The sequence below is a fragment of the Pagrus pagrus genome (genome assembly GCF_965226575.1).
Source record: "Pagrus pagrus genome assembly, chromosome: 1".
Taxonomy (NCBI): domain Eukaryota; kingdom Metazoa; phylum Chordata; class Actinopteri; order Spariformes; family Sparidae; genus Pagrus; species Pagrus pagrus.
In genome coordinates this window covers 27,311,685-27,417,797 of record NC_140185.1, presented here as the reverse complement: position 1 = coordinate 27,417,797, position 106,113 = coordinate 27,311,685, and the positions used below count along the sequence as shown (strand labels likewise).

The window sequence follows — 106,113 nt, the reverse complement described above, 5'->3', positions numbered from 1 at the left end:
TAATCGTAGTCGACATCCTTTCCATCACACGAACTGTCTACTTTACTGAATGAGTAGATTTTATAAATGTGCTCGACGTTGTCTTCACTATTAAAAATCAGTTTCATTGAAAGGCTGTTATCCTCTGTAAGACTATAAATGATGAATAAAAACAGACAACAGAAGAAAGAATATCTGAATCAAAGTGCTGCTATAGGCTACTGTCCACTCCTGCCCTCCATCTCCTCTGCTCCCTGTACATCTGTCGGCTCATGTGGTTTCAGCGTGAACAGCTGAGAAAGGAGAAGTGAAAGTCAAGGGACAGACATGCTGAGCGTGAGACGGACTGAGATGAATGACAGTTACACACATCAACTCAAAGTTTCTCACAGCAGAGTCGGAAAGGGAAACTGACATGGTCAGCAAGGTCAGACACTGTGCAGTGCTACGACTGCAGTAGAGGCAGAACCAGTCCACTCTGTCTGATCTCAAACAAACTTGCAGTTATGATCACACAGTCACACACTCAGGTGAAACAGGTAATAGGCATGTGCACCTGGGGTGGTGGAGGGGCGTTTGGCGTGACAGACTCTTCTGCAGGAGATCATAGCTTGCATCTTGTCACAGACATTCATATCTACACATACAGTTGCTGCAACATACAGATATTCTAGAAAGCAAAAATGAAACACATGTTGACAGTGTATGAATGAATCATTGTTACTGAACCTAATCCAGGGTTTTGCTGAACTGTCCAGTATTGATTTTCTTGTAGGCTTGGCAGAGGAAAGATATGGCACGTCTTGCTCTCATGCACATCATCAAACCATTTAATGGTGAATTACGTGACTTCTGTGACAGCCTTCACATGACACTCTGTATCTATGTGTCGTATGGCAGTTTTTTCAGATCTGTTTGAATATTTGTCAAAGCAGCAACTCTCCAAGGTTGAGTTTCTCCCAGGGGGACAAATAGCAGGTGCAGTTTACGATGGGATCAACCTTTAATTTAGGTACGATGAAAAAAATAGTGGCCTGACCTACCAGAGAACGAGAGCTGCTGGGGAGAAATCAAGCAAGTTATTTTGAGCTGTGTGTTTGGGGAGCAGAGCAACATGACCACTACCACTTCTATACCACTCACAGCTTCGTCCCTCCTTGTTGGTGATGTAGGAAAATCATTTCCTCCTCCATGGAGGTGGTGGTAGGAGTAAAATATTAATAGCTTTCAAGCAACAGGAGGTCCTTGAAGCAGCAGGAGAAAGAGGAGTGAGGGAAAGACAGAAAAGAAAAAAAAACACCAATCTCAGAGGGCTCGCTTTTCTTTGCAACACTTTCAACACAAGCTCCTCTAATGTGTAAAGGAGCTGAGGAAGTTGGTTTAACCAGGGCCAAGTCATGCGGAGATGACACACATCATGTCTGTTAGAAGCAAATGTTTGGTCTTTTCTCAAGGAATATTATCAAAGCATATTCCTGCCTTAATGTAGGTGAAAGTTCTTACTTAAGTTGCAGTTAATATTGATTATTTGACATGCCGTTCATTTGTGTTTTCAGTACGAAGCAACAATGAGAGTATATTGTTCATATTTCATATTTTGGGGGATTTTTCTTGTTTCCCAACTTTTTCCTTTGTCTCTGATGAACTTCATTTAATTCTTTTGGGATTAAAAACAGATTTTAAACATTTTACACATGCATTTCCTGTGAATACATCAATTTCTTTTCTCTAATGTTTGTCTTTAAAGGTCCTTTTTGTAAGAAGTATGCTGTCACATACTTGGACATTTGAAGTTTCACATTTAAGCAGTGGCCCTTCGATTCAACTATTTTTTCCATCTACGTTATGCTCAGGCTTTTCACATAGCTGTTTACATACTTCTGCATGAAAAATGTAGACACTTGGAGTCACTCAGGGTAAAGCCTGCCCTACAAAATACACACTGTGTTAGCCATAGTTTATTTAACAGGCTGTCAACCCCCAAATATCCCTCGACAGGAAGACAAACTCAGTGCTGCAGTCACCTCAAAGATAAACAACACAACTCAACAAATAGCAATAAATCATTTTATTATCCAACGTCAGCCTAGCATAAAAAGATAAACTTCTTTCAACAAGTGTGGTTTTATGCAACTCAATGAATGATACTACATTTTAAAGATGAATGATGCAATTCCCATTGATACCACCCACATATTGAATGCATTCATTATACATGGTACAGGCATACATAGGGGGAGGTGAGCTGAATGTCCTCGTGACAATGACAATAATAACATAACCTTGGACATACATCATCTTATTCCTTTAAAGAGACAACAATGGCACTTTAGATGTGACTATGGTGATGATGGTTGCATTATCATTACAGTCACTGGAAGTTTCTTTATGTCACGTAACACCTTCAGAAAATATTTCCCATGCCGTACTCATTAGGAGGTAGCACCGACTGACTTCTTTGGTTATAAGTATTATACCTTTTGCAAACTTCACAAAAATTACAAAACAGAAAATGCAGATAACAAATACTTTCTGTCAGAGATGGTCTTGTACTGCCATTTCCCCTGATAACCTGGACTGACCAGCGAGGGTGCTAAATGTGTGATCAGTTGTTAATTAGCCGTCACAATCCTTTAAGCTCATCATCACATGTCATATGTTACGGTATGTTGAATCTCACCTCTTAACGGTTTTTTATTTGATATTAGAGATGTGTCAAAACGCCCGACACCGATTGTGTGCTAGTGCAGCCATACTGTAAGATAAGTAAGTGGCACTCAGGAGAGTGCATACCTCCACCAAGGCCCAACAGTCTCCTTTAAGTCAATCGAGCCTAACCCTATGTCAAACTCAGCCCTGTATCGCTCTCAAATTTAAACCATTCATTACAGCTTAACTATAGTTTAAGATCACCAGATCTAGGATCCGCATACACCTGAATACACCTGATTTTTTTCCCATCAAGATCCATGCATTATTCCCTGAGCAATTAAAGGAAATGTGAAAAACACCCTGTTTAGTCCCTTTATCCAGAACTGCAGAACTCTGTTCTGGGCTGAGACCCATCCTCTATCCAAGTTTCATGGAAACACGTTCAATAGATTTTGTGTAATCCTGCTGACAAACCAACCAACAATCGGACACGGATGAAAACATAACCGCCTTGGAATTGAATATATACACATTATACATTATATTTAACTTCAACCCACCAGCCAATTAGCTTCACAAGTTACAGTCAACTAAAGACCCAGCAGAAACATGAAACAGAAAAGGCACTTTGCCAACCCAACATGTTCTGCAGCCGTCTGAATATGAGCTGAAGTAATTTAACCTGCATTAATATATGTTTAACCCTGATATATGCCTACGCTAATGAGGATAATGACCCTAACAGGGAAAACAAGTCCAACAGGGAAACCTTGGGGAGTCCTAATTGGACTTGCATCTGGTTGAAAAGCCAGAGAACCAACTTGAAATGCATTCAAACATGTTTTAGTGGTGCAGTACAGCATATACAAACATACATATAGTGTGAAGTCATGTAAAGACACAAAAGGCAGAGAGTTCTGTATTTAAAACAAAAAATAGGCTCATTTGGTCTCAGTTTCCAACTTCACATCAAACCAAAGTTCAGTAGCACATTAAATTCACAATATTTACTTATTTCATGACAAGTTCAGGTCTGTAAATCTTAAAACCACACTGGATTATATGTTGTGGGATGTTCTAAGGCAATATTATCTACAGTATATCTTGTTTAGCCAAGTGTCTATGTGCAATACTGTCTCCTAGAAATTACGTTTTCTGGATTATGTTCAGTGGCAACATTTACTGAGTGCTGGACAAGTTGTACGGAGGTGGTCTGAGTGGATAGTGGATGCCCAAAGTCTTGAACACTGGAGACTGGAGTTTGAATCCTGAGGCCTGTGTGACTTTGGTTAAAATTAGGGAAACATCTGTGGTTAGTTCCAGTAAACTAAACATGTGATAACGTGTGCTCCAAGTCACAAGGTTTCAACCTGAGGTACGTTGCGTAATTTAGATTTACTACATTTTGTCACGTTGATTAAAAACGTCATTCAGGTGTCTCACAGATTGATATGTTGTATATGAATGTAATTTCTAGGAGACAGAGTTGCAAAACTTAACAATAACCCTGAGATATCCTCTTATTTTGGCAGTGGCACTGCATTAGCATCGATCTTTTAAATTAATGTAGAAAAAAGATCACCTTGAAGTCGACTGTCTGACCTGACACCACAGAAGATGAACAGAAACTGTGTTTCATTTAATAAAAAAACATTATAGGGAACACTTCTTGTGCTGAACACATCATGAAGGTTCATGGAGCACAAGTCATTAAGGGGTCGTTCTCTAAAGGCTATTTCAAAATATTAAAGTTCTAGTCTCAAACCTCCACCTTGAGTATTTCCAGCTATATATACAAACAAGGCAAACAGCTTTTATATGACAGAAATATTCTCTTAGCCTACAACAGTGGTGATTGAATGATAGGACCTGCTTCATCAGTGGTTGTGTAGAGGAGTCAAGTAATGCTTTAAGTGGTAGCAGAAGACAAACAATGAATACAGGTATAAAAGTAAGAAGCGCTGCAGATTGTGTAACGTGACTTATTTCTTGTAATAAAACCAGAAGCAAAAATGGTTGTATTGGTTTCTGTGTTTTTCCCTGAGACTGTCTGAGGCACGATGAAGCTAAATACACATATTGAAAAGATGCATTTGTACACTGTACAGTATGTTAACACTTTAATATCAAACTCTAAATAATCTGGTTGAAAACAAAAACTGAAAATAAAAATAAAACATGTATCTACATTGAAGTGAGGATATAGTGAACCTGTAGTTTCAAGGTTCCTGCAGTCAACTGTGAGTGTTGGCCGGAGTCCATTTGCTGCTTTTTGCTTTCATCAGTCGATCTCTGGCATGCACTTAAACCATTTGGCCATGCGGCCCTGCCTCTTGGCTTCTCTTTCATGTGCGTCTGGGCGCAGTAGTCCGTCCATGTAGTGACCGTACTCACTGATGGCGTCTTCAACTCGAGTGATGTACAGCCAGCTGACTATCACGCCAAAGAACTGGAGAGAGAAAGAGAGAGAAGCTGAGTATATAGGAAGGAAAGGAAATGTCTTGTTTCTGTTACTTGCTTATCCTTGTGTCTTAGTCCCTCATATGACGTGAGGATGTAAGGAGAAGATGTAAGGAAAGAAGCAGATTTTTTCTCTGAGCCATCATCATAAGAGAGGTCAGTTTCTGATGTTGACGACTCACCTGTCAGTCTGCAGGTGTCAACAGCTCTCTCTATGTTGGAGTGATGCATCAAAATGATAATAAGGATGCATCGCCTCTACTGACTGTGCAACGGTGTAGTGATATGTTTGCATGTTTCGGAGCGCAATTAAATCTGAACTTGGTGAAGAGTTGAAGAACCCGAGCTGAATCGGTTTTTCGTCCTGCAGTGATCAGCTGTAGCATCCAATCACTGAGCAGCTTCTAATAAATAACAGCGGTCAGACCAGTAGAAGAAGGACCAAGAGTACTCCCCAAAGTTGCTCCTCTGAACAGAAATAAAGGAATTAAGACATGATAATGGAATAGATCGATTTCCAGGGTACGCAAAGGGACATGAAATAAGTCCAGACAACTTACTAACAACTTCTGCTCTCCTTTCCTAAACTCACAGCTCACTGAAGTCAGACATGCTTATTCAAGTCCAGCACAATCTAAATGAATACATTCACAGCTGTCAGTGGGTCTAAATTTCAATGTATATATCAGAGTTAAAATGAGATGTAAGAGGGCAGAAATTACACAGTGATGAAAAATAGCTTCCATGTCTGACAGTCCCACACCCTCTAATGGATCTGGTGGATACAAAGGAAAGGTGGCAGATGTAAGGCATGAATGCATGCTGTGTGCTTTGTGCTTTTCTAAGTATCACAGCACCTTCTGGATAATGTTTTTTTGATGCAAATCAAAATAGTCAGATAATTTTAAAAACATGTACCAGAAAATTGATGCACCGAAAATTCAGCCCGTTTGATCTAAATGAACACCAGCATGCAAAGCATTTTGTGAAAATGGCACTGCTTATTTTGTTGTTGGAGATGTAGCTGATGTGAAGCAATTTACATTTCCTTCTCTCTCATTTTCTATTCCTCAGCGAGAACTGGAGGTGAGATTTTAAGTTGTGAGGCTGTTGTTAGCCTCAACATTGTTTGTTTACCAAATCACATGGAGTCTTTTCTCCTCAGGGAGATCAATAATCCTGCGTGTTTGTCCAGCTGATTGTAGTGTGCATTAATGTGACTATATACACAGATATCAGCCTAACATCAGGATCCACACTGTAGTCGGCCGTCAGACTGTGTTTGTAATTAAGGTTAAAACCAAACATCAACAAACTATTTTTCTTTATACATAAGGAACAAATTCACACATTTCTTGATATATACAGAATACAAACTGCTTTAAGTGAAGTGTGTGTGTGTGTGTGTGTGTGTGTGTGTACCTGAGGCAGTAGGATCCCTAACAGCAGTCCTGCCATAGTCTTATAGTTGTCCATGAGCCAGATGAAGAAAGCATCAGTGCAGCCTCTGATGTGGATAGTTTCAATCAAGTCCAGCCGCTACAAGATCGAAACGAAAATCGCTTGTGAGCTTCAGTTTTCACAGTAAGTGGTTACAGTTAAACAATTGGTTATGAAATTATTTTCCATGCCTAGCAGCAACACATCAGATACAGAGGACTGATACACTGGCGGTTAGGCATCAATGTATTTATTTTCTAACTAAACAGTCCAACATGTGAAAATGTACAACTTTTCTATTTGTTAAGTTTAGTATGTTTAAATTCACGACTGAAAAGTCTCCATTTTGTGTTTCTCCAAGGATTTGTGGCACTAGTAATTGTAAATACCACACAGTGCACGTGTCAGCTAATCACTGTATTGAATACACAAAACAACTGTCTAAAACTGACACTCCAACTGTTATGCTATGGCTGTCAAAGCAGGCAAAAAGTGACATTAAAGGTGAGGAGCTGCTCTTTAATGAGGTTAAAAACACGTCGGTCTTTTTCTAATTTTAGGTCAGCTTTGAGGTCTTACCTCTTTGTCCAGCACCTTGTACCCACACAGTGTGTTGGCCACTTCATTAGGCTGGAGGGGAGAGAAGAGAGACAGAGATCAGGTTAGGAGATACGAATATTAAGTGGGAGACGGAAAGACGTCTGTGAACAGCTTTTAGTATCAAGAGGAGCCAACAACAGACAGAAGAGGACACATTTTTAGTCAAACTTCATCTTATAAACACACACACATTATAACTGCCTTATCATGCGCACACGCAGATGACAGTCCTGAGAAGTGTTTATCGTCTTTGCGTGAAGACCGTGTAAGTGTGTGTGCATGAAACAACTGTGTATGTGAGCATGTTCCTTATGACTTTGAACTCGTGGTTTCCATATTCAAATATATTCATATATTCAAATAAGATACGATAAACTGACGGTCTCTTGTGGCCCTTTGACATAGGAAGAAAAGGAGCGGAGCAGTGATCACCCTTTTTAAGTCACTGTACAGAACTAGTTTCACTTTTGTTTAAGACTTCTATTGCAGTAATGCACTATGGTATTATCATTAGCAGTAACTGGAGTGTAATTCACCATATTGTAACTTTGTGACTCTCCAGAGTGATTGACAGTAAGACATCCTTTTATTTTATGTCATAATGTCACATTACTGAAGAAGGAAATACACTAAAATGGCAAAAAAACCAAGATTCAGTGTTCAGCCTGAGAAAACACACAATGCTCAATCAAGTGGAGTTAATTGCTGCTTCGTGTTAATATGAACATACAGACATGCAATTACAGAAGCAATTATAAAGATTAGAAAGTTGAACTTTTCAAGTCCCGACGCATGACTATGACCAGGCGCTGGAGCCGATACCGGTGGGCTGTAGAGACATGAATGTGAATCATTTATGGACATCATATACTATCCAAATATAGACCGAACTATCTGAGATCTTAAGTTCAATTTACATGAACCTTTTATCTTTTACTGATGGACAAGAAAGGCATTTCTTTAATCTGTTTTACATTTGCACCAAAGGACACCATTTTGTAGAATGGGGTGTAAATGCATGTACTGTTCATCTAGGAAATGACAAAATTACTTCCATTATTTCCAGTTCAGTAATGTAATTTGTTACGTATTATTATGATAACTATGTATTCCTTTGTATTTTCAATGATGATGATGCCTCTGACTTTAACTGGCACCTGGTACTGAGCACTTCCAAGGAAGGAGTTATATAAATAAATCATTAAATCTGTGTGTTTCTTGTACTTGTATCTGCCATGTGTCATCTCTGTCTTTCTCATCTGTATGACAAATTGCATTCATTCATTCATAAGAGAGATGAACCACAAATTCTCTAATATGAGAGTAATAGTCTCAATATAATTATTTAGAGAGATAATAAACCAAATTAGCAGTAGCTGAGCATTTCCTTTCAAATACTTTCCCGACAGTTCTCGACAAACATTATACTGAACGCAGAGAATAAACCAAACTGAGCATCAATTAATTATTAGTTCATTAATCTGCAATAACTTTACACTTAAAGTGCTACAGTAAACATATTAAAATGGTTGCCTTTAGGCTGCTTAACAATGTTTCCTCTACTATCACTGTGACATTAATAGAGAAAACATTATCCTATAACAGTGGAAGAGAAAAGAAATGAGCTGAACCACCAGTGAAAATAAGAACTGGAAATATCTTATCAATTAATAGGAAAAAAAAACACTTCACATTTTTGTCACTTAATTAACCTTGCTGTCACAAGTGACTCGCAGTAATGCAAAACTGTAGATTAATAAAATGTTAATGATTGCTAACAGCAACACTGGGATAGTTGAATTGAATATTGAGGACATAGGATGAAGAAGCAGCAGTTTCATGAGTGTCGGAGGCAGTTTGCCGGTTCATCAAACTCTACATCATCAAAGAGGTAGTTTGTTCTCGCTTTCCTTTTAAATCTGAGGAGTGTAGGTGTTTAAATTACAGAGCACATGTAGTGTTTTGCGTGGGAGAAAATGTGTCTGGCATGGCACAGGTATAATCACCAACATATGGATGACGAGATGCATTTTAAACATAACCCCGCAATATTACAGCTATTAGTATAATGATATACAAACTGAACCGAGTGGTCAGGCTTCACCGACCCATTTTAAATATATAGAGTCAGAAATTATGAAATGTTCACTTTCGGTAATGTTGCAGATGCTACAATCCAACACTGACTTTCAAAACCAGTGAACGCACACATATAACCATGAGGTGTCGGTCACAGTTTTGGGTGGTATTGGCAGCCACAGTTGGCAGAGACTGAAACAGCACCTGTTGAGTGAGCAGGTGGCTTCCTCACCAAAGTAAACTCTGATGATTACAGAATTTAATATATATGAAAACTGTGCATGTTATATGCTAAAAGAGTCCTGTAACAATTTGAAGTCTATAACATTGTTAAAATTATGTGCCGTTACCAAAGGATCAAAAATAATGCAGCCGAATGCAGAGTTTGTCTTTCATAGTCTTTCATTTGTCTTTCAATACCCACCACAACACAACGCAACCACTGATCACTGGCTAATGTAGCCTTGAGTCTCAGATGCAGAGATGAGGACCGTGCTATACAGTAAATGCTCAGGTAAATGTATTTCTTTGTATCTCTGCATGCCTAGATCACATTTTCGAACTTCAGACCAAACCAAAGCTGACTCAAGTGTGCGATAAGAGGCATTACTGTAAATAACGTGTTTCACATTTGCAGTAGTACGTCCCAGCAACTGTTAACAAAATTTCAAAAAAAGTTGGGACACCTCAAAACCTTTCAAAAAGTTGTAATATAACTAATCATATTTGCTGTGATGGAAAGCAGTAGAAGTGGTATAGTAGTGCCAAGAGGGGCAACAGAAATGGTGGTAATGTTACCTGATACAAACCAATTAGAGACCAAAACATGCTACTGCGTAACAGTAACAGGCAGTTTAGAGTAGGGATAACAGTGATGGTAGTAGTGTTACCTACCTTTGTAATGATGCAGCAGGTATACGGGACGCCACAGGCCAATGGACCAGGTGCAGAGCAGTTGTGATACATGTTGACCGACCAGTCTGAATACTCCTGCCCTCCACAGCACTTAAACTGTCGGAGACAAGAAATACATCAGAGAGGAGACAAGTGCAGAAATTAGAAGTTGGAGGAAAAAAAGAAGAAGAAGAGATTAAGAGAGAGAGAAGAGACAGGGATGAGGTAGAGGGGAGAGATAAAAAAGAAAGTAAACAACTTGATGAAAACACATTTTATGTTGTGCTGGCATAATGCCAGGGGCATTTTAGGATGAAATGAGCCATAATTAACTACAATTTGCATATAATTATGAGTCTGTTTTATCTCTCTTAGCCAAAATCACACAGGTGGCTGTAGGGCTGGGCAATATGGTTTAAATCAATATCATAATATCACAATTAGGGGTGGGGTGATTAAATATTGTATATCGTCGATTGTGAAAAAAACACTTAACAATAAGTTGATCATGGTGAATTTTTATTATTGGGATATTCGTGAATTGAAATTATCACAAATATCCTCAAATGAATGACTTTGAAAAGCTGTCAAGCTCGCTGACATACAGTCATATATTGGTTTCCTGATTTATTCTGAGCTGCCTAAGCCCGACAGCATGACTTGCGCATTGTATCCCCCACAAAACCAAGTTAAATCGAATGTGTGTAAATATTGCGGTTTCCAAACTAAAGAACCACAGGGAGATGAGGTTACAACCGCATGATTATCCTTTATTGATGCAGGAAACAGGATGCCTTATGAGTTATGATTACTTATTTAAGATTCTTGTACTCTTCAACCCGACTCCCTCAGTTGGTATTTCGATGATGGAGAGCGCTGTCTAACTCTTATCAAACCATTCAGTACCCCTTGTACCCTGGATGGGGGGCACTGTCATCCTAGAAAGGTCCACTCCAGCAAGAAATGCTTCATCAGAGGATAAAAGTGTCCACTCAGAACAACTTTGTATTGATTTGCAGTGACGGTTACCTCGAAGTGGAAGTGTGGACCCAAACGACACCAGCAAAATGACCACTCATTTGTTTCGTTTTTTCCTTCATCTGATGTTTCTGCAGTTGTTACCAAGATTACAAGCTTACAGGTCAACACCTTTGCAATTAACAGCAACAACTCTACTGGTCCTCTCACTCTCATTAGAAACAAAAAGATTAAAATTCATCGACATATTTCTTGTGAATAGTTTCTGCCACCTATTCAACACACTCAGCCAGCTCTTGAAAGCAGCAGACCGAAGTTTCTCCTCCTGAATCAATAACGAAGCCCCTTAGAACAAATTGATACCTGCTAACCTCTTATTATTGGTTCACAGGCACAAAAGAGTGCGACTCTAAACAATTATCCTTTATCGCCCTCTATTTCAGCCATTACTGACAAAACCCTGAAGAAGCAATTTCTTCGCAGGACAAGTAAATGACCTTTGCTACGGTATCTAAAGGAAGTTTATTAATATTGGTTTTGGCTTCTAGCTTTTGCTTCAAACAACTTCATCTTGTGTTTTAATTGAGTGAGCCTGTGTCAAACGGTTTGAAGGCTCTTTCAGATGACATCAAATGTCCATCAAAATATGAACTGAAAAATATGACTGAAGGCCAACAATGTTTATAAAAATGGAGCTTTTTCTTCAAATTATCTGAACACGTCTCTCATTGTGGGCATTTTGACTTCTCAAAAGCACATGTGTAATTCATAATATTTATTATCAATGTCATTATTTCCCCTGTGTTTGACAACTCAAAATACAGACTGTGAAAAGTCTAAGAATAAGTTGGACATGACAACCATCTGGACTAAATGCTTTCCAATATTTCAATAAACTAATGCCCCAATTGATGGCAGTCAAAACAAATTAAACTAATCGTGTAACCCCGAGTCAGTAATTTCTGCTGGATATAATTTATATTTACACTGAAGTAGATAGTGGCTGCGCTGCTGTCTCGGAGAATAAACACCAGAAAACCAGACAGCCACACTATTACCTCTACTTTGTGGTAATTGAGTGAGACAGATATTCTATATGCAGGGACAAAGTGAGTTGGAAAGACAATTAGAGACAGAAAGAGAACAAACAGGACGAGGGGTCGGACATCAACAGAGACAGTACGAGAGGAAGAGACAAAAGAAAAAGAGAGAAGATGAATAAATGAATAAATACGATGCTGGTCTTTGCGAGGCAGTGTGATCAGTATGCTGACATGATGCCAGTGTGCCAAAAAGTTACTTCCTCTTATCACCGGTGTGACTCCACAGAGAGCAATTATTCCAGCACTTTTAAGGACCCAAACAAGGGTCACATGAAGGCAAAGCAATTATTACGTGATTAATGTCTGCAACTGTTGTTTGTCAAAAAACAGTATAACTTCACACAAGTTTCCACTTCAGTGGGAGCAGCTGTGCAGTGTAATGCAATCCAACAGTCCTGCAGTAAACCGTATCTTTGGGGTGATTGATGTCGAGTTCAGTTCAGCGGATTTGGCAGCCTCATGAGACCGCCCTCGTAAAACACTTGTCAACAACAATTCTTCCAGTCCATCCTTCCACTCAGGCTACACAGAGACCATCCTCCTTAAATTCAGACTGGATTACACAACACTCATGAATCAACATGAATCAAAATTAAATGCGACTACATTTTCATGCCTTTTCCGTCATTCCTCCAGCTGCCTCACTGACTGATGACCAGCTGTTCACTGGCAGACTGGCTGAGTGAGTGACTAACTGGGTGGCTAAATTGACTAGCTGACTACTCAAAGTGTGGGCTGCAAGACATCAGTCAATCTGTCATGTGCTCTCTGCTTTCATTACTACATGGCATCCATGACGCAAAGTGGCGAGAGATCTTTCATGTGTGATAAGAAGTTCAGCAACGGAGTCATGCGCAACATTGCATATTTCCAACATCATAATAAAAAGTTTAAAACCCAGTAGCAGTAGGAAGGGATATTTGACTGTTTTCCTTCTGAGCCAAAAATGCCACTTTAAAATTAAGTACAAATAAAAACAAACAAGAATTAAAAGGTGTTTCTTGCTTGTAATAAGATAAGACCTAAAAACAAGTCTCATTATTCTCACTGAGATGTGACTTTCAAGGTGATTTTGGTTTATATGTGTAATGAGGTGGTAATTAAACAAATATACTTGGTAAGTTTGTGCTAAGTTTGTGAGTTTTTGCATCATTTCTGTGTATTTTTTTTTCCTCTTTCCAAAATAAATCTTTTAACCAGTAGCTGATGCTCTCTGCAGTTATGGTGAGAGCTGTCCTTTCCTTTAAAACCCACTCAGGCCAAAAAACAAAAGCAAAATGCTGACACTCAAATCATAGTGTCTAAACTGAAAAGGGTAGATTCTTGTAAATCTAACCTTAATTTGTCAGTATTAACAGTTACCAGCACATTTACTGCCAAACTCTGTGTAGTCCCCTCCTGATCCTCTATAGAGAGATGTAGATAAATATATAGAAGGATAGACGACTGCAGTCACTAACACAACTCCCACTGCTTCAACACAGTGGAACCAATCATCGATCAGCATGTTCTTCATGAACCCAATTACCTGTTTTTCTGACCCCCACTGCCATGATTTCATCGAAGATGACAGTAACAAAGACCAAGCTCTGGGTGTTTGGGAGTTATGGAGTTCAGTCCCACAATCAGGAATCAACCCCCTGATGAAGCAGACGCTGAAAACTTTCAACCCAGCGCTGTTGGATTTATCTACATCGATATGACCATCACGCTCAATAAGGTTTATGATATCTGAACCACTGTGAGCTATAATCTAATGCCTGTTTATCATGAGACTGAGTAATAACTTGTTTTTTTACTGTGATCATTTATGAAAATATAATATTTACTTAGAGGATTCAAAAACATAGTTTCCTGTCCTTAGTAGCGACCTCCCTTTGACACTCTAAACAACATGAGTACCTTTAATTACACTGTCATCAGGCTAACTGAGGTTGTATTTTCCAGGGAGTACTTAACCACTACCTGTCATCCTGCCAAATGTCATGTCCCCATTTCACAGCAATTAGAGAGACGACAGAGCTGGAAGCAAACAAACCAGCAGTAAACGAAAGGGTCTCAACCAGACACATGTTGTCACTGCAACCTCAGTTGATCCACTGCAGTTTATTGCAGGTTCTGGTTAGAAAATATCTTTAAGGAGAAGGTCTTGGCATTTTTTGTCTAGAGAGTCTTGTTAGATGATTAAAATCCAAATCAATTCATCAATTGAGCAGAGTGACTGATCTGTTCCTCTTAGAGGAAAGCATCCATTTTAAATTACTTCAATAAAACCACACTCAGATTCTGTTCATTGTGTTGGTTTGTGTTTTCCTCTGGTTACATAGTTATGCACCAATTTTTGTTGAATATTTGTGCGTCAGTCAGAAAGAAGCAGTTTTTGTATTTTCTCATAAATTTCTCCACTAACTAAGAGGGGACCTCTGTTTCTGTTCATTTTGGAAAAACAAAAATAGAATAGATTATATTGAGGTCTTTTACTATAATCATACTTCAAATGTGTCCTTTTATTTTTTATAAAACGTTGCTGCGTCCTTCAGCGACGTCTACCTACCAAAGAGGGGGCGTCCATATACTGCAGTGGAGCTGTCTGCACCCTTTCTTTCACCTGATGATAATTTGTTTACGAAATAGATTTTCTTTGTTTCTTTCTGAAGTTGATAATTAACTTTGATGTCATCACATAAACACACACACACACACACACACACACACACACACACACACACACACACACACACACACACACACACACACACACACACACACACACACACACACACACACACACACACACACTAAATGCCACCAATGCCTGTTGTGATGAATCCAAAATGAGCTTATAAATATACATGATCTCTTCTGTGTCAAACATCCGCAGAGCACTGAGGAAATGAAGTCAGTGTCCGTCCTACTGACTGAATGGCTTTGTTGTTTGCACTACTGTAAGTGAATGCTATGAGCTCTGATAAAACAGTCAGAAATATTTAAGCTGCGTGGTGTTCATGTGGTCTGGTGTTGCGCTGATTCCCTCTGATGAGGGAACTGACACTGCCGTAGTTAACATTATGATTTCTTTTTTTGATTAACTGTGCCATGTAAATATGAGGAAAAATATAAGGCTCAGTGTCTGCCCCAGGCTTGAAGACAGAGGCAGCCACTTCTGGTGGAATAAATGTCACATTTCCATTTGAATATTGTGGCGCAGCGGACAGAAAGGTCAGCTTGAAATCCACTTAATACCGGATATGATATGACCAACCACTAATCCAATGACTTGTGTTGTGGCTCCAGGATGAGATTTTTCTCATTCTCTCTTTCACACAATACAAACTAGGACTTCACAGTTTTACAACTAAAGCAAAAGGCTTACAGGTGTTTTACAACAAGAGCACTCCACAGAGAAGTTCAACAAACTTCTGCTCACCTGTGGGCAATCTGTGCTCTGACTAATGACACTGTCAAGAAGACGGGTCTTTTTGTTGAGACCATGGGAAATGATTGATGATAACCCTCATTCCTGGAGTATTTTAGTTGAGTTTACCCGTCTACGTGTCCACTGAACAGAAATCAATGCTGAGCTCAGTGCAGGGCTGGGGATAAGAGAAGAGGACCATGTTGCCCAAATGAGGCAAGTCAGGGTGACGCTGTGAGGAACTCATGAAAAGACGACAGAAAGCGAGTCGAGCCTGTTCAAACATTTGGATAAACAATTTGTTTGAGGGTGATGACAGGCTGGCAATAAATCTTATATTTTGAGTAAATGAGATACTGAGCAGCCTGATAATGAAACATGTGACATGAAAAGCGTTAAAAGATTTATTAAGGTGGCCGAACAATATGTATTATTTGTGTTTTATCTGATACTTACCTGAATTTGAATGAGACGCAGCCTCTGCCTCATTATGCTGTTTAGGTGCCTGCTTGTATTCGAGCCCCAGTGCTTGTCTAGCCCCGATGTGTCATTTATCAAAGTGTATGTTGTACACAATTAGTAGGAGAGTCGTTGTTTGTTTTGTTTCCAATCAACGATAGTGCCTTTAATTGCATTATAAAAAAAGCTAATTTCGATTGATTTTATGATTGAAACTTTTCACCCCACAGTTTAAAACTTCAATGCTTAGCTATTGTCTCTAAAACCGATGTCTGTGCGCCTGTGAGTCAATGTCTGGATCTGGTTTTGAGTGCAACAACAATATTTAAATATCTTTTAATATTTTGGGGTGCACGTTTATCTTTTTGCTAACCCTATTTTTATGTGTTTTATGTGTTTTATGTGTATGTGTTCACTTGGCAACTCTCAGATTGAGACTTCCACATGTATTTAAAATATGTTAAATCCTACATTGTTTACATTCATGTACCTCCTTTGTTACTCATACTTTACTGCAACCTGTCAATCAGCAGAGTATTGTGAAACCAACAGCAGCGTGTGATTGGTGCCTCCTGCACGCTTTTGTAAATGCTCAACACAAACAAACAACCGTTTGTTCCATTATGCTACTACTGGTCAAAAACACACACCTAAAATTCCCATACAGTCACCGACCAACACACAACTACAAGTTCTTTTTTTTAATTACAACCAAGAACAGCTGCGCCACCGCTGACTCATTTACTCAACACAAACACATGACCATGGCTCATTCAGGCCATTGTCCTCGCAAACACAGATAAATCCACAAAGCCCATTTATGTGATGATTCAGCCTCAGTTCCCCACAGAGGTTTTCTGATTTCCTTCAGGAAAACACTTCTCTTCTGTAGCAGAGCCAACCAGCAGCTTTAAAATACACTGGGGAAGAAGCTTCATGCTGCTGATGCCAAATGGCTTATTAGCATTACTGATGAACTGTTTGTTGTTAGCAGAGCAAGCAGATCAGAGCGCCAGCAATTTAAGATCTTCAGAAAATCTCATCACAGAATAAACATTAAAAATCTGCAGCAACAGCAAGCTGCTCTTCTTTTTGTAATGGCCGTGCTTTTTAAAAGGTGATAAACAACTACTACAAATTTGGCAGAGACGTTGTCGACTGGATGGCATGCCAACATGTATAAAGATTAAACTTTTACTGCACAAGCATCACATTTTGATATCGCTACAGCCACTGTGCCTGGCAGCAATAAAACTACTGACATGGATGACAAAGTCTCTTGATCAACGAAGACATTAATAAGGCCACTGGAGGCTGATCTGTGTCTGTATCAAGTTCTCCATATAAAGTGATAAGACAAGACTGATAAGTTCACAAAGATAGAATTATTATTTATCTGGAGTTGTACTTTTAGCTCTGTTTTGGTCTCCATCTACTCTTCAGGGAGATATCTGCCACTTTCGCTGCCAAATGCTCCACTATGTTCACTAGCTAGTTTCTAATGGTAGCTAACAACGCTATGAGAGAAGCATGAGAGTGAAGAAAAACAGTAAAGCAGCAGGCTGGACAGCTTAGAAATGAGCTGAAACTTCCTATAAAACTTCAGGGACATGTGCATTTTAAGTATGGCCGTCTTCAAATGTGTGGAAGTTTGTGCTTTTAGCTTCGAGTATTTAAAAGCTGAAAGCTGGGACGTGATCGGAGGCAGGTGCTTCAGCCTCCATTAACTAAACCACCAAATTACCTCCCACACAACCAGCCGAGTAACTACTTTTAGGCCTTCAAGCATCCAAAATATCATTCGATCAAGCCACAATGCTGCTCCACCGATACAGAGTGTGGCATTTAGCCTGCAGACTGACAGATCGTTTGTCTTTTCTCTTCTGTTAATCAGCAGAGTTTGTTGCAGGCTCTTTCTTAATTTCAATGTGTGATCAGTCTGCTGCCCCCAGACACTGCTTCCCCATGTGCTTGATAGAAGTTGGTAATGAGATCTTCAGCTTCAGGCTGTGTGTGTGGCAGTGTGATGTATTCTGGGAGCAGGTGCACAGCGACGGCTCCACACAGTTCTCTGATTATTTTGGACACGACTTGCTGTTAACATCCAAGTTCACTGATGGTGACATTTCCTCCTGCCTCAGCCTAGTAATGCTACACAGGTTTGCTGTGTGTAATGCGTTGCACTGTAACATATTTAAACGCTAAGACAGACCTTTCAATGCTGCCATTTTTTTAAAGGGGTATTCCGGCATTTTTAAACCAGGGCCATATATGTACATGTGTTGGTATGTAAATGATTCATACTATGTCATTCTGCAAAGATATGGAACCGGTCCAGTAGATCCCCTTCAATGTGATCCTTTGGGGCAACTCTGAGCGTTGAAGTTACGTCTGCTAAATGTGCTCGTTTTAGCCACTGACAGTCTGAAGTTGTTATTCTAAGCGTCTGACAACATTACTGAAATGATTCCTAAAGAAAAAGACCTTTTTGTTAAACAATAAGATCAGTTTTGTAACCAGACACACAAGAAGTCTCGCTCTGAAATCTTGCGAGAGAGTGAGTGGTTGCAGGAAGACGATGGTAGAAACCTGAGTCAGAGTTTGGAGTTTATATCAAAGAACTGCCAACAAAAACTTATTTGCAAAGTCATGACTGAATGTTTAACTGATTTTGACAATCTTAATTAAATACCTCTTGGGGGATTTCAGAGCAAGACTTCTCCTTGTGTGAGACTTGCACTTTTGGTAGACGTAACTTTGACAGTCATAGTTGCTAAAGGATAACACTGAAGCGATCGCAGCCGTGTTGTTGCTGCCACCTGAGGCAATCTATTGGACTGAATCCAAAACTTTTGGTAAGTATGAATCATTTAGATACCAAAACATGTTTACACAGGGCCCAAATATCAAAATACCAAACTTCCCCTTCAACAGAGATGTTCAGTGGCATAATCTTACCTTCTTCTGCACAAAGTCCATGATGTTTTTGAAGTCCAAGTCGTCGTAGTAGTTCACTATGCCTCTTCGGATGTTCTTGTTCAGCAACCCCACCGTCTGTAAGAGGGAGAAAATCAAACAAAAGTGTATTTGTGTGTGCTAATGAAAGGAGGAGGTCATGTATCGAGATTTTGTTTCCATGACACAGCTGATCTCCAATCAATGTGTCAGAAGGGCAGCTCAGGAGAGGAAATGCTCGGATTCGTCAAGGTGACTGATGCACTGAACTGGAATATTAAAATATGACAGTTTGACAGCGCCCATCTGTCGGTCACAATCTGGTGCAGCGGGGTCACATTAGGTTAATGTCTCAGGCCATCCAGAGACTGAAAATAAATATTTGCAGCCTGAAACTCCACCGAGTTCAATCATGGAGAGCTTTTCATCCAATGCTTTCATTGAGGGAACTAATCATTTATTCCATTTAAGATGGGGGCAAAGCACGAGGCTTTATACATAAAAACATGAGGCTTTTTACCCCATTTCAGGCCTGAGAAGCTCCCTCATTTTGCTCTTTTAACCAGGGATAACGAACTGAGACTGCTCCCCTCATGAAAGTCACATAGATTAAAAAGGGGCTGAGCCTTTTTTTAACTTCTTTTCTTCCATCTTTGAACACATCAGGATATCAGGTCTTCACAGTCGATCTATAGGAGCAGGGCAGCCATGTTTAAACCACATTACAACGAGCAGATTTAAAGACTTTAAAGACAAAGCGTTTCCCTTTGAGACACGACCATTATTAAAGAACTCACAATACACTCACGCAGCACTTTCCATACTAAACATGGTGTTCATGGAAATGAGACCCGGGAAGCGAAATCTATCTTTATAAAAATCTACTTACACATGCAAGAAACTTAAATCAAATTAGGATGGTTAAAATCCCTCATGCACTGCTATATCTTAATAATCTCAATGTAAATGAGACGACAGTAAAATAAAGATTTGACATGCGAGAGGCAGGGTCTGTATTGTATTTTAAATAAAACTGCCATTAACACACTGAAATGTTACTATACTAAACTATAATGTTGATAATTTAGCTTTTCCTTTGGCAAATAAATATTAAAATGCGCCACACAATATTGAAAAGGCTTTTCCAAGGCAGGCCATTATTATGTGTAATGTACAAGTCATGTAAATGAGATGATTGAAAGCATTAAAAGGGGTGAAAAGAGAGACTGATGCTAAGCTGGTTCCCACAGAGACACATTAAGATGTTCATTAATGAAAACTGATGGAATGAATATCTCAGCAGTCGACTGCTGATCGTAATCACACCAGTTTTTAGTTCAGTAAATCATAAATCATGGGCGCATGACCACATTAGCAGTAATCCTTCAAAAGTGTCAATTAACGAAAACTTCCTCACTTCTTAAGGTGTGATTCTGTTTTGTTTGAATGTTTACTTCACGTTCAAACCATCTTTTCGGCTCACAAAAATAATATGAGTCACTTTAATACCTCATGCATCATCACTGGTAACACGATCTTCATGCAAATAAGACGAACGAAAGAAGTAATACAAACTTTGCTCTAGTTTAATGCTACAAATCACACAAATACGAAGACAAAACAGGATAAAGGTAATGAAGAGTAGTTATTCAGCACACTCTCCTAATCACAGAAGCAGCAGGCGCGTATCTACTAAAAAGTTTAGCAGCAACCACAATGAAGGGTTCAGTAACTCTCCTGCTAGTTTGGATGCAGATTTAGGCAGTTTCATGCAGTTTTGTGTCTCAGAAGATTGTGGCAAGAAATAATTACACGATTTCACTCTTAGATTAAAAGAAGCCCAAACCCTACCTACTAAAGGTCATCATACTGTGGGCACAGTTACTGTATGTGTGTTATGTGCTTAATGTTTATAACATCTAATCATAAACATATAATACTGTGAAAGATTTTTTGAGAGTTTTGCACAGAAAAGAAAAACAACGTCATTAACCCTGATGACTAAGGCCGCATCTGTTGCTGTTTCACAATAAAAGGCTTCATGTCGTGTGCCATGAAAGGCTTTTAATATGAAGACGCAGGAAGACAGATAGTGAGCAACACAATAGGAGAGATGTAGAAGGGATGAAAGAGAAGGATTAGGAGAGAGATAGTGGAAGTGAGAAAGACAGAGAGAAGAAAGAAAGATACAGAAACACAAAGACGAGTCAGGGAAGCAGAACATTTCATTAGCATACTGATATCATACAGATAATAATCCTATCTGTTCTTTGAACCAATCAGTTGGGATTATACCATCCCTGTGCATTTCCTTTCTAAAAATAGGAGCAAACCGGTTTTCAAAATGAGCAGTGAAGTCTCCATTTAATGAAAGGTATTCTACTGTATCAGATTATTAACTTGCTCTGTAAAGGTTGATGGTCATCTTGCTCCCCCGCTGCAAGAGGTTAACTTCACTCTCAAACACTCTTTCTGACCACCTGCTGATGCGAGACAGTTTCAGCGCCAGGTGGCCGATCAACACCTTGGACGACTCACCTGGTTGCGGAACACCAGCGCCAATATTCCTCCCAGCAGCTCCAGGATCAGACACACTGCCAGGGTGTACATGAACTGTGACCAGACAGACAACAGAGAGGAAAAGACATTACACACGGTCGCCTACACACAAATAGACTTTACATTTTAATATCCATCTTTATCAATGAACCAACTCTCTCAGGTGGAATTAGATGGAGCCTTATACATTTGGGATTCGATGTTCAAGGTGACTTCAGTGTACTGCTTCATGCCTTTTCTTAATGTGTGTCATTATAAAAAACAAACAAACACAATAATAAATCAAACAGTTACATCCCAGCAAACACTTTGTTGTGTGAAAAAAAAACATATAACTTGGCTCTCAGCCGACCACTCACCACTTTCAGTAGGGTTAGATTGTCCCTCAATGAAGCCAAGACACCAATGAATGAAACAACAAACATGACGATTCCCAGGAGGATCAGGATTATAGCCGGGGCCAAAAACACTCCCTCCAGTGTCTTGTAGCGTTGTCTCTCCACCTCCGCATAGATGCCAATGGCCAGGATAAAGCCACCTATCAACTAGAAACACAGTGAGAAGCAGTTAGGAGGGGTTAGTTCACAAATTCATATTTCCCTGTCCTCATTTAGCACCACCATCAGTTGGTAAATGTTAACATGCTAAAGATGAAACACTGTAAAAATTACAACCTACAAGATGCAAAATGGTACTAGGATCTCATGTTCCATCAACTTACTGACTTCTCCACTAGAAACATTTGGTGGGCCCTGCTCTATGTCCTTGAGAGCATGAATCTCCTGCTACTGAAACTACGCAGACTAATTAGTATCTAACCATGATCTGCATTTTCATCAGACTGAAGTTGACGGCAGTAACAGATAATTAAGTGTTGCTATTGAAAATGACAGCGTTCTTCAATTAGGCTCTCTGAAGATTGTTGGTTTTGGATACAGTGAATCTACTGGGAACAATCAGTGTGCACGCAAGCGCACACACACACACACACACACACACACACACACACACACACACACACACACACACACACACACACACACACACACACACACACACACACACACACACACACAGCTTTGTCTTTGTGGTTTTCTCACTCAGTTACTCAAACATAATTTGATAATCAATTCAAGTCAGACCTCAGATATTTTTCTTAAGAACTCAACGCTGTGAAGCAGGTAATTGAGCATTCACACACAACCACACACACAATCATGGGTAAAAACCAGACAGATCACCAGTGTATCGTAAAATGAACATCTCATTGTTGGAGACTGAGGCTTCTTGCTGTGAGCCACAGTATCACAGAAACAAAAGAGATATTTGTATGTATGTGAAATGTATCGCTCAGAAACACTGACAACACCCTCACACTAACAGCAGGTAGAAACTGAGTATTTTCTTCTTTGTTCAAACTGCGTCACGAATCCTTTTCAACAAAACTATACAGAACAATTTAGATGTTCTGAGAAAACGTTGACATGCTCAAATTAAAAGGCCTAAGCATAATTACAACTTTCAGCTCATTCTACTTTTTTGAAAACCGATCTAAAAGGTCTGAACTAAAATATACAGTACAGTAAGCCAGCCGTATAATGACGGCGGCTCACTTTTCTGGCTTTCAAACAGCAACGCACACCAATCAACAGCCTTATGTGGTTTAGTGCTGTATAAGTAGTCTCGGCAGTTAGTGTATAGCTGCTAATGGACGCTAATTGCAGGTTTTCTTCTCAAGCATATATTAACGGGTCAACCACAAGGGTCTGAACATTTAGATCTTAGTTTGAGTGCCGGTGTGTTTTAATAAGCCTGCAAAAGCAGAATAAGGACCGTTACCGCTCACTGTGTTCGGATCTTACACCAGTGTTTTTTCAGTCAGGGTCCTCTGGGGCCCTGTCCTGCATGCTTTAGATGTTTCCCTGCTCCAACACACCTGATTCAAATGATCAGCACGTCATCGAGCTCTGCTGAAGCCTGATAACCACCAGTTCATTTGAATCCGATGTGTTCGGGCAGGGACATCTAAAACATTGAAATTTGAAAATTGGGCCAGCAACTAAAAACCTCAAGGCTTATTTATGTAGAAATTAAAATTGTTAACTTGATTCTTCCTCAAAAAGGTTAATTTAATCAGATTATACTAAACCTTGTTAACACTGACGCGGGCTTATAGGCATGAGCTCACTGCAGAGAAACAGACTGAGACAGAAGTTTGGTTCTTCAGTCAGAAATAATTAGCAGACTATCCCGTCCAGCGTTTTGTGCCTTACTTAACTCATCTGCATATCTTCAGTGTCACATTAACATACATCAAAGCTGCTTCAACAATCTGCATTAAATTAGCATCTGGGAGCAGCTAATTATCTGCAACTGTCAGTGCCTACCAGGGATATTATGAGAGTGAAGAAAAGCGTTAAGGGTCAAGAAACATGTCCACTCCACTGTTCATCTCACAGTTTTCATTATAATTCCTTCTACTAAAAAAAGGGGAAGGCTAGTTTGGATCTTTGTTGATTTCAGTAACAAAGCTGATTGCTGATAAAACAATCCATCCATCCGCAGCACAGCACTTATCACTGACAATTATCAACGGGCCTTGCACTTGTCTCATGATAGTTTGCGTCATCCCGCATGGTTGAAGATGAGCATGTTACTATTCTTGATCATGAAGGAGGCGTGAGGTCCAAAATGTTCACCAGAAAAAAAGGAAAAAATCTGGTAAAGCAGGAATGTGCAACAGTCCTCTCCTTGTTAATGTATACTAAAAATGTAAGTAGAAAATGAATACATAACATAATGGCAAAGTTAAATCACCAAGTCTGTGCCTACAATGAGCTCCAGGCAGGTCTGAAATTAAAAAGGCCACACAGATTCAGTTACAGCCAAATGGCACAGGAGCAAATGTAGGCCTGTAATGTGATCAGGCAGCTGAGGCAATAACTGGCCAGACACCAATGACCCATTTATGTAAAGCAACTTTCATTATTTTTTATTCTTATGCATCCAGGCAGGGTCAAGTGGATCTGCTTACTTGCAATCACACATTTATACATTCAGCTAAAAGCTGCACAAACACACGTTCTTTCAGTGAAAACAATAGATCATAACAACTTGGTTTTATTTTGGGTTATTTTGGGTTGAGGCCATTGTTTCTAATATTGACATTGAACACATGAAAGTAATTGCTGGGATCTGGGAACATAGAAAAAACGCTACAAATAAAGCAAAAAAGGGCAACAGACACGAGTGGTCCGACGGATTGTGATTATCTGAATCATTTTATTTGGAGCTAAAACTGTTTTGCAAACATGATGAGGTCCAACAAGACTAGTTCACACATACAAACTCCAAATGCACTCAAGGCTGCTATTCACTTTGAATGAGACCCACTGTTTCAGCCCAGCGCTGCCTGCTGAGCTGCAGAGATTTAAAAGGCGCTGAGCAACACTACAGAGGAAAGTTGAGTAAAGCTAAATGCTATGCAAATATCCTCTGATGCAATGGAAGCTATGCAGCTGAGAGTCCAACGCAGATACGGTGCAGCATTGTAATCCTTCTTTCCAGCTCAGGGGCTATTGTTGTTTCAGTTGTTGTTGAGCTTGAACAATGTGTGTACCCAGGCAACGTCTGAGAAGATATGACCAACTTCCTCTTGTGTAGTACATGTCAGAACCATAAATCTATTATGTAGACTTGGATACAGCGGTGCCACGCAGCCTTGCTTCTAATTTTGCCCAGTGGCCACTTGTGGTATTGCAGCAAAAAAATTCCCCTGTGGTCCAGAAAGCATTTTCCCCGTAGACCACTAGCTCCCAGTCTACAGCCGTGCTAGCAGTTCTGCGAGGACGTGCTTCGTCACAGATGTGCTTTAAGCTAAACGTACCGTTACAAAGCCAATGCTAACATGTTGGGGTTGGGCACGTGAAATTTTTACCATGTTCACCACTTTAGTTGCTCTGTTGGCAATGCTAACATTTGAAAATAAGCACTAAACACTGTGCTTCAAGATCTCAGCAAATGTTATGGTAAGTACAATGCTGTCCTGAACAATAAAACTGATGGATGATGCTACAAAAATGAAGCCCAGACTCAGTTTAAACACACTTCCTGTAGTGTTAAACAGTATAATACATTTTAATGTCTTAAATTTTCCCTGAAACAAAGATGACTTCCAAGAAAACACACACACACACACACACACACACACACAAACACACACAAGCACATACACACGCGCACACACTACAAAAGCTCTGTAGGACAGCTAGATCACAGCATGTTTCATCTACAAACACCTCATTCTTTGACACGTGTGTTGCAAATTGCAGTCTGCTTCCCCACGGTCTATCTTGAGCCTCACAAATTGAGACAGGCAACATGTCAGCGCAGGAGGAAGGAGCAAAGGAAGGACGGAGAGAAAAGGAGTGTTTTTACATTAGTAGTCATCTCGGAGCTCTGAAGGTCCAAGAAACTGTTTATAATCCACCTTGATGTCTTTTCCTTACAAGTCCCTGCGTGCTGTCTGTTATGTTATCTTGCTGCCGGCTGGTCGCCTGCCACCCCAAAACTCTCTTACATTCAGCCAAGAGGAGAGGAGGGCACTTACAGCAATAAATACAGAGCAACTCTAAATTTCTTTGTCAAGACGATGATGAGTGATTGTCTCTGCAAAGAGTTCACGGATCTGATTTGTTCATGTAAACAAGTCTTAACCAAAATAACTGAGATAATATAATAACACAGGCAGTGCTCTGTTTATCAGCATGCACTTAGCTGCAGATGACTGGGTGACAATATCAGGGCATTAGGCCAAGGTTAAGCTGTTTTATATAACCTGTAACACTCTGTTCAAACATCTCCACAATGCTCTTAGCGTTTCTGACTGACTGCTGTGGGGGGAACACACTGCAGTGCTGGGACTCAGAAGGAGCTCTGAAACCAGGCTACAAACTGCAGATATATGACAAAAATGCACTAATATAAAATGACTTACTGCAGGAACTGTCACTCTAGAGTTACTGATCTAATACTAGAAAATTATATGGTACTAAATTGAACATATATAGAAATAAGGCTAGGCAAAATATCAATATCATATAGTTGTCGTCATAGCAGACTGTATAGCATAGTGTTGTCTTTTCCTGATTTTAAAGGCTGCACTACAGTAAAGTTTTTATTTTCTGAACTTATCAGACTGTTCTACTTGCCTTTATCCACTAATCCATTATATCCATATTACTGATGATTATTTATGAGAAATCCTTTTTATATATTGTGTCAATAGTTTGTAGTCATCGCTACAAAATGGTCACAATACTGGCACCGAGGTGTTTGATCAAAAATATTGTGATATTTGACGCTGTTGCCTTGTCTTAGCATTTATGAATATCCAGATATATACTGTGTATCTGAAATAGCCTAAAAATATTGCGTTATCATATCAGGCCACATCGCCCAGCCCTATGACAAAATGAAGTACTTGAAGTAGAAATGCATCTCATGATTTCTTATTTAAGTGACTAATTGGCTTCATGAATGAATTCATAAATTGGTTTTGAGAATGGCTTTTAAATGCCTCGTTATTTAATGTATTCATATTTTTTTCTGTCATATTACATCGCTCAATTTAGCTGTTGATTGCTTTACAATCCCATGCTCACCAATTTAACAAGATGAGATGAGTCATCTTTAATTTAATTCAAACTAGGGTTGGGCTGTATATAATCATTTTTAGGCAAAAGCTCACAGTGTAGAGAATATGTGTCATGGGATGATGGTCAAAGATGTCAGCTACTGTAATGTTTAGAGACATATGTCCACTTGGGGGGGCCGTGTTGATGAGACCAGCTGCAGGTGAGAATAAAGTCATAAATATGACTTTGGACCAATTAAGCCTATGATTTTTTTCACATAAAGCAAACAGGGACATATCTATTCAATAGACATATAATGCCTGTCGAGGTTGCTCGATGTCGAGGACTGAGTTTGTAATCATTCCCACACACAACAAGAGTTGTCAGTCATTAAGGCAGACTGTCCTTAATTACAGGGCAATTGCAGTCACAGTTACTGTTCAGTGGTCAAAAGTCAATGTGTGCATGTGTATTTGTTTCAGAATGAGCCACAGTAAATGAGTTGTGCTCAGTCAACTGTCACTGGGTAAATAAAGGTTGAGAAAAGCAGATAATCTCACACAGCAGCCTGAAGTGAAATCAACCCACAGGAACAACAAGTTCAGAGCTGCGAACACAGTTAGGAAGGTTTTCTTCAAAATGCAGAAACTCCTCTCCAACTGACAGAAGAAAACAAGTTTCGACTAATTACAGATGTAATCATAACTACTGATAAAGTCATTTTACACACCTCCAATCATGTCATAATAATAGTTAATAATAAATGATTGATAAATCATAAACTCTGCTCTGCCGATCTAAAGCACTGTTTGCATTATATCACTACTTCTAAGTGCTGTATAGTAGGCAACTGGACATCAGTTTCAGTTGCTTGAAGACATTTCACCTCTCGTCCAAGAGGCTTCTTCAGTTCAGATAGTCCTCAGATGCCCTTAATGACTCTGTAAGGACACTCCCACACACGGGTTAAAAGCCTACAACTCCCCTCCAGTTAGTTAGAACTGAAGAAGCCTCTTGGATTAGAGGTGAAACGTCCAGTTGCCAACGATATAGCACTTAGAATAACCACGACCTGGATGAGAACCTTCATCGACATTATATCACTACATTCGTTAACATAATGTCAGAATGACTTTCAAAGACCACAAACAAAAACCTTTGGAATTATAATCTTTCAAAAACGTTTCATGCTTTGGTTTTGGTCATTGTCAACTGTAAGATCTCTGATCCTAAAGTCAGATTAAAAGGAACCTTTGTTCCTACATGACCTAAATATTTTTAAAAGTAAACAGGAAATACCTAATCTTCTCCTCTACATTGTTTCTCTAACATACGCTGCTACACTCGGTGGTTTGCTGCCTCAGCAGCTGATCTCCAGCACACGGACATCCTGTCCTGCGGTGCAATGAAACCGTGTGAAGAAGAGGTCGTTTTTTCAAAAGGAGGGATTAATACAAATCAATCAAGAGCCAGTAATACTCTAAAAGCTTCATTAGTTACAAACTTCCTAAAAAAATCATTACTACAGAACGCAATGCTGCCATTAAAGCTCTCTGTTGTATCACGATTTGCCATTTCAATCACTATTTACAAGAATTGTGGGGAAATATTACTGATTACAACATCCAGACAACTAAAAATGGATTTAAATGACTCCCACACATCCGCTTTATGAAACGTTGTGGCAACAAAATAAAAAACTGTTGGTAGTGCCACAAATGAAATAAGGATGTGAAAATATGACCTAAACTGCTCTTTCTCTTGTATGAAGCCGAGATAAATCGCATGCTTCAGAAGCAGCATTTCACAAGAATTTTCTCTTTAACGTGAATGAATCAACAAGCTGCAGGAGCAAAGCAAATATAACTTGTTAATCTGTTTCACCTCCCCTATCAGAGCAGCATTCACTCTCCATAATAAACCCATTACTGCCTCCCCTCTCCTGCTCTGTCTCCCCCACTATCCATGAATAAATGTTTCAGAAATATCTCACCGAAGCAACAAATAAGTGATTTTGTTGTGTCAATCAGCCATCTGTCTCTGCAAATACACAATCTGGCATGCCATCTATGAGAGGGAGCAGCTGCAGGGTTTGGCTATGTCACATAAAACCTTTATTCTTTATAAAACTGCCATAATGTAAGCCGTCATTGCCACCGAGGGTCTTGTCTCCGTTATATCAGAGTAATTTGTCGAATCAAGTGTCATCTCCAGGAGTCAAATTATACGACTTTATGTCGCTGCCTTTGAAAAATAAACTGAGGCAAGTAAATTATAACTATCGAGGTATTTCATCCTTGTTTTTGACAAATCACAGCATCTTAGAAGACATTTAAGTGAACCACTTAAACTGGACAAAGAGTTAGACAACGCTCGCAGCTGAAGATGAATGACTGTAAGGCTGCCAAGGGTCTCTATTACCAACCAAATGTATACGCTACATATAAAGTAGCTGCTCTCCGGGAGACACTTCACCTCGGCTGACTTCCCTATGGCAGACACGTAAACCTTGACTTCTTCGGTCACTTGGGAGCAGTAGAAACAGATTGTGAGCATTACACTGACATATCAACGCCCACAAGTTGATATGGAAGCAGTTTGTTAACACATCCAGCAGTTAGTGAACGATATTATCATTCATCTGAAGTCTTGTGTCCTTTATTTTAGCTCTGTGTTTGGTCTCCACCACCTCCTGAGAGAAATACTGTTATATAATACTCCTTCAGCTCTTAAGTTATACGCTATGTTCCACTTCCAGTTTCTGTCTGTCTGTTGTCGGTGGCTTTTCAATGCTTATTCACTGAAAACAGCTGCCTGCTCTGTCCTAAATAGACACTCTGAGAGTGGTGAGAGTGAACCGAAACAAAGTTACAGCTGAACAACACGCTGAAACATAAAGGGAGCAGCAGAATCAGGTGGTAACTCTTTATAGGTTGATCACTGACCTCTTTCACACTTCCTCTTGCGATACGATAATAGATATTTTTGTTTAAACAAGGAGGTGCTCCAAGCAGATTCCCCCCAACAATTTGACAGAGTAACTACTTAAAAACAAGATGTGGCGTAAACTTCTGGAAACCTCTGTGAGTCAGAGTTGTATCCTTCCTTTAAACAGTTTAACTCCAGAGCTGTTCAGTTTTCTGGCAGTTATGCCTTTTGCCAGTTGTAGTCAGTGTGTGCATGTTGAGGGAAATAAACTAAGACTCTATACACTTTGTATATTGTTTAATCACAGAATTATTGTCTTGTATCTATCGTTATCGTTGTGAATCATATCATATTGTGAGTTAGGCAGTGATTTCTAATTAGCAGTGTGTGAAATGTGTTTCTAATTCATTCAAAAAGATATACATTTGTTTAATTTACTAAAAACGAAAACTTCAGAGAAGATCACCACACAGAAAACACGCTCCTGAAATGCAAAATTTTGATACGGAGAAAAGAAAATTTTGCAAACTTAACTCAGATGTAAATAATACTTCTTATTACTTCTTAAAAATATCTCAAGCAAATACTCTACTTACTGATTAAACAGTAGCACTTCTATCGTGTATTAGGCGTTTGTTTTATTGACTTATCTGAGTCGTTTCTGTGACTCGGCGTGAGATGACAGTGTGGCTGTATTTCAAAGATATAAAGGAGAAATCACCAGAAACATATTTGAAAACTTTAGTGAGTTTAATCCACCATGCAGACAGAAGTCTTGTAGAAGTTTGTAGGCTCTCTGCACAATACAATTACAGGACCAACTCTGTCATTTAGAGCAGTGTAATGCTGTCATTACATGATCTTTAATCTGCTGAAAAACATGTTGCCTCTCTGTCATGTGGTGGCCCAGACATGACTGGTGTTTGCGGGACAGTCTGACCACAGCAGGACGTGACAAAACACGCACAAGCAGCCTGACGGGGAAAAAACCTGAATATGCTGCTCTTCTCTTCTATTTTCTCTTTATCTGATGTCACGTTGTGTTTACCCAGCGCACAGCCTATCAGGCAGGTAAGGGTAGGGTAAAGGTGCACAGGGGAGGGTGTGGCCACAGACTGTTACACACAAAGTCACACACATTACTCCACAGGTACGACACCTGTCGCTTCAAAGCTGGAGAACAAAAACTGAATATGACAAAGTGGGTCAAACCTCCACATTTTCCACGCCATGACGACTTGAATTGTTATTTTTTCTTGCTGTGAGGCTGAACAGCACACACACACACACACACACACACACACACCGTCTACACCCTCTGGAGCCGGGATATATCTGTGCCAAGCTCCCGCTCCCTCCAAAACAAGCGATATTCGTGGCGTTACTCACCCAGAAGATGATGGAGTAGGCGAACAGGAGGAATTTGAGCAGAATGTAGGAGAACCTGTGACAGTACCGGACCTCTTCGTTGTTGGACATCGTGTCTGACTGAGGGCTGTTGACGGACAGCGGCTCCCTGCGCTGCGCTCAACACTTCCGCGTTGTCATCGTCACCACACCTGGGAGCGCACGCCGCCGTCATGGATGGATGGATGGATGGAGGGAGGGAGGGATGGTTTATGATATTAAAATACCGACATTTCTTTATCTAATGATTTATGGGTAGGGTCAAAAATAATTGTTTGTGACCGCCGAACCACGAAATTGATCTTAATCTGTCAAACATCCCTCTGTTCAGGGGCGTACCCAGGAATTATGGGCTCATGTACCTCCTCCTCTTTTCCATTATTTAAAAACCCAATGAGATTTATTATAAGGCCCTTTTGCAAGAGGCTTGGCCAAGAAGACAAGCAGCTTTAACATATTATACTTCATTTTTATTCCCTGCAGCCAGTGGTCTAATCTCCACACTATAAATTTGAGGATTCATGAATACGTTATTTGATTTACCACCTGAATTGTGTTACCAAAACAACTGAAAGAAACAATAACAACAACAAAATAAGTGTGAAATAAAAAAAACAAAGATTTTGTTTTTGTTATATATGTGTATGTGTACAAATGGGTACAAAAATTGCCTAAGATTAAGTAGAAAAACTTCGATCTCCAGTTAAAAATAAAAATGCAGTAAATGTATAGACTCTGCAATCTTGGTCGGTCCCAGTGTGCTCCCCTGGTCTGGGTCACATGGTCGGCCTGAAGATGTAAAGACAGTGCAGGATCGTGCAAACATCTGGATAAATCATCATATCATATACCATATATGAAACCTGATACATTCATTGAAAAGTAACTATGGCATTTTTCTCTCTTTGCTTTTTTAGGCCTAATTTTTAAGGCTCTCTGTGGTCTGATAAATCTACTGATTACCACATAATGGATTACACAGTTTAACTCAACAGCTCACAACTCAAAAAGATTAACTGAAAACACGATACTCTGCCCCCTAGTGGTGAACTCCAGCAGAGACAATAAAGAATTGGACACCCAGACTGTCCTCTGTTGGGACCAGTGGTCACAAGAATCCTTCTCAGAACCGGCTGAAATGTGGACTAGAAAAGTGTGGACTCAATGTGCTTAGAAATACAAATAAAAACTAAATACCATACATGATAGGATACAATACAATTAAATACTACAGGAAAACATTTGTAAAATTATATAAATCTGTTGATTAAAAACTTCAAAATCACATCGAACATAAATTGAATCTAAAACTAAATGCAAACTAACTTTTTGTCTCCACATCACCCAAAAAATGGCTTTTTGTGAAAGTTTTAGCCCTTAATCTAGCTCCGTTTCATAATTAGAGCCTGATGCAAACAGTGTGAACCACTCATGAATAAAGCTACAGCTGTGGACCACTCTGATACATCCAAACAACAAGCAGCCATCCCTGGGCTGTCGTGTACGCAGTGTGTCCAGCTGCATGAGCTCTGCTTGACCCTTATCAGCAGCTGTTCAACAGCTTCGTCACTTGTTCGCCATTTTCACCTCAGTTAGTTTGGTTTTTCTTCGTTTATCACCTCCGTCCTCTCTTATCTTCTTCCACAAGAGCCTGGGCCAACAACAACAATGCAAAGTAAAGTAAAGCGAACCTGAAAAGTTTCAGGATTTATCAGACATCATACTCATTTTGTATTCTGGACACTTCATCACATTCACTTTGGGGTGATACTTGTTTTATGTTTCTCTTTGAGTGTTGTTTTTAGACTATGAATGCAGACTAATGACTTGTTAGTGCACACAAAATGTTAATGGGTAATTGTCAGCGGTCAGATGTAGTCTTTGAGATACGTTCAGGTGCAACATTTATATGAGGCAGTGGGAGCTATCTTTGTCTTTGCTCGATCCCTTCCTCATTATTTTCAGCCCCTCGGTAATCATGACTGGTTTTTGTCCCTCTCCAGTGCCTCAGGGTTGGATCCACCTGGGAGAACACACTTGTAAAGCGCAGTTACACCAGCTTGTTAGAAACTTTTCATTCCCCTGCCTGTGCCCTTCAACGCGCCCTTCACCAGGCCCGGCTGGCAAATAAGGATTTCCGAGCATGTGAAAGTACACATATGCACTGCATACTGTACACACACAACAGAGGAAAGACGAAATGGGTACAGCTGAAGTCAGCAGGCTCTACCTCTACCCGTTCTTTTCTGTGCAAACACATGGTGAAAACACGCAGAGTAGATTTCCCCTGAGAGGGGGGAGAGAACTGAAAGAGCACAAATGGGAGCAATGACAGACAACAAACCAGATTGGCGGGAATAAAAACAACATAAAGAACAAGAAAAAGATATAACAATAAGAAATGAAGGTTCAGAAGTCATTACACATGAGCTGTTGAATGTTTGTTGCAGAGGTCTTTGTTTCATCGATTCCAGAAAGAAAGAAATGACTGCGATAACCAGACATCAGAACTCTCTAGGAATGTAAACATTGTTAATTACAGCGAAGGTGCACGTCCTCAGTGGCACCTCAACGCCAAGACATTAACCACGTGCCCTTTAACATACACGAACATGTTTAACACTTTTATTTATGTTCACATTTCAAAACTGGCAGCACATAAACACTGACTCACGCGATTAAGTGTTTTGTTATGTTTCAGATGCCACAGCTCTCACAAAAAGTGGACAGCTGCAGTTTTTCACAATGTGTGACCGCCGACAGCAGCAAACACCGAGCTGTTCTTTTTCAAGTATTCAGTATTTGGTCGTCAACGCTGTCATCAGCGCTGCAACCTCCTCAAGGACAAGTTCAACCAGAAATGATAACTCAGTTTTGCTGTCCATAAAACATTTCTGGAGCTTCACAGCAAAACAGAGATTGTTAAATGAGTGTGGTTAGCAAAGGAATGATAATGAATATCGTATTTGCTTATTGTGAGGGAGAAGAACAACATAAAGCACCTTGACACCAAAACAGAACAGAAAGATTGAGGTCACGAATGAGCTGTAAAGCCATGCAGCAGCAAAGAACGGAGAAACTCATCACAGAACATTCACCTCTCAGCAGCAGCACCGAAAATCCATTCCCACTCTACAATAAAGTTTGACCTCATCAGCCGTGTCATATCCCACAAGGAACACCTCGGGTGGACAATCTCCCTGGATCTCAGGTGACTGCAGATAACGATTGTTGGGTTTCAGAACAAAGTGTTGGAGGCATGCAGGCTGAATACAGCTTCGACAAGAATTTTTTTGAACAGACCCTCAGAGTTTTGGTGTAAAAACCCAAGATACTGCCTGCAGTATTCATGGATGTTTATGTAAACTCAATGAAAAGGGATGTAACTGAGGAAGTGAAGACTGCAGGTGAATCTCCATCCACACAGACAAGCTCCAGAGGGCTCTCCCTCTGTCCAACCATGAAAATGTTGCATTATTCCCCTCTCTGTGTGTCTCCATTGATACATGTTGTGTAGAGCAGAAACAGACTGTAGGCTATAAATACTTTAACAGCAGGTAAAGCAGCGGAGACCGAGGATGTCCATTTACTTTTGTTTTCACAGTCCTCATCCAAGCAACCAGTCCTTTCTTTCCTCCAAACCTCTCATTGATTTGGTCTTTCTTTCACACACACTCTGCTCATCTCTCTTTTGTGTTATATGTAGTAGTGCACAGCAGGGAAAAGTGTTTCCAATTCATGCCACTTTTCTCACATTGTCTATTTTCTGTAAACACATTAAGAGACATTCACATCCAGAAAATCAGAGTGCGGACCAGAGCTGCTTTTCATTCATCTCTCTCTCTCTCTCTCTCTCTGTCTCTCTCTCTCTCTCTCTCTCTCTGCGTGTGTGTGTGTGTGTGTACTTGGAGTTGGCGCAGCTCCACGCGCACAGTCGCGTGTGTGCCTGCCCGTGCGCCTCTGTCACTCTCACTCTCAGCAGCTCGTACCTTAATCAGCCACAGTTACACATTCCGGGAGGGAGAGAAAGAGTGTGTGTGGGTGTACAGACTATATGTGTGGGTGTGTGTGAGAGTGAGAGAGAGAGGAGGGATGTCTTGACGGATTATTGGATGGACCTGCTTCTCCATTACGCATATGGAGTCTAATTTTTGGGACATAATCAGCAATGGATCGGAAAAACTAAAAAAAAACAAAAACCTGACAACTTCCTTAGGTAAGCCAGATGTTGGGAATAAACTGACAGAGATTGTGTTGTATTTTTGTAGAGAGCACCTTCCTCTGGTGTGCATCTTGTGCTGGAGGCTGTTGCGCTTACTGCAGCCAAAGACACCTTTTGTTGTGCGTTTGTGCGCCTGTGACGCGTGTTGGATGAGGAATATATGTTGTATTAGGAGCTGATATTAAAGCGTGTTTTTCAGTCAGATGTGGACTAAAATCAAGCGGAGTTGGGTTTATTTTACGCACAAGGAAATGTTTAATAAACCCAACAGGCGCTTCTCAGATTAGACTATCAGCAGACTGTGGGAGTTGCCATAACAGTGATATGAGGTGTATGATTATTAACTCAGGCGCCAAATGATCTCACAGTGAAATTTAACTTGGTATGATTGCTTCAGTCTGCAAGAAGAAAAAGCAAGTTATATTTGTATGGAAGATCATAAGAGGTCATATTCACCTACTGTAAATACATCAAACGTTTTTAAATGTATTCGTAATCGTAACTCTATATTAATGCATTATTAATCTTAATTAATGAGGTGTAATTGTGCCGCATGACGCATACAGTCATAAAGTTTCTGTCACCAGGTGAATAGGGAGAAGAAAAATATGGACGCAGAGAGTCTGGTTCAACACATTGAACGAGACATGGAGGCCACCTCGTTCCCTTTATCAGTGACCGGCGACTGGCTGGAGGACGACAACGAGACGACCGTGAATCAGTTCCAGCAGCCCGACTGGCAGGTGGGAGAGTACAGCTGGACCAGGACCAGAAATTAGACTGGTCTGAGTCAGAGCCAGTTCACTCTGATTGGAGGGGAAGCATGAGAAAGAAAGAAAGAAAGAAAGAAAGAAAGAAATGTGTTTAATGTTTTTCAGCTACATGATGTTTAAACCAAACTAAACTCAGTCTGTGAATGTCATAAAAGAGGATTTAGAGTTTCAGGCTTGTCATTTTTTGGTCCCAGATACTCTGCAGCAAAGCATAAGAATATCTAACAAGCTTATGTTTTAATATGGCAAGCTATGGTGAGCATATGGCTCACTAGTGGAAAAAAACATTGAAGGGGGCAGGATCTGTAGATGTTAAACTCATGTTCAGATGTTTGGTGGCAGCACGTCTTAAAATAGAGTTCACATACATTAAAATGGTCTCAAACTCCAGAAGAGTTTGCTTCTATTTGGGGTTTGGAGACGTCCTTTGTTATGTATGACTCCTCTCCTCTCCTCTTCCTCTCCTCTTCCTCTCTCAGGTGGCTCTGTGGGCTATAGCCTACTCCCTCATCATCCTGGTGTCCATCACTGGGAACGTCACGGTGATCTGGATTATTCTCGCTCACAGACGCATGAGGACTGTAACAAACTACTTCATCGTCAACCTGGCCTTCTCTGACGTGTCCATGGCGTCATTCAACACTCTTTTTAACTTTGTGTACGCGCTTCACAACGACTGGTACTTCGGCCTGGGCTACTGCAGATTCCAGAACTTCTTCCCCATCACCGCCATGTTTTCATCAATATACTCGATGGCTGCCATCGCTGTGGACAGGTGAGAAAGCTCTCTTGCAGACCATTATTCTTTAAGCGTAATTAAATGTTCCTTGAAAGTAGAATCACAATACAGTTACGCCGATGCTCTCGTCCAAAATGAACATGTCAGCACATGTGAAACTGTTTTGTAGCAGCAATTAGACACTAATGGGATGACTGATCCTCATCTCCTGCAACACCCATTTAGGAGCTGCATTATGCTCCCAAAACAGGATGGACGACTACTTACTGAATCTGTCAACTCAGCAGTAAGGAAACCACCTTGCGAACCTCTTACCTGCTACTAACTACACTATATGTGCTATATTAATGTCTATTTCTGTATGGATTTTAATGATGGTGTATTAATGTGGTCAAATTCTGGTTGATAAATATCTTGTCACTCCAGTGGCAGGTAACAGCTGGTCTAATACAATGTTTTTCATCACAATTCGTCGCTGATCCCACTCAGAGCTTCCTCGTCAGACAGGGGTTTGTTATTTGAGGCTGAACAGCAACTCTCAGTGAAATCGCCGCTCATTGAGATCCATCACTTGATGTCAGCTGCAGCCACTGTTCAGTCAATACAGAGGAAAACGCTGCATGAAGGAGATGTGAGTCAACAAGCAGCGGAGATACAGATGTCATCATTAATGCTCACTGGAGCATGAGTGGCCAGTCTGTTCTGAGTCTGAAACTGTACTTAACACACAGTATGAGATATATCCTGAGTTACAGTGTACTGCAGTAAAATACAACAGACTTATGTACAATTTTGAGGTACTTGTGGCTGAGTATTTTGATTTTACTTTACTTTCGACTTCTACTTCACCATATTTCAGTGGGAGATATTGTGCTTTTTACTCCACTACAGCTTTAGTTACCTTAAAAAGATAAAAGATTACCTATAAAGATAAAACTTTATTGACCCTTTGGTGAAATCACACCATCTACTGGGTGGTACATATAGCAAACACTCAAGCTCCATTACTATGACTGTGAAATTAGTACTTTTAGTGCTTTTTACTTATACTTACAATAGAATATTTTGATGCTAATACCAGAGGGGGGGAGTAACAAGGTACAAATACTTACTATACTACTGTAGAAAGTAGATTTTTCAGGTATCTAACACAAATATCTATACTTTCTACTCCTTACATTTTCAAAACAGGCTCGTTACTTTAGTTTTAATGCATTCGAGGGGATCATTCCCAACATCACGAGACTGATTTCAACCTATCAAGACGAAATGAAGTAGAAGACGTAGAAAGACATAAACAGACAGAGAGCGAGACTGGAATGGGGAGAAAAGGCACGTAGAGACAAAAGCTCAGGTTCAGTTAGCTTTGCACAGAAATGTCCTTCAGAGGAATACTTTTCACTTTTATGCTAGAGATTGTATTGACCTGCATTACATTCACAGACGTCTCAAAGGTTTTATCTGCCTCCATTTACATACATGAGGGAGGCAGAATGTTAATATAATTCATTTCACTTCAGCGTCACTAATTATGGCCTCAAAAAGACCATGTCAGCACAGACTGAACATTATAAACTTCATAAAGATAGGATGCACTGCTGGATTTGATGGCGTAGGCGCACCCAGTAAACTCAAACTGTATGTACACTGCAATGCAGTTGTTCCAGAGGGGAGAGTCACTGGAGCGTTTCATTACACTCGTGTGTGCATGACATATATCATACGTGGCTCTCTGTGTGGCTCAGGACAGATGTAGTGATGAATTAGCCATATGCTGAGATCATAAATCTGCTTATAACTCAATAATTCCTCTTCATTAGCCTCCAATTTGTAGAATCATCAGTTTGTATGGATGTCTTTGGTGTCATCACCTGCTGCAGCAAGCAGGAAAAACAATTAATTACAAAGATAAAGTGAAGAACATGATCTGCATTCATAAAATGGCACACAATGTATGATTGTTTTTATATTGCAGCAACAGGCCTAAATGTTCTACCCACCTGTTAGAGGTGGGTCAGGTGGTCCAACAGGTTAAAGAGGATGAAGATGAGAGCTGAGGGTTAAGCAAGAAAGAAAATAGTTTGCTTTATACGACAGAACCAGAATTACTGATACAACAATCTAATCTCTTTATTTATGTATTTACATTTACGTATGATGCATTTTTCATTTATTAAAAATGTCCCTTTTATCGCTCCACTAACCTTGATTTGAGGCCAGAACACAACACAGCAGAATACATTAAAAAAATGTACTCAGAAATTGCTTCTCTATTGCAAATCTCTTATCCATGAAACGAAGTACATGCTCGCTGTTGGCCCTGAATAATTCAAATGAATGATTCATACTCAGGGTTGAATCATTTGACTATATTGGTGACAACACTGAGAAATGTTGTAAAGCAAATGAGTATAAGTTGATTGCGTAAGAGTCTCGACAGATTGCCATGGTCACCATGATTACTGACATTTGTTAATGTCACAGCTGCCATCAGACTTACCAGGAGGAACTATTTCTTATATTGTTAATAGTATAATACACTTAACATCTCTCATGAATAAAGGTTATCCATGATCATTTATATGGTATATATCCACACATATATTCAGTGCAGTTAATGGATCTCTTTCATGATTCAGTCATTCACTCTTGAAAGTTAATTCACTGAAAGGTTTCCTCAGATTCCATAAAATCATTACAACACAGACATATATATATAAAATATTTTTGACGTATGTCTGCAATCATTATACTCTGAAAGCACTTTGAATTTTCTGTCTCTATCATGATAAAAGAGCTCAGACGCCCACACAGGGAACAGCCTTTGTTGAGTCGCGCAGGTTTCTTTATGTTCCTGTGAGATAAACATCAGACAGATATGAATGAACAAAACTTATCGTCCTCTTTCAGGTACATGGCCATCATCCACCCTCTGAAGCCCCGCCTCTCCTCCACCTCTACAAAGGTTGTGATTGCCCTGATTTGGATAGTGGCCATCTGCCTGGCTTTCCCACAGTGCTACTACAGTGTGACGAGGTTTTACTACCCCAGGACCGTGTGCATGGTCGACTGGCCTGACGATTACGGAGGAACACATCAACTAAGGTCAGTGTTGTAAAAAGTACTCCAAAAACATACTTGAAGTCGAAGTGTTGCTATGGTAAAAGTATCTGATATTAAATGTACTTAAGTATCAAAAGTAATTTCCTGCAAATAACTGAAATACAAATAAAAGCATTTCTATGTTGATAGATTGGATTCAAAAGGTTTTTTTTTTGAGAAATAGAAATACTCAAGTAAAATAAGTGAAGTACAAATACCTCAAAATTGCAGTACTTGAGTAAATATACTTAATCACATTCCATCACTGGCTGAGGCGAAATAACAAAATCAATTAAACAAACAGAGATAGAATGACCGACAGTGACAGTTACAACACAGCAGATCAATAATATCAAGCGACAGGTTATCCTTTCTTTTCAAGGACTGTTTCACACCTTGTGTACAGGAAACATCAGCACCTATAAATATTTTCTGATGACATACTGACACTTGTAATTGCAAGCTTGATGTCTTTAATAAATGTCTATGATCATGTCTTCATGTTCATGTTAGTAAACCCCCGCTAAGTATGCCATATATTCAAATATTGTTATTGGAGTGTCCAGTTTTTTACTTTCTCTTTCTCTCCCAGTTACCAGTTTGCAGTGATACTGCTGATCTACTTGCTCCCTCTACTGGTGATGCTGGTGACCTACAGTTTAGTTGGCCGAACGCTGTGGGGTGGACACATCCCCGGAGAGGCGACAGAACATTACCACAGCCAGATTACAGCCAAGAGAAAGGTAGTTGGGTGGTTTTTTAATGTGTTGCACTCTCACTATGATCGACATGCTCAGATAACATCTTAGCTGAACTCAGAGTTTAGACTTTTGTCTTACTTTTTCTCTCTCTCTGTGATTTATCATAGGTGGTGAAGATGATGGTTGTCGTGGTGGTGACCTTTGCCCTGTGCTGGTTGCCCTATCACATCTACTTCATACTGGGATCATTTAACAGAGACATTTATAAACAGCATTACATTCAACAGGTTAGCAGCCGCCTTTCTGCCTGTTATTAATTCTTTTTAGTCTGACTTCTTCGTTAATGGGCATCACGTTTCCTTTCCTTCTCAGGTGTATCTGACCATATTCTGGTTAGCGATGAGTTCGACCATGTACAACCCGATCATTTACTGCTGTCTAAACCAAAGGTAAGAGGCACATTCACAACCAGAACGTTTCACAATCCCAAAACTCAAAGCAAAAAAAAAACCCAAAACTTTTTTTTCCCCTACCTGCAGGTTTCGTGCTGGTTTCCGTCATGCGTTTGCCTGGTGTCCCTTCATCAAAGTGTCGGAGGAGGACAAGATGGAGCTGCAGCACACAAACACCTTCAGAGTCACCATGACACGCAGCCACCGCAAAGACAGCTCATTCGCGCACACCTCCATCAAAACAAACCACACGACGATCAACGCAAACACGGCTGAAAGCATGGAGCTGAGCACGAAGAGAGATGCTTGCATGCAGCTCAAAAAAGGGACGTCAAAAACACACAGCGTGCGCAACACACATGCGGCGAACAGACCGGACGATACAAAATCCTCAGCTGCCAAACTCATGCAGCACAGCCACTGACTGCTGAAACAAATCAAAATGAGGAAGGCAGCAGGGTTTGTGTGCAGCAGCAACAGAGTTGATGATAAAAAGACAATAAAGACACAGGAGAGCCAACTGCAGATGAGCAAAGTGTGGTGACGTTCACACACACGGAAAACCTTGAAGAGAAGAATTGTTCATTGGACTTTGGACCTTTTCTGTTGAAGAGGTACAGTTTATGATTGAATGTGACGATCAAACTGATGCCAAATATAAGAAAAACATGTGAAAACATATTTATAAATGGAACTTCACCTGTGGACTGGACAACAGGGGAGGCTTATTCATGCATTGTTAGTGTTTGTTGTGTGTGGGAATCAATCATTTCTTTTATCTTCCATCTTCTACATTCCTTCCTCCATCGCTGACATTTATTTTCGCTTCTTCCTCTTCTCCTTTGGAGCAGGGCTGTGAACTGTGGATACGTTTGTGTAACTGTAGAGTCGTAGCTGTGGTGACTGGAGTTTTCAGAGCATACAGATGATCAGTCCACTGGCATCAGCACCAAGCCTTAATATTGTTGTTCGTGTATGTGTGTTTTCTTCTTTTTACTGCCTGGACATTGGACTTCTTCATCTCCTGGGCTTTTTGTCAAAGGGAAATTTTGCTAATTCACGTCCTTTTCTTCTCACCAATCATAATGCACAAAGTGATTAAGTGTTTCAACTTCGGCAACATAATAAAATACTTTTCCCAAGGCAGTGAAGCAGATCAGTTAATGCACTTTTGTCTGAGAAGCTCTGTAGAATAAACTCAGCATTTAAGAGATTTTTTGTCACCGCTGTTAGAAGCGATCTACCTTCGACTGCTGTCCAACTTGCTGCACACATGAAGTTAGCAGAAAGACTTAGCTATTTATACTGTAACACAGGATGTTACACACTTATGACTGCGTATGTAGTAGCAGTAAGGCAAACATGGACCAACTGGAGTAAGGATATCGTCAACATTTTCATAAAACATTCTGAATTCATCAGCTTTCAACAAAGTTTGAGAAGTAGTGAGGAGACTGCCTCCTGTATCAACATCAACTCTGATGTTAACTGATTATTGTTGTTATTGTTATTATCTTTTAAAAGGGAAATCAGCCTTGAATATATCTGATTTCACAGTATTTTGCTGGATCTCCTTCATTATTAGCTATTAAGTTAGCATGCATCTGTTACTGTAAGGTACTATTCGTTAACATATGTGCATTTATACAGTATGTTGCTCATATATTGTGATTTTCGCTGCTTCATATGACTGTAACTTTTTTATGGTCAGTGTTCAGTAGTGTCCAGATGAAAAAAGTCAAGGTGCTGCTAGAAGAATCTGATGTGAAATGTAACGCTGCCATCTACTGAGAATATTAATGTTACTGGGAATGTAAACGTGGGACTTGTTGCACACTTACAGTCGGGTCATGATGTTGTAAATACTGTAGCTCGTTCACATTTCAGAATGTTTTTCATTCCCTGTGCCAACATTTGAAACACGGTGAAACATCTGTATTTGTTGTCTACGCAAAACAGCAGGTTCGTTGTTTGTGGCCTAAATAAAAGTTAATATGTTTAATAAATGTGACTTAAAAAATGTGTGTGTGTGTAGTGCTCATTCAGTTGTACTTGAGAGAACACTGGTGGACAAAGGATACTGAAAGACAACACCCACCCTAGCCAAAGTCTGCAGTATCTGCTTTCAGTATCATCCTCGAAACTATTTAATTTAAATCACTGTTTTGAAATAAATGCACACCTCCTTGCGTGCTGGTCCCCCTTTTTATTTAGTTTACCCCAGCACGTCAGACAGCACCATTGCTGCAGTACATGAGCTGGCACAGATTTAGTGTCACGCTAAAGGACACTTCAGACGGATGCAGACGGACATGATGGCTTCAACTTATTGGTCACTGACAACACAGATGAACAGAATCTATACGTCAAAAAACAACAATATGAGATCGTCAGGTTTGTCTTTATTTAGTGACTGATTGATTGACAGTGTTGGACAGATACAGTCTGGGTTTGGTGATCAGAAACAAATAGATTAAAGTGTCTGTGTGATGTGAAGCTGGCATTCAGAATCACTACTTTGTTGAACAATTTAAAAATCAGGTTGTCTTTGGACCTGGTGAAGAGGCTGACCCTTGTGCTTGTGGCAGTTTAGCTTCAGGTTGTGCTAATCTGTCCCCACAAGCCAGTACTTTAACTGTGGTTAACAAAGATGGCAGTAAAACGTATTTCATAATCTCAATGATCCATCCTCGGACAACAAATGCCAACTGACAATGACTTTAAATACTTTTGTCTTTTTATGGTCTAGGATTTAAAAAAACAAAGGCCAGCCTCTTTAATGATAAAATGCCAGTGAACACATCCATCAGTCTTTCGGTGAGTATCATTAATTGAAATCATGATGCATGATTTGTGTTACTTGAATGAGCCATACAGTAGTTCACTTAAACACCCTCCTGAGCCTTAAGGAGCATATTTAGCACAGTGAGTGAGTATCAAGAAAAACCTTAAAGCTTCAGCTACAGTCATTTTCTTCTTAAACACATTTTGGCCATTGTTGTTCCACTGGCATCCATGTTAGCACCACATTCATGTTTCATAAGTAACTGGAGAGTCTCATTATGATGATGAAGATAGCCAGCACTTCTTAAGACAAAAACAACCGTGATCAGTACCAACAACAGGCTTTCTACTTAGTAAAATACAAGTGCTCTTTGGACATATTTTACAGTAGAGTACATTAGAGTAGAATAGGATTGTTGTCATAAATTGGAGCACATTCAGTAAGCACGGGCATGGCTTTCCCTGCAGATCAAGCATGGTAGAAGTCCCTCATCTGTCAGGTTTCTGCCCCGACATGGTTCATTGAATCCTGCTTTATAAAACAGGACAGACACCGTCTGAGGGGACTTCTTCATCGATGGCTTCCTCTTTGTGCCTCGTTATTGCAGCAGTAACATTTTTCAACATCTCCCAATATAAAAATAAAATAAATAGCAACAATGTATGTATAACATATTGTATTATATCTGGGTAAGATATTAAAAACTTTAAAGAAGAAAATATTTCCCTTTCATGTCATCACACATTTATACATCACCTCGTATCCCTTTTACGTCTTGTTGTACAGACAGTCAGCAACCTACAGCAGACAGCAGACACACTTTGGTGACTTTGGTTTGAAACAGTGTTTTTATAGCCCTGCATCATCTGAACATCTTGCACCTGTTACACTGTAACACACAGCAGTAATCAGAGGGATCCTCCAGATGGCGATGATGTTCAGCTCATGGGACCGTTACACCGTTACTCATTTTCTGCCCTGCACATACTTACAGGAGGTGAATGTGCACGTTTCATCTCTACGATAAGTTTAACCTCAGAAACCACAAAACCCTTAAGAGTCTGGGCATTGTTACATTTGTTAATCAAACATATTCTAACTACAACATAGTGCCTGACTCTCTGCTACAGCAGAGAAAAGCTATCCCCCTCTCTCTGTCATGGAGACAGACTAAAGCAGCTACTGGAGCGTGATACGTCGACTGGATTGGTTTGATTCAGGAGGAATGGAGACAAAGGGGGAAGAACAGAGGGGAGGGGAACCTACAGAAGTGGAGGAGAGATCTTTTCTATTTACTGTTCAGCTCCTGCCTCAGCCGGCAGCCCACAGCTGTGATGAGTGCCGCTCCTTTACCACTGCCGTCCTCTGACAGCAGGAAGTTGACGTTACACTGAGGAGCCAGTTCAGTTACTGTCTGGTGCATGATCCCGGAGAAACTGGACAGAGACAAAACATTTGACATCATGTTAACGAGTGAAGTGGCAAAGATTGGGCCAAATAGAAAAACAGTGAGGAACGGCCTCTAAAACTACAGTGAGTGATACTGGTGGTTACAGGTTCAACAAGTCAAACCACAATTTGTGTATGTAGGTGTCACAGAGCCAGTAGGAGCTATATGAATAATGCACAGGCTCTTCTGATTATGTTAACTTAGCATGAGCAATATTGCCAGTCATGGTGAAAGGACAGAACCGGGCAATTTGGCTATGACAAGTGCTAAAACAAACATGATAAGTAGAGCGAGAGATTTCATTTATACTCAAGTACTTTTCTTGTATCACCACATCCTGTACATAATATGCTGCTATCAAACATGACTCAACATGTTCTGCATGCATGAATGCATGAGCCTTAACCCATTTATGATCAGTGATAATAAAAGTCAAGTCACTGTTATTTTTAGGATTATCTAACACGAAATGGTTTCTGAACATTTACTCATAGCCTAACTAATAATAAGAAATTAAATTAGTGTATTAGACTGGTGATCAGCAGCTCAGAGCAGAACTTGTTGCATTTAGCTTCAGCTTCATCTTGTAAATATAAGGAACAAAGAAGGACTGCAGAGTTTGGGTGTAAATTCATATCACACTGTTAGGACTTACATAACACAATATATCACTGATCATGGAAGAAAACCAGCTCCCCTCCTTTCACACACACTCAGATTTGTTTTTGATTCAGACGAGTATTGTCGTCATATTCTCCCAAATGTGTTCAGATCGAGGTTTTAAAAGTGGGAGGTCGGCCTACACAGGGAGACTCCAACTAGTCTCAAGAGACGCTCAGTGAACGGAAGTGAAAAGTATTTCGTCACTCCATTTTGCATAAGGAGATCGAATTGAATAGCCTAAATGTGTGTGATCGGTTAAAGAGATAGTTCAGAGATACAGAAATTTGGGGGAATTTTACTCTTTGTCACACTTTATCAAAGTCAAAATCTAATATATACTTCAGAGAGTCCTTTCTGTGTTACGAGGCACAGCATCAACACTCCGAGTTAATCAATCTTAGACGGTTGATAAATAAAAATGGCATGAAAAATGTTAAAAGTAGCAAATAAGGATGCTAGTTTGTTGAGCTCTAACAGGGTGAGGTTCTCCTCATCATTCTTGTCCACAGCTGGTTGAGCCTGCCGCTGTGTGTATTGGCTTGTCTTCTGTATTGTGCTTCCATCACAGTGTTGACATTAATTGAATAGAGTTGTCATGTAATTAAAGTGAATGCGTCATTAGCTGTACTACAACACAAAACAAGTCCTTTATGTGCCAAGACTAGGCAATGACCTGCATGACAGAATAGCTTTGTCATCTCATCTTTGTTTATTAGGTGTCCAGTGGACAGTAAACTGTTTATACAGTCAGCTACTGATAACTTCAACTCACTGTGGATGCAGTTTGTAGAGAGTCCCGTCCACCCCTACAGTGATGTTCAGATGGTCCAGTCCTCGGTTCTCTCTGATCTTATCGACCACGGCCGCCATTCCTGCCCCACACAGCTGAGCTGCACGATGTGACACTGCTCCACACACCTGCATAACAATGAAAACCATTATCATTGTTGCAACACTTAACAAACTGTTGGTGCCACAGTTGAGCCAGAAAATATCATATCACGTCAGAAGCATTGAGAACAAATCTGACTTATCATGTCTGCTTTGGGAAACTTTTGTTCAGTCACATATGTCTGCCTATTTCACAAGACGAGCGTGATAATGTATTGTGAGGCTCGGGTTCTTTCACGGTGTCCACTAACATTGCATCATACACAGACGTGTTACTGCTATTCAACCTGCACACGTTGATTTAAATGGACTGGACAAAATAATAGAAACACCTGTCCGTATAAGGCTTAACAGTCGAATCAACAGAACAATTTCAATAAAGCTGAACATTATGACCTTCATTAAAGATGGTTTTGACTGTTGTATTAGACTGCAACTGTTTAAAGAAGATGGATCAAATAAACTGGCAAGCGAGTGTATTTTCTACACGGACACCATCTGGCTGCAAAAAGGGACTTGGATGTGTTGGCAAGGGTTTTAGCGTGAGCCTGGATGTTCGTGTGCTCAGGTTTTGGCAGGGAACAAATTTGAAAAACACATCACATGTATCTCTCTGTAGCTTACCTCCTTGACTATGATACTGTCATCGCAGGTGCTGTCCAGGCCTAAGTGTTGCAGGATGGATCTCACCTGCAGCAAAGCCAATCTATCACTGGAGAAAGACAAAAGACAGAAAGAATAAACCCGTGGTGCTTACTTTGTCACCTCCTTGAGCTGAATAATCAGTGATTTTTTTTCTTTTCTTACCTCTCTATTTGTGAAAGGAACTTTGTTTCGAAGATGCCTCTGGTCTTCAGCGTTTCCGAAATCTGTCCCCTGAACAGGAACCCTTTCTTGGTCATGTCTATCAGGATGTTGCGCACAATTTCGCCAAGATACATGCCGCTGCACATTTTCTCATATCTGTAAAACACATGCAAGCACAAAATACACATGTAAATAGACATAAACACGCATACAAACATTCTGGAAATCATTAATAAGGATACGAGTCACGGAAATAAAGAGTGTGAGTGCGCAGGATTTTAACCTTTGTTTGCCCGGATTGAGGGAGAAGTCATCCACAGCGCGGTCATACTCTGTCCTAATGTCATCAAGGCACCCGTTGTCCCCGAAAGCCCCCCACTCCATGTTGACACACATCCGTCCCTCGTCTCCCTCGATCGTCTCAATGTTCCTCATCTCCTCCATGTAACATGCATTACTGCCAGTGCCTACAATCACACAAACACGTTAGAGGGAAAGCGAGCAGGAAACTGTAACAAGAGAGAGTCAATATACAAGAAACTAACCGGCGATGAGTCCGATCTCGCAGGTGGGTTCTTCATAGGCACAGGTCATCATGGTTCCCACTGTATCGTTCACCACGGCCACTACGTCCAGGTCAAACTCCTAAAGAGGAAACGCATAGCATGATGCAACATCACAGTCTGCAGCTTTGCACACAGCAGTGTCATGTTTAACTGAGTGACGTGCTCCTCATATCCTACCTCTCTCCTCTTAATGGCCTCCCTCAGCAGTCCCACCACATCCTCTCCTTCGCAGTCTGTCGCCTTGAAGCCCTTGGTCCATGTCACCAGGATGCCCTACACACATGCAGACACATTTGAAGAGGATGCGAGTATTTCATTGACTGGTCAGGGCTCATAAAATTCTACTTTTTGGCTCATGAAGCAGCTCCTCAAGAAGTTGTTGTAAATATTTGGGTCCCTTGCAAGTGGTTATAAGTGCGTGTCATCTCTCTGGACCCATTTTGCAAACTCTGCCGGTTCCAAGTGAGAGACAGTACAGCATATCAGAGAGGACGGACGAGTTGTGCACTCACAGCGTCCAGACTGGTCTGTCGGCAGGGGAACGAGAAGGTGAAGCCCAGAGGAAGGCGAGTGTTCTTCATCCCCATGTAGTCCAGGAAGTCACTGATACACTGCACAATGTGATCGAACAACTGGAAGAAGAAAGGTACGACAACATGTGAGACTACGGTCGAGTAGCACAGCACATTTTGAGCCTCAAGAGATCAGTAATGTGTCTGGCAATATTAGCAAACATAGTTTTACCATAGAGAGGCAAAAAGTAATCCCTGTGGGGGCACATGATGGACTCACACTGGATTTTATAGAACACATTAATTAAGTGTTACATCACTGTGGGTGCAGCCTTGTCATTTACATGTTTTAGAGCCTTAATTATACAGAACTGTTATATAATTTGACAGGTTGGTGACAGAGTGAGGTGGAAGTTGTTAAATCTGTTATTCGTGTGTGTCACTTACTAAACCAGGTAAATTAATTCATATTTCCAGCAATAGTCTGCAGGAGGAGTTGTTATAACAGACTGACAACAATCCTTTAATGTTAACCAATAAGAGGTTAAATCATCGCTGAATCACAGGTATGGGTAAGAAAAGTGCCGCTACACTGATCAGAAAGGATTAACCCTTTTAAAGCATACTGTACTTCAGATCACAGCCTCATCAGTTACGTCACAGCAGATATTTTGTGCTGGACATCTGAAAACTTATGTTAGAAGATAACTGATTGAGGTGTGGCCAGAGTAGAAACATGCTTTACTTTTTAACAACCCTTTTTATCGGGCTTTTGAAGACTTTAACGTAAAGTTTGAGTGCAAATAGAAAAAAAGTATTTCTAGTGCAAATATAAGAAACCTGAAAAATAACATAACATAAAAATAAATAATAATAATAAATAAATAAGAAACAAATCAATATTTTTAACAAGTTATCATATACATGGGGAAAAAAATAGTAGTGCAAATTAGAAAACAATACTATGTTACAAAAATGCAATAAAAATGTATTTAGACCAGATTCCTGTTTAGATCCTATGCTAACATGTTAACAAAAAAAGAGATAAAGGTGCAAGATGTGCCGTTGGAGAGTGGACAGAGTCTCGAAAAGAGGTCTAATAAAGCCAAGTAAGTGAAATCAAAATAAAATGGTGCCATTTCTATTGAACATTGACAGGATGAAAAGGCCAAGGGGTGACAGACAGGATTAGCTAGGTCAAGATTAGAGTTAAATTTAAATCTTTGTTTTAAGACTGTCAAATCAATGCTAATCTCAGCCAATCCACCTCTTCGTCTAAGGCTAACCTATCGACCTCCTTTCTCTGCTTTTATCCCATCGTCTTACCTCTAAGCAAACACGGTCACATCCCGACCTCCCTAACTGTCATAATCTTCACAGAACCACTGAGGTAACAGGAGGTTAGGTTCAAAAGTTTCTCCTCCATCCCTCTGAGTCTGCATCACAAGATGAATGGCTCAAACAGCTGATGGGTCTCACCTCCTCTCCTGTGCCCTGCATCACTTCTAGAGGAATAGCGTAGATCTTGTTGTGCATCTCCACTGTTCTCCGCTTGCCAGAACGGATCTTGACCAACAGAACTCTGAAGTTGGTTCCTCCTAAATCCAAAGCCAGGAAGTCACCGTTCTCTGGAGACAAAACAAGCAGAAGAACAGATAAGGAGATGGATAAATAGAAACGGTAACCATGTCACACATACTTCATAAATATGAAGGTTTTTTAAAGAAATGTATGCACAGGTTTTAAATAGGACCAAAAGATCCTGCTTGAATATGTCTGTTGTTGCATGTGTGTGTGTGTGTGTGTGTGTGTGTTACCTGAGCCATCAGGAGTGCTTTGTACGAAGGTTGGCAGCATTTTGACAGTAGCAGAGTCCTGAGTGCTCTCTGAAAGGCCATTTTGGATCTCTATCCTCATTCGCTTCTTTACCTGGAGAAGTTAAGAGTGTGTTAAGTAGTGACATAACACACAGAGAAGGACACACACACACACACACACACACACACACACACACACACACACACACACACACACACACACACACACACACACACACACACACACACACACACACACACACACACAACACTGTCTTCATTTCCTCACCTCCAGCAGCTGTTCAGTCGTCAGGCGGAATTCGGACATCGTTTGGGCGATTTGTCGTGAATGTTCGGCGAGTCTGTAGGCCACGGCTGTCACCATGGCTGCTCCCTTTCCACTGCCGCTCTCTGACAGGAGGAACCGAACATCAGTGTCCGGGACCAGACGACGGACTGCCTTGTGAAGACGACGGGCATACCTGAAATAGATATAAGAGAGTTTAAATTTTTATTTAATTTATTTTTATGTTATCTTTAAAGATTCCCTCCATGCGAGAAAGAAACATGAAAATGGCACCAAAATTACAGATTTCAGTTAAAACTTGAAACTTTCAGCAAAGAATCTGAACACAGCCTTCTAGTGTCAAACTCTGCACATACATAATTTTACACAGTGAAGCTCAAACATCCAACTGTATGAGCAAGAAGAGAAACACATTTTTGACTGGAGGGGGGACTTTAATCCGGTCGTCACTCACTGTGGGTGCATCTTGTATAGAGATCCATCAATGCCCACAGTGGTTCGGAGTCGTGCCACGCCTTTGTTCTCCTTTAGCCTAATTAGGATGCCTGCCAGCGCGGCAGCTATCAGGTTGGCAGAGCGGAAAGACACAACGGTGCAAACCTGAAGGACGAGAGAAACTTCATGAGCTGAAGGAAGACAAACAAAGCTCTTTTTGTTCAATTTAAAGTCTTTAAAACCTCAAATCTCAGATAGGTTTTGAAAAAAATGCATAGCAGTGTACTTTTACATGATCATGTTTGCATTAAGTGCATCGAAATAAAATGCCATAATTTTAATTGTATATTCTTCTCATGTGCAAAGTTCTGCATCCAATACTTGAATTTACTTTTTGACCGTATAATGTTTCTCCAACAACTTACATGCTGCACAGCGATGCAGTCGTCAGTTGAGGGCTCCACACCAAGTCTGGTTAAAATCTCTCGGGCCTTGGACAGACCCTCCTTACTCCTAAACAGGAAAGGCAGAGACAGGGAAACTATGATAGACTAGAAATATATAGAGTTTTGAGTCCTGTGAACTAGTTTTAATTCAGTTTTTAAAAAAAATCATTCATAATTAAACACATTGTGACTTACTTCTCTATGGCTGAGATGTGTTTGGTCTCAAATTTTCCCTTGGTGAGCAGCTCAGGGGTGATCCTTCCCTCGAACACCAGGCCTTCTCTGGCCATCTTCACCAGGATGAGACGCACCAGCTCCCCCATGTACATACCGCTGACCATCTTCTCAAATCTACCACACGATGAGGTGGAAAAACAAAACACACAGAAAAAAATATTTTATAGTGATATTTATCCAAAGTAACAGTTTCCAGTTCACTGACAGCCCATCATCAGCTGATCCTGTGGTTCCCTCACAACTTAAAAAGGTAGCTCAAATAGGCAGATCGTGATGGTTTTGGTTTGACGTACAGCTGTTTGCCGGGGTTGATAGATCCTCGGTCTATCTCTCTGTCAAACTCTGTCCTGATGTCCTCCAGCCTGCCGTCGTCTCCGAAGGCTCCCCACTCAGTGTTCACACACATCCTGCCCTCGTCTCCCTCCACCAGGTCGATGTTACGCAGCTCCTCCATGTAGCAGGCATTGGTACCTGTGCCTGAACACAGAGAAACACACATCCTTAGTTTAAGTTGAATCTTTTTTCTCTTCGACTTTATAGATTTATCCATTAAACTGACCACTACAGTAATTCCTTTATAAATTGTATATTTTCTGTATGAGATTAATTTAGTTGTAACAAAGCCAAATACGCTCTTGAATTTATTTATTCCCTTAACCATTTGATTTCACATTGTTATAGTACCAATGATAATGCCGACTTCACAGCGCTGGTCATCAAAACCACAGGTCATCATCGTTCCCACAGTGTCATTCACGACTGCCATGATGTCAGCATCATAGTCCTGAAATGAATGAAAGCACACACGTGTCAGTGTGTTGACAGCTATCTCACACCTCTGCCATTCTGCATCCAAGGTTGAATGAACCCAGATGCATTAGGATGAAGAAGTAGCAGCCGACATGTGGAATCAAATGAGACGAAAGAAAAAGACTCACTCCTCGTTTCTTTATAGCTTTGTTGAGCAGCTTGACAACGTCCATTCCCTCCACTCCGCCTGCCTTGAAACGCTTCGTCCATGTTATCAGAAAGCCCTGCGCACAAACAGACAAGACAATAGATGGAAAAGTGTCACAAAGAAGTCGACTACATACCAAACCTTACAAGGGAAGTAGGATATTTCCCAGCCTCTTTAATGCACGAGTTTGTTTTACCTCATCTAGCTTGGTCTGCTGACAGGGGAAGGAGAAGGTAAATCCCACTGGAAGTTTCTTGTCTTTGATGTTCTGTTTTTCCATGAAGTCACCGAGGCACTCTGCCACATGGTCGAACAGCTGGAGCAGAGATGGAAGGAAGGAGAGGGTGAGCTGAGTGTGTGTGTGTGTGTGTGTGTGTGTGCGTGTGTGTGGCCGTGCGTTTCAGTATAAACCTACTCTTGTTCCACTGCCGTGAATGATGTCCTCCGGTGTGTCGTAGATTTGACTCTCCATCTGAACGGTCTGTTTCTTCTCATGGCTCACTTTGACGCGGAGGATCCTGAAGTTACTGCCTCCCAAATCCAACGCAATGAAGTCTCCCTTCTCTGTCAAGGCAGGAAGTGTGGGAGGACGCGAAGAGCACAGAGGGAGAGGGGTAGAAATGTCAATTTGCAGTTAGATACTTTGACATTATTATTTGTAGCAGATGGATTTCCTTCATTAAATAGAAGAAGGGTGGTTCTCTTCATAATAAAAGTCTTTTTGACATTACTGAGGAACACGCATCTTACTACAGGACTGGACCAGGACATACAGTACCAAACAGGAAGACATGCAATATAAGTATGGCTTGCTTCTGTTAGCTTAGCAAACAAGTACAGCTCTGATAAGTACTCTAATGTCACACAGTGTGTGGTCTCAAAGAAACATGGGGAAGAGACAGTGTATTTCAGATCGCTTGTAACTCATCTAAATACAATATATCAGTAAGCAAGTGAATAAATGCATGGAAACGAAAAGGATTGCAGTGTATAAGTGTATTTTATAGGCATGAATTATGTGCGTCTTCATTTGTGTGCGTGCTGGTGTGTGCGCTTAAATAATTTCTGCCAGATGAATTTCCTGTATAGTTATCGGTTAATGATTGACACCAGAGACGTTATGGTCGCCATATCACCTGGTCAAAGGCTTATCAGAAATGGTTTTATGTGGGTAAATGAAACTCACGATACATCTAAGAAGTCAGCAGCAAACCTATAAAGGTGCACCGACACCATTGCTTCGTTTAATTAAAACTTACACTGTTGTTCAAGCAGTTATTTTGTCTGGTAAAGTGATCTTCATGAGTGGATACACTTTCTGCCTGAGTTTGAATCATAACTGGCTTCTTCTCTGCTTATCTGTCCTCATTAGTACGAGGACTTCCAAGAGTGTACTGATAAGATGACATAAACCCGGCAAGACCCCCGCAACTCTTAGCAACACAGTGCAAACAAATCTAACTGTAACTCTACACCGCACAGTTAGAACGTACTGACAAGATGTCGTACAGATCAGAAAGTTCTTGCTGCAGAGGACAAAGAGTTTGGAGTAGACTACTTTACAGACAATGTTAACAGGCCTTTCTAAAATTATTAGCGCAACTGTTGACAGTGATTAAAAAAGTAGAAATGGCACGTTGCGTTGTTTCTGAGAGAAGTTTTAATAATGTTACAAACATGTTTACATTTACCCGGCAGTGTAATTTTTGTGCTGCAACTTTTTCATGCCGATCTGTGAGTTCAAGGCCACAGAGCTGACCGACGGGTGAATGTAAATACAAGCGCGCACAATCAGTTAAAAAAAAAAAAGTGTAACAGCATTTTAAATTCGCTGTTGGTCAGTGGGAACAAAGAAGAGAGCCATGCAATGATGCAATGCCCTCTATAACCATACAGATTAATAATCCATTAATTCAGACTACTGTAGTGTGTTCAATTATTTGTACCTTTAGGATTTAGACTCATTGTCACTGACATCTCTGTCAATGGCAACAGGATTAGTGCTGATCTCTGATGTGTGTGTGTCTCTGGAGGTACAGCTCTCACATTGTAGACTAAAGTAGATTTAAGATTCATTTTGTGCCGATCTGTGTTGTGCATGTACTTGAGAGAGAGAACGAAAGAGAGAGCTTTGCTTCCAATAAATATTCAGCTGACACAGGTAATAAAATATGTCTTTCATTTGAAGTGGTCGGACACTGTCCTCCCAAAGTACAGCACGTACACGGTGTGAACAGATTCTGACTCACATTCATGTGCGCTACAAGGGCAGAACGACTGCAGTAAATCAGGATTAGAGAGCATGCGGCAGGCAATGACATAATGACAGGGGGAGAGAGAGGGGACGGCAATATTTAAGTGCAGAGTGTGTCACCATTTCAACTTCAGATAAATGTGACCAAGGGTGGGCAATGGTGCCAGATAAGTAAAATGTACAGTATGGTACTTTTTGTAAACCGTCTCTTACAAGATAAACGTTTGTCTTCAGTACACAATCATCCCTCAGCAAGGTTTTGTCCGTCTGGATTGTGTTGTTCTCAAGTCAGAAAAACAACTTCAATTATTATCATCAGCAGCCATCACACGTGGTCCTAAAGCTAATCTAACAGCACAAGCCGAGGTAGTTAGCACTTACTTACAGCACCAGAACTGTCTGTAAAGGTCTTCGCTCTGTGTTACTGTCATATCTTGTTTCCTTCTACATGCCAAAGACGCAGACATCCCATAAATGTGAGTGACTTCCTGCAGCGGGTGTTTCACTGTCCTCTGAAAGCTGGGACAGGAACCAGCAACCATGAAAAATACATAAACTGACCTTTTCTATTTCTTCATTACAACACACTGTCCTGGTGACTGCATGGCTCAGTATTAATACAGTGTATAGTAAAAGATTTTCAATGCAACTCTATGCAGCCATGAGTGGTATTTGTCTTCTGTTCCAAAACAGTGCTTCCTGTCTCTGTTGTGTCTGTACGTTTATTATTTGGATAAAGCAGATTTAGTCTACATGCCTGGAGGAGAGAGCATCTGACCTCTGTTGACAGTCCGGCAAACTGGTTTGAGTACTGACTTCATCAGAGCGCTGCTTGACCCGATGGGGTTCAGAAAATTCAACCACAGAAACAACAAGGTTTGGAGGCACTAACCTGAGCCATCAGGGATCGACCGCACAAATGTTGGCAACATCTTCAGTGCAGCGGTGGGGTTCGTGTCCCGACCCAATCCTTTGACCAGCTCCATCCGAAACTGCTGCGTGATGTCCAGTAACGTCTCATCAGAGAAACGCATGGAGTACAGGTACTTATCGATCTGGAAATAAAGCAGTGTTAAGTGTTAATCTTCTTAATCTTAACTATTCATCATCAATCTGTGACCACAAAAAGGCCTTTAAAGGGACAGTTTGCCTCAAAACCATCATACTTTTTCCCCCTGCTACCTGTAGAGCTATTTATCCATCAAGACTGTTTTGGTGTGAGTTGCCTAATTTTGGAGATATCAACCCTAAAGGTTAGGGTTAGGCCTAACTGGATATAATGGAACTAGGTGACACAGCACAAAAAATACCTTCGAAAAACTCAGCAGCAATGGCTCTTTCCATAACATATGACTCAGTTACTCAATATAATATATACTATATAGAGACCTCGTTGTGAGCAGTTTCATGTAGGAACCATTTTCTTCCTAGCTAGCTACACACGCCAACCGTATTACAGCACGGATGGAAACGTGCATCTACTCATGGATGAGAGGCTACGCAAGATGAAAACATTAATGCCGTCCTCCTCGGCCGAGCTGTAACATCAGCTTAGCTAGCTTAGTTAGCTTGCCTCTCATCTAGACATCAGACTCAACCACAGTTGCTTGTCGCCGCAGCCATGCCAAGAGTAGGTTCACGCCATCTAGTCCTCTAGATTTGAGAGAAGGTGACATTATTACGGCCGATATCTCGAAACTCAGCCACTCGCACCAAAACAATCTTAATGGATAAACAGCACTACAGGTAAGAGGGGAAATATGTGTTTTTGATTTTTGAGTGAACTGTCCCTTTACCATCCACACGCGCATATACACACACCACTATCCTCTGAGACCGGCTAATTCACTTCCAGTTTATAATGGTAGTGACTGAGTTTTACTGGATTTCCTGATGACAGTCTTTATTTTACGTAAGCATGATGATGTGGTAAATAAGATAACTAAATCCACTTCCTGCCCTGCCGAACCCAGAAAAGAATCTGAGTCACAGATAAAAACAAAATAACAATGTTTATTATTGCAAAATAACTCACCACATCATACTGTGGTCATATTGTACAATCAATATCTAACCAAAAGCACAGCATCATCAGTGTGACACACAATGTGACCAGGAAGTACAGGACAGTCACTCAGAGCTGTTATCAAGGTAATATAGCACCGATGGGTGTTCCCTCTGACTTTATGATGGGTATCACAGTGATGAGGCTACTGTAAGTAGTTGAGTCTCTGACAAATTAACTGACTGTCACCATAAAGGTAAGCGTATTACCAGATCCACATATAAAGCACAGCTAGGTGTGCCTTAAAGCTATCATCAGCATGTCTGGACGTACTGGATGTCTTGACTGGTCAGACTACCTGTTGAAACTGCCCCTTGTGTGAACTGTTGCAGACGAAGCACACAGAAGCCTGAGCTGCCGTCTGTCCTTTCAGGAACAGGAAGTTAAACAATCCTGGTGAAATCCATTGTTGCATCACACACTGTGATGGAGCAAAGACCTACTTCAATTCAGGATTGTGACACACCAAGAGCAGGACACTGCCGATCATGGCCACTCTGGTTAAATGTCAAGGTCATTATCAGCAGCGGGTGAAACCATCTACACAAGTTATTTACATTCTCAAGTACAAATTCAAGGTACTTGCATACTTTTAATGCCACTTTATACTTCTAGTCCACCGAATTTCAAAAGGGAGATATTGTATGTTTTACATCACTACAGCTTCAGTGGCTAGTTTACTTTACTTTACTTTTACTTTAGTCATGGATCTGAATACTTCCTCCTCCACTGTTCGTTATGACTTGCTCTGTGAAATGACAGTAACATGGAGCGGGATTAACTCTGCGAGTTGTCAGAAGAACCCATAACAGGATTATCATCAGTCTGTTTCATAACAAAGACTACTAGAATACATAAGACATATATAAAATACTAACAGGATCAGCCCAGTTCACACACACACACACACACACATGCCCACACGATTCAGTATTCACTCACAAACAATGCTTGTACGTACCGAGACATGATAATTTACTCACTCATTGTAATTCTAACTTCCTGTTTCAGGAGTCGCACATAAACTGTATTTCCTAAATTGCTTTAGTCTTTGGTTGCTGCTTCAGGAACATTCCAGCTCGGTGTGACTGTATTTACAGGAATTAATTTACATCTGCCAGCCAGAGGATTGGATTGTATAGTGGAGAAATACTTTATGAACGCTGACACTAAAAGGACTAATGCAGTGTTTTCACATAAAGTTTACAATCAGCTGATTTATACCTTATTGTACATGTACCATGTGTTGTGTGTGAGTAAAGAGTGTAACGAGACTTTTGTGCTCAGTTTGGCTTCTGAATCTCTGCAAACATTACTGATCTGCTGTTTAACCATGCAGTAGTATAAACAAGTTGTGAGTCAACATGGATGGAGAGTCACGTACATGAGAGCAGCAACTGTTAGCTACCTGTAGGTGTTACATTCCCTATATTCTGTCTAAATGTGGAGTCTGTCTCCAGGATGAAAGCTCATTAGCACATGCTCTTGTCACACAGGCGCCCTCAGGAAAATACATTCACACTGGGAAGCTGCTGGACCGCACCACAAACAGGTCCCCAGCACACCCTGAGTTGTATTTTACACTGGTCTGTGTTTTGAAGAGACATTTTAACTGCAGTGACTTTTGTTTGTGTTTTGACAACGCCCAGCCCTGATGACACTCCAATTTGACCTATGCAGCTTCTGTTATTTAGGTTAGGCTACACCATAAACACACAAAGAAGCCAGGTGTCTCTACACAGAGATTCGGCACCTTCTACCACACGTGGACACTCAAATTCACATGCAGGACAAAGGACGAAAGGACAAAACAGTCACTCCTCAGCACTAAACTAAAGTTGTCCAGCTTATATTTAGTTTCAAGTGCGCATGGTTATGTTTGTGCACTCATGTTACACTTTTTATGTATGTGTGCGTTTTAGGTGTTTTCACGTGTATCCAGGTACATACAGGAGTCGTATGTGTATATAGTCTATTGCTGTATTTTACCTTACTTTTAATATATTTTTAAACATTAGAATAGTTTTGTTTATAATGTTTTATATGTAGTTTTTCTCAGTTTATACATTTATATATGTTGCTAATGCTGCATTATTCTTTTAGTTCATGTACAGCCCTTTGATGTGTGCTTTGTGATATTGACGTGACTTGCCTACTGAGCATTTGAAAGTCAACTTGGCAATGACATCTTTGTGATTTGTCCTGATGTGCCCCCATGATGACGCACAAAACAGGTTAGAAATGCACAGAGGTGGCTCCTTTGCATCAGTTGGTGTTTTTGCATGTGGTCTGTTTGAGCCAGGTCATCTGCCAACTCGAGGAAATGAGAGCAGAGTTGAGCCAGAGCTACTGCGTAACAAATATGTGCAGTTTCATCTTGTGTAGAGTGTAAAATTAAAATTTGATGGCTGCTTAAGGAGTGGAAATCCCAGGCTTCTCCAAACTTGGCATAGTGCTGTACTGACACATCTGCCTGTCAATTTAAAATCACACCTACAGATCCCATTATCAATATTTGTGATACAGTGGAACAAACGATTCCTGTAATGTGAAACAGATCGGCTGCTGGGGATTCCATTGAGGATCAATACTCCAGTCTGCAACCGACCGCTCTGTCAGGCCGCAATGTCTGTCTGAGAGGCTCGACAGTACTTTGCCTGTCAAACAATACATCATATCTCAACATTACAGTATGTGAATAATCATTAAAAGAGTCAGTTGCACTTTTTATTGATGAAATTGACGTATGCCAACTTGAATTGTCCAATGTGTAAAACACAAACACAAACCTTTCAATCTACCTTCCATTCAAGATGACGTTAAAGGGGCACTATGTAGTTTTTGGAGAAGAAATTCAAACTTAGAATTTTAATATTCATGATTCAATAATACAAACTCATAAATATTCTTTTTTCCCCCATAACTGAATAAACAAGCTGTTCTCAGAGGAAAATAAGGCCACCAGATCACTGTTTGAAGCTAGAAAGGTGGCAGGGTCCGCCATATATAATCAAAGTAAAACAGTATGAAAGAGAGTTTGTTTATTTAGACATAAAAAAAAAAATTGTCTAACATATCTATGATGGACCAATATAGGCTGATAACATCAGACAACCGATATATCTGTCAGGCTAACAAACGTTAACATCACATATCACAGCTTTCTGGATCTCTTTAGTCCGTTTAACCTTCTTTAAACCTAGTTTTTATCTCTGTGAATGAAGTGTCGGCCACGTGCACCACTCTAGCCGTCAGCTGATGTAAACAGATCCAACACGATGATCTGCTTAAGCTGCTAACCCATTCTGCTCATGCCAACAGCTACACACTGCTGCTACCTGCCAGTGCTGCTGCTCCCTGCTCATCGCTCTAAATGGTTATATTCCTCGAATCACCAAAGTACAGCTAGTTACAATAGGACTGTAAAACCATTCATACATAACTGTGAGACTGTGTCACCAGCTTATATACACAGTACAAATGTACTCGGTTGAGTTAACCAACTTGATTGTTTTTCAAATGACCTGGTTAAATAAGAATGTTCCAAATCAGTTAATTGCATTGTCTACTTAAATAACAATGTGCACCAGCTGAGCAGCCTGGTCCTGGGTTACAAAAGAGATTAAAAACAGGTATTGTCCACATTTCATCAAATCCTCTGAACCAAGACTTGAATCAGCTCCTGCTGCAGGAAAGACATTAGCATCACTGTACGATGACTCAGCGCTCTGCAGCTAGAAAGCATGCCTAAGCACTTTTTTTATACAGTAGCAGGGCATCATCTGATCTCACACAGCTCAGAGAAAGATCTCTACTGTGGGCGCTGTGCAGTGTTTGTGGTTCATCATCCCAATTCTCAGTTAAGAAGTCAATTTTATGACCGAACAAGGAGTTTCTAGTTTTTCCACCGATGTTGAGCAATGGACATTTCTGTGGAAGTGACATGAGTCTGTAAAAGGCCATGTTTTCCCCTCAACACACCTCTGACACACAACTTTCTCTGACACCGCCTGGAGCTGGGTTTAAGTTACAGGAAGAGATCTCTCTCACACACACACACACCCACACACACACACAGACACACACACACTGCCTCTCCTTCCCTCCCTTTTCTTCCCCCTTTCTCCTTCTCCCTCTCCATTCTGTTTGCATTCCTCTCAACAATGCCTCGTTCTCCTTGTCACAGCGAGGTGATTCGAGGGAAGCACTGAAACCTGACTCCATTGTGTACGGACATGTGCACGATGTTGTGCACACACACAGACACCCACCATGTGGAAAAATACTGTCCTCAACGCTGCCCTCTCCTGCACCTTCCCTTCTTCCACACACACACACACACACACTGAAATGCTGCTTTGGATGCCCGCTAACAGCCCTCAGTGTATCAAAGAGTACAGTCAAGGACACTGCAGTGGATTGAGTGAAGCGGAGATGCACTCCGCTGATTGAAGCTCTTTGACGATTGCGGGGACACAAAGCTCATCTGAAAACACACAAGTGATGAGATTATTTGGATACTTTCACTTCTGGTTGCGTAATCCTGCGCTGTAGGTTGCACAATTTCACTACAAGAGAAGCTGTGCAGAGGGCCAAGACTAACACTGCTCTTTGAAAAGCTACACTACAGCTACACACCTGGCATAGTGTACAGTATGCGTGTGTGGGTGTATCTGTGTGTAAGCCTTCTCCTCCTGTCACCTATGGTCACATGGTTCAAAGCTGGCCTATTTTAGGGAGGCAGGGAGAGGAAGAGAGCAGGAGTAAAGAGGGAGGGAGGTGTGCTGTATTACATCCGATCCTGGCTGCTGAGAAATGTCTTTTACTTTTACAGACTTGACTTCGGCTCACCAGGCACACCTGGGGAGGAAGACAGCTTTGTGTATTGTGATTAAAGACTGCTCGATTTAACTTAGCTTAGAAAGCGAGAGAGGTAAAAAGGGGAAGGAAGCGTGATAGCTGTGAACTTTTTCCAGTTGAACAGGAAAAAGACCAGTGTTTTAATGCAGAGTCTGCAGAGATGACGTGTGACATCATCAGGGAGCGACCTTAAAGGGAACCTGAGCCACATGTGAACCGTTAAACACATGAAAAAAATGGGTCTATTTCAAGTTCCTATGAATCAGTTTAATCTTGTGGGACTATATTAGTTTACGGGATGTTGTTTGTTGCCTGGCAACATTATTTTAAGGCAAACTCAATCAGGAAGTACTGGGAGCTGTTGGGGTCTGACTGACTGGAAAAGTTTCTTTAAAACACACACACAAGCCGCTCTAAGGGCTACTCAGACTGGTCCAGTGAGTTTTCTACAGCGGGGCTGCATAGCTGAGAAATTATGAAAGACACACATTCATGGTGTTCTCCTCCAGTCACTCCTCTCTTCTTTCACCGAAACATCTTGATCTTCAAGCATGGTTTAAAACTCACTTAAAAGACGCTACAAGGAGCAGCTTCAGGGTTTTTTTTTCCTCAATTGCACTCGTATCAATTACTTCCTCCTTCTTTCAGCTTAAACACACGCTAATGCCAAAGAGGACAGACTTTTAACAAGACACAAATCATATGGATGTTGTGTAGGGGCAGATATAGAGATGAGGGGGATACACCATGTACGTTGCCACTTTTTATCGTTGATTCTTCCCTGTATGGGAAAGAAATTAAGACAACATATTCCTGGGGTTATCAAGGTGTCAAAGGATCTGCCGGACAAAAGACCTGAATGAAGTGTTGGATCCACGGTTATGTTAAATTAGTATGTTTTACACATATCATACAAACATTTCTACAATAAGTTTCATATCACGTTTGGATTATATGTATATTAGCCGATGTTAGGAGAAGAAGGGGGATGGTGATGAGACAACTGCCATGCCTAAACTTAAGCACAGAGCAAAGCAGACCATGAGCACAGCATTGTATATAGCATGCAATTGAAAACTGAACATAAAGAGATTCAAGTTTCAACATGTGAAGGTAAAGTCCTAACATATCCCTGGATTGCAGAAACATACATTGCCGACATTATTCTGGCAGTGGTTAGGATCTGTCGCATCCCTCTCACCTCTTCTTCCTGTTTTTAATGTGTTGTCGTGCGAGAGACATGAAAGTGTAATTTTAACGAGGACATAAAAGAAAGTCGGTGACCACTAAAAAAAACTCTGCTCTCTCATGTCAAGTGTTAGCTCCTCGCCCCTCTGTCCTTTCATTATTGCCTCTTACTTCCTCTATCCTCCTCTTCGCCACACCTCTCAAAACTTGCATCATGGCACCAACCACACACCCGTGTGTCATGTCTCTGACATCTTACTACGTAAACACACCCCTGTGCCGTTTGTCACGTCTCACTAAACTTACTATAAAAACACATTTGCGTGATCAGGAAATGAACAGATCTTTCTTACACCTCTCTAAACCTGCACTCTGTCTACTTCCTGAAAGAGATGTGTCACATAACATGTGCTGTACAGGAAAACTTCTGTCTCACAGCAAAGTTATGGTGATGATGATAGTATGTATAAACTAGTATAAACTCAATGACCTCTACAAACACATGCTCTCCTCCACTGTCATCTTTTCTCTTCTCAGCCTCTGCTTTGTCTCCACATCAGTCTCTCTCACTTGTACGAACAAACATCTTAAAAAATAGGGGCAAAAGAAACAGAAACAACTCACCTTTTTAACCTGGTCATCCTTGAGTTCAGTGAAGAAATATGCTAATAGCTGGGCCGCAATCATCCTGGTCCTTTTTTCTCTTTCACACACACATACAGACTCACTCAAACACACACACACTTCTCTGTCTCTGTGTCACGCACGCTCAACTACAGATGGAGAAAAATCCACAATAAAATGGTATAAAAAAAAAAGATATCACACTCTGCTCTGACTCTACTATGTACATGCGATCTGTCACACGCCGCAAGAGATATAAAAATATCCTGAATCCAATCTGGTGAGGTTTAAAATAGACAGAGCTGCTTCTAAGACTCTATGGCTCTTCCCTCTCTGAGCATGTGAGTGAAGCCAGGAAGCATGAGTGAGACAGCAAGTTTAGCTGCAGGAGGCAGAACATGAGCCCTGCCCACTCTCTGAGCTCATTGGTTACAGGGTGTGAGTGGCCATTGAGGAGGGGGGGTGAATGCCACATCCTCTTTTCTGCCATTGGCTGGTCTGCTTACGCCTTGGAGGCACACTCAGTGATGGAGGAGGTAAAAAAGAGGGAGAGGGGCACCCGCCTAATTACAGAGGACGGAGAGAGAGAGAGAAATGTAAGGAGAGGAGGGAATTTGGGTTTTACTGTTTCAAGGAAGCTGTAAAGTTTGACACCAGTCATGAGTAAGAAAGTGACTCACACAGTCGTAATAGTTAAAGCACTCTCTTGCTTCCATTGAATAGTGTTTTTAGCTTAAAAGAAGAGGAAGGGGAGGGAAACATGCAGGCGTGTGCTTCTTTTGGGCAGAGATGTAGAAGCTCCTTCTTTAAGGGACTTTCGTTGTGTGGGGCAGCATGTGTTTTAATTCAAACTGCATGTGAATGTCTGATAGTTTTATACATGTGAACCAATGCACCATGATTGTCATGATTGTCAATATATATATATATATACACGTGAATAAAAGTTAAAAATATGGGGGTGATTCTTTTTTTCTTACGTCACGCAAGCTGGCCACATGACTCACAAGGCATATCAGGTTCATATCAAGTTCAAGTTTCTCCGGGGAAATTTTTTGTTGTGGTAAGCCACTTCCATCTCATCGTCGTTAAACCTGTTGTTAAATTTAGTCGGTAGATGGCAGTCTAAACAATAGTCAAACTGATTAAATACATGACATTTGTTGTAGCATACCTGTTTCACTTATATGATGTTTTAGGTGACTCAAGGGTCCACCAGTTCAGTATATTTGGATTTTGGACTGTTGCTCAGACAATCACACATATATTATTTTTTTAGTGCCCTTGTCGGTCGGCAATGGATGATTCAGTTATTTATCACAGTTTTGTACCTGATGTCATTTATAGAACACGTTTATGTCTTTATGGGTGTACACTTGTGTTTTGACAGGTAAACATCAACAATCATGGAAAATATAAACAATTAGGAGTGAATAATACTCATAATGCTTTGTAATATTTAAGGGTGTGTTGCACCCTCAAAAGGCTTCTGTCTTTGAGGACCTCAGGTGTGCTAATTAAAAATATATGACCTGCGGGCGAGACTCCGTGTGGGTCTGTGTGACTGAGAGCTCAGATGTTTGCAACAGAGATGAGTGCACAGATGCTCCGACTGCACTTCATTTGTCTTTTTACCTCTTCCACTCCACCTGCCTTTATGTAATTCAGTTGGAAAGAAAACCACTCACTCACTCACTCACTTTCTCCACCACCCTGAGAGTCAATCCATCAGACGGCCACTCTCTCCTCTGTCCTTTCAGTCAGACGTGACATCATCATCACAACAACAGCAGCTGTGTGTTGTCTGGCCTCTCCAGAGAACAACCACAGTCACAGAGAGGCTGTAATCCTTCATACACTCAATATGTGGCCTGGGAGGTTAATTCCACCTTAATACCTTATCTAAAAGGCAGCAGTGCGGCAAAGTGAGTAGCAGAGACAAAACTAAACCCAACCAACACCATCTGTGGTGTTTTAATTAATTAATGGAGTTCAGATTTTTCACTGTATCTGTAACTGTATCATTGCACCCATCTGCCTCTCCTGCTTGTGATTTCTTCCTTCCTGAGGGTGCCATTCGACATCGTCCCTGCCAGCCTGCCCGGACATGTTGTGATCATGTGTGCAGCGAGCAGCACTGAGATTTGTTCTGCTGTACAACAAAACACAAACTGTTTTGTGTGCATTGACAGTGGGTCTATTGAGGCTGATGTTTAAGAGCGTTAACAGAGTTTCCTTTATGAAATTGTATCCTAACTGAAAATAAACAAATAAAAAAAGATCATGTCATCTATAATTGCTCACTTATCCACAGTAAAATAGAAAAACATCACATCTCTTCAGTTCATCACCCACCCACTGTTTTTGAGCTAGTTAGCTCAGTTAGCCGTGCAGCTAAGTGGCTCTATTAGCTGAAAAGGTAAAAGAGAAGAAGGTGTACAGTTGTTTTTCTGTTTGATAAGGAAAACTGGTGTAAGAATATTGACTTTCTTGACATGTTGTACACTAAATGCTAAGGGCTAGTGAAACTTAATAATCAAGCGGTGGCTTGTATACTCCCAACTGAAACTACAGGCAGCTGTCGCCTCCCGAAGTACAAAGTGGTATTGGACAGGACAGGCCGGGGCTAGCTGGTTAGCCTGCTAGCATCAGTCTGTGGATGTCTTTGACATAGTGTCAATACAGTTTTTTACAGTCACTTAAAAATGTTAATTCATTTTTTAAATGATTTCAAGTAAAGTTCTGGCAGCATCTTATAAATTACTCCTTTGAAAGGACGAATTAGGTCCCTGGAGTCCAAGAAGTCTACTTTCAATCCTGTTATTGGAACAGTTTTGCTACAGTCCCTTCATTAAAGTTTTAATTTTATCAGTAAGTTCTGGTGTTTGTCTAAGGAACATGTGCATATTGCTTTACTGTACCATCAAGATAACAATATCCAGCACAGCTCATGTCAATCTGACTTGGCCAGCAGCTCTTTAGTCCGTCTAAATTATAGGGCTATAACAATTAGCCACCTGTTAGCATGTCTCCCATTGTAAAGATCATAGGAAAGTGACCACATTGTTAGCTGCTGACTGGCAGCTAAATTGATACCACAAATCAATATATACAAGCTATCATTAGCCACCCTGCTGCTGCTGCAGGCTAATTTAACCACTGGCACAACAGAGTAGGCTACACACAACTAACTGCCAACAAGTACAATGGATCTCAACAGCATGACATTTTTAAACTCTATAGTTCAAGTTGCCTACACACGTGCTCTGTATCAGTATCACAACAAGCTTATGCTACATCTCCACCATTGAACCAGCAGTTGCACTATTACAGATAATCCCAGCAGTGTTAGCTCCCCCAGATTATTATTCAATCTGGATAATTAAATTACCTGCATTGACAGAGTTTTCCCATGATCAAGTGGAGCCGGCATCCTACAGTTGTCTTCACAGCGATGTTTTGAGACACTGTGGCGTCTCATTTTTCCACTGTCCAGTCCATATAGAGGTTCACATCCAGGCTTCAAACTTCTATTCATTGTAAAAAAAATGAATAAATATAAAAGCTTGTGCTCTTTGAAAACTATCCTACCACAAAAGGGCCTGAGCTCGAGCCTTTGTAGGTCCTGAAGAACCAGCGTCTCAACTCTGCCCATCTACTGGTGACCATTTATGTGTTTGTGTGTGCATGTGTGTGTCAAAGCTCTTATTGTTGGTTTACAGGGGAGACAAAGACTCACACACACACACACACACACACACACACACACACACACACAAAAAGAAAGTGAGTGTGTAATAAGACTCACACACCTTGCTCCCTGAGGAATGTCCATTCAGGAAGACTCTGAAAGATCATTTGAGGTTATATGAACTAGACTAAACTGAACTGAAAGCTAAAAAAAAGGGATGAACAGTAATGGTGTTTAAAGTGCACAACAGAGAGGGAGAGGTGGATGTTGGAAGGAAGGAGATAGAAAGAGACATTAAAGGAAACGGAGGACAAGAGTGACAGAACGTGAGAGGGAAAGAAGGCAGGCCAGGCTCTGTATCGGTCACTGGACTGTGCTGCAGATTCAGCAGCCCAGCTGTGTGTGTGTGTGATTTAACTACTACTAGGTCACTACTAGGACAGTGTGGAATTACCATGCTTTGTGTGTGTGTGTGTGTGTGTGTGTGTGTGTGTGTGACGTAGCCCTCAGCTGGTAGCACTCTAACATGTTAATCCCTGACAGATTAGCTACTGTTTCAGTCCTGTTAGCACACAGTCTTGTCTTCCTCGTTACATTTCCTTCCTTCGTTTCTTTAATCCTTTCTAATTTGTTTCCTTCCGTCACTCTTTCTTCCTCAATGCCTTGGTTTTCGCTGTGCATTATTTTCTGTATTCCCCGCACGGCCTGCCTTCATCTTCATCAACGCATCGTCTAATCTGTCACGACCTGATTAGCATAAGCACACTGATCATTGCACTGCTCATTCCCTGTGCAGCATAGTCATGTCAGTAGTTGGAGATTATAACGCAAGTTGTATACACACATTAGTTGCAATTTTTTGCTTAAAAAGAGATATAAACAGTCTAAGCATGACAGTTAAAAAGACATTCAACACTAAAACACATGTTCTTGTTGCATCAAATGTTAATATAAAACTTTACGGTCCATGTTTCTGCCTGTGTTCTGTCATTTCAGTACGTTCTGTGCAGACAGACAGATAAAGACACAGGCGAACGGGCAAGGATCCAGCAAGACAGATAAAGAAGACAGACAGGGTGACCAAAATGGCACAGATGTACAGACAGACAGACAGACAGACAGACAGACAGGCCATCACGAGGACAGTAAGTCAGTCCAGAATGACAGAACAGAGCGCCGGTTGTTGTTATTGTTGGGAAATGTGGTCAGCGGCATTCCAGTCCTCCTCCTGCCCTTCATCAATACTGAAGTACTGCTGACTGCCACACACACACACACACACACACACACACCTTCCTCTCTTTGTTCGCGTTTATTCACCACACACGCTATTTTCTAAAGAATTTGACATTACATATTCAAAGAACTGAAGAACTTATCAACCAAATTACAAACACAGTATGAATGATTAAGATTTACAAATGTGCAACTTTTACCTTTAATAATTAGACTACCTAGATATTTACATCCATCGCAGCTATCTGGACACTTTAGTTAATATTGTAAAAACATAAACGAAAACATATTAAACATAATTAAAACAAAACAGTCAACAAATGGGATCACAAAGGAGGCAAAGTTTGAGCAGAAGGGACTGTTCAGTTATTATCATCATCATCATGTACAGCATCATGTACAATATAATCACTTTCCGACATCTGAGCTGGATTGAACAGTTCGAACAGCCTTCTTGCTCGGTTTCACATGAAGTGCTGACCTTGTGCAGTTTGCAGTGTCCTTTTTTTTCCCCAAAAGCAACAACTCAGCACTGATATCAAAAGCAGAGAGTGTAACACTGGTGCAGCTGTGGGTGTAACACTGTTCTTCAGTAATTATTGAAAAGGCTTTGATTTAAAGCCCCCGAGAATCAAAAATCGATGGGAAGCCTGCTGGGGATCATGCAGTATAAACTGTATAAACTGTAAATCTGTATTTGGTATCCCATTTAGGTGAAGCTCCTTGTTGTCAGGTGGCGGAGCTGTCGGTGACTACATTTGTGTCTTGACATGGTGGTCTGCGGCTCTCCCAGACCAAAAGAGATCGACACTTGCAGCGACAAGAACAGCAGTGCTGAGGGAACTGGGTATCCCAAATTATGAGGAAAGTGAAAATGAACAATGGTAAATCATCTTGTTCAGTCATGCCTCTGTCTGGCTACAGCTGAGATGAGGGCAGCACCCTTCCCACTGCCTTCCTCCGATGGCAGGAAGGTCACGTTACACTGAGGAGCCATAACTCTGGCAGTCTCTTTGAGCACTCGAGAGAAACTAGACAGAAGTAGGAAAAGAAGAAAAAACGAATTAGTTTTTATGAAGTAATGTGAAGAAGAAAATTAAAGGGTCGAATAGTAAAAGTAACTCTTGAATCCAGCCACCAACAACAAAACATTTCATTGAGCTGAATCCTTTTAAAGTGGTTTCACTATGACTAAATAAAAAATGACTCACTGTGGATGCAGTTTATAGAGCGCCCCGTCCACCCCTACAGTGATGTTCAGATGGTCCAGTCCTCGGTTCTCTCTGATCTTATCGACCACGGCCGCCATTCCTGCCCCACACAGCTGAGCTGCACGACGCGACACTGCCCCACATACCTGCAAAAACAATGAAAACCATTATCATTATTGCAACACTTAACAAACTGTTGGTGCCACAGTTTTCACATCATATCACCAATTCAACCAATACAAAAAAACCCTTATTGAATCCCAAAGTGAGATTGCGACAGAGAACAAGATCTTCTGTTCATTGTAGCATTTCAAAATTTCAACTCTTAACCCTTCCGTGGCATTTTTAGAAGGATATGAGACTAGAAATAGGTCAAAGTGTTGCCGAATGATGCTTTCTGAGGTTCAAAAGTTTTGAGTTTGAGTCACATTATCATCTAAATACTACTGTAATTTACTATTTCAGCTTGATAATGCCACAGGAGAAGCATGGGAGTAATTAATAACATTGCATTCAGGTGTGGGTATTTCAAGGGCCTGGCTCATTAGTATGGATTAATGAGGAAACTTGAGTGAAGACTAATGTAATCAGTTGCCCCTGTAGTTTTCCTGGCTAAAATATCTTCTGTGAAAAAGACTACAAAATAAACAGATACAAAATATTAAAAAAATGTCCCATGTCATCATTTTCTGTCCTCTACCTCTTTGACAATGATGCTGTCATCACAGGTGCTGTCCAGCCCCAGCTGTTGGAGAATAGATCTGACCTGCAGTAGAGCCAGCCGGTCACTAGGGGGAGAGTACACAGTTGGACACATTACAGGAAAATACAGCCACACATTTACTGTCATCCACAGCGGAGGAATCATTTATCTAAAGGAGACACACAGTTTCACATACAAACACACACAGTTTCTCCTACCTCTCTATTTGTGACAGGTATTTGGTTTCGAATATTCCAGGTGTTTTTAACGTTTCGGTGACATGGCCTCTGAACAGCAAACCTCCTCTGGTCAAATCCAGCAACACCTGACGGACAATTTCTCCTAAGTACATCCCACTGGTCAGCTTTTCAAACCTGCACAAAGACACATATCATTTCTTAAATCCTCTAACAGTGTGTGAGCAGTCCCGTACATTTGTATAAAAGTATACAAGTTAATATGTTGCCAAAATACATGAGAGCACAACTACATGGTTAACACAAACTTTAAAAAAGCATGTGCATGATGACAGTATCCACGTATATGTGTGTGTTTCTAACCTTTGTTTTCCGGGATTGATCGAGTTTTGGTTCACCTCAATGTCATACGGTGTGATGATGTCATCCAGAGAGCCATCATCACCCAGACCTCCCCACTCTGTGTTTATACACATCTTTGATAAGTCAGCATTGCCCTCCTTTTTCTCTCCTTCAGTCCTATCATCCTGCTAGAAAAGTAGAAAAAAATGTAAAAACACAAGTTATTATCAAAATAAAACCCACTCACTGACAAAAGTAAACACTAAGAGCATTTTGTGAGACTTCTTCTACCTTATCCTCATCTCTTTCAAGCGTCCCCTCTTCTTTTTCAGGCTTTCCAGTCGTTTCTTTAGTCTTCTCAATGTTCTTCAGTTCCTCCATGTAACAAACATTAGTGCCAGTTCCTGCGAAGCAGAGTCACAAGGTCGATTTCAGTGGGACATAAAGCAGTCTTGTGATCAGAGACACAATCCAGTGGGCTTAGCAACAAGTTTGTGTTGAACAGTTACACCCACAACATACATAAAAAGTACTTGAACCCTGATTCATGACTGCTTTTTCTATTTCTGCATAATTCCAGTCTTAACAATGCAAAAACCTGCAGCCTAAAAAAGGCACATAACCGAGCAGCAAGCCAAAATATCGTAATTTTGCAAAAATTGTAGGTCACATACCAGCAATCAGTCCAATTTCACACTGAGGGTCTTCATAGGCACAGCTCATCATGGTCCCAACTGTGTCATTGACTACTGCCGCTATGTCCAAGTCAAACTCCTACAGGTACACACACACACACATACACACTTCTTTAGGGAGTAGTTTTTTGTACATAACTCATCATCCAAGGAAATGTACTGTAATGTAATGTCCTCTACAGTATATACGATTACAGTGACAGAGTCTGGACTTTGGTCAAAATGACGTCCAATCATTTGTCATTAAAGTTGTGGTGAAAAGATCCTAGGTCATCTTTATGAAACTTTTGACTCACGTTGCGTCTCTTGATGGCCTCCCTCAGCATGTTAACAACATCGTGTCCCTCACAGTCTGTGGCCTTGTAGCCTTTGGTCCAGCTCACCAATGTGCCCTACAGAACAATCAAGGTTGAAATGGTTACAAAATTGACAAATCCCCTTTAAAGGTTATAAACGTGGTTAAAAATGATCGATTGATCATTTGTTGCCAGTCCTATGAAACCGTATTCTGTGATTCAAACCCCACAAGACTTTGATGTCCACACTCACTGTGTCAATAGCGGTCTGCTCGCAGGGGAAAGAGAAGGTGAAGCCTGCAGGAAGATGAGCGTTCTTCATCCCCATGTAGTCCAGGAAGTCACTAACACACTGCGCTATATGATCAAACAACTAGAGACAGACAGAAAGACGGAGACATAAAAGCTTTTAATAAAAAATGGTCAAAGATGTTGATGACAACATTGGATCTACTGTGCTCCTTTGCCCAGTAATTAAAATACTTTTCATAAATATTTAACTCCAAGTCCCAGTTTCATGAGGTCTGCTTTCCATTGCTAGTATTTTCATCTGTATCACTTAGTACTAACTATCCAACAAAATGTCCTACCTCTTCTCCAGTTCCCTGCATTATCTCCAGAGGTATTGTGTAGATCTTATGGTAAAGTCGTGCGTTCTGCTTTTTAAAGTTCACCATCATCGCTCTGAAGTTTGTTCCTCCCAGATCCAAGGCAAGGTACTTTCCATGCTCTGGAAAAACACAAAAAAGACAGGCAAAGATGACAAGGATGACAAAGAGGTTACCTCTCTGGTTGCAGCTGGAAGAATCTCTGACAATGAATTTGTTCATTGTATGTTTCATTTTAGCTTCTGACCTGTGCCATCAGGTGTACGGTACACAAAAGAAGGCAGCATCTTGATGGCAGAGGGGCCTTTAGTCTTCAGCCCTGCTTCCAGCCCCGCTCTCATCCTGGCCTTGACCAGCTGCAGCTGCTCTTGACTCAGATTGAAGGGACACAGCGTCTCATCCACCTGGAATACAAGTAAGATAATGTCAGATATGACAACATTAATGAGGAAAATATGTTGTGATGACACATACTACACACAGCACAGAAACACACACACAGCATCCTGACCTGTCGTCTTAGTGATGCCAGTCGTTGGGCGACTGCTGTCACCAAAGCAGCTCCTTTGCTGCTGCCGCTGTCTGACAGGACAAATCTGACATGGCACTCAGGAAGCAACCGGCGCACGACTTTATGGAGACGTTTAGGATACCTGAAAATGGAAGGAGTGTAAGATTTAACCTCTAGAAGTGGAGCACAGTGTTGTTTTACAAAAATAAGAATCCATGATTATATTTCAATCTATATACCTATAAATGTCTTTTAACTCGTCATAACACTGTGACACTTTATCTCCAAATATGTTCCTGTATTTTGCATTAAGCTGTTTTATCATAGATTATTATAGACACAATACACAATATCAGGACCCTGAAACTGAAGCAGGAAATAGGAGTGCACAGTTGGTATATCAATATGATTTTTGGTGAATATTTCCATAACAACCTACTGTGGGTGCGTCTTGTACAAAGTTCCATCCACGCCCACGGTGATCCTCAACGTCCTCAAATTACGATTTTGCTTAATTCGACTCAAGATGGCCGCCAGTCCTGCAGCCACCAGATTTGAGGACCTGAAGGACACTATGGTGCTGACATGTTGAACGGCAACACAGTCGTCGGGTGACGGGTCCAAGTCAAGCTCTGTGAGAATTTCTCTGGTGTTCTTGAGACCAGTTTTGTACCTGAAAACAACAGACATCACTTGTTACACAGAGGGAGTGTGACACAGACAGACAGACAGAAAGACAGGTAACTTACTGCTCCATGGCTGCTACATGTGCAGTGGTAATCTTCCCTGTAGTCCTCAGGGCGTCCGACACGCGTCCATCAAACAGCTTTCCACGTTTAGCCATCTTTAATACAACCAGCCTCACTAACTCACCCAGATACATCCCACTGATCATCTTCTCAAAGCTACAAGTAGGAAACAAATGTGGAAACACAGAAACAGAGGGGGTTAAAGTTGACATGTTGTGCCATACATGTGGTGCCATATATGTCACATCATGAGAACATTTGCTTTCCTCACATTTGCTTTCCAGGGTTGTTGGAGGCTGCGTCCACATCTCTATCAAACTCAGTGATGTAATCATCCAGAGCCCCGTCGTCTCCAAAGCCCCCCCACTCAGTGTTTATACACATCCTGCCCTCGTCTCCCTCCACCAGGTCAACGTTACGCAGGCCCTCCATGTAGCATGCGTTGGTGCCAGTACCTAAACACAAACACGTACAGGACACAAATATTTATATGTCTATACTGTTAAAGGTGCCATATTGTAGAAAGTAAGATTTTCATGTTCTTTTTAAAATCATAAATCAGATTAAGGTGTGTTTAGTGCTGTGAAAGTATCAAAACACTCATTTCACAGACAAGCGCATACAGCCCATATTTAGAAATTCTGATGTCACCACCCTTAGCCACGCCCCCAGCACAGCCGTGATTACAAAAACACCGGCAGAGCTGAGGGGGAAGCACAATGGCCAATGCCTGCTCAGGCCTGCGAGAGCTGACCAATCACAGCAGACCAGAGCACTTAGAGGGTGATAGAGGTGCTGCAGTGATGGACAGTATGAGAAAAAAAATCATGTGTTTTATGAACATTAAAGCATGTAAACATTTCCTAGTGGACACCCAAAACAATTGTATGAACCTGGAAATGAGCTAATATGGGATTTTCAAAGCAAGTTGCATTGGTTACATCCAGTTTCTGCCTATGAATAATACAAAACTAACTTTAAAATGGATTCCTACTAAATTAACTCTGAACACTTATCCCAGTCCTATCTGTAAACTGTTTGTGAATATGTTGTCTCCACTGAAAAACATCTAGTCAAGATGGTTCAAACACAGAACAAAACAATGCACACAACACACAAACACTTCCTCACACACACACATTAAGACAGCGCACCACTAGAGGGCGCAGGAGCTCAACTAAAGGTCTGCAACAACCTTTTAATACTTAATTATTTCATCATATTACTCCCAAATATGTGAACTTCACACTACAAATAAATTCAAACTTTCATGATGTTGATGAAAAGACTCAGACTTGTCATTCCTGAGTCTATTATTGGATTGCACTGTCTTGTCAGGTGCTCCTTTGTTGTCATCCTACTCTGAAGTACAGAGAGCATTGCTGTGCAAGACAAAACGGATACAAACATAAACAAAACATCACAATCGATGTTTCTCGGTCATTAGCAAACACAGTGTTAGCTGCAAAGTAGATTAGCCTCAAACAGCCACAGTGAATTGTTTGAATCTGGTGATCTACTCACCAATGATGAGTCCTACGTCACAGTACTGGTCATCAAACCCGCAGGTCATCATGGTTGCTACAGTGTCGTTGACCATGGCTAACACCTCCACATTCATACCCTGCAGAGTTACATAATGAGGTGGTAAGGTTAAAGTAACTCCTTCACCAACCTGTCTGATGGAGGAAAAATAGTTTCTGTGTGAAACAAGAAAAGTTAGCTTATCATTAAGTCAATTCTGGAGTCTTACCCCAGTCCTGTCAATAGCCTCTCTAAGGGTCTGGACCACATCTTTACCCTGAAGGCCTCGAACCCGGTAGTTTTTACTCCAGTTTAACAATAATCCCTAAAGAGAATGAGAGAAAAGAACAAGAAGATGCACAGAGTGACATATACTGCAGGTGCAGGTCATTCAGAGTGTGTAGAGCGTCATTACCTGATCCAGTTTGGACTGTTCACAGGGAAAAGAGAAAGTGAAGGCCAAAGGATGTTTCTTCTCAAGACTGATGTTCTTCTCATGCAGGAAGTCCTTCAGAGACTCCGACACATGGTCAAATAGCTGCAGAGAGAAGAGGGAAAGACCATAAAGAAAAGATGGTAACCCTTTACTATTCCACCTCCTCTGCTGATTCCCCTGCCCATGTCTCTTGTGCCTCCCCCTCCTTACCTCTGCTCCTCTCCCACTGAGTACCTCCTTTGGTATCGGGTAGATCTTCTCCTCCATCTCTACTCCTCCCCTCCTAATCCCCATGCCCTCTCTCACTTTAACTTGGAGCACCTTAAACTTGGAGCCTCCAAGATCCAACGCCAGGAACTGTCCTTTCTCTGTGCAGGAGAGAGACATAAATATATTACTGTATCTATAAATATATATATGTGTGATGAATTCTTCAGAAGAATCCTAATAAAGTTAGAAAACCATCAATGTGAGTAACCTGTTCCTTCAGGAGTGGAGCGGACATGTGTGGGCAGCATCTTCACCGCCGCCGCAGCGTTACTCTCCGATGAAAGGCCCTTCTTCATCTCAGCCTGGAAACGAGCCGAGATGTCTTTCAGCTGGTCGTCATGGAGACGCATGGCGTACAGAAACCTGTCCACCTGAAAAAATTTTTAAAAAAATAAAAAGAGTGGAGAGACAGAAAATGGAAAGCAAACACAGAGGCAAAGATAGATGAGCCGTACTGATTTATCCTCCCACTGACTGGACTTTGATGAGAGACACAGAGAGACAGACAGTGATAAGAGAGAGACAGGTACTGTGTACAGAAGAGGAGTTATACATCACTTTGTCTCCTCTTCTTGTTTTTCCTCAAGGCCCTTCCCTCCATCCTCCTCATCCTAAGGACTGTCTTCTTCAGACAAAGTAATAAATGTATAGAACATTTTTGGACACCTTCATCCATTCATTTTTGGGGATTTTCTGTATCATCGGTAATAATATTTGATCATAGATTACATAATGATAATTGTATTTTCCTGAAGGTTTATGTGTGTCAAACATTTAAATTGTCCTAAACTCACCTTAAACTCTGACTATAAAGAAAGTAACAGTACCTCAATCATGGGAGGGTAGTTTATTTATAAGACTCCAACTATGAGGTTTGAAGGAAAGAGATGCAAACAAGGAATTTAACAGCAGAAAAGCCTGCTGATCCTCTTTATTAATTAGTAACAGGGTGAGAACGTATCAAAAAGCCTTCCCATGCTCAGTCCCACCCTGTATATTGAATCATCCCTGTGGTAACATGATCAGGGGACAAGGTCCCTCTGGTTGGCTGGGTGTCAGACTGTATTTGTGTTTGAGTGTGAGTGCATATAGTGTTTCTTATGGGAGTGTCAACAGTTTGTGCCCTGGGACAGTGTGTTGATCCCATCAGCGCTAAGAGAGGAGGAGTGTTGTTAATCATTGCTCAGACAAATGGTGACACAGTAACTTACGATCACGACACCTTGACTATCTGAGTACAGCACTGGCTCCTGTGTTATCTCTTGGATACTCTCTCAGGAGGTCAAGTCAGGGTTTGTCTTTTTTAAAATACTATTTTTGATCCAAGCACTACTTGGATCACTCGATCAATTCATTCATTTGTTACTGTTTGTTTTCTTATGGGTGTATAAATTGCACTGGATAAATAAAATCGGGTTGTTTATATAATAAAATCAGTCAATAATAATAAATCCATAATTTGCAATATGACATCACATTAATGCCTGTGCAACATCTAACATAAACATTGGATGCTCCAGAAACTACTTTAATAAACACATGTATTCATGGCCTCATTTTTGGCATAATTTTATTTATTTATTTTTTAAGTTAAGTGTGTATCTCTCACTTATTGCTCTAAAAAGCTGCAATGTTTACTTTATTACTTCCCCATTTGGAAAAGTATATTTTTCATTCATTTATTCATTCATTCATTTATCACCACAGTCACATTTTTGGTATCTTTAAAGCTGGGAGTAACTGCTACTGGAACAAAGGTAAAGCTGTGTGTAACACTTAACACCGTGGAGCAGCTCCTACCTTCTTGGTGGGGTCCTCCTGGAGTTTGGAGAAGTAGAATGAAACGAGATGAACGGCAAACATCTTGATGCGCAACACACACCAACATTAAAACTTCCAGTTGGTTTGTTAATAACCTTCTCTGTCAGTGCACCACACAACAGCACAATCTCCAATTAAATGTTGATGAGAGACACATTCGGAGTGTACATACGTCAAGATACATTAAGTCTGTTTCTTCCCTCCTGTCCTCACTGAGTCCACTGAGCAGGGACCAACCTCCACCCTAACTCAATGATTAACAACAAGCCAAACCCCTTTCTTCCATCATTTCCTCCAATCTTTCCAGCTTACTGCCCAACCCCATCTTCTTTTAAAGGTTGAAGGTTCATTTATTTGTCATTAATTCATTCTCTCTGGTGTATTACACTCGGCCTTTACTGAAGTTCTGCAGAAACCTAATTTTAGATGAATTTTGTGGGAATGTAAATAACATCTAGAATATTTTCATCTGAACAGCCATTGGACATCACACAGCTTCCTCACTGAGGCTTTGGAACAAACTGATAAAGACGATTTTATCAAACATAAAGCTACTTAAAGTAAAAACCAAGACAAAAAACAAGATGTTTACAAGGTTACAAGGTAAATTGTCATAATATATGTCATTTGTCATTGGTTTTTAAAAAACTAAACTATGTTTAAATCCTTTGTGCTACATATATTTTATAAAATGGAGTGCTGATGATGTGTTAAGGAGTCTCACTGCCTCAGGGATGAAGCTGCTCTGTAGTCTGGTGGTATTAGTGTGAATACTTCTGTATCTTTTGCCAGATTGCAGCAGGGTGAACAGACAGTGGCTGCCTTTAGTATCCTTTGTGCAGACAACTCATTTCACAGATGTCACTGATGCTCTATAGATGGGTACCAGTGATGTACTGGGAGGTTTTAATCACATGCTGTAGGGATTAAAGTACCTTCATATTGTACAAGTATTTCTACCACATCGTTTCTTCAACTGGCAACCAATTTCCCTTATCATGATGTTGTGAATCGTTTTTAAAAAAACAAAAATTTTATGGCTTTATTTGATAGGACAGCTTGAGATATGACAGGAAACAGGATGAGAGAGGTGACAGGTCGGGCTTGAACCCTGGGCTGCTGCATCTGTACATGGAACTGAACTGAACTCAGCCTTCCTGACTTGTAACAATTTAATCTTCTTGTTGCCTCAATGAATCTTTAAGCTGTTTCCCTGAAAGTTTTGATTAAATTATGCTAATTGAAATTCAACAATGTGACCCACCATTAAGTGTCATTAGTTATTTTTTCATCAAGTGTTTGCATGACGTAGTTACTCTCAACTGTGAGCTGCATGATACAAAAAAATAAACATGAAATCAAGACAGTTAAAACATAGCAGATTTTTAATTGACTCATGTCATCACAGTAAATATACAAATAGGAAAAAATATGGCATATCTGTGTACAGACACTAACAGGGCTTCAATCCATTCAAAATGTTCGAATAATAAAACCGCAATTCATTTCAGAGTAGTTTAACTGCTGAAGTATAAACATGTTATTCTTTCGCTTTGGACCATACTGAGCAAAATGAAAGCAAAATGATTCCAGACCTGCAAAACACACATGTACAGAGCATTTCACAGTGTTTCATGATCACAATGCTTCTAAAACAGCATTTACAACAGCGCAACTCTTCACTGAAACATTGTGCACATTGTCAGTTTGTTCACGACAGTAATATGCGTCTCTTCAGTCAGTAAAGTTTGTTGTTGGGCAGCTTCACATGAAACAACCAGACAGTTCTCACTCTCCACTGTGATTGTAACTGGAAGTCATTTTATGCTCACACTGAAATGGGACAATCTGTCCTAAGGTACCCAGGATCTGTCAGCAGGGCTACGGAGCAGCCAGTAGTCCACAGGAAGGATATTTACGTACATTAACTAGAATCATTTTGCAGCTCTACTAACAATTTACACAACTGAAGTTTGGAAGAAAACAATGCGTCACAATGTGACATTTTAGCAGACCCATTCTGATGTATTTATTTTAGCTTTAGTGCTCGAAATGTGCATAGATCCCCTTTCTAATTTTAAACCACCAAATGTTATCTGAGGTTTGTATCAGTTATTGATCTCAATGGGAACAGATTGAATCAACACAAAATCATTTTCCTCTTCATTTCTTCTTCTTTCTCCTTCTCCCTTTGTTGTCGTTATTTGGATCGTCTGTCTCTGTATCTTTAGACCACTCCCTCTGCAGCTGCCGGAGCAAATCAGGCGTCAAGAGCCCGTCTCTCACCAGGCGACTAGCCAGAGAGCTGTCAATCAACTCTCTTGAGCCTCCTTGTCCCCTTTGACCTTTGCTGCCGGTCACATTATTACTGCCGAATGCTCCAACATTACCGCGCGTTCTGCCCTGTGTCTGCAGGGGGTCAGTGATGGCTGAGTCAGTGGCTCTGATGAGACGGGTGATATTCAGGACACCTTCTTGGATGGTGTCATCGAGTTCCTGCTGGATGTTCCTGACCAAGGCCGTGTCTGGAAACATGTCCATGAAACGGTAGCTGCAGAGACAGACATAGAAATCAACAGCAACATTAGTGGGCAGGCAACGACTATTTGGAATATAGCGTTATACAAACAAAAGACGATTACATTAAGTAACAACTGCTCAAAACGTCAGGTAAAAGAGGCAGAAACATTACGTTACCTTAACCAAAGGTAAAGATCTAACACATCGTGGACAGCTTCCAAGTGAACCAGGTCTTTTATGTTTTTGGGTAGAGCCAGAGGCCAGTTGATATGGCGACAGACCCAGTCAAATGTCAGAGGCTCGTCTCGACTGAACTGACGGGCAAACTGGAAGAGAAACAAGATTCAAAACAGTGCAAATAAAAGCTGCAAGTACAGGACAGTATGCAAAGATTACCAGGTAAGCAAATGGAAGGAAGTATGTTGAAGCATTGTCTTGAGCAGTATCATAGTATTAATGTTATTTCCATGATGATAACTATTAATACTGTATCAAGCTTGTGAAAAAATGGCTGTGCATTGACACCATATGCTTCCTGACCACCCCGCAATAAAGAAAGTGTTTCCTTTGTACACACCAATCCTATGAGATACAACTTGACTGTGTTTCAAAGGTTACTTGACAATCATTTAATTCTGGAGCTAACCTTGTTTTATGAGTATGATATAACCATAAAACGAGCAACACTACGGCGCCAATAGAAAGTATTCACGCTCTGTTATTTATCTGTTTACAACACTGAAGCAATGAATCATTTTCTGATAAACAGAAAAAACTTTAATGTCAGAGTGATCTAGCTGATCTAGTCACCACTGTTACCATTAACTCATTATTTATACTTCCCTCCTCAGTGTCGCAACTGTCTCCCTCCATTTACCTCATTCATCTCATGCCTGCCTCCCAGCTTTACTTATACTAACCTTGAGGAACGAGGTGCAGACAAAAGGTTGTTTCTTGTTGATGGGAGCGGTGCAGAAGACGTAGCGTGACCTCAGGTTCAGCGGGATGTGCTGAATCATATCAGCCAGGAACTTGAAGTCGTCAATGTTGCAGACAAAATATACACCGTCCACCTGAGAGAGGCTGACAAATATGTCCTGTGAGAGAGAGACGGAGAGAGATAAGTCCATTAAATTGTCCTACCTTTCAGTGTGATAACATTTCACACACTGTTACTTACAGACTGAATAGAGGCAGGAGAATGAATGAATAGATCTCTATACTCACAACAAGGTTTGACAGTGTAGCATCAGGCAGATGATAAGCAAACATCTCGATCTGCTCTGCCGTAGGATGCAGACCTGCAGTCTGAGGCAGAAGAGGAGAGATGAACATACACAGTGACGCTGGAGGGTTTTCAGGGTTAACCTAAGAGTGTGTGTTTGAGTGTGTGTCTGTGTTTAAATGATCACCTCTATCGGGTCTACGGATTGGCTGAGTATTTCCTTCAGAACAAGCAGATCGTCTCTATGCATGGCGGTAACTTCTCCCTCTTTAAACTTGGAGGAGAACCTGGGGGGTGACAGAGGAGAGGATGACTTGCTTATACCTTTAACGGCTCCTGAATGGGGATAACATAAGTACAAATGAGACTGACCTCCCTGCGCGGCCAGCTATCTGCAGGGCTTGTGATGTGCTGATGGTGTCCATCTGCTTCTCCCCTTTCTCATTAATGTTAGGCTTTATCAGACTGTTGAAGATGATACGTTTTATACTCCTGGACAGGGAGAGAGGGTAAGAAAGGCAGGTAAATGGAGAGATCTGAGCTGAAATGATTACATCTTTATAACAATGTGACATCTACACTTTCTCTGAAGCTACAGCTGGAAGATTAGAGTCTTGTAAAAGCCCCCATGTGTAATAATTTCTGATTTTTTTGCGACCCCTAGTGGTGTGTGCTAAACATGCCAGCAAAAAGTAATGAATTCCATAAAAATTAATAACTGTAAAGTTTTCAAATTAAATTAAGATAAACATGATGAGGTAAAATATGGAGGTTAATGTAACACCTCCATGGACATGGGGCAAATACAATGAAGGTTTTATTATAATAAAATACTTCTTTATGGGGAAAAATATATATTTTCAGTGAGGACGTATGTAATACATATGTAATGACCTGACTGAAATTAATGAATTAAAGACAGCACACAGTAAGAAGGTATTTACAGGTTCAGGCCCATCCCAATAGCATCTGTAGCCACCAGTATCTTGCAGGGGTCATCGGGGTCATTAAACTTCTTGGCCTGTGACAGCTTGGTGCCTGTAAATCACACAATCAAGCCTGGAATCAGACAAAAATCTGAAATAATGGTTGGTAAAGTAAGTATGAATAACTAAAATGTGACTTTTGTTTGATTTTTGTAATGTTTTTGGACAGAAGTTAAGCGTAAGCTGGAGCAAATGAACATTTTTACGAATGGAGCCCAGTCCACTACGATCTTGTTGATTTGGAAGATTTTGCTTGATTATGACAACCTCTTACTTCAATACACAATCTGGAAACAAAAATTCATAGAGGGGTAGGAACGTTTTTTTCTTAATATTTGCCTTTAGTCTTCATTGGTTCGATGGACCAAGTTGACATACTGGAACTTTTCCATACACACAAACTCACCTGGAGGTAAGCTCCCATAAATGACAGCACATTCTAGTCCTCTGGCCTCAATCTGTCTGCTGATGGAGTAGATGTCATTTTTGCTGAAGCAGACAATACAATCTCCTGGTCTCAAGTTGTCTAATGACTCCACAGCATGATCCAAGATTGTGAAAGGAGTTAAACGCTCGTAGGTGTGGACCTTCAGAGAGAGAGATGGAGAGAGCGGTTACCCAAAGACAGTGATTTAAAAAAAAAACACATAATAACTACTGCTGTCTGACACACAGTATTACAGCCTCACCTCCATCTCCTCTCCAGTGGTGTACATCAGCTCTCTGATGAAGTTGATGGCTGCAGGTTCCCCACACACATGGATCTCTTCTGCACAAAGTCCTACAAGAAATGTCAAGTGTTGAAGTTTGAAACATCATCATTCAAAATAAATGACACAATCACAAGTACAAAGAAAAACGTGCCAAAGTGTGTGCTTATTAGGTGCCTTAAAACAAAACAAGAGATTCAGAAAATGTGCATTATCATTACTTGATTACCATGAATGTTACTACCGAAAGCTGAAAGTCTAGCCTGAAGTCATATGAATGAACTGGGGAACTTGTGTATGTGTGTTTGACTGTCTGTTTTTCAGTGTGTGTTACCAACCCAGCAGTGCTCTGGTCCAGGCCCAGCCTCTGGACAGATCTCTGATCATTTGAATTTCATCGATTACAGCCACCTCATCTAAAAAACAAACAGACCCGCCATCGCCTCATTAATGAATACACACAAACAAAATGTGGCCTCCATTTCTACATGATCTCACAGGAGAAACATTTTGGTTCTACTGAACAATCAAAAATATCAGAAAGGAAGAGAAATGATTGTTCAGAAGTTCTGACATTGTGCTCATATTTCTATTTTTATTATCAGTTCTTCAGAGCCCGAGAAACATTTCGAAGAAGTAACAGAACTGTGAAAAACAAACTAGTTTAATGATATTATTGCATCAGTTTATGAGCAAGGTCGCTAAGTAAATTCATTCTTATTTTAATGAATCACAACTCAAACACCTGCCGTATTTAAAAGTCAAGATTCATTTCATCTGATTTTGTAGGATCAGAAGGGACAAGACTTCATCTTTCTTGGGATCAGTTTGAAAAGAGACAGCAGTCGATCATTCTTCTTTGGTTCAACTGACACAATTTCATGATGTCCAACAGAGTGATGTTGGGTTTTCTTGTTATATTTATGCTACTGAGCAGAAATGTTTGTATGCGTTATGTTAACTTACAAGGTGTGTTAACGCTGCACATCTCAATGGTACAGGCTACATGACCAGCTTGTCGACCCTCGGGGTCCATGAATGTCCTTTCCTCTCCGGTAACCAAGTCACATTTCACACCCTGCAAATACACACAGGATATTAGTCAACATTGCAGTATGGTGAGGAAGAGATAGAAGAGGGCATCTTAGAAAAGACCGCAGAGTGTAAAATAAGTGGAGTTTCTCTTTAAACAAGACAGTTGACACAAGAAGACAGAGACGTACGGCCGTGTTGGTCTTCTCAAAGATCTCGTGGGCCAGCAGCTTCAGGGGGCCGCAGTAGACTCCAGACTTGGCAGCCAGGAAGCGCTGGATGGCTTGGTAGGTTTTACCACTGTTAGTGGGACCAGCATGAAAAATCACCTTCCTCTGGATGGCACGAGCCTCAGGATACCTGATACACACACACACACACACACACACACACACACACACACACACACACACACACACACAAATACTGTAACCACAAAGTAATAATATGCACACTTTTACACATCGTACAGAGGAAAACCTACAACATTACAGTAGAAGTAAAGGTGTCACCCACTGCGATATCAGATATATAAACAGCACATACAGTACTCATGCCTGACATTCCTGAGTTATCCTCTATAATATAATACATACCAGTTAGCAGGGAGTCTGAGGTCTGAGATCTTTCTCAGGTCGTCCATACAGTCTAGCATAGGAAAGACCTGCCTGGCGTGACGCATGAAGTACGGGTAGATGTCATCTATATGACCTGGAATACAACAGACATTCAGGTTAATTAAAGTTTCACTCTTTTGACAGAACTCCATCTTGAGGTTTAATTAAAAACTGACAAACCTGCTCCAAAGCAGATGTCACTGAGGATGATGTGCAGATCAGCGGAGAGTGCTGTCATCTCCAGGACATACTTCCTGAAGCTAATGAAGGCCTGGTGGAACAGACGAGCTGCGCACACACACACAAAAAAGGACACGGTTACAACGAAGCTCATCATGGAAAGTGAGCGGGCTATGAACGAGACGTCATTCTGACTGCAGCATCAACGATTTCACAAGATAAAGGAGGCTGCGTCTTTTAGGACCAGCTGCCACAGCAGGACTTCATTGCATGATGATCTAAGAGCCTACCCTTCACCTTCTGTTGGTATGCACGATATATATCGCACAAATAATGATCTATTTATTATATTTAACTTTAATGGGAATTTATATGTTTTTACACTGGCATTAAATCTGATGCCAATGACAAAAATCATGTATGAAAAGCTGTGAAATGATGCTAATTAATTTCTCACCATCCAGGCCATGGTCTGCTGCCAGCTTCTGCATCTCTTTCCTCTTATAAAACCGGTTCAGCATTTTCAGCAGTTGACCTAATTATAGACAACAAAGAAGAGATAGAAATGAGAAAAGACACAGAAAATGCTAAACTCAAAATACTGTACATCTTACATCTCAGATTGCCTTGAGGAAAAAAACAACAACATAGGCTTTAATCAATTCTCATCTCTATTCTCAAGTGCTGTATACTTTCACAGCCCAACTGATCATTGAGACCAGCTCAGGTGGTTTTACTCACCTTTATCGAGGGGCTGGGTCAACTCTGCCCCCACACTCCCATCCACCGGGGAGTCGGTCTTCAGAGGGACGGGGACAAACAGAGAGGTGTCCGGGGGTTTTGGGGAAGAGCTGTTTGATGAAACATTTCTGCTACAAACCAGAGAACCAGCCCGTTGCTGTTTATGTAAAACACTAGAAGACACATGACAGCTACTGGTGATTCTGGCAGCCCGAGGGCTAATGTGGCGTTGAAGCCGAGAAAACAAACACATACACCGGTTTAGCGACATCACTGCGAGTCGTTTGTATCCCAGTTACACAAAACTAACGCTACTGTCGCTCCATGTTGTTCGACTGGTGTAAATGTGTGGATTACACACCACTAACATCACCAGAGGACGGTCAACACGATTCTCTTCCTGCTGACACAACGTGGGAAAGGACCAGCCGCTATGTAGCTGCCCACAAAAGTGCCTGTTTGTATTTAAGCATCAAATGATTTGTATTAAAAAAAGTTAATGAGAGCTACAAGTGTAAACGAGCTAGCGTTTGTCTGACAAAATAATATGACCTAAAATGTATTGTCGTTAGGATACTGTGTCGCAAAGAGTGCAAAATATAAACAGGCAAAGCGAAGGACACCTCTGTAGCTGACGCCGAAGATCGTATATAAAACAGAGGAGAAACTCAGACTCTAAAAACATGCGTCTATAGATAAATCATCAGAAAATACTTTCTACTTGTTATTCCAAAAAGAAATGCACATAAGGAAGATTTGTAGGCCTATTTTTTTCATGTAAATTCAGCCATGATGAAAGTAAGTGTTTACCATTCCATATATTCCACTCTATTATAATTAAATAAAAGACAGACATTGAGGTATTTCAATAAATAAATAATAATTATACAAATATTGACATTACCCTAAGTTCACTACAACCCCACCAACCCCATTTACTGTCTTTAAATATATTCTAGATTTTTATTTCTAATTTTATTCCCATCTCACTTTATTATCTATTATAGTGTTTTTGTTCTTATTTTACCATGTTACATTTGAATAGCAAATGTCGAGATACATTCAGTCTATTCTTGCATACTTGGCTAATAAAACAGACTCTTAATCTGAACTCACATAAATGTTTGACTAGCCACCAAAAATATAATTGAAATGTACCTTATTAATGACTGTACCTTAATGTTTTTATCAATTAAACTGTGTATTTTTTCATTCATATTTTATCTAATCTTGTAGATAGTATGGCAGTCTTAACGCTGTTCTATTGCTTTCTCTGGATACCAAAACAAAGGTGTCTGAAGAGGATTTGAGAAAGAACTGGCTTTCTTTTTAAAGTTTGAGTCTTGACAACACTATATGCAACTGTTCCATCAACTATATTTGTAGAAATATTTGCAATGAGAGAGGCAAGCAATTGAAGTTTCTCTGAAACCTCTAATACACTTTCCACCGGTGGTTAAGATCTTGATGCAGACAAATGTAAATGACTTCTTGAAGGAACTGAAACAACTTGAAACATGCTGATGACAAGTTGGATAACTAATGCATTCTCAATACAAATATGATGATATTGACTCATTAACAATAAAGACGTAAACTTAACTCGTCTGATTTTGTTTTGTAATGATCTTTTAAAGAAACAGTGCTGTTCAAAAGATATTCAGTATAAATTTGCTTTATTCACGATTCATTTTTGCTATATATTTGGGTTTGGTGTATATACACATATTATCATACACACACACACGCACACACACTTTGATGGCATGATAAGACATAGTGTAAAGTTTAACATGCAGTAGATATACAGGGGCAGAGAGTTTTGGCATTACGTGTATCTTCATTACCTCTGAAGGTATTTTTAAATATGCCAAACAAACCTTACCTGTACAGTGTTCAGAAAGCAAGAAACCATTACTTGCAAATAAATTACAGTTTCCAAAGAAAAGAAACGCAGATTGCAAAGCCAAAACTAGTGTTGAGGAACAAACACGTGAACCGTAGATGTCTGTTCAGAAGTTCATGAAATGAAACGTGTAACAGCGTGACTTGCACACGAAAGAGACATAAAGCAGCAAAATATTGTACTTAAGTCCAATTAAAACAAGTAGTGATATATAAATGACAGCATCATTTGCATTAGAGACGCAGGAGATCTCTGAGGTGAAGTCGTCCTTGAGTGATGTTTAGTTTCAGCTTCCATGCCCCTTTTTTAAGCAAAGTTAAGCATCGGAGGGGAAAGTGCAAAACTGGCCACAGATCAGAGCTTAAGGACAAATTCAGCCTACACACAAGAGCTGTAACGTCACCAAACTGTACGTCTGGTTCTTTAAAGCAGGACCTTAACTGCAGGTCTGAGCATCACAGTGGAACATTGTTGGATTTTACAGTGTATTGATACTGCATCCTTTCCAGTGCTTACAATAGCATACATGAGCCATATATTAACATAAGTATTTTACTGATGCCGAACGGACAGGCTCCAAAAAAACCTCTGCACCCGATGAAAGGAAAGTGAATTATTGATTTAATGCGTCCTAGTTTTGAGATCTCTCTCTCAGACATTTCTTCTTCCACCTGGATAAAATGGAGGTCAGTGGAATTTCATTTGTGGTGCTCAAAGCAGTGAAATTTAATTCTTGGTTAATCTTGATTATCCACATATCTGGCTTGGAATAGTTTCTTTCGTGGGTGATCAACTCTTAAATAACTTTGAAAGACAAACAACAAAAATCTTTTCTTTTTTCTCAAAGATTAGTCATAAATAAATGGCACTTTACAGATTAAACTAAATCTTGCATGCCAGAGAAACATAAACATAAATTCAGAGGCAATCCTGTAGTACTCATACAGACCTCACCAGTGAAAACAGCATCAAATATTAAACTCAACAAGAGACTGAAACCTCTGAATCGTTAGCAAGCAGAGGATTTCACCGTATGATGCCTTTAGAGCTGCAACTGTTAGCCGTTTATTGATTTGTCAACTGACTAGAAAACTAATTGTCAACTATTTTGAAAGTGGGTTTCTTATTTCAGTCATTCTCACAAAGGTTCTAGTCCCTCCAGTGTGAGCATTTACTTTCACTATGCAATTGTAAATTGAATATTTTGGGGATTAAGACTGCTGGTCTGACAAAAACAGTTTGTAGATAGAAAACTGTGATGAATGAATTGTTATCTGATATTTAAACCATGAATCAATTAATTGAGAATCTGCAGATTAACTGGTAATGAAAATAACGACCAGTTGCAGCTCTAAAAGATCTTTAGTTTGACAGTTGTATGAAATACATGATATTGAAATGATAATGTCCATCTTAAATCAAAAATGTTCTCACATGAAATGAGATGTGGTCTTGAGCTGGAGACATGTAACAGTTTTCATTTCAACAAAACAGTCACATCAGAGGATGAAGTATAAGACTAATGTTCAGATGGACATTTGTTGCACTAAACTCTTAATTTACTAATTAAGCAGACTTTGCATATAAAGAGCAGTTTGTGGACTGTTGTGTCTTACTTTTGAGATGGATGAACAAGAGCACAGTGACATCATGATAGCTTTAACTCAAGTGTTTTGAACAGACAAGAGCGCGTGTGTGCGTTGACTCGTAGCTTAGCCTCTCGTGTCCTTCGTTCAGGCTGATCCCCACATGTCTTGAATACTTTCAATCACTGGCGAGACTCCAGATAGCGTCAATCTGAAGGGGGTGTGGGAGGGAGGATGCCAGAGAAAGTCCATGAAGAGCGCTGTCCAAATATGCAAAGAAAAGAAGCTCCTGCTGCAGAGGAAATGGATAAATGTTGTGGTGGTCGTCTGCAGCCATCTTTTTTCCCCCCATCTTTGCTCCTGTTTTATTTATTATGCATTCAGACTGTATGGCTTCACTTGTGTGTGTGTTTTCAGTCTGAGACACCGAGATCAGACAGACTGCCTCACCGCTCCTTACTTGGGTGGCTTTGAATTGCATTTGACTTGCCTCAACATTTAGCATTCAGCCTACTTGGGTTGTACACTTGTGCGTCTGTATGCGAGTATGTTTCAGTCGAAGGGGGGGGGGAGCGTGATTGTGGTCAGACAGCTCACATCTGAAGCTGTGAAGTGGTGAGGGGGGGGGGGGGGGGGGGGGGGGGGTATCAGAAGGTATGTTATGTGTATTCATGTATACAGACATTTCTCAGTCCAGGCAGATAGTGGGGCAGCCCTCACAACTCTGGCTGTTCAGCAGTGAAGAGTTGGGGTGTGTCTGTGTGTATTTTCAGTTCATAGCAGCATCCTCACATCTCCGGCTGCTCTGCGCTAACTGGCTGGGTTCGGGGCTCGGGCGACTCGTAGCGCTGGTGGAAGTTTCTTTTCCTCATCTTCTCTGGAGCTTTTCTCCACAAAACGATCTCCTAAACACAGAGGCACAGGAGGGGATAAATGAAAACTTGAAAAACAGCAATCCCAATTAAAACTATAGTGGTAGACAAATGATTTAATGCCAATGACATGTAATGCCAAAAAAAGACTGCCAGCCTTGCAATACAGTGGGTTTTTTTTTTTAAATTAAAATGTATTAGTCCAAGTTGCAAACTTCTTTTAGGAAAATTTCAGTGAGGAGGTTGTTTGTGAAACATTAGCTAGTGTGCAGTCAAGACAGAGAGAGAGCAAGAGTGTGTGATGGGGAGTATGAGGTTTATAGTACTGTCACAGAGGTGAACGCAGCAGTGCAGAGTGTGTATGGTTTTGCTGGTTTAGCTAAGCCATGTCTTGCTTGCAACCCCCTGGTACAAGTGAAGGGGTTAGCACTGGAGTTAGCGACAACTTTGATACAGACTCATTTAAGATGAACTGATCATTAAGGTGGACCAGTGTCTCATTTTAGTGACAAGCCGCTTCTCCAACGACAGCTCAGATAGTGACGCTCTCCATATTTCTCACTGTTCAACAACAACACTAATGATTTAGCCACAGCAGAGTGATCATGTGACTGTGAGTGTTCATTTGAGCTACTGAACCAGCAACAGAAAGTCTGTTGGGACCCAAACAGCACCTGCGTCATTAGTGTCTATTGGTGTTAAGTAGCGCTAGCTTAGCTACTGGCTATCTTTAGTTGGCATTTTATATCTTCAACTAAAACAGTTGCTTGCTGATTGACAGACATTTGTCAGAAAACCAGAATATTTGTAAATTTTCTGCTGGCAATGAGAGGTTCTTGAGTCAGACTGGTGTTTAAAGTTGCCCTGTGGAGTTTACTTGTAAACACGCAAAAGTTATATAAAGTGTTTCTCACAAAGAAAAAAAAAAGACACAACTGGGATCATACTCATTCATGTCAGGTCCAGTTACAGATATACACTCACTAACGTCTAATACTATCGCTGTGCATGTGTTTGTTACCTGTTGTTTAAAGTATCTTCTGTCCTCTTCGTCCACCAGCACCAGATTAAGGAAGTAGCGTACAGAGAACTTCTTGTTGACATCCCTCATGGTGGCTGTCAAGTCATATCCTGTGAGGAAACAGAAGATGTGATAAGCTACATCTCATACTTTGAGTAAAATATACATACATTTATTAAATTATATCAAACGTTTATAATATAGATATTTTAGGGAGAGGAGAGGAGAGAGAGAAGTTACCTGCCAGGAACAGTCTGATGGGGATTGATTCTCCTTTAACTGGGGCTCCATCCATGATCTCATACTTTGCAACCGTCTCTGTCTCTGTGGTGGTACTGGGACCTGAAAAGGAGGACAACGATTACATTAAGTGAGTACAATAAACTACAGTAAAGTGGAGCAGAGCTAAAAGAAGTTTTTAAATCTTTTGGGACCTAATGGGAGCTTACAGAAAAGTAAACCAGCGATAGCATTTTACAGCTGGAGAAACCTCAAAGGTGATGAACTATAAAGTTAGCACTGAGTCATGCTGCTGACCGTCTGTGTGTCGGATCTGAGTGACATACATTTTTAAACATGGCTGGCCTAGATTCTTACCTATGCCTGTTATCTCCTTCTTGATGAGCTGTAGCTCCATGTGTTGGATCTTGATCCTGACCAGCAGGAAGTAGATCTTCCCAACAATCACGTCCTTAAGGTGGTATCTAACAAAGAGACGCATTATGACAAGCAGCTCAAAGTGGCAGAAGAAGCAAAAAAGACCTCAACAGACAAGTTAAAGCGATATTGATCTTACTTGGATTTATTGTATTCAAACTCGATGTGCAGACAGTCTTCTATGCCAACCTCCATCTTGATTGAGTTGTTGACGTCTGGGTAGGTGGCTAACTGGTGGACAATCAGCTCGTATTCCTTCACTAAGTCAGACAGACGACGAACTATTGTCACCCTGAGGAAATACCTGCAAGACAGAGAAAGTGTCTGAAAACAGTGTAGAAAATGCTGCAATCCAAGGTTTCCCACTGTGACGACCACAGAAAATCTTTTTCTTTTTCCTTAACGTGTGCACATACTGAACTCAAACAACCTTTAACGTGTTTTTACATCATATTTTGACTAGGAAGTGAAATTTTCATTTACTCTACATTCAGATTTAGTCAGTATTGTGTTGTTTCTAAGATACATTATCAATAACACAGGGCTGCTACTACAAATTACTTTAATTATCCAATAATAACGTAAAATTTGATTGAACAATATGACCCAAAAAAAAAAAAAAATGGGAAAAATAGTTACACTAGTAAACCGTCAGCCAGCAAAATGTTTGAGATTTTTACTTGATAAAAAAATATTGATCAATTCAAATTATTCGCTGTAAATAAACACATCAAATAATGAAAAACAATGAATAAATAAAGAACTAGTAATGTCAGCAATATCTTATCAATCTCTGTAGGGAATATCTCTCACTGTCCCCCTCCAGTGGGGGAACACATATCATCAAAAACTTCAAATGGGACCAATGTGACTGATATGATGATAGAACTTACAGTTTGCCTATTGTTGAGCTGTGTATTAAATATACCTTAGCCTGACATTGGCTCCAGTATAGGACTCATAGGGCTTCTCCACCTGCATGAACTCAAAGTCGTAGCTCCTGTTCTGGGTGAGTTCTCCTGGCAGAGCCAACTCTTTCACTAAGTCCACAAACTCATGGGTGTTGCTCTTATCAGAGAACAGCTCTGAAATAAAGCAGAGTGGATTAAGAGTGCAAGTTAAAAAACAATAGAAAACCTGTTATATCTTAGTTTTATCTCAGGATCCCATGCTCTTTCAACACACTGCTCCTGCTACCCTCCTCCTACTGCGCATACAGTTGGAGGAGGGTTTAGCTCCACTATGGCAGGCTGCACATGATGACCACATGCTCCGTTAAACCCTTTAGCCACATGAGAAAGCCAACAGCCGACTGTGGGCAAGTAGTTTTCCAGCTATAAAGCCCAATGCACTCAATTAACAGTTCAAATATTTTTTGGCATAAGGCAATTAAGAGGTTTCAACAGTTAAAAAGAATACATCCATCAGCACCATTATACTTTCATTTAGTTTATTATACAATTTCATAATAAATATACAATTATTAATAACAATTAGCTCTCATACGTTCTATAATTCTTGCAAGAGACAGGAAAATAGAGTGATAACAGTGATTAATGCTCACCTATCTGCCCAACAAACTCGATGCGGATGCCCTGATGCTCCAGCCGCTTTCCTCCCTGCTTCACATTTAGATTCACCTTGAGGGGAACAGTCGATAAGATCAAGTATCATATGAAGCAAGTCACAGTTGATCCTACCAATTTACAAACATATTTTGCCTTTGACAGGGGAAACTATAAAATCTTCTCTTCATAGGACACATAAAATATCCCTGAAGAGCTATGACTTGTTATTACAAATCTGCTGGTACTGTCTGCAGTTATATACAATTTTGTTAAGTGAATGTAATATTGGGCAGACTCCTTTATGACTTAATAAAGCTGATATATCAGCTGATACATTCATAGGCCCTAAACATAGATGCTTCACTTCTTCCCAGAGCAAATCTTGCGCACACATCAGAGGAACTTTAATTTCCCACTGGGCTCAGTTAAGGAGAGCATCCCAAAATAGACTGAGGTATGGCCGAGAAGTCCATTACCTGCTTACTGAATACTGTTAACTAATAAATGTAATGACAGCAATTTTTTAATCAAGGCTTCAGGTGTGTAGGGCTCCCTTGTGGAGCTCCGGCTGCATCCCATTTTATGAATAATGTAAAGTCAGTTTACCTTGCCAGACACAGACTCTCCGTCGTAGAACAGGTAGTGCTTCTCCACCTTCCCGTCTTCTGTCTTCAACTCGGCTGTCTTTCTGTTCTCTGCATCGTTCAGCAGCACGTCTATCTCACATACCGGCCCAAACAAACCTCCAAGGAAACTCTGAGGACACAATGTACGCCACAGAAAAACAGAGCATTACACACAGGAAGAAACAGACCATTTATGAGTCAATTTTGCAAAGTCGTCGATACGTTGATACGACCTTTATTGACAATAAAATAGGATGTGATTCCAGACAGAAGGAAAGGCTCCTTGCTGTATTAATCCTGAAGAGCGTTAACTGCACACTCTTTAAGCAGATGACAGCTGTCATCTCTTTTATTTTTTATTATTTAAAAGGTGCACTGTGTAGTTTTATGGAAGAAATTTTCATCAGAAAGGAAAAATATTCATTGATGGATTTTCAAGACTTAATAAACTGAATAAATAAAACGTCTACAAAGGAAAACACAATAACATACTGTTTTACTTTGTTTATATTAGTAGGACCTTTCTATAAAGCCATCTTTTAGGTCTTCTGATGACCTAATTTCCCCCTAAGGACAGCTTCTTTGTTCAGTTGCGGACATTACATTCTTTCCGAGTTTTAATTTAATTCTCAAAACTACATAATGCTCCTTTCAGGTTCATAAAGTTGACCCTTTCTGTGAATTAAGTAGGTGACAACTCAAGAGAGGTCAAGAACGACCGACAACTTAACATAACAAAACAAACGAAGATATCAGGCAAAGTCAGACAGTGGAAAATCTACCATCAGCATGCGGTGTGGCTATCTTAGCTCAGGGACGTAAACAGCCACAGTTTTCAGGGTGTTAACATGTAACGGGACTGTTGCTGCTATCTATCTTACAGGCAACATCTGTATGGACTTGTGACAGGATCTAACTGTCCGCAACAACATATTTAACATCTATATCTGAAAATAAGTGTGTTTAAGCATGGGAAGGTCTGAAGGTAAATCCCTGCAGCTACTCCTATCTTACTTCTATACTAACTCCATCCCTTATCACCAGCTGCACAGTCACATTATCTTCCTCTGAGCTGGCACAAAGTCACAAACACATGCTTCAGCATGCAGGAGCAGCAAATCTGGAGGGATCAGCCCAATCACCAAGATGTCAGGAGAGACCAATGATCACTGGCTGGAAGCGAGTGGGATGCTTTCAGTCATATGATCCAGTAAATGGTTACATGTATAATATCGGAAACTCCTATTAATCAATATAATGTGCCACACAGGAGCAAATAAAATGGGAAACACAGCAACAGTGCATCAAAGTCAGTGGGATTCAACAAGCAATTTATGTTATTGTGTCCTAACTAATTTAATCAATAAGTGATCAAAGCTTTTCTAAGCAGAATACCCTTTAAACATAGAAATATAAACGGAATTTCAAGACATGTATGTGACACACAGGCTACAACTTCACATGACATCGTGCTAACCGGCAACGTTAGCTAACTTTGACATATCCCTCAGCCCTCTGGCAGCTCCAGTTACCCAAAGCATAAAAAGCTAAAATTAATTCAATTATTAATAAACACTTTCAGCTCCTGCCTTCATTAACAGGAGCTGCTGGGCCGTTGGCTAGCCAAAACATCAGTGAGAGAGCACAGACGGCCTCGTACTCATGCTAACTCGACCAGCCCAGCTAGCTCTCCTGTCTGGTTTAAATGTCAAACAGCAGCTGTAAGTTAAACTGCTGGTCCCGTGTTAATGCTGGCTTTTTATCAATAAATATCCCGGTTCATTTCAGTGTAGCCCGAACAGATGATGCTCGTTTTCGCACTCACCATCTCGGCCGTCTAGACAGTTGAAGCTAACAGCTAGCCTCGCTCCGTGTAGCCAGTCTGTTGGTGTGAACCAGGAGGTAGTATCAAGGCTCTCCGTCATGTGACCCGGGTCATGTGTGTGTGTGTGTGGGCGGAGGCAGCAGGCTGACATGGGACACTGCTCGGCATTTTTTCCCCTTTAATTTCTCCTTAATACATCCAGGAAATTTTTAGTGAAAACTAGAGAAAGTTTATGACAATGGCCACTTTAATTACAGCCTGACTTGTGCTAAAATCATTGTCTGATATTGGTGTATTATTATTATTTTTTTTAAAGGTTACCTATTATGGTTTTTAATTATTTCCATTTCCTTCAGTATGTTAAAGCCTGAAGGTTCTTGTACATTTAAAAGGTCTTGAAAGTTAAAAAGCCCAAAGTCTGCGCCAATGGGAGCTCCTCTCTCCCGCTGAAAACACTGCCCCTGAAACGCCTCGTCAGTAGCCCCGCCTTCAATTCCCTGACTTTGTGACATCACACTACTTGACCATGTCACACATTTGCATAATATATGCCTATATGCACGCTAGAAGTGAAGCTAACTGAAGGCTGAAAACATGACAGAGCCGACCGGAGACTTGGTAAGCAGTGCTGGCTCAGGCGTGTGTGAGCTGACCAATCAGAGCAGACTGGGTATTTAGGAGGGCGGCCTTAAAGAGACGGGAGCTACAACAAGAGCGAATACAGTGCTGCTGCACTGGACAGTTTGGGAAGCTGATGTGTTTTTTGAGCATCCAAGCATGTAAACCTATTCTAGCAATCCAAAATTAAATTGTGAACCTCAAAATGAGCACAATATGTCTGTGTAAACAGAAAATGTATAACATAACATTTATTAAAGGGATTCCTGCAATTTGTGATCACAATTCAGAAAATTGTGATATTTATTTCTTAAGAAAACACGTGAAGGCTAAATTTCCCTGCCAAGTTCTTGTTTACTTTTTCTATTTAATATAGACAGCATCTTGCCTGGAAAAATGGCATGGTTGGTGACCAAAAACTGTGACCAAATACATGTTGTGAGAGGGGTTATCTTACATTTAAATGAAGCTTATCAGTGCTCTCTGGTGGACAAACTAGTGACAACACTGCTTCTACCCATTTGGTCATGCTGAGCCTCATTCTGCTTGGTGCACTGACTGTATTTTTTGGTGTGAAAAAATGTTTGAACTCAGGAGAGGTTAGACAGCGCTTGTTGTATTGTACAGTTTAATGTCCTATATCATAATCTTTTTTTAATACAACATCTACAATGGACATATCAATGTCTAAGTATTTGTGATTAGTACTTCATCACAAACACATTCTCTTTATGTTAGAAAATACATTGAAATTCTGTGCAAAAACACATTTTTTTCTAAGAAATGTCATAGCTGTAAATCATCCCACAATAATCTATTATAACCTTGGCAAGTGTAACAGTGAGGCTGGATCGCCCGACTGACTGAGGAAATAAAAAAGTTAACAGAACAGTTTTTATAAAATAGAACGAAAACAAAACAGGACACTCTTGTTATAAATCCTTTATTGATAGAAGTATTTCAAATGCAAATTAGACAATGCAGAGCACGGTGAAATGCATCCATGTGCACGTTTCATATTTTGAATATATTCCAGCTCACAGTGGTTAGGATTGCATGAATCCATTCCTGAGGGATTTGGCTTTGCAAGATGCTCTTTTTAAACGTTGCAGACCAAAAGTTCCCAAAATAGGTTGCATAACCCTCCTGGGGAAAGTGTAAAGTGTCACAACATTTTCAGACAAAGGGATCGAATAATATAAATAAGTCTTTTGTGTGTCTTAAAGGAACACAGGCCTCATGGCTCCAAAAACAAAAACAGATCTGGAACCACAGCTGCAAAGTGTGAGTGAGCAATGTTTGGCATCATCTTATTGCACTGGTATTACAACAATTTGAAGGCATGTTTCAGCATATTTAGATTTTTGCATTGTCCAACTTATACATCCTTTCCACAAGAAAGCACAAGTACGAGTCACGGCCAACTTAAACTTAATTAAAGTGTGTTTACGTCTCATGTATGCAGACCATTCTTTTGCTTTGGCAGTTACTTTTGCATTGTTTGCACTTGTCCTTTTTACCCCTGAAGACAATAATTCCCATCAATAGCACTGCAAATACAAATATATACTGTATACTTGGCCTTTGTCAATCTCAGAGCAACCACCAGATGGCGATGCAATGTTTGTTTTACTATTCAAAGAGACAGGATGGAAACAAAATAGATGCTAGCCTTGTTTACGACTGTGTGTGTCTGTTAGTGGGTTGCTGTAAAGTCTACAGCTGCAGAAGGTCGTCTTCTCTCAGCTCATGCTCTGCTGGTTTTGCCTTACCAACCAGAGGCCTGCTCGGGAACAACCGCCTCAGCATGTTCCCACCTGCAAGCAGAAAAATAAGGACAGATCAGACTATATGAAGCAGAAAAAAGAGAAGCAACTGTTGAATCCATGCAAATCAAGGTTCCCCGAAGTAATCACCTTTGTCTTCCTCTGTCCAGGACTCGCCTGAGCCTGTCTCACTTTCAGCAGCTGCAAAGCCGACATCTGCCATGGGCCAACCTTCAGCTCCAGAGCCCTCATATTGTCCAGAACCATAGTCATACTCAGGTGACTCTCCCTCTTGACCCATCATCGGTTCTTCCTCCTCTGGTACGTCTCCCTCCTCCCCCTGTGGACGCTCATCTTCCACAGGCTCTGCCTCTCTGGGAACAGAAGGAGAGTCAAATATTGAAAATTGTTAATGGAGTCTGGTGGGTTGTCGCTGCCTCTTGGACAGGGCGGTCCAACTTCTTCACTTCTGTAATTAATACTTTGGTCCATGTTAGCTCATCATTGATGGCATTTCCACTGCACAGCAACAACAACACACTTCACCAACTACACATTAGACACTCCATCCGCCCCCATAAGACATGTGTTTAGACATTTAAAAACACTTTGAATAACAATTTATCTGTGTGTTTGCCACAAAAAGTTCAGTGAACTACTGACAAACATTTACTCCTTCGCCCTCATTTTAAACACAGAATCTATCAGAATGCAAATATTTTTCATTTCAGAAGTTTAACTTAGAACTGCAAGATGTCGTCTGCTTCACTGTACTGTCCTTTCTCGGTTCATGTGTGCAAGAGGTTTCAAGTTTCCACATCACACTTGTGTAAGTTCCTCATACGAACACACCTTAAATTCACATTTAAGTTGAGAGCAGCAAAACTTTTCTCCCTCCAGCAGATGGATTTACAAACAGTTTTTTCAGGTTGAAAAGTCAAGAAAGCAATTATCAGACTACTATTTTGATTGATTGTTGATTTGAAGATTGTACAAGACATCTGAATACATCTCCTTTGGCTGTGGTAAATGACAACAGGCATTTTTCAATATTCTCTGATATTTAGCAGACCAAACATTTAATTAAAAAAATTAATCAATAGGTTAATGGATAATAATAAATAATCACTAGTTGCCACTGTACTGCAGATACGTGATCATTCTGCTGAGTTTAATGGGGTCAGGATGTGGGCCTGCTTTGCTATTTCTCTAAAAGAAAACAAAAGCAGATCAGCTCTTTTAAGCTTTTGATTTTTACTTTCAAACTATTATCAGGAGCAGGTGGAGCAGCTTATCTACACCAGGTGTGCATCAGTTGAGCAGATGATGTCACAGGCTTAAAGACGTACGCAGGTGATGTCAGTTATTTTGCTCAGCCTGACTGAGAACAGTACAGACTGTCTTGCATTACAGTGTTATCATTTTTATTGGCTCATGAAGTTTGTGTACTCCAGCCTCCAACAGGCAGAAGTCTTATTGGCCTGAATATATAAAAACACCTGTTGGAACACCTTTAATAAGCCAACCCAACACTCTCATCCTCCTAACCTGTTACTGCCGATGAGACCTATAAACGGCATTAACTTATGCTGATTTGATTTCAGTGAGTCGTTCATAATATTCTGCTTTGTAGACGGGCTGTCTTTCAAGGGCTGTTGATATAAATTGGTAAAAGAAAGAAATCTCACTCTTCAGTTGAGTTACTACGTTATTGTATCATTTTCACGTGTTGTCTTGTACTTTCTTAAACACGAGTATCAGATAAGTATGGCACATATGCACACACAAAACAATAGACCAGAAACGGCAGCCCACCAAACGTCACAGCCCACTTCCTCTCAACACTTCCCACTGGCTTCCTGTTCAAGCTGAGCTGCAAAAGAGAAGGCTGCGGCGTTTTGAAGCAAGCTGAAAGGATGTAGGAGGCCAGATAAGACTCCGACTAACACCTTTCACGAGAATAATCTCCATTTTCATTCTGTCTCCTACCATCATTTCCACTTGACTTCTGTTGTCTAGACACCGTCTCTCCCTTTTCCTCAGTGTCGTTGCTCTGTGGTACCAAATCGTTTATAGAATTGTTGATAGAAGCGTCACAAACGAGTCATCAGATTCTCAGATGGTCTTGTAACCAGTTTGATTGATCAGACCAGCTATAAATAAACATGATGGTGGAGTAGCACACAGTCTACTGATGCTAAAGCAACTGTCATCCACATATGTCTCTTTGTACATCCGATACAGAAAACATACTAATAAAATATGATATGAAGCTGAGTTTCTCTCTCTGTATTTACGTCAGTGGGTTTTTCCAGTTATCAGTCATCTCGAGAGTATCGAATGCAGCTACAACTGATTAAAACCCATTCAAAGCACACTGTGGGATTTCACTATTTTAGAAGTAGTGCATCTTGTTAAAATATGATTTGTGGTCTCGATTTCTGAAAAGTTCCCTTTTAAAAAAAGATTTGAACTGATACCATCAACTTCAGTCGAGAGGAACTCTTAAAGAGGAAACTGATGGCTAAAACCAAGTCACACAATCACACACGCACGCACACCACACACACACATGCAATTCATTAGTTGTTTATTGATTCCAGACGGCCACACCTTTGAAGTTCAAGTTAAACTAAATGGGTCAATCCGCACATATAGTCTAAATAAAAAGGATGGTTTGAATTCCTTCGACGATGAAATGATTAAAAATAGAATTCATTCACAAGTCTGACTTCTGTCACGGGAGTTTTTAAAAAAAAAATTAAATTGAAACTGAGAATAAGTCACAGGGAAATGAAAATGATCTGACTTTTCACACTAGAGGTCAGCTTCCCTTTGTGATACAAAAGTTAATTCACTCAATCATTTCTGTGAAATAGCACAAAAAGGGCTAGCCATACTGGGTTGAGCTGAGGTAGAACAATAACAAGACACACATCTCACAGACGGACAAACAGGAATCACAAATAGTGTGGCTTCTGGTTTTGTATGGCACAGAATGAGAAACCAGAGATGCCATCATTACATGCACTGCCCAGCCATCTAGGAGATAATCTTCTTAAGTAAGCAACTCATGAAATTAGTGGATTTGCACCCACATCACTGTGAAAACATGGTATCCATCTTAGTAGACAGTGTCAACAAGATGCCATGGACTGACTACACTCCCTCTGTATCTGAGTCTGTAGAAAGCTTCCTGAGAGCACTCTGAGCTGAGCAGTCTCTTCATGACACACACAAACCAGAATTAACATCTGGGCCTATATTGTGTTAATATGTTGATATTTATCAGAAGTAAGTTACCATTGTACTGCTCTTTACAGCTCATCTGATACAAAAAGTTTGTGAGTTTTTGGGACGTGCCACCTCCGATTTCCCCATCTTTCCCATTGCACTCTAAATCTGCCTTAAAATAATGTTTGCGTTCAGGTTAAACAATCCTTCAGTGCAGTGAAACATAATGACTCAATCAACGGCTTTATGTTATGCAAGCTCCTTTAGCACTCTTATTGCAGCTCTAACCTCCTAACCTCCCTGACCTCACTCTGTCTTTCTTTATCCCTCCACGTTGTCTTCCATTTTGGCTTTTCTTGGCCACCTACCTCACACTTACATACTCTCAAGCGCGCGCACACACACACACACACACGCGCGTGAGTACACACATACAGAGGTTGTGTTGCTGAGCTGTGTTAACCGAGGTAACACATCCAATGCAGCATCAGCATTTCTATATTTAAAGTCTGCATTTATCTGACAGCAGTATACTGTGTTATCACAGAGATCGTTGTTTTGACAGTGGAGTGAACTCACTCCGACTGAGACACTCTCACCTTATTCTGAGCAAGTTAACCGTCAGATTTCAAGCTCGTACACTCTCAGAGACACACGTGAACACTTACAGATACTCTGCCGTTGCAGCGGGCAGTTTGGCTGGTAGGTCTGGAGTCCACGCCATTTCTGGACTTTGTAGAGTCACGCAGTTGGCCTTGTCGCCCTCAGGGTTACATCTCACAAACTTATACACAGCAGTTTTAGGTGCTCCTGGAGACAGAAAGAAAGCCATTTCATTGTTTGTTTCTCATGCAACATTTTACGCAACACTTCTGCTGTCAAAACTTTTCTTTGGCAACATCTGGTTGCTCATCTGGATCAGTTAAGTGTTTCAATTAGGGTTTACTAGTTCCTTAATTGGAGTGTTTCAAGAGATTACAACAAGTATTCTGCAACAAGGTAAAGTGACGGTTGGCCTAATGTACTACAGAGCGGTCAGAGTCAAAATCGGAAGTAACACCATCACAGCCTTTTCTTCTCACATCACAGAAAGCTTGTCGTGAGCTTATCTGACGCTAAACGCATTTATAGAAAGCTAACAAGTGTTTAATTGCAAAAAGCTAAAGATTACACCTTCTATGTAAAACAAAATTCATGATAATCATCTGAACGTGGGGTTAAAATGATAGATGTTAGGATTCTGTTATGGATATATTGAATGCTGCATCATCAACAACAACAAAAAAAATCATTGCAACAGTGCCCTGCCAAATTCCCTATTTCCTGTTTCGACTACAGCGTTGAGCTGGGGGCATTGTTCAAACATATAAAAGAAAAGTTTCATGGCTCTTGGAAAACCCTAACCACGAATGAAGCACGAAGTGTTTTCCTTCTGAAAAGTTGGTGTGATATTTCTGTATCACACTGATGGTAATCCTACCATCTTCTATCATACAGACTGTTCATATCAAACAGTTGTATCGATATAATTTAAGGTGGAAAATGTTTTATGACGGGTGGCTTCCTGTGACAAGTGTCAGTAAAAAAAAAAAAAAGACAGAAAGCGTTGCGCTATGAAGGCAGAAGGCCTAATTGGTTTCTGTCAAATATATCTTACGTTGGGCATATTATGTGACACCTTCAATAAAATAAGGTGACATTTTACTCTTTCAGTTTTAATCCTAGTCCTGATGATCAAAATTAAATATTTATAACAACAGGTGGGGTTTACATCAACGTATTCATTGGGAAATTAATGATGACAAAGCCTTTGTAGTGGGCTAAAAGTATTAACAACATACAGAAAATACCACTGGAGTAATAGAGTTTGGATACTGATGGTTAATAATTAGGCTACCTTTAAGTAGAGGGTGTGATACTATCAGGCCTATTGGATGGAAAATCCTGGAGAAGCAGCAGGGTTGTAAGAAGAACCAGAAAGTCTTGGGTGCTTTTTACGTTTTGTATGAGCTTCTGCTTTCACGTGAAGCCAACTCAGTTCAGTTGAATTTGTTCTGTTTAGCTCCCTTTTACACTCTTTGGTTGAAGTGAAAGTCACCCATACTAATGGTACTTGAGTATAAGTCTTAAAGTATCTGATATTAAATGTAAAGTAACAAAAGTAACTTTTGGTATTAAATGTACTCAAGTAAAAGTAAACCATACATATATTTTGATGTATGTAGATATAGTATACTAGTAACCGATTACCCACCTTGACGATTATCTGATCAGATGTGTTTTGTGTTTGTTATCTTTTTAACGAGACTGGAGATAAATAAATATATTTTAATGCAGTATGTAATTTTAGAAGTGAAGTGGACAAAAAGGACAATATTTGCCTCCAATCGGTACTCGACTGCTGGTCTAACGTAGCAGAAAATACTAAAATACAGTAAATTTAGACTATTTAGTTTCATTCCATCACTGAGTACCAGATATAATTCAGAAGAAAACATATCAAAGCATAGATATTTGTCATTTGAAAGGTTTAATTAATTATTTAAGCCTGTTAGTAAAACTTTGACTGTTTTAAGTGGAGTCTATAACACTATTATTTATATCAAAGGCTTATTTTATTCATTTATCAGTGTTTTATAAATTATAAATAGGTAATACTTTAGATATTGATGGTTAACATAAACCTTTAAATATAATCTATCAAACTGTTTTTTTATTTTAAATTACTTTTATTTATCTTGGTCGAGAAACATATAAAGGGATTGTTATTTTTTCCCCATTTATTCAGGTTCACCATGTAGTTTCCTTTCTCTTTATTGAATAACAGACTTGAAAGCACAAAAAGCCCCCTGACATGTACTCAGTGTTCAACAAGCCACATGAAACCCCAACTCGGAAACAGAAACGCCTTTTACCCTTTCCGATTTAATATGAACTAACCGGGCAGGGACTCCCACACATTTTCCCCCAATGAACCTCAAAATGTTTAAAAATAAGATTACAGTTGTGTGAATTCAGCTGTACGTGTAGGAGAGCAGAAGCCCTGCTGACAGAAACCTGAGTCACAGTAACTGACGGTAATTACATTATGCTGACACAAGAAGTGAAGTGGATCCGCTCATAGTCATTTTCCTGACAATCAAATGGCCCCTGATGGCCCTCAGACCACAGTTTGGGCCACTCTGCCCTGGATGTCCCAGTAAATGATCACTGCTCTCTACAACAACCTCTGTGTACATATATATATTTATATAAATAAAAAAAACCCACATTAAATCTACTGCGACATCCATCTCCACACCAGGAGTCATAAAGTGTCTGATAATAAATGAAAACAGTCGACTCACCCAGTCCGTTATGTAAGGCGAGGCAGGAGATAACGAAGAACAGGATCAGTTTCATCTTTGTCTTTCTTTGTCAAAACACGAGCACGATAAAGTCACTGCTGTCCAGACTGTTGCGTCTTGAAGAAAAACCTCCGTCAGACACGCAAACTCCCCCTTGAAGTGGAGCTCAGCCCTCCGACTGCGTCATGGTTTCCTGAAAGTTTTGCTGCTGTACGAAGTGACTTAACATCCTCAGTGGAAACTTTTGCATTTGCAGCCTCAAATATCAGATATCAGCTTTGCGTAACTGCACACTTGGACTGAGGAAATACCAGAAGATAGCAGCCAGAGATTCAGTATGAGCTCTCTGATAAACGACCGAGAGGAAGCGACAATTTGTCTTAATTGG

General features: G+C 40.5%; 7 protein-coding genes across 7 annotated transcripts; 1 reads left to right on the top strand and 6 right to left on the bottom strand.

The window, feature by feature from the left end:
- Positions 1–2,032: 2,032 nt before the first annotated feature.
- On the bottom strand, positions 2,033–31,670 carry tspan15 (tetraspanin 15). The gene is made up of 8 exons (XM_084352194.1): positions 31,527–31,670; positions 21,933–22,118; positions 21,553–21,627; positions 19,018–19,113; positions 10,105–10,221; positions 7,111–7,161; positions 6,514–6,630; positions 2,033–5,080 (listed from the first exon to the last, which is right to left on the bottom strand). The coding sequence occupies exons 1-8, from the start codon at positions 31,614–31,616 to the stop codon at positions 4,913–4,915; spliced, it is 900 nt and encodes a 299-aa protein (XP_084208320.1). The 5' UTR covers positions 31,617–31,670; the 3' UTR covers positions 2,033–4,912.
- A 4,023-nt stretch (positions 31,671–35,693) lies between these two features.
- Positions 35,694–43,501, top strand: tacr2 (tachykinin receptor 2). The gene is made up of 8 exons (XM_084352551.1): positions 35,694–35,760; positions 36,354–36,509; positions 37,019–37,314; positions 40,189–40,383; positions 40,973–41,123; positions 41,249–41,368; positions 41,454–41,530; positions 41,621–43,501. Exons 2-8 carry the CDS (start codon positions 36,375–36,377, stop codon positions 41,955–41,957), a joined length of 1,311 nt encoding a protein of 436 aa, XP_084208677.1. The 5' UTR covers positions 35,694–35,760; positions 36,354–36,374; the 3' UTR covers positions 41,958–43,501.
- Positions 43,502–43,915: 414 nt separating this feature from the next.
- Positions 43,916–64,738, bottom strand: LOC311257926 (hexokinase-1). Its single transcript, XM_084353892.1, has 21 exons — positions 64,399–64,738; positions 56,554–56,716; positions 53,823–53,971; positions 53,604–53,723; positions 53,388–53,483; positions 53,134–53,233; positions 52,743–52,926; positions 52,408–52,563; positions 52,192–52,279; positions 51,786–51,931; positions 51,314–51,506; positions 51,025–51,136; positions 50,687–50,835; positions 49,208–49,327; positions 48,873–48,968; positions 48,675–48,774; positions 48,413–48,596; positions 48,130–48,285; positions 47,947–48,034; positions 47,204–47,349; positions 43,916–45,754 (listed from the first exon to the last, which is right to left on the bottom strand). Exons 1-21 carry the CDS (start codon positions 64,459–64,461, stop codon positions 45,607–45,609), a joined length of 2,757 nt encoding a protein of 918 aa, XP_084210018.1. The 5' UTR covers positions 64,462–64,738; the 3' UTR covers positions 43,916–45,606.
- A 4,654-nt stretch (positions 64,739–69,392) lies between these two features.
- Positions 69,393–78,730, bottom strand: LOC311257919 (hexokinase HKDC1-like; the record flags this gene model as incomplete). The annotated part of the gene is made up of 21 exons (XM_084353882.1): positions 69,393–70,356; positions 70,537–70,682; positions 71,237–71,324; positions 71,458–71,613; positions 71,800–71,966; positions 72,070–72,182; positions 72,453–72,552; positions 72,770–72,865; positions 73,023–73,142; positions 73,360–73,499; positions 73,625–73,781; positions 73,889–74,030; positions 74,328–74,561; positions 74,638–74,793; positions 74,909–75,092; positions 76,162–76,261; positions 76,391–76,486; positions 76,577–76,699; positions 76,808–76,965; positions 77,076–77,238; positions 78,668–78,730. 21 exons carry the CDS (start codon positions 78,728–78,730, stop codon positions 70,224–70,226), a joined length of 2,835 nt encoding a protein of 944 aa, XP_084210008.1. The 3' UTR covers positions 69,393–70,223.
- Positions 78,731–80,046: 1,316 nt separating this feature from the next.
- Positions 80,047–87,099, bottom strand: supv3l1 (SUV3-like helicase). The gene is made up of 16 exons (XM_084352048.1): positions 86,700–87,099; positions 86,416–86,493; positions 85,959–86,066; positions 85,758–85,872; positions 85,353–85,521; positions 85,096–85,207; positions 84,468–84,545; positions 84,109–84,200; positions 83,826–84,006; positions 83,378–83,471; positions 82,806–82,925; positions 82,621–82,720; positions 82,436–82,516; positions 82,129–82,305; positions 81,386–81,534; positions 80,047–81,239 (listed from the first exon to the last, which is right to left on the bottom strand). The coding sequence occupies exons 1-16, from the start codon at positions 86,968–86,970 to the stop codon at positions 80,852–80,854; spliced, it is 2,313 nt and encodes a 770-aa protein (XP_084208174.1). The 5' UTR covers positions 86,971–87,099; the 3' UTR covers positions 80,047–80,851.
- A 1,259-nt stretch (positions 87,100–88,358) lies between these two features.
- On the bottom strand, positions 88,359–96,849 carry vps26a (VPS26, retromer complex component A). The gene is made up of 9 exons (XM_084354477.1): positions 96,761–96,849; positions 94,916–95,065; positions 94,306–94,381; positions 93,670–93,826; positions 92,881–93,045; positions 92,682–92,788; positions 92,325–92,426; positions 92,085–92,194; positions 88,359–91,096 (listed from the first exon to the last, which is right to left on the bottom strand). Exons 1-9 carry the CDS (start codon positions 96,761–96,763, stop codon positions 90,980–90,982), a joined length of 987 nt encoding a protein of 328 aa, XP_084210603.1. The 5' UTR covers positions 96,764–96,849; the 3' UTR covers positions 88,359–90,979.
- Positions 96,850–98,305: 1,456 nt separating this feature from the next.
- srgn (serglycin) lies at positions 98,306–105,878 on the bottom strand. Its single transcript, XM_084347417.1, has 4 exons — positions 105,726–105,878; positions 103,047–103,188; positions 99,295–99,518; positions 98,306–99,195 (listed from the first exon to the last, which is right to left on the bottom strand). The coding sequence occupies exons 1-4, from the start codon at positions 105,778–105,780 to the stop codon at positions 99,095–99,097; spliced, it is 522 nt and encodes a 173-aa protein (XP_084203543.1). The 5' UTR covers positions 105,781–105,878; the 3' UTR covers positions 98,306–99,094.
- Positions 105,879–106,113: the final 235 nt, after the last annotated feature.

Coding starts and splice junctions, on each gene's coding strand:
- tspan15 (XM_084352194.1), bottom strand. CDS start 31,616: ATGTCCAACAACGAAGAGGTCCGGTACTGTCACAGGTTCTCCTACATT. Junction 19,114..21,552: donor CGCTGGTGTTCCGCAACCAG/GTGAGTCGTCCA, acceptor TCCCTCTTACAG/ACGGTGGGGTTGCTGAACAA. Junction 5,081..6,513: donor TAGGGATCCTACTGCCTCAG/GTACACACACAC, acceptor TTCTCTCTCCAG/TTCTTTGGCGTGATAGTCAG.
- tacr2 (XM_084352551.1), top strand. CDS start 36,375: ATGGACGCAGAGAGTCTGGTTCAACACATTGAACGAGACATGGAGGCC. Junction 36,510..37,018: donor TCCAGCAGCCCGACTGGCAG/GTGGGAGAGTAC, acceptor TTCCTCTCTCAG/GTGGCTCTGTGGGCTATAGC. Junction 40,384..40,972: donor GGAGGAACACATCAACTAAG/GTCAGTGTTGTA, acceptor TTTCTCTCCCAG/TTACCAGTTTGCAGTGATAC.
- LOC311257926 (XM_084353892.1), bottom strand. CDS start 64,461: ATGATTGCGGCCCAGCTATTAGCATATTTCTTCACTGAACTCAAGGAT. Junction 52,927..53,133: donor TGAAGTCGGCATTATCATTG/GTACTATAACAA, acceptor CTCTGTGTTCAG/GCACAGGTACCAATGCCTGC. Junction 51,932..52,191: donor ACTGCATCGCTGTGCAGCAT/GTAAGTTGTTGG, acceptor CTCGTCCTTCAG/GTTTGCACCGTTGTGTCTTT.
- supv3l1 (XM_084352048.1), bottom strand. CDS start 86,970: ATGTCGCTAAACCGGTGTATGTGTTTGTTTTCTCGGCTTCAACGCCAC. Junction 85,873..85,958: donor TGACATCTGCTTTGGAGCAG/GTTTGTCAGTTT, acceptor GTTGTATTCCAG/GTCATATAGATGACATCTAC. Junction 85,208..85,352: donor TTGAGAAGACCAACACGGCC/GTACGTCTCTGT, acceptor GTGTATTTGCAG/GGTGTGAAATGTGACTTGGT.
- vps26a (XM_084354477.1), bottom strand. Junction 93,046..93,669: donor GGAGCCAATGTCAGGCTAAG/GTATATTTAATA, acceptor TCTGTCTTGCAG/GTATTTCCTCAGGGTGACAA. Junction 91,097..92,084: donor GAAGATACTTTAAACAACAG/GTAACAAACACA, acceptor CTCTGTGTTTAG/GAGATCGTTTTGTGGAGAAA.
- srgn (XM_084347417.1), bottom strand. CDS start 105,780: ATGAAACTGATCCTGTTCTTCGTTATCTCCTGCCTCGCCTTACATAAC. Junction 103,189..105,725: donor CGCCTTACATAACGGACTGG/GTGAGTCGACTG, acceptor TTCTGTCTCCAG/GAGCACCTAAAACTGCTGTG. Junction 99,519..103,046: donor GCTGCAACGGCAGAGTATCT/GTAAGTGTTCAC, acceptor TTCTGTTCCCAG/AGAGGCAGAGCCTGTGGAAG.